Source organism: Orussus abietinus, unplaced genomic scaffold (genome assembly GCF_000612105.2).
Source record: "Orussus abietinus isolate OABI.00-Male unplaced genomic scaffold, Oabi_2.0 scaffold60, whole genome shotgun sequence".
NCBI lineage: Eukaryota > Metazoa > Arthropoda > Insecta > Hymenoptera > Orussidae > Orussus > Orussus abietinus.
The window spans coordinates 473314-614668 of NW_019394447.1; the positions used below are offsets into that span (position 1 = coordinate 473314).

The 141355-nt window shown below is 40.3% G+C and overlaps 15 protein-coding genes across 25 annotated transcripts in view; 8 read left to right on the forward strand and 7 right to left on the reverse strand.

Annotated features, from left to right (window-relative positions):
• LOC105696576 (homeotic protein spalt-major) overlaps positions 1 to 18677 on the forward strand; it is a 20431-nt gene extending 1754 nt beyond the window's left edge. Inside the window, exons 2-10 of the mRNA XM_023432383.1 lie at positions 5366 to 5374; positions 5578 to 9105; positions 10229 to 10393; positions 11402 to 11445; positions 11518 to 11667; positions 12748 to 13018; positions 15611 to 15759; positions 16030 to 16203; positions 17212 to 18677. Coding sequence (XP_023288151.1) covers positions 5366 to 5374; positions 5578 to 9105; positions 10229 to 10393; positions 11402 to 11445; positions 11518 to 11667; positions 12748 to 13018; positions 15611 to 15759; positions 16030 to 16203; positions 17212 to 17625 — 4904 coding nt within the window. The 3' untranslated portion in view covers positions 17626 to 18677. The remainder of the gene's footprint in view (positions 1 to 5365; positions 5375 to 5577; positions 9106 to 10228; positions 10394 to 11401; positions 11446 to 11517; positions 11668 to 12747; positions 13019 to 15610; positions 15760 to 16029; positions 16204 to 17211) is intronic.
• A 6657-nt stretch (positions 18678 to 25334) lies between these two features.
• LOC105696632 lies at positions 25335 to 30367 on the forward strand. 4 transcript variants are annotated; one of them, XM_023432385.1, is made up of 6 exons: positions 25335 to 25475; positions 25586 to 25768; positions 26620 to 26822; positions 27122 to 27425; positions 28268 to 29110; positions 29595 to 30367. In XM_023432385.1, exons 3-6 carry the CDS (start codon positions 26660 to 26662, stop codon positions 30286 to 30288), a joined length of 2004 nt encoding a protein of 667 aa, XP_023288153.1. In that variant the 5' UTR covers positions 25335 to 25475; positions 25586 to 25768; positions 26620 to 26659; the 3' UTR covers positions 30289 to 30367. The 4 variants fall into 4 exon arrangements, with proteins under 4 accessions (XP_023288153.1, XP_023288154.1, XP_012274669.1 ...); XM_023432386.1 differs by having other exon boundaries at positions 25339 to 25475; positions 25589 to 25768; XM_012419246.2 differs by having other exon boundaries at positions 25360 to 25768; positions 26519 to 26822.
• An 803-nt stretch (positions 30368 to 31170) lies between these two features.
• Positions 31171 to 32998, forward strand: LOC105696625 (jmjC domain-containing protein 4). Its single transcript, XM_012419230.2, has 4 exons — positions 31171 to 31564; positions 31692 to 31992; positions 32055 to 32325; positions 32530 to 32998. The coding sequence occupies exons 1-4, from the start codon at positions 31330 to 31332 to the stop codon at positions 32950 to 32952; spliced, it is 1230 nt and encodes a 409-aa protein (XP_012274653.1). The 5' UTR covers positions 31171 to 31329; the 3' UTR covers positions 32953 to 32998.
• Positions 32999 to 33126: 128 nt separating this feature from the next.
• On the reverse strand, positions 33127 to 40195 carry LOC105696624 (phosphorylated CTD-interacting factor 1). The gene is made up of 7 exons (XM_012419229.2): positions 40173 to 40195; positions 39840 to 40043; positions 39046 to 39320; positions 38782 to 38937; positions 38546 to 38697; positions 37058 to 38422; positions 33127 to 36948 (listed from the first exon to the last, which is right to left on the reverse strand). Exons 3-7 carry the CDS (start codon positions 39301 to 39303, stop codon positions 36672 to 36674), a joined length of 2208 nt encoding a protein of 735 aa, XP_012274652.1. The 5' UTR covers positions 39304 to 39320; positions 39840 to 40043; positions 40173 to 40195; the 3' UTR covers positions 33127 to 36671.
• A 2095-nt stretch (positions 40196 to 42290) lies between these two features.
• On the forward strand, positions 42291 to 49232 carry LOC105696619 (alsin). The gene is made up of 14 exons (XM_012419222.2): positions 42291 to 42962; positions 43139 to 44437; positions 44510 to 45076; positions 45143 to 45515; positions 45864 to 46065; positions 46200 to 46380; positions 46457 to 46623; positions 46699 to 46808; positions 46886 to 47097; positions 47174 to 47719; positions 47882 to 48058; positions 48141 to 48300; positions 48532 to 48714; positions 48880 to 49232. Exons 1-14 carry the CDS (start codon positions 42625 to 42627, stop codon positions 48922 to 48924), a joined length of 4560 nt encoding a protein of 1519 aa, XP_012274645.1. The 5' UTR covers positions 42291 to 42624; the 3' UTR covers positions 48925 to 49232.
• Positions 49233 to 49397: 165 nt separating this feature from the next.
• On the reverse strand, positions 49398 to 58723 carry LOC105696618 (probable histone-lysine N-methyltransferase CG1716). 2 transcript variants are annotated; one of them, XM_012419221.1, is made up of 15 exons: positions 58477 to 58723; positions 58267 to 58396; positions 55515 to 57394; positions 54349 to 55050; positions 54105 to 54224; positions 53820 to 53948; positions 53497 to 53698; positions 53305 to 53402; positions 53011 to 53179; positions 52279 to 52921; positions 52137 to 52194; positions 51709 to 52070; positions 50832 to 51631; positions 50189 to 50524; positions 49398 to 49976 (listed from the first exon to the last, which is right to left on the reverse strand). In XM_012419221.1, exons 3-15 carry the CDS (start codon positions 57368 to 57370, stop codon positions 49821 to 49823), a joined length of 5631 nt encoding a protein of 1876 aa, XP_012274644.1. In that variant the 5' UTR covers positions 57371 to 57394; positions 58267 to 58396; positions 58477 to 58723; the 3' UTR covers positions 49398 to 49820. The 2 variants fall into 2 exon arrangements, with proteins under 2 accessions (XP_012274644.1, XP_012274643.1); XM_012419220.1 differs by having other exon boundaries at positions 58267 to 58411.
• A 985-nt stretch (positions 58724 to 59708) lies between these two features.
• On the forward strand, positions 59709 to 63401 carry LOC105696637. Of its 5 annotated transcripts, XR_001103736.1 has the most exons (5): positions 59709 to 59840; positions 60512 to 60606; positions 60702 to 60998; positions 61417 to 61561; positions 62442 to 63038. XR_001103736.1 is itself a non-coding variant. In XM_012419258.1 (3 exons), exons 1-2 carry the CDS (start codon positions 61399 to 61401, stop codon positions 62696 to 62698), a joined length of 420 nt encoding a protein of 139 aa, XP_012274681.1. In that variant the 5' UTR covers positions 61382 to 61398; the 3' UTR covers positions 62699 to 62747; positions 63297 to 63401. The 5 variants fall into 5 exon arrangements, 2 of the variants coding, with proteins under 2 accessions (XP_012274681.1, XP_012274680.1); XR_001103735.2 differs by lacking the exon at positions 59709 to 59840 and having other exon boundaries at positions 60296 to 60606; positions 62425 to 62849; XR_001103734.2 differs by lacking the exon at positions 59709 to 59840 and having other exon boundaries at positions 60296 to 60606; positions 62442 to 62841.
• LOC105696636 lies at positions 59879 to 64049 on the reverse strand. Its single transcript, XM_012419255.1, has 4 exons — positions 63658 to 64049; positions 63327 to 63521; positions 60694 to 60899; positions 59879 to 60303 (listed from the first exon to the last, which is right to left on the reverse strand). The coding sequence occupies exons 1-4, from the start codon at positions 63746 to 63748 to the stop codon at positions 60145 to 60147; spliced, it is 651 nt and encodes a 216-aa protein (XP_012274678.1). The 5' UTR covers positions 63749 to 64049; the 3' UTR covers positions 59879 to 60144.
• Positions 64050 to 80909: 16860 nt separating this feature from the next.
• Positions 80910 to 83528, forward strand: LOC105696622 (geranylgeranyl transferase type-2 subunit alpha). 2 transcript variants are annotated; one of them, XM_012419227.1, is made up of 7 exons: positions 80910 to 81147; positions 81229 to 81339; positions 81422 to 81540; positions 81630 to 81817; positions 81883 to 82080; positions 82152 to 82751; positions 82841 to 83528. In XM_012419227.1, exons 1-7 carry the CDS (start codon positions 81145 to 81147, stop codon positions 83275 to 83277), a joined length of 1656 nt encoding a protein of 551 aa, XP_012274650.1. In that variant the 5' UTR covers positions 80910 to 81144; the 3' UTR covers positions 83278 to 83528. The 2 variants fall into 2 exon arrangements, with proteins under 2 accessions (XP_012274650.1, XP_023288152.1); XM_023432384.1 differs by lacking the exon at positions 80910 to 81147 and having other exon boundaries at positions 81254 to 81339; positions 81424 to 81540.
• Positions 83529 to 83625: 97 nt separating this feature from the next.
• On the reverse strand, positions 83626 to 87600 carry LOC105696621 (GATOR complex protein WDR24). 2 transcript variants are annotated; one of them, XM_012419224.2, is made up of 13 exons: positions 87510 to 87600; positions 87191 to 87393; positions 86879 to 86995; positions 86574 to 86796; positions 86285 to 86498; positions 85919 to 86167; positions 85676 to 85836; positions 85395 to 85578; positions 85158 to 85311; positions 84953 to 85076; positions 84259 to 84766; positions 83998 to 84159; positions 83626 to 83934 (listed from the first exon to the last, which is right to left on the reverse strand). In XM_012419224.2, the coding sequence occupies exons 2-13, from the start codon at positions 87285 to 87287 to the stop codon at positions 83806 to 83808; spliced, it is 2322 nt and encodes a 773-aa protein (XP_012274647.1). In that variant the 5' UTR covers positions 87288 to 87393; positions 87510 to 87600; the 3' UTR covers positions 83626 to 83805. The 2 variants fall into 2 exon arrangements, with proteins under 2 accessions (XP_012274647.1, XP_012274649.1); XM_012419226.2 differs by having other exon boundaries at positions 84259 to 84757; positions 87191 to 87578.
• Positions 87601 to 87931: 331 nt separating this feature from the next.
• On the forward strand, positions 87932 to 90457 carry LOC105696623 (FUN14 domain-containing protein 1). The gene is made up of 4 exons (XM_012419228.2): positions 87932 to 88067; positions 88392 to 88552; positions 88664 to 88859; positions 89918 to 90457. The coding sequence occupies exons 2-4, from the start codon at positions 88404 to 88406 to the stop codon at positions 90098 to 90100; spliced, it is 528 nt and encodes a 175-aa protein (XP_012274651.1). The 5' UTR covers positions 87932 to 88067; positions 88392 to 88403; the 3' UTR covers positions 90101 to 90457.
• A 790-nt stretch (positions 90458 to 91247) lies between these two features.
• On the forward strand, positions 91248 to 98309 carry LOC105696577 (ras-like protein 2). The gene is made up of 4 exons (XM_023432387.1): positions 91248 to 91264; positions 93299 to 93462; positions 97157 to 97317; positions 98025 to 98309. Exons 1-4 carry the CDS (start codon positions 91248 to 91250, stop codon positions 98307 to 98309), a joined length of 627 nt encoding a protein of 208 aa, XP_023288155.1.
• Positions 98310 to 99318: 1009 nt separating this feature from the next.
• On the reverse strand, positions 99319 to 108383 carry LOC105698422 (delta-1-pyrroline-5-carboxylate dehydrogenase, mitochondrial). The gene is made up of 7 exons (XM_012422665.2): positions 108340 to 108383; positions 105489 to 105702; positions 104830 to 105264; positions 104078 to 104488; positions 103151 to 103329; positions 102868 to 103056; positions 99319 to 101765 (listed from the first exon to the last, which is right to left on the reverse strand). The coding sequence occupies exons 1-7, from the start codon at positions 108381 to 108383 to the stop codon at positions 101531 to 101533; spliced, it is 1707 nt and encodes a 568-aa protein (XP_012278088.1). The 3' UTR covers positions 99319 to 101530.
• Positions 108384 to 111297: 2914 nt separating this feature from the next.
• LOC105698576 (pre-mRNA-processing factor 40 homolog A) lies at positions 111298 to 118532 on the reverse strand. Its single transcript, XM_012422936.2, has 8 exons — positions 116499 to 118532; positions 116046 to 116265; positions 115586 to 115976; positions 115065 to 115499; positions 114422 to 114890; positions 113686 to 114321; positions 113086 to 113232; positions 111298 to 112292 (listed from the first exon to the last, which is right to left on the reverse strand). Exons 1-8 carry the CDS (start codon positions 116499 to 116501, stop codon positions 112095 to 112097), a joined length of 2499 nt encoding a protein of 832 aa, XP_012278359.1. The 5' UTR covers positions 116502 to 118532; the 3' UTR covers positions 111298 to 112094.
• Positions 118533 to 120653: 2121 nt separating this feature from the next.
• LOC105697784 (facilitated trehalose transporter Tret1) lies at positions 120654 to 138774 on the reverse strand (the record flags this gene model as incomplete). The annotated part of the gene is given in 7 exon segments (XM_023432388.1): positions 120654 to 120926; positions 122046 to 122252; positions 122854 to 123103; positions 123359 to 123815; positions 124709 to 124844; positions 125718 to 125847; positions 138617 to 138774. Coding segments are annotated over 7 exon segments (1458 nt in total). The 3' UTR covers positions 120654 to 120668.
• Between the last annotated feature and the right edge of the window lie 2581 nt (positions 138775 to 141355).

Genomic DNA, 141355 nt, shown 5'->3' on the forward strand with positions numbered 1-141355 from the left:
ACTGTCGACATCGCTGCTCCATCGGAGCGTCATGACTAACGATATCTATAACTGTCCAATATGGCGTCCAAAGCCGAAACCTGCCGAGTCTTGCCGAGATTTGCCGATCTTCGCCGAAACATGCTGAATCTTGCCGAGCCCTTCTGATACGCGTAGGAACACGTCGAAACTTGCCCAATTTTGACGAATCTAGACGAGCACGCCTCGACTCGCTGAAAATCGGAGAAATTCATTGAAATATTGAAAATTCAAAAATTCAAGGAAGCTCCCTCGCCGGTACTGGTGTCCCGAAAGGGGCCGACGGAGAGGGCGCGCTCGTCGTCGTGCGTTACTCCCTGACGGTAGGCCGCCGTATATTAAATACTTTCGCGACCTCGTAAATCCGATGGATTTTCCTCTTTGTTTTGTCCGAATGCCGCGTGCAAAGAGCCGGCGTGTCGCGCGGCATCCGGCAGACGCGCCCGCGAAGAAATCCGAGGACCCATTGAGAGCCTAATAGTATACACGGATTTATTTCACATCCCGAGGAGGTGGCGGGAATTTATGAAACTTCGCCGCGTTGTCCGGTACGGTAGCAATGAATATCCTTAAGCAAAATGATGATATTAGAACAGTACCCCGTATGTATACGCTCCTACCTCGGTGATCTTACATTAGTCTCCTAGCAACGAGTAGGAGAGTCAACAACCAGATGCTTTACTGACACCTCTCCGTAGCGTTAAGGTGAGGTGAAACATCCTTTAAATTAGTCGATTCGAATACAACACTTTTTTTTAAGGGTATTAGGCCAAATTGTCCAAAACTTTGACACATCACTCCTGATCAGCTAAGAATTGTCCTGACACATTAAAAATTTGGATCTTTCAAAAAAAATTTTTAACTCAGTCCAGACCAGAACCAAAATGGCGTCGAGCTCTGATATTTCGATCAATATACAATTATCAAAGGCCCTGATATGAGAATCGAAAGGGTCAGGACAATTTTACGACAATTTAGAACACTCTGGTAATCGATAAACTCGCATTTGAACGAGATAAAGACAAAAAAAGCGTTGTATATGCTTCTATGCTAAAACGATGGGAATACGAGGTCTCGGGGTGAAAATTTAATTCACTTGGAAATCACAGATGGCGCAGGGGGTCCCTCTGCAGTCAATTAGGGCCCAGAAGGCATGAATCCAGAGGATTTCTGGAGTTTTACTTCGATTTCTTCATAATTATTGTACGAAAACGACAGGTGGAATATGCCATTTGGTACAATACACAATATAATTCGACACAGCTGTCAATATAAAAACGAACGTCGGCAACGTAGGCATTTAGAAAAATCGTCTTTATCGACGTTGATCAAGTTCCTAGACGTGTTTCACTTCACCTTAAGGTGAGGTGAAACACGTTGAGGAACTTGATCGACGTCGATAAAGATTTTTATAAATACCTACGTTGCCGACGTTGGTTTTTATATTCACAGCTGCGCCGAATAATATTGAGTACTGCACTAAATGGCATACTCCACCTGTCGTTTTCGTACAATAATTGCAAAGAAATCGAAGTAAAACTCCAGAAATCCTCTGGATTCGTGCCTTCTGGGGCCCTAATTCGCTGCAGAGGGACACTTTGCGCCATCTGTGATTTCCAGATCAATTAAATTTTCACTCCGAGACCTCGTATTTCCGTCGTTTTGGCATAGAAGCGCGTACAACACTTTTTTTGCCTTCATCTCGTTCAAATGCGAGGTTATCGATTACCAGTGTTTTGACGCCATTTTGGTTCTGATCATTTTCTCTGCTCACTTTCCATGGAGGATGGACTCGTGGTGATAGGCTTTAAACGACTCCTCGTGAAAGATTGACTTTCGGCTCGATTTGAAATCGATGCGCTCGGTTTTGTATTCCCGCGGGCCCGTCGCGTAAATTTCCTGGGGGGCGGGGGGAAAAAAAAAAGAAAAAGTACCGTTTCGACGCCCTGATGCGAACCGTGCGAATTTTAACACCATCCAGCGGGACCAAACTTAACTTAGCGCGTCACGTCGCCGACGTCAGGCGCTGTCATCGCGCATTCGAGTCATGTACCATGCGTGCCACTTTGAGCTACCGAGCAGCAAGTGTATTAACCCAAATGAACCGGCCAAGATTATGCCGCGAAGTGCGTGAGTCGTGACCGAATTGAATCTAACCCGCGAGGTCCTTGGCTTCTTCGTCAAATCTTAACAAACTTCGACGAGTCGAACGTCGAAAAGCCGAGCGATGGAAAGAAAGAAAGGAGAGAAAAAAACAGTAATTAGAAAATACTCGCGCGACCGTACCTTTTAACGAGGGTTAGGAATGGTACTCTAGGCGAGACATTTATTTTTTCCCCGTCTCGCGTTCGGTAAGAAAAAAAAATATGAGAGCGACAGTTATGCATACAATGATGCAACGGCTCACCGAACAAGTAAGAATTAATGGGCGTGCCTGTAGATAGCACACGTGTATGGAATCTCTCTGTCAACTTTCACATTTTTGGACGTAACTTCTCGCGTCCACCTTTCCTCGGCCGAAAATCCACGGCGGGCCCGAGTTAATCATCCCGCGGACTTAGATTTCACCCGAAACTCTTGCCTCGCTCCAGACCAACTAGTTTAGGAATCGTTCCCCGTGCTTCAGATCCCGGGACTTTCACGAATATACAGGCCCGGGTCTCCGTTGTCGCGGCTCGCTAGGCGAATCCTTTAAGGTGAAGTGAAACACGTCGAGGAACTTGATCAACGTCGATAAAGAAGATTTTTCTAAATGCCTACGTTGCCGACGTTCGTTTTTATATCGACAGCTATACCGAATTATATTGGGTATTGTACCAAATGGCATACTCCGCCTGTCGTTTTCGTACAATAATATCAAGAAATCGAAGTAAAACTCCAGAAATCCTCTGGATTCATGCTTTCTGGGGCCCTAATTGACTGCAGTGGTACCCCCTGCGCCATCTGTGATTTCCAGGTCAATTAAATTCTCACTCCAAGACCTCGTATTCTCATCGTTTTGGCATAGAAGCGCGTACAACACTTTTTTTGCCTTTATCCCGTTTAAATGCGAGTTTATCGATTACCAGAGTGTTCTAAATTGTCGCAAAATTGTCCTGACCCTTTCAATTCTCATATCAGGGCCTTTGATAATTGTATATTGATCGAAATATCAGAGCTCGACGCCATTTTGGTTCTGGTCTGGACTGAGTTAAAAAATTTTTTTGAAAAATCCACATTTTGAATGTGTCAGGACAATTCTTAGATGATCAGAAGTGACGTGTCAAAGTTTCGGACAGTTTGGTCCAATACCCTTAAAAAAAAGTGTTGTACTCGAATCGACTGATTTGAAGGGGGTTTCACTTCACCTTAATTCCCCGCGAAAATCTAACGCAATTGTCCGGGCTTTCGTGTCAGACGGATTCTTAATTCCCATCCGTCGCGTCCGAAATCCTCGGCTCTACCAGATTGGGCACCGACTGGTTATTTACGAACAATACCGATAAAGGTCGTTTACGTCGGCGGGGCTTTCTTCCTAATCTTTCAAATATTTATCCCCGAGCAAACTGTGGGATCTTCGGGGTCCGATAGTTGTCAAAACGCGTCAACAATGAATTTTACCGCCCAAAGTCCTATCGGCCTAGGTGCGATAACCCTCTGTGATGCCGCGCGACTTGTCACCTGCATATATTTCTATATTTTTACGGCATATTTGATTTCCTTTTTTTTTTCCTCGGCGAAACTTAATATGCAGCATCTTATTGTAATGCCGCTTGGACGTAACCAAGGAGTTTGTCCATTGATTGTAAATCATCAGACTGAGAAGAAAAATGTCACCGAACCAAAGAAACATTTGGTTAATTCAAAGGATAATTATTTCACTCCGATAAACTCGAATGGATTGTCCGCAACGTTTATTCCGGAAGTGTGACGACTTGTTTGAGTTCAAGTGAAATTATTTTTGTTCGATGTTCATTATTCCTTGGAACGGAATATTTCTCCGGTTCGATGAATTTTTGTTCTCGGTGCAATTAATGTCGGACAATTAATGCACCTGCTAGTTTGACGTTGTGTCACTTTTTTTATTTTCCTGGAATAAGAAATTGGGGTACAATGGGTTAAGGGGATCACGACGGGAGGGTTAACGCGTTACCGCTAGTCGGTTAACCGTTCTCGAAGCAACGTGCTCGCGTCGGTATATTGACACCCAATTTATTTACCGAGAAGCAAAGCGAACACGAAATGCCGTGAGAAACCCTCGCCCGTCGGACGGGGTGAGCGCTTCTCTAGAAACCGCTGCTACCTTCTGACACGTGGCTGCTCGAAAAGCATACTTTTTATCCCTAAGGAGCGCTGCTTCTCTGGAGTCGATGCCGCCCTTTAGTCAGGTCTTAAGGGGATGCGAAAGTGGCGTCCGAGGGGTCAATCGTTCATGAAACATTTCTCCGAACTGTATGTATCAAATCTTTTCTAACATCGCAACGTGAATATAGAGGCTATAAGGAAGGTCCTGAAACTCGCGGTTTCATTTTTTTTTAATATATATATAAAAAATGTAGAAAATATCCATAAACGAATTTTCTTAAAATTGAAAATCCATGGGGGTCGTGACCTTCTTTACAGCCTTCGCGTTCACATTGTAAAGTTCGAAACGATTCAGTGTTTTTATATATATATATATATAAAAATGTTGAAAATGTCCATAAACAAATTTTCTTAAAATTGAAATTCCATGGGGGTCGGGACCTTCTTTACAGCCTCCACGTTCACATTGTAAAGTTCGAAACGATTCGGTAGACCTAATTCGGAGAAAAGTTTCATATACGAGACCTCTTTGATGTCACTTTCACACCCCCTTAATGATTTTGACGTACGTTCCAGAGGAGTTCGTACTTTTTCCTTCACCGGATAACTCGGACATGTGGAAAGTATGTAATCGATTAAACAATGGCCAGAGGCACCCTGTTAAAAAGAAACATTGTAATTTTGTCAATCAAAAGTATAAACGTATTCGGTATACATAATAAATATATCCTAACTTACGGTCGAAACATCAAATTTGTCATTTCCCTATATACTTTCGCACTAAAAGTGTGTGAATTTTATGAATATTTTTAACGGTGTACGGCGCCATGGAAAAGATCATACCGAAAGGGCCTAGATAATATACTAATTAGGAAAAGGAATAGGTTAAGGAAAGTGTACAAAGCACGATCGATGGCATCGTCTCTCTCGCATTTCGCTCCCGAGTTATCGGAAAACATTGTGCAGCTACGTGGGCCGATATACCAAATGAAGGAAATACATATCTATTTAAAATTGAGTCTCGAAATACTAACAGAGTTATCCTACTCTCAAAGTCCACGAGGGTTGGCGGGTACTTAGCCTACGAGTCGAATTTATCGAATACAACTCCCGATTATCTCGGTAGGCCGAAATGCGAGCAGATGTCACGGTTCATATTCCAACGATCGAAATCGTATCCCGGAGGAGAGATACGCCTTGGATCGATGGAGGTCGAGAGTCCAAGTCCACCTCGCGGAGGTCGAACGGCGATCTAATAAAGGCTTTTCTTTCCAGGAGAGGAGAACGACTCCGCGTCGGAGGGTGAGGAGAGCGGCGGTGGAGTTGGCGGGGACGAGGCGGTGGACCTGAGAGCGTCGCGGTCCCACCACGGGGAGGAGGATGACCGGGACAGAGAGGAGTTGCCCATGGAGGAGGACGAGGAGGAGGTCGCCGAGGAGCAAGACGAGCAGGAGGACGAGGAGGAGGGCACGCGGAAGCGGATGCGCCACCGACAAGACGCGGAGAACAACAACAGCTTCGCGGAGGGCGGCCCCCCGGCGGGCATGTTCCCCCCCGTGGGGACGAGCCACGTGACCCTGGAGGCGCTGCAGAACACGAAGGTGGCGGTGGCGCAGTTCGCGGCGACCGCCCTGGCGGGCGGCGCCGACAGCGAGGCGGCCCTGCAGGACCTGGCGCTCCTCCAGAGCACGCTGTACACCCTGCAGCACCAGCAGGTCTTCCAGCTGCAGCTGATCAGCCAGCTGCAGCAGCAGCTATCGATAACGCACGGCCAGGCGCCGGCGCAGCCGCCACCGGGAGTGGGCGGCGGCGAGGGGGCGACGCTCGCCGACGCCGCGCCGAAGGACGTCGTCTCGCCGGCGGCGGCGGTGCATCCGGCCAAGGCGCTGTCCGCCCTGGCGACGCCGCCCTCCTCGCGGCCGCCGAGCCACCAGCAGCCGTCGCCGTCGCCGCTGCCCCCGGGCGGCGCGGCGCCCGGCGGTCCCCAGGAGCGACCCGCGCCCTCCGGCAGCGCCTCGCCGATCGGGCTGCCCCCGCTGGGGGCGGCGGGCGTCGCGGGCGTCGCGAGCGCGGTCGGCGGCTCCTCCGTCGGCAGCCAGCTGCCCCTGGTCCACCAGATGCCGCCCCTCTGCTCGATCAGTTCCTCCCTGGCCTCGTCGATCATCACCAACACCGACCCGCCGCCGCTCCACGAGCCCAACACCCTCGAGATGCTGCAGAAGCGGGCCCAGGAGGTGCTCGACAACGCGAGCCAGGGCCTGCTGGCCAACAACCTGGCCGACGAGCTCGCGTTCCGCGGCGGCAAGGGCTCCCGGCTGTCGCCCTACGACTCGAAGCCCGCCGGGGGCCGCGGCGAGCCGTTCTTCAAGCACCGGTGTCGCTACTGCGGCAAGGTCTTCGGCAGCGACTCGGCCCTCCAGATCCACATCCGATCGCACACAGGTGAGCGACCCTTTAAATGCAACGTCTGCGGGAGCCGATTCACCACCAAGGGGAACCTCAAGGTCCACTTCCAAAGGCACTCGGCCAAGTTTCCGCACGTCAAAATGAACCCGAATCCCGTGCCCGAGCACCTCGACAAGTACCACCCGCCCCTCCTCCAGCAGCTCGCCGCGTCCGGCCAGAGGCCGCTGCCCTCGCCGCCCCCGCCGCCGCCACCGCCGCCGCCGCCGCCGCCGCCGCACCACCCGCCGTTTCATCCGGCGGCGACCCACGGTTTCCTTCCGCCCCAGCCGCCCCTGCCCCTGAGCCTCGCCTTGCCCGGTATGCCGCCCCTCTACCGATCCCCGACCGTCAACCACAGGGACGATCAGGACCTGCCGGAGAACCTCAGCAAGCCCGCGGGCCCCGAGCCCCACTCGCCCGCCGCCAATTCCTCCCACGGCTCCTTCCTCGAGCACCATCGGCAGAAGCAGCCGCCCCGGGACGAGATCAAGCTCGAGCAGCGGCAGTCGCCCACGCAGGACCCGTACCAGAGGCTGGCCGGCGCGGAGGATGGCGAGCGCGTCACCCCCAAGCGGGAGCCCGAGGACGCCGAGGAGGTGCCCGAGGACGAGGGCGAGGAGTTCGACGAGGCGTCGCGGCGCTACCTCAACTCCTCGCCGTCCTCGGCGAACCCGCCCTCCCAGCCGCAGGCCTACGAGGACTGCAGCATGGACAGCAGCAAGATGAGCGCGCGGATGGAGGGCGACGCGGAAATGGAGGCCGACGAGGAGATGGACGAGCAGCCGGAGAACCTCTCCGGCCGGGGGACCTCCGGGCGACTCGGCCAGCAGACGGCCGCGTACCCCGGGGCCTCGCCGGCGAGCAGCAGCGCCAGCAGCGGAAGCTTGCAGACCTCCTTCGCGGGCATCCTGTTCCCCGGCCCACCCTCGCACCACCAGCTGCCTCCCCACCCGCCGACGATAGGAGGCGGCGTCCCGCCCAGCGTCACCGCCGGCGAGATGATCGTCGATCCCGCGCGCGACCCCGCCATCTATTCCAGCCTGCTACCCCGGCCGGGCAGCAACGACAACTCCTGGGAGAGTCTCATAGAGATCACCAAGACCTCGGAGACCTCCAAGCTGCAGCAGCTCGTGGACAACATCGAGCACAAGTTGACGGACCCCAACCAGTGCGTGATCTGCCATCGCGTCCTCTCGTGCAAGAGCGCGCTGCAGATGCACTACCGCACCCACACCGGGGAGCGGCCGTTCAAGTGCAAGATCTGCGGTCGCGCCTTCACCACCAAAGGCAACCTCAAGACCCACATGGGGGTGCACCGGGCGAAGCCGCCGCTGCGCGTGCTCCACCAGTGCCCGGTCTGCCACAAGAAGTTCACCAACGCCCTGGTGCTGCAGCAGCACATCAGGCTGCACACGGGCGAGCCCACGGACCTGAGCCCGGAGCAGATCCAGGCGGCGGAGGTGAACGAGTTCCCGGCCGGCTATCCGCCCCACCCGCTCGCCTCCTTCCTGCCCCAAGGGTTCCCGACCCTGCACCCCTCGGGGGCCGGCTTCCCCCTGGGCTTCCCGCCGTCCCGGCAGCACCACCTGGACCGCCCGTCCCAGGAGGGCGACGACTCCAAGGACGCCGGCCAGCGGCACCACCACCACCACCTCCACCAGCAGCAGCCGGGCCACCGCCACCGAGTGCACCCGCAGCCCTACGGCGACGAGCACGCCGAGGACACGGAGGACCAGGAGGACGAGGAGGAGGACCGCCGGGAGGACGACGAGAGGTGCGACGAGGCCCGGGACAGGCGAAGCGACGACGAGCCGGACCACGAGCCCGAGCACGACGAGCCCGACCGGAGGGACTCCCTCGCGGGCCTGCCTCCCATGTTCTCGACCTCCCTCGCCGCCCTGGAGAACCAGGTGCGGACCATCACTACGACCGCGGCGAACGGCGTCGCCGCCTCCGCCAACGCGGCCAACCCGGCCAACCCGTCGAGGTTGTCGCCGCCCCATCGGCACCCCCACGAGTACAACGGCAGCGAGAAGAGCAACAGCCCCGCCGGGCTGGGCGCCCCCCTGGACCTCACGCCGCGCGCCTCCTCGACGCCGGCGTCGGTCGCCTCCGCGCCGACGCCGCCTCCGCACCATGCGCACCCTTTCGGAATGTTCGCAGGCCTGCTGCAGGCGGTCTCGTCGCCGCCCTCGAGCACCGCCGGGAGCGCGAACACCGTTGCCTCGATCGGCAGCGGCGGAGGCGGCGGGGGCGGCGGCGGCGGCGGTGGACCCTTGGCCTCGCTAACCACCTCCGCCGTGCTCGCCGCCACCTCCACCTACAACCCGCTCGGCCTGGCTGTCGGAGGCCCAGCAGGTAGGCGCTGCTAGCAGCAGGGCGAGCCGCGCGGCTCCCGCTACACCCTCCTCTCCAAGGCCCCGATTCCGAGTCCACCCTCCCCGGACCTCCCAGGACCCTGCCCCGAGACTCTCCCCTGTGGTGTAGCCGGACCCAGCACTCCCCTCAGCCTCTACGTCTGTTTCTACTTCTCTCTCTACCTCTCTTTTCTTCTTCGTTAGCTTTCTCTCTGTCGCCCTACGCTTTAGCGCTCGGACTCGTTAGATGTGCACGGTCGACGCGACGGGCGGTGCCGCGGCACCGTTCCTCTCTCTCTCTCTCTCTCTCCCTCCCTCTCTCTATTTTTTTTTCCTTTTTTCTTTTTTACATCGACCCGCCCAACCTTTTAGTCCCTCTCTGACTCGCGCGATCCGGATTTCGGACTATGTCGAATTTTGATAAGATTGGATAATGTTAGTTTCTCGCCACCCTCGGGTCTCTGTACCGTTGGGACAGTTGTGGTTAGAGTTAATTTGCCTTAATCGTCGTTGCGACCGTCTTGTGATCGTCTCGCCGGTGGGCGAGTCTAGGGCCTGGGCGATGCCTCGTACGACCATGTACGGTAATTGAATAAATTGGTTTTGTACAAAACGAAACTTGCCTCCAGCTTGACCCTGCTCCTTTTAGAATTACCTCTGGTAGGACGCGTAGGGTTTGTCGGATTCGAGGTTAGGACTCGCGGGATCCAATCTTAGCTCGCGCGGTTTGCTTTCGTCGATCGATTCGGAGGATCAGTGGCCGGGAATTGGAATCGATGGCGCGGAAATCCGTGATCGGGGTTCGCTCACGAAAATGTCAGATCTCGCGGTACGGATCGGTTTCGGATGTCTCCGATGGTTCCGTCGCGCTCTCTTCCTCGGACTACTGCGAGACCGGTAGAGGGACGCAAAGGATCGACGCGACGAACTCCCGGGACTCTCTTTGTAACCCGGGGACGAGCGTTGCCGGGATTGCTGGCACTTCGGTATATCGAGCACTAATTAATCCGTCGAAAGGTTCGATACGCGACCCGACGAGTAGAAAAGCGGGGACGACCCGAAAGCTTCTTTCGAGTAGCCCTTCCATCGGCTCGATCTTTGAACGATTCTGTGATCTGTTGCAGTACGTGGCAACACTACGTGCAATATCTGCTACAAGACGTTCGCATGTAACTCGGCGCTGGAGATCCATTATAGAAGCCACACGAAGGAGCGGCCTTTTAAGTGCAGCATATGCGACCGGGGGTTTTCGACCAAGGTAAACAATCCCCTCAATTTCCCGATTATTCGTGTATTCTCTGCGTACGTTAGGCGATTCCCCTAGTAACTTCCGAGCCAGTTCTTCCCTCGCCGAGACGAGATAATTAACCGAATCGGATTTCGACTCACCCAAATCTACGTTATCGTAGCTCCCTTCCCGTTCTCGATATCGCGACATATCTCGCGTTTAAAGACCTCCCTTTTTTTGTCGATCTCATCCCCTAATCAAAGATTACGTAGGAAACCCGATCACCCTCTCGATATCTACATAATCTATGGTAACATCTAAAATGAAGAAAATCTTTCTTTGGGAATCTCGCCCGTTACTTCCCTTAAGGTGGAGTGAAACGCGTCGAGGAACTTGATCGACGTCGGTAAAGGAGATTTCTTTAAATGCCTACGTTGCCGACGTTCGTTTTTATATTGACCGCTGGGAGGTATTATATTGGGTGTTGTACCAAATGGCATACTCCGCCTGTCGTTTTCGTACAATAATTGTAAAGAAATCGAAGTAAAACTCTGGAGATCCTCTAGATTCATCCACCGTCGTTACGTCATAGTTATGAGACAAAAAAATTGGTGAATTTCGCCTGACACTGGCATATAACTCCTTGACAAAAAATGTCATTCGAATCGACTTATCGCTTCACCTCAAGGGTTAAACGAGTCCTGCATTAGGAGGCACCCAGTATCACCCACGGTACATGTCCTGACACGGACTCGCACGTGCGAATCCGCCGTCGTTACGTCATAGTTATGAGAAAAAAAATTGGTGAATTTCGCCTGATACTGGTATATAACTCCTTGACAAAAAGTGTCTTGTTCGAATCGACTTATCACTTCACCTCAAGGGTTAAACGGGTCTTGCATAAGGAGGCACCCAGTGTCACCCACGGTACATGTCCTGACACGGACTCGCACGTGCGAATCCGCCGTCGTTACGTCACGGCGGTCGTCGATCGACCTCGGGGACCGGGCCGAGGTCGGACCAGACGCAGACGATTGATATTTCCAGAGCGACACCCCGTGGACGGAAGCGTGCTCTTGCGCGGCGACGCGACCCTCCGCCAAGGACGCGCGCGCCGCGCGGTCTGGCCCGCGGTCCCGAGGGAGGCCCGGCTCGCCGGAGGCCGGAAGTCGGGAGGGGCCCAAGCGCAGGCGGCGGCGGCCCGAGGAGCGGAAGCCCCGTGGGCGGACGGGGCCAGGAGGGGGGCGGGGACTGACGTCTGCCTATGCTGCCGTCCGCCTGCCCCCGCTGATGCCGCCCGCCCTCGGACTTCTACCCTCGGACCACCTCTTCCTGGTAAGCGCCTCGCCCGCGACCTCTCTCTTTCTTCGTCGAGCTCGAACGGAAGCGGAAGTCTTCCTCTCGGAGCCATCTGCAAGCTTCGCTCGCTTTCGCTGCGCATACACTGAGAAAAATTTACTACTCGAGGCGAATCCATTTTAGTCATATACGAACTTAGCAGACTTTCACTTATTTCGACATTTTTCGTTTACTTCAAAGCATTTCACTTTTAATTCCTATAAAAGAAATAATTATTTCAACCGTTGAACATTTCACTTGAGTCGACTAGCAGATTTTTGAATAGGCACATTTATTTCGTTTCAAGTATCTCATTTTTCTCGGTGCACGCCTACGGACGGGGTGACGGGATGATTTTTACCTGTCAACCCTCTTTTTAACCCTTTGCACTCGAGACGATTTTCCGCGTACTTGGTGAAGCTCATCCGGCTAACTTAAAATGTTTTCACGTTCAAATTAACGTTTAAAGCTATTATACTTTTAATATCTTATGTATCGTGCGAATGATGGAAATTGGTTAAATATCGAGGACTGTATCGTCGCTTTGTATGGTATTTTATAAGACAATCGCCAATATGCATCCTCGGCTTGTCGGGGCAAATGTTGCAGTAATATGTTGTTCGATGTCTTGCGCCGAGCTTATTTCGTTGAGAGGGCTCGATCGCGAGTCTGGAGTGGATTTTTTTTTTTATTTTTATTAAACATGGCAATATTTGTTAGGATTGTCCCGGTTAAATAGCAAGGGGTATCTTATTCTACCCTTCGACAAATTATCCAAACATATATATACAACACAACTTGTTACCGATCGGGTTTCCTTATCAAACGAAATGGTGGCCGAGAGTCACCACTCGAGTGCAAAAGGTTAAACAAACGGTAATCATAAACCCGCGGTAAACGAGGGATTCTATCGGTGGAGGCTAATCTGTATTTGCATGATGCGTGTAATATTGAGCCGGCACACGGTTGGCCCCGATTTTAGGGAACGCTTCGCTTTTACTCTTGCCTACGTGATATCGAGATTCCTCCTGTCGTGCTATCCGTCTAACGGCAAAACTCGCCTCTTCTAATCCCCAGGGCAACATGAAGCAGCACATGCTCACCCACAAGATCCGCGATATGCCGGCGCATCTGTTCAGCGACGCGAAGCAGTCCAATCAGCAGCACTCCCAGCAATCCCTGGACCACGAGAGCTCGAGAAGTCCGATGCGTCCCGAAGAGTCGAGTTTGCCACCGCCTCCGCCACCTCCGCCACCACCCCCGATGCCTCCGACTTCCATGGAGTCGGCAATCCCGGTGAAGAGGTCTCCTCCCGAGGGCGACCCCCCGGCTCCGAAGAGGCTACCCAGTAAGTCGACCGAGCGAGCCGTGACTTTTCGACCGCTCAAAATACGGGAAGGAGGAAGGATTTATCATCGGATCGTCTGGAATTAGGGTACTCTTCTTTCGGGGCAAAGAAAAGGTCTAGCGCAGCTTTTAGATACCTGTAAAGACCGGCGATAAGGAAATTGTAATTCGCGGGTAGAACATACCTTACGTCGAAGTACCGTATTGACCGACAGCGTATTTGGGGCGAAACTCTGCCGAATTTATTATTATCCAAATTTTGTAAGATTTTTTTTCCCGTAGTTTTATTCAGACATGGTGTAATCATTTTTCACCTGCTACGTGATTCCACGGATCCCTGACGCGGCGCTGTGAAATTATGAATTTATTTAGAAATTCTTAATGTATGTTCGTTCAGCTGCGAGAGGTTGGATTTATGATTTTATGAGGGAATCGTGTATCGAAGGGGGGGGGGGCGTTTTGTGGATATTTTTGACGGCGGTCTTACCTTTCTTTGCCCTGACACGGAGAAGCTTCCGCGTATCTTTGAACTCCCGCTGTTCTTTTTGAAACGACTGCGACATGACTCATCTGCGTTACCGGTTACATTGACGTGTGTACCCAGAGCGTTTAGGATTTAGATGCTCACTGGAAAGATCCGCTTGATTGCACTGGTACACGTACATGTACACGAAACTCAAGGTCGAGCTAGTGTATCCCTGCTTACACTCGGTCTTTCGTTACCCTCTAACTGCTGTGCGGGCTAACAACGCGGCATGCTCGTTGCTGGTGGCTGGTCGAAAGTAGCGATACGACGAGTCGAATATTTTATCAACTCGAGTTACTCGAATATAAGAATTGCGACTCGGATTAATCGAATATAAACATCCCCAATTCGAGTTACTCAAGTATAGACGTTGTCAATTAGAGTTACTCGAGGGCAAACATTGCCAACTCGAATGCAATTTCGAAACGACTCGGTGCACTTTCGAGTTGAGTATTTTATCAACTCGAGTTACTCGAATATAAGCATTACCGACTCGGATTAATTGAATACATACATTGCCAATTCGAGTTACTCAAGTATAGACGTTGTCAATTAGAGTTACTCGAGGGCAAACATTGCCAACTCGAATGCAATTTCGAAACGACTCGGTACACTTTCGAGTTGAGTGTTTTAACAACTCGAGTTACTCAAGTATAAACGTTGTCAATTCGAGTTACTCGAGGACAAACATCGCCAACTCGAATGCAATTTTGAAACGACTCGGTACACTTTCGAGTTGAGTCTATGACGCGTAAAACAAGCACAGTAACCAAATAACTCGGTTTCGCTCTCACCCTCATAATTCCCGAGCGTTCGTACCGATAACTCAAGTACAATAAAAAAAGGACTCGAATTCAACTAGTCAAAACATTCGATTCGTCAGATCCCTAGTCGAAAGCTCGCTCACCGATCGCCGTTGCGGGAACGAAGACTCGATGGAGGGTCGATAACGATGGAACGTATTTATACGTGTGTACAATACGCAAAACGTTCACGTGCGTGAACGTACAGTTCCGTAAGTTCACTTATTTGCCTCCTCTCGGAGCCTCGGCAGCGAGACGGTATATTCGCCAATTCATACAATATTACTATCAATTACCGAACGCGACGTCCACCCGGCTAAATTTGAAATTCCGAGTCATTTCTGTTTTTCCCTTTTTTTTTTTCTTTTTCATTCCCACCCAATATACCGAATGAAAAATAGCTCAATTAATGGCGACTAAACGAGTCACCCGGCTATTCGAAATACCTGAAAGAGATTTTCAATTTTTGAGCGCGAACGAGATCTCGCGACGCACAGTAGCAAAAATGAGGGAGAAGCTGGTCAAAAAACTATTTGCCCTAATGTCAAACTTTTATATTTTGATAGTGCATTTCATCGGTTTGATCTTAAATCTTTCATTATTCAGGAGGAAAAATGAACAAATGGAGAATTAACCAAAGAAGAACACCCTAACGAAATGTATCCATGTTTGAAGTCCTAACGTTTTTTTTTTTGTTATTATTATTTCGTACCTTATCGTTGTTTTGCACATTTTTGAGTTCGGAGACTACATTGCTAAATGTAAAACTGTCCGCACTGAACCGGCAATTGAAAATCAAAACGTAAGAATACCTCATTGGAACGAAGGAACAATTCGACGAGATATTTAAAACCGTTCAAACGATATGAACTACACTTTAAATGGCGTAGGATAATTTACGATTTTCAAGCAATATCCTTCAATTTACGGGATTGGAAAGAGACCCTCTAAAAGATAATCACGCTTACTCGAACTCGGTTAAATTTCCCTTCTTACAGACCGACGTCAGTAGTTCGTTCGAACGTCAATTTTAGATCGACGTACAGAACCGTACACGATAATCAGGCCCTTTGGTAATAAATCTCCTAATTGCTCCTCTTCCCAACCCGATGATCAATAATTCCAAAGGTAGAAATTTAATTTTAGAGCTTTTGGCCAGCTTTTGTCGACACTTTCGCCACTGTGCGGTGTCGAGAATCCGAGGGTACCTCGGTCGAACCAAGGCAGGGTCCGCTTAGCGATCTGTGTGTGTGTGTATTTGCAGGCATGCCCAGCAAGCACTTGTGCCAGGTTTGCAATAAGAATTTCTCCTCGTCTTCGGCGCTCCAGATCCATATGAGAACCCATACAGGCGACAAACCGTTCCGATGCACCGTCTGTCAGAAGGCTTTCACCACCAAGGGCAATCTCAAGGTACACACACCATACCTCCTACCCCTTCTTCCGGGCCGCTCTTCCGTTCGGTTCTGTTGGCTCTATCGGCTCCTATCCGCGAGTCCGCCAAAGTTCTCAACTAATGCCAGCTACCCGCCGCCGCTAACGCTTTTCTCGACTAACGCCTTAACGCGTAACGCAAGGCCGCAGCTCACGACGGATAGCTGTGGACTTTCAGGAGTACTTTAGGGGACTCGACGCCGGCACCCTGATGGATCTAATGCTCTCTCTCTCTCCCTTATCACCCAGGTGCACATGGGCACCCATATGTGGACAAACGGGGCCTCGCGTCGAGGTCGACGCATGTCCCTGGACCTGCCGCCTCTGCCCATCACGCCCAAGGACTCGGAGTTCCTCCAACGACGACCGGACCTCTTCTATCCGTACCTACCCGCGCCGTTCCTTAACGGCGTCCAACAGAAGGTGCGTCTAAAATGCATTTTTTCATATCCCATAACTCCTGATTGGAAAATCCGGGCTCCTTGTAAAACCCGGCAAGATGGTCAAATCTTCGCATTTAGCTTGATTTTTTTTTTCCTTTTTTTTTTTAACTTCATTGGCGATTCATAAAACGACCACGAACAACCCGACGCATTGTCAAATTCATTATTTACCGCCTGTTTGACGTTGCGGTTAAATCGTTTCGGACATTTTGTATAATATATTTTGTATATATAAAACGCCTAGTCGGGTTGACCATCGGGCCGCGTTTTACAAAAAACTGGATTGTACGATATACGGCTCATACATCGTTCATCGAATATGTCGTTTCGACGTTAATAAACGTAACGTTTTACGCAAACCTTAACTGCAACCGAGCTGAGCGTGGTAAATGTCGCCGTTATTCTGACATCGAGTAGCAATACCTTCTCGTAGACCTCAAGAGTGAACGTTTGAGGACTTTCGGCTCGCACCAAGGTTGACGCTGAAACGGCATATGTTAATGATCGGCAGGGTACCTTACACGTAATGAGCACTGTCTTGGACATGTCACGAAATCTGGTCAATGAATACGCGTCGGGTGGCTACGAGGGTTTCGGTAGAAAACGTTTTGCGTATATGAATATGCTTATCGGAACGGCGACTCGGTCTCGCTCCTAGTCAAGGTACCGAGCATTCACTGAACACGAGAGTAAATAACGAGAGACGGTGGAATGTATTTCTGGCCACCAGGTGGATAGTTTTCTGGAAGGGGAAAAATGTAGGGTACATAAATTGGGATTTGTTATTCAATCCTGGCCACTGGATACTGTACGCAGTGAACCCGATAGCGCGCACCGAGAGTAGTTACGCGTTTCGCGACTAACCCTTAACTCGCGACTCCTCAGGGCGGTATCCTAGGTCAGGGACTAACCACTGTGTTTTTCTTTCCGTTTTGTAGGTAATTGCCCACGAGTAAAGTTAACCAGAAACGACATGAATTACTTACAGCTGAACGAGATATCGGTGATACAGAGTAACAATGGGGTGCCGGCCCATCCGGTAGGCGCGGGCAAGTTCGCGGGACTCTTCGGTTCGGTGTACGGCGGTGGAGGTGCAGGAGTCGGGGGTGGCTACCCCATGGAGAAACAGCCGATGACGCCGAATAACGGCCCCCTGGGAGACGGGAAGTCCGGACTTCCCTCGGGATCCATGCTGTTCCGGACGCCTTCGCCGTCCCACTCGCCCGGCACGCCGTCCTCCAACACGGGGAGCCAGAACTCGGCGAGCATACCCTCCTGGGGTGGAGAGACTCTCCAGAGCCACTTCGAGAGGGAACCACCCTCTCTGGAGGACAATCGGACCCCGACGACGGCGAGGATGCCGCCTCCGACGGCGCCCAGGGGCGAGGGCTTAGCGGCGTGAAGGACCGACCAGCTGATCAGCTGATCGCTTGACAGTTCCGAGACCCGCCGACGCCGGTCTTCCTCCACCTGGCCACCGTGGCTCCCGTTCGAGATAATGGAGGAGAGAGCTCTCGGGCGATACCGAACGAAGACCTCGGAAGAAGCTTCGTGGGCCCCGGAGTAAACCATGGCTGAGAATTACGCGAGGACGTCCAAGACCCATGAGATAGCGGCCGAGTCCGGAGAGTCCCGAGGTTTAACCGTCGACGCTGGTCTCGCTTACATCCCGTGCACGTCCAACAGGGAATGGTATCATCGGCCATCTTCTATCGGCACAACGAACGAATTCGATTCTCGATATCGGAGTCACTTCCACGCGTTTCCTGCACCTCGAGGTATGAACTTCCAGAGGCGTGGGAAGGTGCGCCGCGTCGTCCTCTTTCCCCGGTGCGACTCGCACGCGAGGAAGCTCCCACTCGAGGACTATTTCGAGATTCCTAAAGATTCCCGAAGACGTCATCGGCACTGACTATCCGTCGGTGGTCCTTCATTGCCTCGGAAAAGGTCGGCGATTTACTTTGACGAGGTGATCGCTCGATCCGGGAGCGAAACCGGAAGAACCTCAGATCCGGAGGACGCGGAGAGACGCAGCGGGCGAAGTCGCCGGCCCCTGGGCCTCCACCTGGCGGACGAAGACCCACACCATGTTCCTATTATCACACTAGTCGTTACGTTGTAATCGATCGGTGGACTGACTGATCCGAGCGCGCGATCGTCGACGGCCTTTACCCGGGCAGCCGGACCTCGACTTCGGCTCAGACCTCGGGCCCCTCGCCGATGACTCGATAATGACTCGATAATGACTCGATAACGACTCGATGACTCGGCCCGCGTGGCCCGGACACGAGACCCTCGGCGCGACGCAATCTCCGTCTTCTGGACAGGACGCGAACGGCGCTCGCGACGCCTAGACTGAGCTCTCCCGAACGCGACGGATCTTCTTGTATCTTGTATGTAATATGTAATATGTAACATGTACTGTATATCACCCGCCCTGTGACACGTGCTCGACGCGGGAGCCGCAAGACACGTGGCGTCGCCGCCGTGAGCGTCCCCCGAATCCGACCGTCCATCGTCGACGTGCGATGGTCGTCTCGCTTAGCGTAAGGCTATATACATATATACATATAAACCAGAGAAGAAGTATATATATATAATTATAAATAAATATATATATATAAATATTATAATAGGAGATTAAACAGGCGCGCGAGTCGTGGACTTTGTGTACAGCGCGATTGTGGCGGGGAGAGCGTGACTGAGGGAGAGAAACGAAGAGGCAAGAATGGTGGAATGCATGGGAGAGAGTGAGAGGAAGAATAGGAGGATAGGTAGATGCGGGCCCGGCGGCGCCCCTCGCTCTGTGATATGAGAGGAGCAGCCTGCAATCACTAAACCAATGTACTTACATCCTGTATCATAGTATTATTATTATAAATTTATTATTATCGTGCATATATATATATATATATATATAAATATATATACATATGTATACTTAAATTACGAATGCCTGCGTGCGACGTGGTCACGTTATATCGTACGATACGACATACCTACACAGGCGACACGTAGACGTATGCTCACTCGCTGGGGAATTCGACATGTGGTTTTTAATAATATGCGCGTACTCGGTGCGATTTTTATCCGGTTTGCCCTATGGGCTCTTGAGAATCTCGAGGCGCGGGAAATTTACGCAGGATGTATTACAGGGCTGTCAAAATCAAACGCATCTCGTTAAGCGGATCATGTTTTGAGTCGTGGGTAGAGGAAAGGTTTTCTTTTTCTCTTTCTCTTTTTCTTTTCTTTTTGTGAATGGAATCGGCAAGCACGAATAGTCCGTGGACCCTATTTAGCCAGTTTTCCAGTTCCTTTTATATGAACCGTGGTAGATCTGTGTATCATTCGATAAATGAGATTCCTTGTTTACTCCTCATTTCCGAACCAGCTTAACACCGAAGATTTTCAATCTGGGTGGCTAATGTTAAAATGTTGGGCTGGAATTATGTTTAAAATCGTACATAGATTAGACGGCATTCTCAAGATGTAACTTGTAAGAAGAATTCCACCTGTTTTCCAGCGATCTAGCCTTTTTACTTGTACCTTAAGTTTGCCGACCGTTCGGCTTTTATCGCAACTTCTTGTACACTCCCTCGACCACGTGATAAGTTTAATCCTGATGCAAGACCGACAGCAGTTGGTCCTGAACTGTGCGTTTATGTTGAAATAGTTGACGGATCCCGTTTAATAGCTGCCCAGTGACCGCGATATAAGAAAAGGACAGAACTCTTTAGTTACGCGGCGGGACGTTTTTTCTTTTTTTTTTTTTTTAATGGCGTACATTAATCACGTTAGTTATTTATTAAATTCTATTCTGCTGACTCGGGCTCATTCTGAGATATCCATAAGTTTGAATGCTATTACTACTTTCTCGATCGACCGTTTTTCCTTAGAAATAGAACGCGAGGAAATACTTCATATTAGAGGATAATATCGACTTTCGTGAAGATTTTTTATTGGAAATGCGAACTTGCACATTGGAAAGAGAGTTTTCGGAAATCCAGTGTTTCTTGCCGAATATGGTCATTTTATTTTTCTAATGTTTTTCTCAAGCGGCGGGTCAGAGCCAAGCGTTATTTTAAGTATCTCTTCATTTCGGTTTTTTTTTATGGAGCGTTACAATTAAATATTGCAACTAATTACTCACGCAAAAGTTGATATGATTACTCACGCAAAAGATGATTCCGTTGATTCTATTGAAATATCGGCCGTTTGAAAACTGACACCATCTCATGCATTCAGTAATTTATCTGTATAGCATTTGTTCAAGATTAGCAATTTTTAAGTTCTTCTCTTTTTATATTTCGATAGGCACCTCCGTAAAGTAATTATTAATTCTACACGTACCGATTAATTGTACCGTTTCTTGGAACCTGAATGAGAGCAGTTGGAAATACATTTATAAGTGATACAATTGTTACAAAAGTCTCGGATTAAGTATGTACAACCTTAATGTTAGCGAATTGAGCATTTTCTTCTTTTTTTCTTTCTAAATATTTCTCAGACGAGGAAACTCCTCGTTTGAGAGATTCAATAGTGAAGTTATAATACTCTCGATTTATTTATTTATTTATTTATCCCGCATATTAAACATTGAATGTATTCCTTTCCATATGCATTAAGTGATTTCATAATCATGTAGTATACGCATCGCCCATCGGATAATGCAATTACGCATTGAATTCTTACATAACCTTTTTCTTTTTTTACAATAATGTGAAAAGTTTTCTCGTACCTTGAATCCATATATCGTTTTATATTATATAGAATTCAATACTGTGTAATTCATTCATCCGAGCAGAATAAACGCGCAAGGTATTCACGACAATCTAATTGAAAAATTAGGATTATGTTGCGTAACGATCAATGCGGACATAGGAAATTAATTGATCTAGTAATTCTTTCTTTTTAAAAGTTAAATAAGATTACGCAGTCTTCAAAAAGACCCTAGTCGGAAAATCGATCAATACGCTCCGATAACGGAATTTCCTACAGTTTCATAAATCCGCTCTTTCTCTTTTTTAAACAAGTTCTAAAAAAGAAATGATATAAAATGTAGTTTGGTCAAAATCAAAAACGAAGAATTCGTTCATAATTACGAAAAAGAGATGTGATTGAATTTATCCCTCCAATAGATACAACTCTTGCACGATGATGAGTCATAATTATATAACTAAGCATAGAAAAAAAAGGGGGTGCTCACAATAAAAGCCTATACCGATAATTCCGACAGCAAATTGATTTTTTGGGAAAAAAGGCAAGCTCTGGTAAATAAAGTTTATCCATTGAAATTTGACTGCCACATTCATGCGATATTTCATTACTCTAAATAGCTTTACGACCAAACAATAACAAAGAGGGTATTTCCAGTTTCAAGACGCTCCTTGTTTTGATAATTTTGCACAGAGTTAATATTAAGATTTTCTTTGGAATGATCAAACCTTGTGAGAAATTCTTCTTTTTTGAGGAGATAATTTTGACGCCATGGTTAATGCGCATTTATAAGAATTGATTTTACAAAGAGCTCGGAACAACAATGTGCTATCTCTAATGCATTTAAAATGAAAGAGAGAGAGTACATTCTTGCCATAGCGGCTCCATATGATTCCTTTATTTAATTGAAAGGCGAAACCATATTTTTTCCGAGATAATCGCCCATCTCGAAAAGTACTTTATCTCGTATTCGAAAGTATTCTCTCGTTGATTATTTCGTTCGTTAACGTTTTAACGCCTTCCAAGCTGTGAAAACTCGCCCAGGTGTGGTACGTAAGCATATCGGAAATTTTTGTACTCGCTTAAACCCAGAATATATTTGTACGTGGAGAAATTTAAATCTAATCCTTAAATTCTAAATAACGAAGGCGCGCAGGGTGGTCCACGAGGCTGGCTTATAGTATTTCAAACGATGCTAATTAAATCACACTGACGGACGAGTGCGTTGAGAGATGTAACCCGTCGGCATCTTTGATGTCCTGTTATACAATCCATGATTACATCTGAATATTTGCCAAGTTTACACGCATAAGCGAGACTATACCTTGAACTATTCCGCCAATGACAAAAAATTGAACCCTATTACCATAAGCAAATAAAATCCGATAATCAAATCATTCGCAAAGTCTTAGCCCAATTGAAAGTTAGAAATATCGACATGTCAATAGCAGTGGTAAATAAACAGATTATACGAGAAAATATTATTGCTACATTCGCGTTACTGCAAATGCAGTTATCGAGCTGTACGACAAATAATGTGTATACAACGTGGACCAACTTGCGCACCTCCTTATCATTTCTAGAGTAAATCCTCTGTACTGAGAATACACAGTGTTAAAGTTAATGTATTCGCACTTCAAAAAGAATTCTAACAATAGACACCAATATGGGTACCTAGTCCGAAAAAGTTAAGCTCACTCGAGTTCCGGGCGATCCGTGTTACTAGGCGAGCAAACTATGTCGGGAAAATCGACTTCGAAAGATATCCTTGTGTGTCAGGCTGCTTAACGATTCGTTATTGAGATCCTTAAAGTGTAAAGAGATCGGAAGATTACTATACTTGTCCGCAGACTCGAGTTTCTACTCGCAAGAAATTTCTTTCGTCGTCTCTGCACTTGACTACCATTTAACGCAAGATTAAAGATTTTTCAGTCTAAACTCTAAGCCACGATGTCAATGCGACGACTCATGTATGTGCGACCTAAAGAAATGATATATCCCCTGTAAATATTAAATGTGCGGTTCGTATGCGTATGCTAGTTAAAATCCGATAGCACCTTCAGAACTCGATGTACACATTATAGCATACCGCCAATGTTTACACGATAAGGTATAGCATTATGTATAATGTATCTACATACGGTATACATACTTCACGCGTGTAAATCTAAGATCTCCTCGGATCGTCGTCCTGATCTGTTCGCATCTCGGTACACGATGTCCTGATATGTCAGTCCTGTGAAAATAATTGTCGTCCGCTCGTTGTCCAAGAGAAACTTGCTTACAGTTTTGTTTCTGTAAATATTGTATAATCCGTGTATAAATATGATTCTATTAATTACATACGTATCATTGTAGTTAAATATGTTATTATTCATTATATCTATATCACTTCAACAATAAACCATTATTATTATGACGACACCCGAGCGCTCGTATGTTATTCCAATCCGATGATGACTTAAGCACTATGCATATCGTCTACCTCAAATAGATCATTAAAATGATCTAAATGTAAAATTAGAAACGAACGTTCCTTAAATTAATTCCGATATTTATATTACTGTTTCTTTTATTCGGTATAATCGTTGACAGAAAATTATTTTCGTATAGCATTTTATATACATTACGTAACGAGTCTGTGATGACACCTAAATCCTGGTCTTATAGAAATTAATACGATCACATGGTGGTGTCGTTCCGGGTGATGTAAATGAATACGTTCAATATTCATTATACGATTAAATATTCACATATGTACCATAGTTACCATTTTTGGATAAAGATGTCGCCCATTTGTCGTATTTACAAAATGCTAACTTGTCTTCTGCGGTTAGTAAATTACCGACATTCGATAAATGATCTACGTCGGATACCGAGGTTCACGTTGATGCCGTGAGATGGCGCCACAGTGGTTGGTACGCTAAACTGTTCCTCTTCTGGTTTTCAAAGTTCTACGGTAAGCGACTATCGATTACGCAATTAAACGGCCGAAATATTGCAATCCGTTTTTACTAATATTCTTTATCTCCCGGTCCTTCGATATTCTTACTTTTAGATCATTGTATTCAATGCTATTCAACAAAATAATTGAAAATTCAGGACCATAAATAGTGTAAAGTTTTGATGAGAAAATAGCGAGCAAGCGCATGCGCCCGACGCAGAATTAAGAAATTATAGGATATTGTGTTATACACTTTGATGCAACTTTTGACCACCAGAGTCGCTAGGATAGGGTAAGATACCATAAAACAGACAGAAATACATCGTCGCTCTGTCTCTCTCCCTTACATAATTTCGCTTGTATTTATCGTATGTTACTTGATGAGTAATACAAATAATTAAAAGATTAACTTTTGTACCGGATGTAGAGACAGTGCTCGCGCATTAATTAAATAAGGACAGATATACTTTCTCTGTTCAAGGGAGAAAGAGGGAGCGTCTTGTTCGCCCCATCTTCGTCACACATATACTTGTAGAATCGGATTCTAAAAGGTCAGCGAACCATCATTCTTCATCTTTCTCTGTTTCAGGTCGACTATAGAAGAGTAGATATGGCGAGCGATCCAATGTTAGAGCTTCAGTACCCAAAACTGGGAAACAAACACATGAGTTACATTTCCAGTTACAAGATCACAGGTCAACGGCCACGGCACTTTAAGTCTGTCCACGTGTAGATAATGCAGATTAGATAAATCAGAGGAATTACTTTCCCGCGATAAAATAAAACCTTACTGAAAAAATGGTAATACTCCGAAAAATAATCGTCTCACAATATCCACTTTTCAATTGCATATTTTGCATTGCATACAGATTTTCAGTATAACGTACAGAAGAAAGATAACGACAGATTCGTAATATTTATAGAGCATTGTTACCGGTGAATCGAATCATTTCTTCACTTAACAAGAATGGCATCAAATTGGGGCACGCGCATAAAGTGTCGGCCGCCTTATCAAAACATTAGCACAATACAACATATCGTGCCAAGTTTCAAAGGCCAAACTATATTTCAATTTAACGCCATTCGGTTAAAGTAATATAACACGGTGACAAAGTCGTTAAAAATTGCAGAGGTGCATGGAGACGCATCGGGACGCCGCGGGAGTTCTTCAGGGCCCATCGACAACTCCACCCATGACACGGCAAATTTCTCCGATAAGGCAATTATCCCTTTGGGCGGTCCCAATTTCATATCATCTCCAGTGAATAAATCCAAACTAACGATTGGGCTGACAACATCATCGCCAAAACGCAGGCGTACTGTCTAGGTATACGAAGCTCGCCACGCCAGGCCGACGAATTCGTCTCCCACTCTGTCATCGGCATCGTCGTAACGCACAATTAATTTTCCAGATAAGGCGCGATAGTTCCTCGAGGAAATCGCTCGTTTAAAACGGATGCCGGTCGGCAGCTAGAGGAAGAGAGCGAATTGGAAATAGCATTTAACACCGGCCTGTGGACGGTTTGCCTGGAAGAGAGCGCGCGCGCGCTCCGGTATCGACCAGATTCGCATCGGCGGCCAGTAGGAACCGTGTACGTCCTCCAATTAATCTCTGGCTGCACGTCGGCACGTCTTAGAGACGTCCGAGCACGTCTCGACGTCTTCGGCGAGTATTAATACAGCGGGTGCGCGAAAAATCCAGCAGGTCTAGGAAGTAAGGTGGCGCCGAAAGGAACCTCCGAGGAGAGATGAGGGAGCGCTCGCGGTCTTAGGGCCTCCTCGAGGCGGAACTACCCCGACGATCTGGAAAAAGTCATCCGGCTTCCTGTACCTTAGTTATTACCACCCTCCACGAAGAGAGGACGTTCCTAGAAGGAGCTACAAGGTATGCACGTCATGTACCAACGTATGGCACCTTCGCCCCTTATGAATTCTTTCAAATAATTATGAGTCGGGATATTGTTTTTTTTTTTTTTTTTTCTAGCTAATGTTTATCTTTGTTTTACTCGACTGGAGGAAGGAAACGCGAACATTTTTGGAACGGGCTGGAGTGTTTTTGTTATTGGAAGTGATGGGAGTTGTTTACCTGGGAAGAGGATTGCGAATGGAATGGAATTGAACTTTTTTATTCCGGTGAATGTCTGATTTTTTATTCGCCCGTTATTCCGAGGGCAGTGAAAGGAAAAGACAAAATCCAATCCCTACACTGAGAAAAAAAGAATATCTTCTTCTTTCGGTGGAGTTTAAAAAACGGCAGCAGAAAATCAAAGATAGTTAGGCTTCCCTACGATGTCGAATGTTTAACTGTTTGATGCATTGCATTGATCGAATACTTCGTATCTTAAAGTAGCAAAGTAAGAGGTCGAAACTTTGTTTCTTTTCTTTAACTTCATTCAAAGTGAAAACATTTTTTTCCTTCCGATATGAAGTTTTAGAAATTTGACCGCGAACTTAACAACCCAATAGAACGTAAAATTGATATACATTTAGGCTGATATTTTTAATTTTGTGCCTTCTTGTCCTGTAAACGCTTCTGATAAAAACGGTGTGAAAATTAACACACTCGCTGGACTTCTGTCGCATTTTTACCGGCTGCTGCTCTAATAATGTCTCAATAACACAATGATATTTATAGCAGGTAGCCGCAGCCGTTGGTAATTGTAATAAAAGATGATACTCTGAAAGATTGTGACCCGCGGCCACTGGCCGTTAAAAAAGTAAATTTCTCCGCGACAGATAAGAATTCCTGGCGATAGAAGAGAGTCATGAACGCCGGATGGCGAAGGCGGTATTCGAAGTCGGAAGTCAAAATAAAGTTCTACGTTTGCGAAGGTGGCTGATCGGTGTAATGATATTTCTACTGGCGTCATTGATAGCCATCAACAGCTTCACCAGCGGACAATCCAACGTCTCGCATTACGAGAATTCCACGATCCATGGTAAGTAAAAATTGGTAAAAACATCTGACCTGTCCACATAACAAGTGTACAAAACCTGACATCCAATTAGTTCTCACTATACAAATGAGCGTTATTACTATAATGTTGAGAAATTAAATCGATTCGGTTAAACGGTAAATTACAAACCACATCATTTGTGATTATACAATGTAATGAGACGAAAAATCAACCCCTTTATCGACGCGATGATAGAGCGATGACTAACGAGAAAAATGTTATCAATTTCTGAATTTCCCACAAAATGTCTTTGTACTAATGTCAACTGCGAATGTCAACAGACAGCTATGTCCAAGCGAAGCCGCACTTTACCGCATCGAGGGCAAAATCTGGATTTCTGGTACGAAACAGAGGATGCACGATGCCGGCTTTGGATCCATTCGACCCTTTCGTTCAGCCCTACGTTCACAAAGAAAATCCTATCGTTTGCGAGCTGGACGGCAAGCGGACGCCCCTCTTCGAATCGAACGTTTCCTCGATTTACGTGAATCCACAAACTCGGGACCAATATTATGACAAGTCCGAGAAAATCAATTGCTGCTGGAGGACTTTTTGGCGAGCAGACAACGAAGACAACGGTGTCAAGTAAGTAATTACCTAAGCTAGTAGTACCGATCTAAAACATTTTCAGACGTTGCTGAACTCTAACACTACAGGAAATAGACGACGGATTTCTTTTTTCCAATACGTAGGAAATGTGTTTCCAAACTGACGGCCCAATTTTGAAGGATGGTATTAGTAGAGTTGAGCAGAAAGTTATTGGTAGTCGTGGATCTAGAAACGAAGAGTTTTCAAGAAATACAGCAGATTATTATTAGGCATTTATCTCGGATGACCTCTCTAACAGCCCGAATTGCTGTCGGCAATGTCGAGCCTGAACTACGGTGTCTTATTAGTGTTATCTTGAGAATGTTTCTTCATGCAAACCTCGAGAAATGGATATTCGTGTTATGTATGTACCCTGACGGACATGAAAGCCTTCCCTATGGATATGGTGTCGCCAATGTACAGTGAGAAGGCCTCCATGTCCGTCAAAGTACGGTCGAGCGTAATAACAGTAATACTAACAAAGTTGCACCCTTTTATAAGGGGCGTTTACCGTTTCTCGAATGATAGATAAGAACGATTAACGTTGTTATCGCCGAAAAAGATGAGTCCAGCAACTGAGCCATAACTCCGAAATTATTTATTTTTACCTAAACATTAATACTTCTTTACATACTTTAATGCTTACTACGTGCGTTGCTTTGGGTCATCATTTGTAAGAAACCCTAGATCCACAATATTTATTTATTAAAAGAAGCATACCTTTAAAAGTAGACATGCAGTTTGTAAACATACTTCCATCAATGTAAGGATATCTAGTGACTTTCAATGTTAGAGATATGTTACTATAATAAATTAATTGCATGCTCTATTCATCGCAGATACAACAGCTACTGCGAAAACTTCACCGCAGAGACTCTTCCAATAATGAAGGAGTTCATCAAGATAGAATGTAAAAGCAAAGGGAAAACCTATCGAGACTACCATGCATTTTTGCCGAGAAAGTCAGCAGTCGAGGAACGGTGCCGAAATGCCAAAAGCCCAGATCCTGATACCCGTCGTCTCAGTATTTTAGTGATAGGGCTGGATTCAGTCTCAAGACTGAACTTCCATCGAATGATGCCTAAAACTATAAGCGCTCTGCGCTCTTTGGAGGCCCTAGAGATGTTGGGGTACAACAAAGTAGCCGACAATACATATCCAAATCTCGTGCCAGTGCTCTCGGGCTTCAGCGTCCAAGAGTTTCATAAGATATGCTGGGGAACTGATAAGATCTCCCCTTCGATGCACTTCGACAAATGTCCCCTGATCTGGCAAAACTTCAGTTCGGCAGGGTATCGCACCATATTTGCGGAAGATGCTTGCTCAATGACGACCTTCAATTACTTGAAGCCAGGCTTCAAAGATCAGCCGACGGACTACTACTTAAGGCCCTACTGTGTCGCCTCTGAGACCGATATTGGTCGTAATCATAAGCTCAATGCCAATCTCTGTCTTGGCACCAGGATGAACTTTGAAAGCCTCCTTAGCTATGCTCGCAAAGTTGCCACGGAGTTTTCCAATGACGCCTATTTCGCCTTCATCTGGCAGGCGAGTCTGACCCACGATTACTTTAACTTCCCGCAGCTGGGTGACGCCACCTATCACGATTTTTTGACTTTCGTTAAGGAACGTTCTCTGCTTAACAATACCGCTTTAATAGTGATGAGCGACCACGGCATGAGGTGGGTATCGGGGTTAAGACAGATTTACGATTGCTTATACGTATTTATGTATGTACTCTGGCGGACAAGAACGCCTTCCCTTCTTACAATGTCGTCACCACGAGGAAGGCACTCATGTCTGCCAGGGTACATCAAGAGATCCTGATATATAAATATTTTTTTCTTTAATGACTCCAGGAGTCTACATAAATTTGATTAAACAATTAGAAATAAATTTTGCGCACTTAGTCGATATTCTACAATTGATTGTAGAAGAGAACATGCATGTGGGTAAACGTAATAGACATTTAGGGATCAGATATTCCGAAACCCACAAACTTGTCCGAGACAATACCACGCGTTTCTTCATTTTGTTATTTAAACTACAACTCGACAAATACGTCGAGATATTGTTTTAATTTGTCTCTAGGATATGTATATGAGGAGCATTGTCTTTTCTAAATTCAAGGCTTTCCTGGTATTTCTTCGATTTGTGTCCTTACAGATGGGGAGAATATCGCCAAACATTCCAGGGCAGAGTGGAGGACAGTCTTCCATTTATATTCTTGATTCTGCCAACGTGGTGGAAAGAAAAGTTCCCAGATGCTTGGCAGAACATCCAAAGGAACGCAAACAGCCTAACAACCCCGTTTGATCTTCATGAAACCCTGAATGATCTGTTAAATCCACAACAATTAGATGAAATAGTTCTCAGCGGGCGTGTCGAGGACTTAGCTACGAGGAATTTGCCTCGAGGTATCAGCTGGTTTCTTCCGATACCTAGCTATCGGACTTGCTCAATGGCTGGAATCGCTGCTCATTGGTGTATGTGCCACACCAGCAACAACGTTTCATTGGAAGATCCAGCTGTTGTGAAGGTTGTAGATTTCCTTATCGGAGAACTGAACAAAAAGCTGAAGGACTATCCTAAATGTGCGACCCTAAAACTGAATAAAATATTATATGCAAAAAGTTTGGAGTACAAGGCTGAGCCGGAAGATAAAAAGGTTCCCTGGACTGACTACACCGTGACTCTGCAAACCACCCCCGGAAATGCTATCTTTGAGGGCTCTGTCCGAAACCGGAATGACAATGGCACCATGGTCGTCACTGGCTCCATCAGCAGACTAAACCCCTACGGAAGTCACGGTGGTTGCGTCGGTGACTCTCTCATGCGCCTATATTGCTATTGCCTTTAGGCACAACATATCTCGCCGACGTTTTATATGTGATATTTTGTAGGACGTCAAATATACATGTTGCTTATATATTGTTAAACAATGCCTGTTTTTCTTATAATCCAGAATGCTCATAAAGGAGAACCAAGGTATATAAGATAAAGGAAAGCAAAAGAAGTTCATAAGCTTGGAAATTCTAACATGTCTGGGCCAAGAGAACTTTTCAAAGAATGTTTCTGAAACTACCCCTTTCACTGCAAGGCGAAGTCTGCATATATACATCGTCTAAATCTAATTGAGTCCGACCTTCGCATGCATGTACACGATGCACACTGGCGTGCTGTCGGGTCACGTGGTACTTTCGAGTTTACCCCTTCCACTGCAATGCGAGGTCTAGATATCTATGGTCTAAGGCCGTGTTCGAATTCGTTAAAAATTGCATCTAGGGTATACTAACTCCGTACTAACTCCGCCCACTGTTACTTATGCGCATGCGTCAAACGTGGTAGGAGAAAAGTTGATACGATGTAACTTTCTTGAAACTTTTTCCGCCATCTTGGAACTCTGACCAATCGTTCGATTCGTTGGCACCCTCTAGATTATGATTTTTGAAAATATTAACGATCGTTTATTTTTATATGTAATTAGATTTATCGCCTTTTTGAATGAGCGTGGTGCAATATAGTAACAGCCATACAGGAGCATTTAATTGACTTCGACCAATATTGTAATTCTATGATGCCGGCACGGATATAACGAGGACGAGTTTAACAGCAATCAAAGTTCATTTAAAATCGGCGCGCATTAGACGACACTCTTTTGCGCATGTGCGTAGTATGCAGGCAAGAGATGCGAGCCCAAGCATTTAGTATGTATGTAAGTACTTACATACATACATATACTGCTCGTTATGTCGACTTACTTGTGTTTAAAAGCAACTTCTCCTTGTTTGTTATTCGCATTAATCATCAGGAAAGAAATACACATGAATGATATTTTCTTTAACATTAATTCTGTTATTTATTCAAAGTTCCATTTGGAAGGTTTTATGACGGTAGTCCAATGAATACGATTGAAATTGAGGATATAAAGCCTGTCACATGTAATAAGGCTAATCATACATTAGATCTTGAGATCCACACCAGTCATGTATTAACATATAATGAATTTTTCTTCAAATATCTGATCGGTAACAAACCTTGTGTTATCGATTCAAAAATAACGGATGACTGGGCATCCAGAAGTAATTTCACCCTGAACGATGCACCAAATTTTGAATTCCTTCGAAGGGTATTTGGTACGTAAACATGCTTTCATGTTTTTATCGATATTAAATCAAAATTTTCCCTTCGAAACTACTTCAAGACTTTTGTAGAAATGGTAATCATTTGAGTAAAAAAAAATCATTTTTACCGTCTAAATAGGTAATGCTGTAGTTCCAGTGGCAAATTGTAATAAAGAATATTACAATGCACAGATGAAACAAAGTATGACAATAAATGAGTACATAGATTATTGGATCGATTACCGAAATACTAATTATTCTTTGGATAAACCAGTATTATACTTAAAAGATTGGCATTGTGTAAAAAATTTTCCTGATGTTCCTTTATACGAAGTACCTTCTTTCTTTGCTTCGGATTGGTTAAATGAATATTACATAGCACATCCTACGGAATTGAACGATGACTATATGTTTATTTATATGGGACCTAAAGGATCATGGTAATTAATACATGTTAAGCCTTTTATTTATATACTTTTCTATATATAATTTTAATTTCAAGGACTCCACTTCATGTAGATGTCTTAACATCGTACAGTTGGTCCGCAAATATTATTGGAAAGAAACGTTGGCTCTTATTTCCACCAGGAGAAGAGAATTGTCTTCGAGACTCACATGGACATCTACCATATGATGCAACTTCCCCAGAATTTAATAATCGTATTAAGTACAAAGACTATGATACCGAGTCGTTAAAGAAACTAGAAATAATTCAGGATGCTGGTCAAATAATATTTGTACCGTCTGGTTGGCATCACCAAGTTTGGAATTTAGTAAGTACACGATAAACATACCATTAATAATAGCAATAAAAGAATAAGTATATGCATATACTTTGTCACCACATCTAAATGAAACAACGATCCAGTATATGAATAGTTAATTGTTCTTTCGTTTTCTGTATTTTTTTATTTACTCTAGTGAATCAATACTAATATACATTATGGTAATAATGCTAAGGATTATTCTTGATATAGGAGGACACAATTTCCATCAATCACAATTGGATAAACGGTTGCAATATTTGGAATGTTTGGCTTGCTTTGCAAAAAGGGTTATTAGCTGTAATGAAGGCAGTCGAAGATTGTCAAGATATGGATGATTGGGTACCACATTGCCAGCTTTTATTAAAAGTCTCCGATGGAATGGACTACTCTCAGTTTTATGACTTTTTGTTATTTATTGCCAGGCGACGATTGAATAGTCTGATAAATAAATCTGAAATAATAAGTTTCAAAAAATGGCATCTTGGAACTAATCATTGCTTGTTTGATCTTGGTAAAATAAAGACTGTTTTGGAACATTTCATTGAAGATGCCAAAGAAAAATCTGTTTATTCTCTATTTCAGTTTACTGATAAACCAGAAGATCTTCTAAATGACATAAATGCTGTGTTGTAAACATTTTAAATGCAGAAACGTAAACCAATTACATAAAAATATACCATACTGTAACTTAGGACTACAAAAAGACTGATTTTAAAATTGGCACGTTCTCTCGAAGTAAACAATTTATAATAACCCTAGATTTATAAAGGTGATTAGTAAACGAAAGCCCACAATCAGAGAAATATATTTTTTATAAATAAGACCAATTTATTCATCTGCAGTTATAACATTTTCTTAATAATTTACATCATATTAAAATCTTCAAATTTTTCACTTTTCCCGAAATACGGTTAAAAATTTGTATTCACAATCGTGTTCACTCTACTATTGCACAGTAGATGTGTTCCATCATATGCCTAAAGAACATATTTTGACACTTTAGTTACACAGCAAAAACTACCCTCAACTTAATGTCCTTAAGTTCAGGTGCAGCTTGGCGTAAATTAAAATAATACTTGATTAACACCTCGTATTAGCAATTGTTAGGGTGTCAAGTAGTTTTTTTAATTTTTATGTCTTCATCATAGTCGCTAATTGATTATTTTCCTAGTATTATCATTGGTGAAATTGCCGTTATGAAAATGTAAAATAATGTTTGTATTAATACATTTTTAGTATAAATGTGCCATTGCTCTAACAAACTGTTGATGTTAATAAAAAATCAACTTATGGAAATTCAAATGTCTTTCAATTCCACTCTCATCTGTAGCATTTACTCGCGTATCATAATAACAAACCAACTATATTAGAATAGTTGATCTTCACAATTTTTATAAAAATCGAAAGGTAAGTCATTTCCTTATTACGATTTACAATTTCTTGGGCAATTATAATGCACTGATTGATTTAGTACATCCACGTCTTTAACATTTAGTTCGCATGCGAAAGAATTGTTTGCGCTTAAAAAATGCGTATGCACTTTTTAGTGTTCAGTGCCTCTCAATTTCTTCTACCCCGTGTTTTTCATAATGATCTCGTTTTCTAATCTATAGTGTTAAAAATAAATGCTATCTATTATAAGAAACTCTTAGACCTTAAAACAAAATAACACAGTATTGGTTTTAAAATGACTAAACATCATAGGTTGTTAACGGAAAAAGTACTATTAATCTCTCATCGTTCACATAATTTTCGAATGTACACTGTCAAGTTAAACAACAAAATCAAAATTTCTGTTAATTACTGGAAAACGATCTCATTCGTTTCTATTTTATACTTATATAAAATCTCCACAATCTATACATACACAGTGTTAATAAGATATAATGTCTCCCTTAATTGAAACTTTTAAAGAATTCGATCACATTTTATTGTGATACGTGTAAGCATAAGTAATGCGAAGTAAATTGAAGGAAAAAAAAAATAATAACATGTTTAATGATTAGAGCGGCACCTAAAGCTCAATATTTATTTCACGTATTATACACATTTTTTTAATAGGCCGAACTGCACAAAAAAGATTGCCAACAGATCGTATCGATTGGAAATTCAAGAGTTTAAACCCTATAAAATTATTTATTAACGACATATTTTACAACAGGAAGTTATGTTGAATCTGAATCTGATATCCCGTGACATATAAACTTGTGAAAAACCTTTTTTTTCAATATTCTTTATCTGGACGCTAAAGAAATTCATTTGAAAATAAATTGTTGCTAGTTCGATGCTACAAGGCTGATACAAACTGAATACAACAACCCCCTTCAGCAAACTGCGCATTTCGTATTTTATCTGTGCTTCAAGTATTCAACACGAATCGTTCTTATATTTACATTTAAAACAGATTTCGTTATAGTTTACATTACTTATTTAAATTTCCAGCATTAATAATCTTTTTACAAATGAATACAAATATATAATTCGTATTTCTTTAGATTTTGCACGTAAAGATATTCATCAACGGAATCATAACCTTTTGAATTGCACTACTTTACATTCGTGACATGAGAGTGATAACATTTATCACCGATGTTGGATGCTTCTCACCTACCACGTAAAATAAACGACGCGATAAAATTGAATTTATAGTTCCAATTTGTAGACTCTATTGTCTTATCTACTACCAGTCGAATGAGTATAATCGTTCCAGATTCAAAGACGCTATAGGTATGTACAATGTAGTGCTAATAAAAATGTACAAAATCTATGAATGTATAGCTACTCGAGGAGTAAGGAACGCGATGAATGCACGTGATCAGTAAAAGAAAGCCAGCGCATATTGCAGGAGTGGAGTATGAGAAGCCAAGATTAATTGCTACTTAGAATAATAAAATAAGTCCATAACTATGCTAGGTGTATATATGTACATAATCGACAGGTTTGAACCCATTCGGATATTTTGTGCTGCAACGAGTGTCTAGAAGTTTTACGATATGCGCTTTTCACCCTCAGAAAACATGTCAATCATAAGTGTTATTGCCTCTGTCATCGATATCTTAATCGATCAGTAGATATGTTTAACACGGCAGGTGAGATCTCATTGGAATCTGTGTTAGCATTCAATGATACATTTGCTGCCTTACCTCCTGCGGTAAAAATTTCACTCTCAAACTGTACAGAGCTTTACTGGAAACTACTCATCGAAGTCAAGTGTTATTTTTTAAAAGTTATGCTCGCCATAAAGCTTTCATTGCCCGTTACATTCTTTAATGTATGTTCACACAATGAAGAGATTTTCTGATATTTAATAAGTATTCGAAATTGTTATTTATACTTTTTCATATTTAAAGTCCACGCGTATGCTCTTACCACATCCGCACGGACGCCCGCGCATGCGTATTTATTTATACAAGTTATTTGTGTAATTTGTTAATTACAACATATCTTATTATAATTATATTCACTTTTTTTTTTTTCCTTTTAATGTAAAGATTTACACAGTACGTCAAACGCCTTTACCATACTTATATAAAAATTCAATTTCCCAAGGGTCTCGGTGATAACCATTACCTTTCAGCTTGCATGGCAAGTATATCTACAATTCTAATAGTCTACACATTTCGAACAATCCAGTGCATCGATTAGCAACAACGAACAAGTAATTTCAAGACATCAGACTTTCTGAATCATGTAGACTACGTGTGCCGTTCTCTCTGTATACCTATACAATAGATATATAGTCATCATTATGATGACTAATCTATCAATTTATAAAAGAATTTTGCTTTTACTTTTTGCCACAGTAATTAAACCAAATCGCTTGAGAAAGTAAGTGAATTCTCAAAAATCAGAAGTAAGACGAATCGTGAAATACTAGGAACACAATTGACATTTATAGAGGGGCATCTGTTTGTAGTTTACAGGCCCTGTTCTCTTATCAAATCATTAACTGTGAGTTTCGATATAAAAGTCATTAATGTTTCTAACAAAATGATTTTAGCATTTCTTTTTCTTAAATCAATTCTTTCCTTCTGTGGACTTTTAAACCATTTCAAGTTTCGAACAACTTGGTGTTAAACGTACTCTATTTTGTAGACTATTCAGACATAACTTCAAACATTAAACGTCCAACCACGTCAGAGAGCGGAACATCCTGAGTTGCTAATATGCAAAGCAGAGGTGGAATTCTGTACGTCAATTCGGTAGCTACGGATACGTTACTCGTGTTATTCCAATAGGCTAACGATATCGATAGCCACCGAATTGGCGTACGGAATCCCTGCTCAGGAGTGTTGAATTTTGCCTTTGTTTCATGAGCCAAAAAGCGCACTTAGAAAAATGAAACTTTGTAATTACATAGGATGAGTCGTTAGAGTGGATAATGTCGGCAATGTTGGGGTTGATGGAGTAGTCGGTACAGGGAGCGGTGTGGCCGGTATCGCTTGTTGATGAGCTTGTCTTGGAGGAGAAAGAAGTTCCTGTCTGTCTCTTTCTCTTTCTCTACCAGGCCTCCAAGCTTCGAGTAATGCTTCAACGCGTTCTTCGGTAGGTCCCCAGCGAGTCGTTCCTGCTGCATTTTGCAGCCAAACAACCAGCGTTCCATGAGCTGCTCTAATGTTCACCTCTCCTCTAAAATGCGTAACGTGATAGTACCCTTAGAATTTCCTTTCGTTAGATAAATTAGAAGAACAATTATTTCGTACAGCGAAATTAACTCCACGATTGTAACGATACATACTTAGGTAGAATGTGTTGAAAACCATGTCTATATTCATGCTCCATGGCTGGTACAACAACTTGTTTTCGTTTAAAGTGACTGCTTTCGAGTTTAATTAAAGCATTGGGTGCTGGATCCCTCCACTCCGGAAGGAAAACCACAAAGGACAGAGGCTCAGCCGAATCAGCCAAAAGACGTTCGAAATGATTGACCATTGCCTCCATGAGTTCTTCGCAATAAGGTGGATTGGCCTGAAAAGATCCACTTACGGGCCGAAAATCTAAAAACGGTCCCCTTGATCCAAAGTACGAATCTGTGTCCGAGAACGTTGAACAGTATTGCCTAAAGTAACAATTCAGTGGTGAAGCGAAACACTCAAATGTCACTCCGAATGATCTTTGTAGACACTCAAAAACTGTGACAGGCAGTGCCATTTGCGTTGCATGCCCTTCGTTTATTCCAAGGTAGGTTTGATACCGTTTTAGCATACTCCACACTCTGGGTAGAAACATTTCAAACTTCTTATCATCGAAACAATTATACCTGTAAAGGTGCTCGAGTTTAGTTAAGTGCAAGTTATTGATGCACATGGTATCCCCATGGAAGCGCAACATCGTTTGCTCCCTTTCCGGAATGTAGTCTACTTGTGGAAGTCGTGGACATGGAAGAGAAAACTGCACCGGGTAACACCAAACTTTTCTTTGCGTACTGGCAGGTCCACCTAAGGGAATAACATCCCCCAGACCATTGTCTTTTAAAATCTGATTATTTTTGTCTTTTACTTTTTTTGCGTACTCGGTGGATAGATGATAGATTTTTAAGCAAATGCCCTCAACGCTAGCCTTTACAGTTTCGGTTAAGTGTGGCTGACATTGACGTTTAAGATGTGCTAGTCTATCTTGGAAATCGTCAAATGTTGCACCAACTGTTCGCCTTAACCACTGAAACGTATCTTCGGCATTCCACTTTACCACTTTCCTACTTTCGGGTGAAGCTGCCCTTGATTCGATCATTTTTTTTGCAGCTTCGGCGTAACGTGACAACTGCTTTCTAGCATCGCCAGTAAATTTTGGTCTTACAAGTTTTATAGGAATGTCATTCATGATCTCACGATACATTGACATTGAAATTTCAGGGAAACATTGACTTGGAAGCAGGGGATCGGAACCACAGTCGATCACCTTTCGCTCCATTAACCAACGGTTAAAGGAATCTTTCGGAGCATCTATCGATTCTCGAGTATGACATAATTCTTGGTAGCACTGCCTCAATTTTGAAAGTAAACCACATCGCAATGCTTCCGCTTCAGGATGAACGTGTGGCAAATTAGATGGTGCTCTCTCGTATATTATCACATTAGTTGGTATTTCTAAATCCCAAGGGCCCCTATTATTTTAGAAAAGAGAAAATCTTAATGATACAATTGATTTATAAGTAAATATATAATATTAACAAATAGGTTACTACCGATGTAATGAGTAATAATATAAATATGAAATATTCACATACGCTAAAACAAACTTCTTTGCAGCAAGTACGGCATTCCCATCCTCAGAAGCTCGACGCTTCAACGTGCCTCCTGGCGTACCAGGAGGTAAAGGACCATTTCCAGGCATAGGTGGTACGCCACATATACCCAAAGGATCAGTAATTGGATCAAACTACAATGAGAATTTTTTGTATAGCACACAATATCACAAAGCATACGTGTTAAGTTGAAAACGTTGTGATGAAAATTTGATTACCTGAGGTTTGAGTGAAGGCATAACCCACAACGATTCACCAGTTAGTTTATTCCAGAAATATGGCCGATTTTCTCGTTTACTCCAAAATTTCTTCCAACCTTGTTGCTGAAGTTCAGGGGATAATTCTGGTTCCGTAAATCCAGTAGGTGTAGTATTCTAAAATTTCATAAGTTATTTTTGGAAAACGGGGTGAATGCTACGCTTTCCTAATAAAAATTAACTCATAATGAAAGAACGGTACAATTTATTGAGTTCAATTCTTACTTGCGGAATCAGAGACGGTTGTTGTATATGAGCAAGAGGTGAACAATGCTCAATGACATTCTGTGGCAGTGGTAATACAGGAGCTTGAAGTTTTACAGGTGTAGGGACAATTACTTGTGTAACTGGTGGACTTATTTCTTGTGGCAATGCTTCATGGTGATGATGCATGGCTGGTAAAGAGGAAACCGACTGTCCTGATAATGTTTCCCAAGCTGATGTACTGGCTATTTCTTGTTTTCCTCCACTTACTTCGTTCATTGTATTAAAATATTTCCCTATTATAGTATTAGAAATAAATAAGTGTCCATAATTATAAGACATAGTACATATAATATTCACTTTTACCTAAATATTATTCTCCGAAACCACGACAGTTACTCTATTATTAAGAAATTAGCATGTTAGATGAAAACAATAGAGATACGTTTCACTATCCTCATTACTATTGACACTAAATGTAAAAATGAACCATGCATAACATATAATAGACAATTTATATGATAAAGATGATTTTAAAAAAATAGTATTAAATGAATGGCCCTTTCAGAAGACTACATTTTGATTATAATTAATTACTCTTATAAAGAATATAATTTTAAGTACAATCCAACTATTGGAATTTCCATTAGCAGCATGTATTGTTATAGTTTGTATGGTTACAGGTTGTATGACAGTACTTTGGTAATACCGCGTTTGTTTACAAACTTATGACACCGCTCAAAAATCATCACTTTACGGCTAACACTAAGCAAATGGAATCTCAAAAATGGTATCCAAACATAGCAATGCCTTACCTTAATCTTTTTTCTTTTTAATTTATGGGAAATTCATAGTTAAACTTAGAATTCATTCATCATTTGTGAAATTTGACGCAATGAACTCCATCCATACGACGCCATTTGCTCGCAACTGAACCAGATGCAAAGCGGAACGAGAATGGAGTCAGTGCGCATGTGCAAGCGCATGCTATCCACGTGCATAAATTTCAAACATTTTTGCTGAAAAACGATTTATTAATTGAGAAGAGGTCAATCAACGACGTAACATTGTAGGAATCAAACATGTCTATAAATATCTTATTTTGTCACCGATTTTATAAAACATATTATAAATATTCACTCTCTTACTCCAATATATATACTAAAATGTTAACTGGACAGATAATGGCCGCCACTCGCAGTCGTTTTGTAACTGGCCTTTCGGTTCATTTCCACTGAACTATGTTTCCACCAGGTGATTTAACTGCAAGGCGAGTTGTGAGGATTATGCTTTATCAGTGATGTGTAGAAGAGATTCTAATTGGTTACATGGAAACAGCGGAATGGGGGAACTCCGCCGTATGTCCAATCAAAACCTTTTATTCGCTCTTCGTGCCCGTCGTTTGTCGCTGTAGTGTAAATGAAATATCGATTCAGAGATGAGTTGGGGCGATTGCTCACGGGCAGGGCCGTGCGATCGCATCCTGTGCTGCCCTCTGGTTTAGTACGTTAGCTTTCACCGTTTTTTGCCCCCAAGGGTGGCGCAACGAATTTCTGATAGGAGCTCGCGCACTCGCGATGGCGGTACCATCTACCAGTCGCCGTTTGCGGCTCACGTACTCGTGATGGTAATACCATGCGGCAGTTGACGGTGGTGGCTTACCTACGCTTACCAACACTGCTCGCTTTTGAGGGTAAGGGAAGAACATTCGTAACGCTCCATTAGACTTTATCTACTTATCTACTACTATTATGTACATTGCTGCCTCGAAGTCGACGTGATGCGGAGCTTTGGGGCACGCGTCGGTGTCGCGTACGGAATTCTCATTCTGCGAATCTGCGTGAGTGCGATCGCTCCTAAAAATCTTCGCGCGTCCCAATCAGCCAAGCGCCAAGCTACGGGTCGAGATGTTGAATATATGTGCGTTCGGCGCTACATCGACGAGTATGCGTGAGAGTCGAATTCTGTGAAAAATCCTCCCGAGGCTTACCTAACTGCGGATATAAGCCGAGTCATTTCGCGTATGATTTTTACATTTCCCTACTAGCAATATCGAGCGTTTTTCAACCGTTTTCGAGTGTTTTGGAGCGCTATCGAGCGTTTTTCGACCGTTTTCGAGCGTTTCCCGATCATTTTCAGAATGGTTTCGAGCGTGTTCAAGCGTTATCTAGCGTTTTTTGAAGGTTTTCGAGCGTTTTTCAACCATTTTCGAGTGTTTTCGAGCGTTACCGAGGGTTTTCGAGCGTTATCGATCGTTTTTCAGGTGTTTTTGAACGTTTTCCAGCGTTTTCGCGCGTATTTCAAGTGTTTCCAAGCCTTATCGCAGGCCGTACAGTGCCGTTGAGCGTTGTTAAGCGCAGTAGACTGCCGGAGAGTGGCCGCAGAGTGCCGGAGAGTGCCGGCGAGTGTCGGAGAGTTGCCGCAAGAGTGCCGGAGAGGGCCGGAGAGTGCCGCAGAGTGTCGGAGAGATGCCGCAGAGTGCCGGAGAGGGCCGGAGAGTGCCGGAGAGTGCCGGAGAGTTGCCGCAGAGTGCCGGAGAGTTGCCGCAGAGTGCCGGAGAGTTGCCGCAGAGTGCCGACAAGTGCCGGAGAGTGCCGGAGTATGCCGGGGAGTTCCCGCAGAGTGCCGGAGAGTTGCCGGAGAGTTGCCGCAGATTGCGTGGAGAGTGCCGGAGAGTGCCGGAGAGTGCCGGGGAGTTGCCGCAGAGTGCCGGAGAGTGCCGGAATGTGGCCGCAGAGTGCCGGAGAGAGCCGGAGAGTGCCAGAGAGTTGCCGGAGAGTGCCGGAGAGTTGCCGCAGAGTGCCCGAGAGTGCCGGAGAGTGCCGGAGAGTGGGCGCAGAGTGACGGAGAGTGCCGGAGAGTTGCCGCAGAGTGCCGGAGAGGGCCGGAGAGGGCCGGAGAGTGCCGAAGAGTGCCGCAGAGTGCCGGAGAGTGCCGGAGAGTGCCGGAGAGTGCCGGAGAGTTGCCGCAGAGAAATTCGTTGCGCCGCCCTTGGGGGCAAAAAACGGTGAAAGCTAACGTACGAAACCAGAGGGCAGCACAGGATGCGATCTCACAATCCTTCCCGTGAGCAATCTCCCAAATTATCTCTGATCGATTGTGACGACTGGTGCTGGTCCCTCTGGTTGTCAGGTTGGCCGGTGGTCTGTGGCGCCCGTGGAGCGCTGAAGTGCTCGAATCTACCGCCATCTCTGCGCATAGTAAGGAGCTTGGATAATGCGCTATAGATGGCAGCATGTTTCCCGAGAGCGAGTGGCTCGTTACATCTATGAAATAGGTAACACTAGATTGGACGTTATCGCACATGAAAAAGTATTCCCTCACAAAATTTGTTTCGATAGAAATAGTTCAACTCTAGTTGTAAACGTGTAAACAGTGTTGTAACTTTCAATTGACTGTTTCTACCGCAAAATTAAGCTCATTAATTATGGGGATTATTACATTGTTTCAAGTATCTTATGAAACGAATGTATCAACATTAAAGTTATTTTTATTAACGTGACGAAATAACCAAATGGGATTAAGATAGCACCGTACTATTTTACTGCAATGTTGTATAGGTTATGTTAACTGTCATCTTTCAGTACATGCAAATAGAGTATGGAGAAATCCATATTATTGTGGCGAAATGATAGTCGAGTGTTGATTACTTTCTGTGATGAGCCAAATGCTGCAATTTCCAAATTGGTCACTATTAATGATTATGTATTCATAGCGACAACAACCTGTGATCTGTATTATGGAGAAGTCAAAATTACAAATAATTCACCCTCTGTTGTGTTTAACCGAACAGATTTTCATGCTACTGATATATCTTCTAATTCAAAATACGTATTTGTTGTAAATCCAGAAGGTCATGTTCTAAAAATAAATCCTATTGATCTTACCATTGTTGACACGATAATCTTAAAAGAGGAATTAAGACAATGCATTCATGGGTATGTTTTCTATCTATATTTTTCTACAATAAGTTAAAATTATTATCCTTAAATAATTGTCGCTCCTGTCAGAAGCATTTATATTTTGATATTGAATGGAAAATATATAAGTTAATAAATATTTCTTTAGTTGTTATTAAATTGTTTGTACACAAAAAAAAATGTAACTGTTTCAGGAATGTAGAAGAAGAAAATATTTTAAAAGTAAGATCAATAGATGTGAATGACGACGCAGCACTTTTTGTGACGCAGAATGGACAATTATGGGCTAGTGGAAAACAACCTCAAATTAATGTAAATACTGTACAGCCAAAGAAAGTTATATTTTTTGAAAATCACCATGTTTTTCAAGTTGCTTGTGGGTTTAACTTTCAAATTGCACTTACAAGAAAATCTTTAACGTCCACTGATGATGATTCTGATAGTGAAAAAAACCCTGAGCAGGACGTAATTATAAGTTCATGTCCACAGTGTGTAATCAATATGACAAATATTCGTGCAAGTATGGAATCTTCAAATACTAGTGCCTTAGAAGTTTATGCCCAACAAAAAAAAACTGTAAATAATTCCCATACTTTATCGCTTGAAAATAAACCACTAGAAGCTATTTCTTCTCCAAAAGATCTACTTAATTCAGAGAATTCATTTTTGGACAGTGATGAACATTCAAGTAGTTTCACAGATTCTGGTAAGGAAGAAAAGAAGAACTTAATATTTATTAAAAATGAATCTGCACAACAATTTCTAACACGACAATTATCATGGGTATCGTCCTATAAAAATGTTGGAGAAGGACTGCTGGCTGAGTGTACAGATAGACCTACTAGATTGATAAAACAAAATGTTTCAAACATGGCTTATTACGTACATCAAGCAATCCATGACAGTGTAAAAACTGTATCCAAGCATATAAGTGGAAACTCTAATAACCATGATGTTTGCAATGATGGTAAAAACTTTGAAGTGCTTGAATTGGAAGATACAACACTCAAAAACAAAACTTCGAACAGTTCTTGCTATGATGAGCTTTTCTCAAGTACAGAATCATCGGAATATGATTTGTCAGAACATAATTTACAAGAAGGGATTAATTTATTAGTTCAAGCAGGAAAAAGCATATTAGTTTCGGAATTGTGGATTTGGGGCAGCAATCAACATGGACAATTAGGGACTGGTGATATGATACAAAGAGACAAACCAATTTCAGCAACAAAATTTCATTATATGGGAATCACAAAGGTTGTCTCTGGCCATTATCATACAATTGTACTTACCTTAGATGGTAGAGTATATCATTGGGGTAGAAATAATTCCAAACAAGTATCAACAGATTCCCTTTCTTATCAAAGTTCACCTCAGTTATTTGGTAAATCCTCAACTTCGCGAGAAAGAGTTGTAGCTGTTGATATAGCTGCTGGAGACAAACATAGTTTAATAATGTCACATTTGCAATTACACTTTTTGGGTGAGACAAGGTTTGTATATTAGATTTAGAAGGCCAAAGTATGTGAATGATGATATGGAGTACAAAGTTTTTCTGATTTCAGTGAGCAGAAAGAATTCTTCTATTTGGATGATTTAAAAAGTAGCGAGCTTAACATGAAGCAAATTATGTGTTCTGGTATATATAGTTGTTGCTATGTGACCCTTCAAAGTGTCCAAGATATAACATCAGAACTACAACAGGAACAAATATTCTTGGAGGAAATAGTGACCGTGTATCAAAACTTGATAAGGCCTTTTGAAAAATTGGGTGGTGCAATTCATCAATCAAATGTTTATGAAACAGTGTGCAATATCTATACTGAAGTCATGTGTTTAACAGCTTTAAATGTTTTAAGTTTACAGAATTATTGCAATCATATTTGCGAATCTTATGAAATAGCAATAGTTGCAAATATTAAGGAACACATTACTGTATACAAGTCATATATAAAAGCAATATGTGATATCATTGCTTTAGGTGGTTTTATGCATATCGCAAAGATAATTAGTGTTTCTCAAACATTGTCGAATTTATTCTATGAACATGCTAAAGATTCTAGTGGTATAAAAAACAATAATGAATTAATCATATTAATGGCCTTACAATATCCATTATGCGCCCTGAAAAGGTACGTCACCTACATTTCTCTGTTTTAGATGTTCATTTTCATTCGTTATAAACTATTCTATTACAGGTATGAAACTCTAGTACAAAAATTAAGTGACTGTAACCAATTGAAAGAAGCGGTTGAACCACTTCATGAAGCCTATAATAAATGGAAAAAGATTTGTTATGAACAGAGAAAACGCCAGAAAGAAGCGGAGGCAACAAAAGTATTTTGGGAAAATTCAGATAAGTTAGTTCAACCATTTCGATTACCTAACAGGCGTCTCGTTAGAGATTCACATGTGCATCCCATATGGCTTCTCAGTGCAGGACGATTTTCGTTATCACACAGATTTATTTTATTTAACGATCAATTTCTTCACATTACTGGATCTTGGGTGTCCGTTCTGCCTTTAAAAACATTATGGGTGGAACCCATACAGGACACTGATTTACTACAGGTATTTTCTTTGATGTAACATTTAATAGGTTTTATAATATAAAAGTAAATATTAATTAAATAGCGATAGACACAAAAGCCAAGATATTTTCTTGGACGTGTAATTATATTCTGATAAAGTTACATTCCTCAAAGGCGATTATATCGCTCAACAGGAAAGATTGAAATAACATGACATTACTTCTACGGGTAATTCGACAGAACCACTTGTTTTATTAAAAAATGTAACGAACTGAAAACCGTTTTTAAGATTTAATTAAAAAATAACACGAAAAAAGTGCATACGAAAAAAATAGTTTAGTAATTATTAAACCGTCAGGAAAATTAATAATTATTATGTATGTTTCAGAATGCAATATCAGTTATTACACCTGAAGAAAATCTCACATTATACACGTCCTCGCCCGCTGAACGTAGCGAGTGGCTGCAAGCATTGCAAAGAACTATTCAATGTCATCTAGGATCAATAGTTCGTTACTCTCCACTAATCGTGCGATCCAGTTCATTCTATTTCACTAAACACAGTGTTTTTAAAAATGCAAAATTTACCGGTTAGTGATTTACCTACATATTGGTAGTATTCAATGTATGTTTGGATGAATGATGTAGAAGATAAGAAGATAAAGGTATACATTTCTAATAGAAATCTTTGTTTACTAATTGAATATACTAATGTCATGTATAGGTCGTTGGGCAAATGGTAAACCACATGGAACAGGAAAACTTGAATGGGCGGATGGCACAACATATGTAGGAGAATTTCATAAAGGAGTAATGCAAGGAAGTGGCAAAATGGAAATACCTTCGCAAAGTACCTACGAAGGGCAATGGCAAGATAATAAACAAAATGGATATGGTATAATGAAGTAAGCTCCCCAATTCTCCTGGATTTCAGAAAAACCTGATGCATCGACTCTGTAATGGAAAATATGTAATTCATAGGTATAGTAACGGGGATATTTATGAGGGATATTTTAAGGATGGACTGCCACATGGTCACGGTATTAGAAAAGAAGGTTCTTTTACATCTTCAATTGCGTCCATATATATCGGTGAGTGGGTAGCTGGGATGAAACAAGGCTACGGAGTTATGGATGATATCATGACAGGTATGAATTTCTCACAATTGCAAGTTTTACCTTGAAATTGTTAATTAAAACTTATACTAAATGACAAAATTTTAGGTGAGAAATATTTGGGTTCTTGGAGTAACGATATGAAACATGGCTGTGGATTAATTGTTACATTAGATGGCATTTATTATGAAGGGATATTCATGCAGAATGTTCTTACGGTAACATTCACTATATTTGACATATTGCAATATTCAGTTTAACATACCAGCTCCTACATACAGTATATTTATTTTAGGGATATGGAATTATGGTCTTTGAAAATGGTTCATATTATGAAGGAGGATTTAAGTCAGCAGGTGTATTTTGTGGCAAAGGTACCCTGAGATTTAATAGCGGTGTCAGCATAGAAGGCAATATGAATGGCATGTGGAATGAAGGAATAGAAGTGGCAGCCACTTTACGTATGAATGCATATGATAATAGCAAAAATACCGACATGAAACCTCCGTAAGTTATTGCAACAAATTAATTTTCCATGTTAACGTCGTTGTGAAAATACATTATTGTTCTATGCATCTTTTAGGTCTTTCGGAAAACTTTGCGTGCCACCTGATAAAAAATGGAGGTCTATATTTCATCAATTATACGAACAATTGGGAATTTCAGAATGTAACGGTAAAGATATTTCTAACGAGACAAATATCACACAATCTAATAAGGTGTGGCAAAATGTTGCCGTTTTTATGTCAAAATCGTATCAGAGAACTGTGTCAAAGAACTGCTCCATTCATAGTCCGCAAAATAAGAGAACAGAGTCGACAGATGATCTAAATAAAATCCCTTGTTTTGGAAGTGATAGGTTAACCTTTGACAGTTACGAACAAATAAACAAATACTTAACAAGAGCTTTTGAATGCACCCATCATCCATTGGGGACGCTATTAACCGAATTGACTACAGTATACACGGGAACATATGGTGGAGTGAGGGTACACCCTTTATTATTAACGCATGCCGTGTCTGAACTCCAAAGTATTATTTCACGAATGTATGACGTACTTATCATACTTTTTCCAATATTACCAAAAGGAAATCAAGAGTATGTAATCGAAGGGGAGAAAGGAGACAGGTAAAGACTAAATTTAATGTATCATTAATTAGCCATTTAAACAAATGTAAGATTAAAGAAAAAAAATCAAAGACCCAGTCGTATAATTAGTTTGGTCTTGTTTGCGATACTGATTTGCTATTTTACTTCTTAATTAAAGACACTGTTGTCTGATTTATTTAGCAAAAAAATAAGTGTCTTTGTCATACTTTGCCCAATAATACTTCCTCGGGTGCATTTTGTCTTGTTCGTGTTGTATGCAATGCATAACAAAGAGGAGAATGATACGTACTGGGAAAAATTGTTAAAATGGAATAGGAAGGATGACTCGACATTAATGAGATTTTTAGATATCGACTCGTAAGTTTTAAGTATAAAAATCGTATTATAACTTGTGTATAGTCAGATACTAATAACTAGATAATATTTGTTGGCATCGCAGGAAATTTTGGCAAAATAGTACAGCGATTAAACAACATGTACAAGGCAATGGTAAAGAATTGTTTTCTGAGGCAGCAGAAACTTTACAGCAATTAAAGACTACCTTTTCGCCGTTTGAAAAATTATTAGTCATTAAAAGAACATTTGAGCAGATAACGCAGGTAAAGTTTTACTTGACCAATAGCTATGTTTATCAATACAGAACTTTCTTCTAACACGATATTTATAGTATAGAAACGTCTTTATAACCATGTGTACTTCAACATTCAATTATTTTAAACATTATATATACATAAAAATCAAGTCTTCTAAAAGTAAAATCATATGCGATTTATATTTAGTTCATTCATTGTACTTAAAATATGAATTCTAAGAATATATTATTCTTTTAGGATGTACATACGCAATTAGGTAGTGCATATTTATGGACGATGGATGAGCTTTTGCCTGTATTTACTTTCGTAGTAATCAGGTCAAGTGTATCGCAGTTGGGAAGTGAAATTCAATTTATTGAGGATTTCATGGATCCTCATTTACAAAATGGGGAAGATGGAATCATGTTTACTACTCTCAAAGTTAGTGGTTTTTTAATATTAGTAATGAAATAGTTATTTTATAATTGATTTAAAGATGTGAAGAAATTTAATATCAATGCGAAACACTTATTGAAAATACTTTCATATACATATATTATACAATTTAAGAATACCAGCAGTCAGTAACTATTTATTTTATTACAGGCAAGCTATCATCAAATTCTTCGAGAAGTGAAACATAATATTTAAAATGTTCCAAACAAAGTAATTCTGTACAATGGCATAATAACAAAACTTCCACTTGAAATTATGGTGATTTTCTTGTGGATGAACATTAGAGGTTCAAAAAATATTTTATGAATGTTTTAATTATCGTTGTGAAACGTTAAATGTATAAATTATATATTTAAAAAATTAAATACTATTTAGAATACTGTTTGAATACCAAGGTTCATTTGCTATTAGTTTTATCCAACCATTATTTTTAAGAGATCTAATGCAGTACATTTTTAATTAGAATTGTTAAATTGTTTATAAAATATATATTATGAAGTAAATTCATATTGAAATTCAGTAATATACTAAAACTCAAATATCGATTTTCTGTTATCATAATGTACCAATGTAATGATTTGAACATTGTATTATTATCATTTCTAATACATATATAGGTTTGAATATGAATTCCGAAAATCAGTTAACAACAGGACACTAACATAAACTCGTTTACATCGAGCTGTATTTACAAGACATCCTTCAGTACAAGTAATTCGAAGTCATTATTAACAACAGTTTAACCAATAGCTACAGTTCTTTTCATGAAAATGTCTTAATATTGTATTCTAAATTGAAACATACATATATTGTAAAACCTGATATTTATAAAAGGAACAACATGAAAAAGTCTATGTTTCGAACGAATTTTAGATTTGTACAAAACACATTAAATAAAAAAAAAAAATAATAACTCGCCTATTAACATTTAAAATACGCAATTAATTATCACGTTCAGGCAAAGTTATTCAACTACCTTAAAGAGTCGCCGCTATTATGAATATATCTACATATGAGTGCTATTTTAAGGGGATTTGCAGTGGTAAAAGTTATATGTAATAAATTACAAAATTACGTTACATCACTTATCATTAATCTTCATCCGTAGCTTTCTGATATACTGCCCCAAACTTACTCATATACTTACGTACAAAATCTTTAGCCTTGTGTTTAACATTATCGTTGCATTGCAATTCATCAACACTTTTGCAATGTTTCAATTCTTTTGCAAGAACGAAATGAGTCAACTGAAAGAATAGAAAAAAGTAATTTTCGATTATTGTACGAAGAACTTGATTGTACAAACTCAGTAAATTTGGCTACCATTAAACGGCATGAATAACGGAATCTACAATAGCGAACATGTACATGGCATACAATGGCCTACATCACACCCGCAAAAAAAAAAAAAAGAACATTCATGTTTCATCAGGGCATACTTGTAAAAAACGAGGTATACCTTTCTAGCCAAATGTTTAAAATCATCCGTATTGGTGATCCTTCCCTGTTTGCAGTCACTCTTTCTGTATGGATTCAAGAAGTGCACCATCACATTGGCCATATTTATTCTGAATGTATCTTTAATCTTTCTTTCTGATGTAGATGTTGGGTCAGTTGCAATTGCCTGTAATTTGCTAGAGCTGTGTCTCGAATATGATTTCGATTTGCTACTTCGACGATGTTTTCGTAGCTTTTCGACTTGCTCTTTCAACTTTGCCCTTTCTTTCTGGCGACGTAATTTTTCCTTTATTTCTTTATACTTTTTATGGTCGATACGATCATCTTCTCGTCTTGGCTGAAAACAAGTTTCCATAAATACTCCGACCTCGATAGATTTTTCTTAAATCTCTACGTAAAACAACAATTTCGGTTATCTGTTACGGTAATCATTTCTTCGTGAGTCTAGAAGATTCAGCCTATGGTTTAATTGTAACACACAGAGCATATAATTGTATTCCAATTTGCATAAAATTTGCCGATTATGCTGCAGATAAAGACACGCGCGAAGAATCAGTTGCATTTCAAATGACTTATCTACTTCTGGCAATTACAAAATATTAGGATAATGAACACCTCCAGAATTGAAAAGTAACTTTACTTACGCTAATAATCCGCTCTTGAACAAGTCCGTCTCTTCTCCGTTTCAACTCTGTGCCAACTGTTAACGTAGCCGCATATATATCCAACTTCTTTGCGGTACTCTCTTTGACGTTTCTAGATGTACCCTCCACTAAACTATTCTCTACCAGAACGCTGTCACCCATCTTGTCGCTGTTGCGATCATCGTCTACATCCTCGTCATCTTCATTCGATGAACTGGTCTCGTCACTAGATTCAGAAGTTGAGGAGGAATCCGGATGCACTCCAATGTGATCCGGGGGCGGTGGTAACCACTGCGATATCCTTTCTTTAACGTGATAATAGTAAATTCTACCACGAGCATCTTTTGCCCACTTCCATTTAGGAGGCAAGTCCAATGGCGGCGGTTCCGGTGCTGGGGTAGATGCCGATACCACTGGCGTGAACGAAGCAGGTTCAGCAGTAGTAACCGGAGCAGTGAATTGCTCCACTGACTTTTCAATATACAAGGGTTGAGTTGGTATTGGCACGGGAGACGACTCCGTATGTACCCGTAATAAATTTCCGGAAATTTGGATCTGACTCTCCGGATACGGATGAGGCAAGATCGGATATGCCGTGTTTGGTGGAGTAAACGCTGGCGTTTGGTTCATATACACCGTAGGTGGAACCCCGGCTGGAATGACAGGTTGAATACCAGGAGTGATTGCTGCAGTTAGTACGGCAGGAGTTTGAGATACGGTGGATTGCGGGAGTCCAGGCAGTGTTTGAGAGTGACCTCCCACGTAGACAGGCGTACATTGTTGTGCGATTTCCCCACCGTCTGTAACAGTTAATATATCGAAACCAAAAGAACAATATCATTTGAGAAGTTTACATTTAATTGGAAAGTCGTTAAACCTTGAATTGGATATGGTTGCCATTGCCCTAAGGACGGATTGAAGAATAACGGATAGCCAGTTTGAGGATCAACCGTAGCCGTTGTATGTGGATCCATGCCGAGAGCCATACATCTTGCTTCGTGTTCCTGCCAGGATTCCTCTTGCTGGCGCCGCTGCCTTTCCTCCTCTTCTTTCGCAACTTTTAACGCAAACAATTGTCGGCGTTCGTACTTCGACATACGAGGAATAGGAACGAGATTTCCTCGCTCTTCGGTTCGCTTATCCTTTGTCTTATTGTACTCGAAATCGGGCGAATCGCGTCCTCTTCTTCTGTCAACTCGTTTGTCAGTTTCGTTCCGTCCGTAGCGATCCGCTCTATGTCTGGAACGAAATTATTCATCGTCGAATCAAACCCGAACACTTAGTCTTCGCTTGTAGACTCATTACCTTTCATACGACGTTTCTCTTCTTTCTTCTTTTTCTAAGACTTCTCTGTATCCACGATCTGTGGTAAACATGTTGTAAAACATGAATTAAATAGAACTCGGAATTTATTGCGATATTGAATTTTAATTCTGTTATAGCTTACCTGCTTCCCTTTCGTGTTCTTTCATCTGTTCGATTCTCTCCTTTTTAGGAATTCGGAAAACTTCTTTTAAATTAGACCATTCGACTAGAAGGTTTGAGGCTAACTCTGGAACGAGTGTCTGCTCCACAGCTTCTTGTTTAATTTCACTCAAAATTGGACTACTGTCTGTTTCTTTCTCTTGCGATGCACCCATCTCACTCAGTTCGATATTTGGCTTTTCGTTACTGTCACAGCTGCTGTCATCGCCTTTCGATTTAGTTAAGTCGTCCTCCGGAGAATCACCACTAGGTAATGCATATAATCGCTTCGCCCATTTATCGACAACACTAAAAACCTTACTATCCATTAACATAGTCTTATTTGGAATTGGTAAAGTGCCTAATGTTTTGAGGATTTCTAGTCGAAATTGTTGTGCTTCTTCGGATTTATTAGACATCACGTCCATCATGTAGCTCCAAATTAGTCGAAGACCGTGATAGTCTAAGAACAATCTTCGACATGGTTGCTCCCCACTTTGAACGAGCCGCAATAATCGAGTTCGATGTTCTAATTCTCTGCTGCGAACCATTAATCGACTCAGCGTCAATGTATGAGCTCGATTTTTTAAACCACCGGAACACAACTTATCAATTTCTTCTTCCAACTGAAATAAATTTGTATAAATTACAACACATACAGTGACATTGGAATATTAACATATTCTATTTAAACTCCAACAAATAAATTACTTACATCCTCATCTTCCATATAATCAGCTGGCTTCTTTTCCTCCTTCTTCTTTCTATCTTTATCCTTGTCACCCTTTTCCTTCTTTTCGATCTTTTCTTTTTCTTCTTCCGGTGTTTCACCAATCCAGCCTCGGCAATTTGTAGCTTCACAAAAACATTTTTGCGCTTCTTTGCTAATTTTAAGAAATGAATTATTAGTTTTGTATAACACAATTTGTATAACCTAAATAATTAGTAATAAAAATGGAGAGATCGAGTTACAATAATTATACAAATAAGATAATTGAATTGTGCAAACCCGTATCGTTGAAAATGATAGTCAAATGTGATCTCTTCTCCTGCGGCAATAAACTTTTTATTGAAGAATCCTATCCTCAATTCACCATTGACTGTCCACTGTAATAATTAATTACGTCATTTTACTGGTTTGTAAATATTACGTAGAGAACTAATTGTCATGTATCTCCTATAATAAAACTGATAAACCTACTTTTTGCGTTTCAGAATTGGGATCACAACTGTGATTTATGAAACGAGATACATTTCCTTTCATAGTAGCATCAATAATTTGATCAGATTTTAATGCCATAAAATAATAATGCCGATTTTTATCTTTTGAGTATTCCTTCGCTCGTCGACGGAAATCTTTTGGGTCGACCACTTCGCCAACATATTCCATTATAAATTCACCCCTATTAAATCGAATAGAAATTGTATTGTTTAGGGTTATAAAAAAAAGTTACAGTTTCGCATTAGTAATTTGTGAAAGGAATTACTATTTTAATTAATGTACTTAATAAATATAACACTTACGCAAACAAATCAACAGTAGCCCGTAATCCAAAACCTTTCTTTTCCGTACGAAATACTTCACATTTTGCATATTCACAATTTTGAAACCTTTTATTTGTACAACGATCTCCGACAACACATCTGGACCCACTAAAATAAATTGCAATATTGTAAGTAAATATTCATGCATATGTTTATACACATGAACTTATGCATTTCTGGAAATTTTCAATGCAATGTTAATCAGATTTAACATAAAACATCAGCATCAATCCCATGTATAAGTTGTGACTTTTAAAGACTTACCATTCAATCATGAGAAGTCTATTGAGACAATCTTCCCCACAACCGAGTTCTCCCCGACTTATCTCATCCTCTGTTAAAAAGCAATCGCACACCATACGTTTCGTTTCTTTATTAGTATACCTAGTAAAAGGACATATATTTAAATGTCGTACACATTATATAACTATACTTGATAATATATTGCGATACTGAGAAACTTCTCTTTTAAATTACCTATTTGTATTCAAAGACTATATAAACTTACCGTTCAGTTAAATAAAGATTTTCTCTCAGGTGTTCAAACTGACTCAGTCTCTCTTCCATTTCTCTATCTTTTATTTGAAGCACCATTGGCAGTGGTATTTTTGATCCAATCACTACTTGAGACGGCAATACAGCACTGGCATTTTCTACTACTATAGGTGTCTCGCAACGTGAATCTTTTTCTACGGGCTTTTCAATGTTAGTAGGTAGAACTTTCAAGGTTGAGATGCATGCAGATCCATTTCCAGATGTAGATACAGATGTTGATGATACTGCCAGTGGCGACATAAATCCAGACTCAGTCTTAGGTCCAGAACTCGATAAAGTATCTTGATTAATTGTGGATCCATAATTAAGTACTGGAATTGTTCCAGTCCGTGAATTAGATAAGGACCCAGATCCCATTTCAAGTTCACTTGATCTCCGCCATCGAGACTTCACTTTAACAGGCCTCGTAGAATCAGAGTCATATCCAGTGGCTCCGATAACATTTAGTAATGGAGTTAGTGACTCGTTAGTGGTTGGTATAGTTTTGTTACTACTGTTTTCTTTGTCCGATTGAGTTTCCAATTGATTATCCACATTATCCTTTAATTCCTGTCCTATCACGTTGGATATGCTAGATAACTTATCACGTTCTTGCTGCGGAGTTGTCTTTGTGACTTCTGTAGAAGGTTTGACCACCAAACCACGTCCCCGAGACCTGAAGCAAAATAACAAGGAACAAATAAATAAGATTTATTAACACATGTAATGTAAAATATTTTCCAATATTCAATAATCCTTACATTAAATGACCTACACTGACGACTATAAACATCAGGAGCTTGAAATATAATAATGACATTACCCTTGCTCGATCTTTTGAATAAACATAAATTACGATTTTCTAATTGCAAATTTATTCAATTGAAAATATTTTGATAATCAATTTTTAAAGTTTACACAGAGTGAATTTGATGAAGATACAAGTTCCGTTCAATTAAATCATAATATGTACCGACCTGCTGTTTCTCTAAGTTACCTGATTTGTTAAATTTATATAGATATCCATTTTTATAACAGATTGAGCAGAACTAATCCCTCTCCTGGTTAGTATGTTTATTATCTCTTACTATGTGCTCTTCCATTAAATTCACTCTATGCACTTTATTAAATAATGCATACCTTTGTTTCATTAAACCTATCGATCTTATTCTACTGCTGCGACGAACACCAGAACTATTAGATCCACTTTCAGATCCAGTAGTATCAGTACTTCCACTACGACTTCTAAATCCAGGCTTTTTGTCCCCTTCACTAAGACTCCCTGTATTACTTTTATCACCAAAATCTCGCATCTTGCAATTGTTAGCAGAAAGTAAAGTGTCATTACTATTTTCACTACTACTACACATTTTGATATCTTCAGAATCAGCCTTGGCATCCATTTCACTATCTCCAGACAGCTCTTCGATGTTTTGAACACGTTCAGAGTTTTTAAGCTGATCTGCGCTAGGTTTTTCTTGACCCAATTTTGGATTTGAAATGAAACTATTTGTGCAGGCGATCTTTGATTCTAAGTCATCGATCTTTAAAATACTGGTTTGTTCCGCCATTGAATTAATAAGTATATGTCCATCACTGATTTCAGTTTCTTCAGGTGGTCCATCATCAGAGCTATGCTTAGTATGTAAATGTTCCAATTTATCTAACAATGCCAAATCACTTTCGGTTTCTTGTATAGGTGGTAAAACTTTCTCAGATGGTACGTATGTGGAACTTTGTTTCATATAACGTTTATGTTTTTGTACATTAGGAGAGTTGCTATCTGTGGTACCCTTTTGACTTTCAGAGATTTGCATGCCTGCTAAATTATCATCAAGGTGAATAATTTCACTTGATTCTTTAAGTGAACATTTTGTAGTTTCATCGAATACATTCTTATCCATTGTGCTTTCATCCTGAAATAATAAGGATTCCTGTTCACTGGAAGACTTTGCAGTGTTTGAGTCACTTTTATCATTACAAACACTGGACCTACTGGAACCTTCTTCCGGCAAACAAGGTACGGATGAACGAGACGATTTTTTTGACGAACTTCTTGTTTCGCTCTTTGATCTATCTTTTTGTACATATGCACATTTTTTACGATTAGGAACTGCATCTTTTTTACATTCACTTTTAATATCAAAATCTTGTGATTTATTAATTTCCTCACTTTCCGGCTGTACACAGATGTCATCGATTACAGAAGCAGAAGAAAAATGTACCGATTCAGACATGTGCAAACTACTAACACCTTCCTCTATCAAACGAAAACCACTTGTATCTTGGTAACAGTCTTCAATCTGCACATTACGTGAATCTGAAGACATTACCATGGATTCTGTCCCATCATCATTTTGTATCACAGTAAATTCAACAACGCCTTTTTCATCAAAATCGGGCTCTTTCACTAGCAAAACTTCTTCAAGTACAACATTGTCATCTCGTGCCACATAACCATTATCTACAGCATCTCCTTCTACTTCCATCTCTTCACAGATAATGGTTTCTTCAATAACATCTTCTTGCCACATAACTTCATTAGATGTACTCTCATTTGATGTTTGAGTGCTAGGATTAGAGATTCCAACAACTACCTGTCTAACATCTTCGGGACTAAGCTTCTCAGAAGGTAGAATAGAAGTATCCAATCCATCTTGACTATCGCTTTCTCCTGCATCCTGTTTATATTGCGCTATTGAATCCGATTCATTAGTAATTTCATCATTACTACTTTCTCTATCATTGTTTGACGAACGACTGTATTTGCCAAATTTCTTATGAACTGATGAACCTTTCTTTGCCTGTTCTCGACTTTCCTGACTACTTCTAGATTCTTCAGAATCATTTGAATGTATTTTCCGTACATATCCACCATTAACCTTTTTATCTTCTAACTGTTTTTTAGCTATTTGTCTACTAGACTTTCGAACAGCTACAAACTTTAGCGGTGATTTTACTGTTGATTTTGATTCATTCTTACGGCGACGGGCCATCTTGATTTTGCACAATCATGTAATCTGAAACAACATTGTAATATCTGAAGTCCATTTATCAATTGTACTTTACTGTATAAATTTTAATTTCCAGGAAGATCAGCAATTAAATAAGTTAACAAATTGTATCATCTCTACATTTAATATGCTGCTGGTACTTTAATATTTTGTAATTTTAAATCATATTATTTCTGTAAAATATTATATTGCTCTTCTAGACGATTTCTGTAATACATTTTTTTACATATAATTCTATCGACCAATACTTGGGATTGGATACCTCTAAAAGTCGCGTAGTTTGAAAACTTTCTACTTTATTAATGAATTAATATCTTCTATGGCAAAATATTGATATTTGCCTATATTTCTGTACTTCTAATAATATCAAATAATTGTAAGCAATTTTATAACCCTGAATAATAAATATTAATTTTTAATATTTATATCAATAGGTTTATTATAAGCATAGAGATGTTTTAAAGTACTTTTTGGAAAATTTTTAGCAAATCTGAAACATCAAAAGTCGTAACATTCTAATAAACTTCAATATATTTCCTTTTTCATAAGCTAGAGAAATTATATTAACATTTAAACCATATCAAATTTAATAAATGGTAATAAATTAATCTTTAGATGTGTTCTTGTATAATTTCATTTGGCTGCACTGAGAAAAATGTTCAAAATTTTCGTAGAAAGTAGTAGAAGAAATATAAAATTGTTGTAGATTTGATACTTTTAACCAATACTCCCATGGTAGCGTCACTACAATGAAGTTTGTGAATAATATAATTTATGTCCCCAGACTGTCGAAAACTTTAACAGTGATTTATGAACTACTAGGTGCAAAGTAGTATATTCAATTATACCAAATCTTACAGAAAAGAAAAGACACTTACCGATTCTTCTTAAAACAAGGAATCGTACGTATTTGTACGAACCATGGTCAAGAATATGGAATGTGTTTCAGTTCCTTATCATCTTTTGCCAGTTCTACAAGTACTCGACATTGCATAGGTATATCACACACTTTCGGTGTTGTAGCTACAATTTTGTAGGCATATGTAAAACATTCACAGTTTTCAGAAATTATGAAGTTTAAGACTTACAGAGCACAATCTCATTGATACCGTTTTTTCATCAACCCACTATGAGCTTCTCAGCTGCACCCTCACCCAGTCATGGAGATTGTCGTTATTGCTACCGTATTAGTTCTCTTGATCACAGATTGTGATTTGTGAATCGCGAGTAACTGATTAAAATATATAACAGCTCCAAGGAGTCGAAACTAGTTTAATGAGACGATTATCCTGAATAACGAAATCCCTGCGATAAACGGACGAGTGTTTGTATCGCTTGTTGCCCCGGATCAACGAAGCGAAGTTGGCTCTTCGAATGATCCCTTGAGAAGGTCGATTTAGTGCATTTAATGGACCGTGATCAACATCGCGACAGTGGCGCCCTCGGTTAGCCGTACTACGAACTCAAAATACAGATTACTTTATGACGGAATTTACACCGAACAATCAAGAATAATTCATTTTGTATCAGTGAATATAGAGAAAACTTCAAAGCGGATTAAATTATTGTAATCACTTTCACCTAACTTGTAGTAATAAAACTGCCTCAGCACACCGTTTGAACATGGATAAGTCGTTTGTCACTCAGTAGCCAATAATATCTCTCCTCTGCAGGACTGCTCTCTGATTGGCTACTAGCTAGGGAATGACGAACGTTTGATGATATGTACATATGGTATTACAAGTGCATTGTATTAGGCCAATATTTCATTAGTGCTACAGCGACAAGTGACGGAGCAACAAAGCGTGAATAAGAGGTTTTGATTGACTGCAAAAGACGTACGGTGAATGTTTCCACATTCCACTGTTTCTCTACAGCCAATCAAAATTCGTGTTAATATAATATAATATAATAAGAACCGAAGAAAAAGAAATCACTAGCCCTTCCGATCTAGTAATATTCAAATAAAGGTACATACCTTGTAAATCGAAAATTTTTGAGAGGTTTTCCATTTTTAATTTCGTTGTCACAATCCGTGGAATATGGTGTTCACGGTGCTTATTTTTCTATCTTTTTTTGTATGCTTCACCATTTCCCTTAAAAATTTGTGCTAAGCCAGTTCATATGAATCATCTCGCATTTCCCCCTCCAAAAACTTTCCGTAATGCCGTGAACTACTCATTTTTCACATTTTCGCTCAATTTGCTTTACGTAATAGACCCCCAGGAGGGGAAGCCGTGCATAGGAAAAGGAGCGGGTAGGATAGCCATATTGTTGTGTTTGTTTTTCAGCCTCCTGATTGGTAGGTCATCTGCTTCATATTTCACGTTTGTTCTTATTTATTTATTTTTGCCATTTCTCTATGTAAAACATAATTTTTACACTTCTTTATGCTACTTTAGACACATTGTATCTTGACCATCAACAAGGTGCCGCAATGAAAAAAAAACAGGTATACGTATATTTAATACAAAACAACTGACACGACGAGATAAACTCCAGACGATGCCTTTAAAAATACTGAAGTATTTATTTTCGTACGAAAAGAAATACAAAATTGTATGCACAGTTTCGAGGCTACGTCATGTGACTAATGTTATTCTTATTACATAGATGTGTACTTAAGAACTATTTTACGTGAGCGAATTGAGAGTACTGAGTAGTGAAATATAAATAAGACTAAAAGTACAATACTCATAGAATGACGTGATTCATTCGTACATTAGCGCGCCTTATGTCAAAGTGTTATTTTCAATTTACAAACGGATCCCTGGGTTTCGGGAAGCCACGAAACTCAAAAGTTCGTCGCTGTCTTCGCAGACGAATGGCTTCACATGGTGACAGGCCACGTCGTGCCACTTGATTCCATCATTGTAAAAGTTGTTCAAAATAGACAAACAAGACTCGTCGTTACCCTGGAATTTTGAATCAGATAAGTTAATTACATAAAAAAACGAAATACTTAAACTTATACAGTCACGCTGCGATACGCAAGTGAACTGCTACATTCGGTGTTCATTTCTACTTATTTTCTACAAAATTCTACTTTTACTTTCGATAAATCGTTACATTTTTAATAAATATTCGAAAAACCATTTTTCCTGTTGTCTTCCAATTTTTCAGGTGAATCATAAATTCTCCTCAGGCCAAAAGATTTGGAGTTGCACACATTCTAGTATAAACTGAAGTCCAAAAGTGATGAAGAGCGATCTCAAGAGGTGGACGGATTAATGAAAACTGATTGAATATTCGGGCTTTTATAGTCTGAAAGAAGTTACAAGAAAATAAAATATTTGTATTTGTACCTGAGCAGCTTCGCGGTTGTCTGGTTGAGGTTGTCCATATCCACCAGTGTTGCTCCAATCGCCAGAATTGCGTTGAGTGGTTGACCCAATCTTAGCACCGGAACCGGACCAGAACCATCCGTTAATATTCTGCGGCTGCAGATCGGGCCGATCGCAGCCATTAAAGTTGCACTTGCGTCCAGATGTCCAGATATACCTCACATTTCCTGTCGCAAATTCCAATCGCTAATTATATCATGAACACACACGAATATACATGCGCCATTAATGGATCCAACCAGAAATCATGATATTCACATTCTCAGGTACAAAACAATTAATTAGGTTACATTTAGAAACAATAACAAATTCTTCGAGGAAGCCACCGAGAAACGCGTTCAAAGGACGTGCACTTGCTAAAAGACAAAGAAATTACTTTTGCAATTTCCTTGGACACAGTGCTACCGACAGTAGGCTCGTTATTCTTAATTTCTCATTCTTCGTCGAGATTTCAACATATGCAGGTGCACAAAGAACTTTTTAGAATCCTCATACTAGATAGGACATACTTCCGATAAGAATCGATTTTTATATGGAAATTACGAAATATAATACTTCTAATATATTATGTTGCAATTGGGCCAAGAATTTCTCGTTATGTAAAGGCCCCTTGAGACATGGTAGATCAGTAAATATTCGTGATTGAACCTATAATTTAGTTTCGAAATGAATGCTTCTATTCAGACGATTGGAGCCTCGTTATGTCGAAAGTTGGTCATCTCGTCGGCTAAAGTAAGCCCCGATATTCGCTCAGAAATAATCTCGCGTACGAGTACACGAGAACGTCGAGAGGTCAAGAGCGATCGCCCCAGGCAACTACAGCTCATTGGTAAGCTCTTGTCCTTAAAATATGCTCTTAGGTCTACCCAACATAACAACAGGTGACACATCAATGGATGTACATCTGCATGGTGCCTTTCTTTCTCTTTTTATTTTGTACATATCCTTCATAAAACCTAATTATTGTTATAATAAATATATAACAGATTGTAGTTGAGCAATGAAGAGGAAAAGAAAGTCTACCCAACATGCTAGTTTTTACTGTACTGCTTTAAAGAAACTTTAAAGAAACACTGCCTAACGTAGAATACGTAATAACATGAGATAAAACATAAAATCACTATTATCACCAGGATGGTCCCACATATATTCAATAAAATGCTATAGTGAAACTATCAAATATTTATCATGAAAATTGAATCTCGTTCTTATCGTCGAATGTGATTAACTGCAAACATTTCGGGTCGATTGAAGGATTTGTGAGCGCTTACTAATGTCGCTATTTTGCAATTTAAAGTGCATGCAAAGTTATCAAAGGTTCAATTGTATTGCCTAGTGTAGTAATGGCGATAAAAGGAGATAATACTGTAATGGGTACTCCTTTAGGAGATATTTATTGAAAGTCACCGCAAAAGATACTTTTCTTCCATATTTACTGCACAAATTGTACGCGTCAAAACGAACATCACGGTGTAGTGATATACAGCCCACGTCTTTATAGCTTTGATAATGGGAAAGAAAGAAGATTTGCAGCTGCAATGTCTTCCTCTACGAGCACTAAACGTGCATTGTATTTCACTCGTATAATGAGCGGACGATCTTACCGAAGACCAGGTTCACGTTCTTATGCTCGTGACTTCGCTCTAAAGGGGAAATATAGAAATCTTCGAATTTTATTACTTGACCTTTCAGCCGTCTCATTTCCTTAGGGGGCGTCACGGACTACTTCTGTTTTTCGCCACGGAAAAAGATCAGAAAACAGATGCCAGGAAAAAAGATCAGAAAACAGATGCCAGGAAAAAATATCAGAAAACAGATGCCCCGAAGATTGCCGACAACTTGGCAAGTTATTTTTCGAAGCGACGGTCAAGTGAAAGTGGGTTGGTTCGACCAGTCGTCTTTTACTTGCATCCTCTGCATCTGCAGGTGTGCTATGCACATGCACAAGGATGTAACTCACACGTGACCGTAAAAACTGCAGAAATGTCCTTCGCTCGTCGTTGAGTGAAAATAAGGTACATTTACCTGGTTAAAATGCGGCATATAAGGAGATCCCAGGAATAGCCTTACCTTCTACGGTATAGATTGTATGCAAATGGTATTAAATTATTGTCAACAACAATCTGACGGATATCCACAGCGATTATTAGCCCTCTTATATTTCTTATACTTAGAGAACAAATTTGGTTCATTGGACAAAATCGTTAGACTGCATTTCGTTAATTTCAGAATTTCAGTTCACTTGAGCGAACTAGTTTGTCTCGATCAAAGTGTCAGTTAAATCGTTTTGCTAATCTTAGATAATATTTAGCGTGATCCATCAAAACATTTTATGTAATCATATCGTATAACTGATCCATGCAAATGTTATTTACCCCAACGAACGCTTTTCTGCATGTAGACGGGATGATCGATAAAATGCTATAAATGTACCTATCAAATTTGATCGTCAAGCAATGTTCATTAATGTAACCATTCGGGATGAGCGGGACCGACATATTGCTGACCGTATGTACGGTATGGAAGAGTTAAAACACTTCATGTAATTTGTCCGCTGTTTACAGGGTACGTTGCATGCAAGACAAATATTTTACCTCGTGCGATCCTCTGCTTAATGAACTCGTTCTCTTGAGGAGTTTCCAAGGAGACGGCGTCCATGCAGTGTCGACGGCAAATGTTGCGAGCATCCAGCCAATCCACTTCGAGGTTCCTTGTGGGTTGATGTTCCCAACTGAAGAAATACGTATGGGCAACTCCTCTGGCATCTCGATAATTTGCGTGACGTACCCCTAAAAGTTAAGGCGACTTTGATATTTCCATTCGTCCTTCGTTCCCACGGTTGGGCAGTCACAGCACTGGGTCCATAATAACGTTGGAATTAAAATTCAACCGTAATAAAAATAGTTTTTATATCAGGATACTCACTATTGGCACAGCTTCGTGGATCCGGCAATGCAAGACGTCGTTGTGCGCTCACCGCAACAATGCCGAAGAATAAGAGATAAATCGCCTTCATTGTCCGCTCTGACCTTAAAATTTAAGACAGATTTAAGATTAAATTCTGCGTGAAGCGGTAATGGAGGAAGACAACGTTTGTAAGGAATTCTGATAATTCAGTGGTCATGCCTTCGATTAAGGTGAAGTGAAACCCTCCTCAAATCAGTCTATTCAAATAAGACACTTTTTTTTAAGGGTATTAAGGATAAAACTGTCCGAAACTTTGATACATCACTCGTGAGCACGTAGGAATTATCCGGACACTTTGAAAATTTTGATTTTTCACGATTTTTTAAGTTCCCCGACGCGTTTCACTTCACCTTAACGGCGGAATAAGGTTTCATCTATATCAAGACATCTATAAAAAATGTAATAATAATAATGCAGAATATGAAATTATTTCCACGACATTTTTATTTGTAGGGAGCCTGAGTAGGTGAAAAATCGTGGATTCGTTTGAAAAACGCGAAGTCACCGATAATTTAAAAAAGGTTGCTCATTATGGATGCTCGAATACTATTTAGTTAAAACTATTTATTACTTAATCGTCGGTTCTTCGGCGATGCGACTAATGTTAACTATTGAGGACTCGTTATACTGCGAAAGGAAAGGTCTTGATGTCTGAGAGTCCTAGGATGTGAAATAGAAATCATGTGACTAAACTGAAATCATATGTTTTCGAGAACGTGAGAAAAAAAAGTGCTCGAAAGATTACAAATTCACGTAAGAAGACATCTTTCATAAATACCAGTCGGAGAATGTATGATAATTACAGCTTGGAGTTAAAACATTGAATTTGAGTCTTGGTTACATCGCTTAACGCATACGCGTGATAAGAAGGTTCGGGACGTTCGATTACGACACCAAAGCTTCTACATTAATTGCGTACATTGCATTAAAGGTTCTAGACACTGTGGTGAAATTCGAGGAACGCATTGCGTAAGTTCACGTAATGTCGCAATTTTGCACTACGCTCTGGAAAGGTGAGCGAGGGTCTGGAGTTCAATCGCGCAGTCGCTTTTCTCTCGGAAAATGTTACCGAAGTTTTGCCACCGTACATATTTGGTAAGGAACGATCAATTGCACGTGACGCCGAACAATAAATACCAAGACGAGCAGAACGATGCCGAGCTACGAAACTCGTAAAGGTGCCTCTTTTTAATTGCCCATTAGTGTCCGCAGCTACAGATTAGTTTCCATTCTTAGAGATAGTTACTGCACATTTTCACTTAAGCATGGCCGGACTTAAGACAGAAATTGACGCGTAAATCAATTCTTGTGCCTCGCCTGACTGAATAGTAAGTAAACTTTTGCCTTATTGTTAATTAAAATGTCTCCCTAATTATTAATAAACCTAATGAAGACAATATTTTTCCAAAAAGATGTTCCCGTTAAAAAAAGTGTTACAAGTACCCAACTTGTGATGAGTCTTATGGATGGTACCAGAATTGAAGTCAATGATATATTTTCAACAAAGGTCCTTCCGAAGGTGTAATGCAAAATTGTTCGATCCACAGAAAGACTTGTCAATGACATTCGGCGAAGGTTAGCGTGGTCCATGATCGTTACTTTCACAGGAATAAAGGAAGATGAATGTGCATACAATTACATGCTCATATAACACGTCACATGTAACAACTCACTCTGTGTACATTGATCGCTGCATAAATAATCTCCCTCTTTTGAATATTCGTTTGAAATTACGTATTATGAAATGTCGTGCTCATATTTTTTAAGCACACCAAGAAGAGCTACAATTACCATCCTGGATGTACTTTCATTACCTACAGCTAATTCTGTTCTATTTAAATGGACACTAACAATCGATACATCGTGCAGAGATTATCAGACATTATGTTTCTATCGCACATAGGAAAGGGTACTACTTTCTCTTATCTGATATTAAATTACGCACTAAATCCGCAGAAAATGTATCAGTAATTCGATACTTTCCTGCTATCTATCTATATACTTACTAATATCGTAGTATATTTATAACATTGTAGAAATAATAAAGAGAAATAATATTTAATATGTAATGCAAAGAGGCAACAAAAGCATAAATAACATTTAATATTATATTATTGAAATACTATGAAAATGAGGTATGTTCTTGATATAATTGACGAATTTGTTATAGATCTTAAAAAAAGAAGTGAAATCTCTTCAAAAAACACCTTCGGTGTAAAAAAAACTTTGCCAAATACATTTTTATTTCCGACTTCAATTACAAAAATAGCTCGACAATGGAAATCAATTATCTTTGCCAAATACAATAGTACTTTCATACTATTAAAACTCTAATCAGTTATTTTTCCCAAATGTCATAGTATATTTTGCCCCCATGTAATACAAGTACATCCATTCCGAAAAATTTGTTTTGCCTCGGAATAATGTCTGGGAAAATGTTCAGTTTTCTACTTCATCTAATAAAATAAAAAAATATATATAAACTAAATCTAACCATATAAATAAAATTAGAAACTCAATTTGAAAACAACATTTTATTTGGCGAGCACTGGAAGTATACTCGTACGACTTATCATCACTATTTTAGTGCTCGCCAAATAAAATGTTGTTTTCAAATTGAGTTTCTAATTTTATTTATATGGTTAGATTTAGTTTATATATATTTTTTTATTTTATTATATGAAGTAGAACACTGAACATTTTCCCAGACATTATTCCGAAGCAAAACAAATTTTTCGGAATGGATGTACTTGTATTACATGGGGGCAAAATATACTATGACATTTGGGAAAAATAACTGATTAGAGTTTTAATAGTATGAAAGTACTATTGTATTTGGCAAAGATAATTGATTTCCATTGTCGAGCTATTTTTGTAATTGAAGTCGGAAATAAAAATGTATTTGGCAAAGTTTTTTTTACACCGAAGGTGTTTTTTGAAGATATTAAATTACGCACTAAATCCGCAGGAAATCAACTTTAGCATAATTAGCCATTAAATTATAAATTGAATGCCTTCAATGAGCGTTAATCATGTATAAGTCAAGACACGTAGCATCAAAGGATCACATCAAACTCACGTCAGACTTTTATAGCGCCAGGTGAACATAGAGTAGATGGATCACAAAACTGAAATACGTTTCTACGTGAGCTTTCCTCTCATTTGACGTGAACAATAAAGACCCGAAGATATACTTTTCAGAATTCAATGACTATCATCAAAGATGGACACAACCATATCGATTCCAACGAAACAGGCTCATTATGTCACACAGATGAAATTCAATGAATAACGAACGAAATAAATAAATGGTTCGAAAATAGCCGTTCTTCCACAGTGGTTTGTTCCGGTGTTTTAATGTTCAATGAAATGATACGTGATAAGTAGGTGATTTCCTTTCGTTCTCATGGTATCCTCTACTAAAGAAAGCTGCACTTTTTATTCTCGTTTCAACTATCGCGGTTACTTTACGTTTCTTTGCCATCTTACATCTTGTACGTGCCGTTGCTGAAAAGAGCACCACGAGATCCGCGAAAGAGTCGTCGACGAAGGCTAAGAGATCAATTGCGCTTTCTTCAAGAGATAGGACTAAGAAGAGCCTTCAATTTCACTTGAATTATAACAGTCGTTCCGATCCTTAGGTCTGGTTAAACGGAGGTTTCCGCAGGTTTTACGAACCGAGTCGTCATTCAACCCTCGGACCAAAAAGAGGCTGCTAACATTAAATCTCTCCGATCTCTCTTAGGGACCCGATTGTTTCGTCAAAAACCCAGTTTCCTTGCGTCCATAAACCGGCAAGTGGGAAAGTGAAGAAAGTAACAACATGTAAAAATTAATGTTGTTAATCAAGTACGGTGAATCTTCCTCATCTCCGACATCCAGTGGCACCAGTATTTGCATCAGGAACTGGAAATTTCACTGGCTTAAAAAGAACCCCGCAACCTTACTTTCCTCCGTTTAATCACCTTTCTAACTCTTAGGATGGTTCTGGCGCAAAACAGCGTTTTCGCGGGTTTTACGAACCGAGACAAATAGGAACATCGCTCGACTTGGCAGAAATCGGAAAAGGACGGCCATGAATGTTAGGGCGATTTCTCCCTGGTGTTCGATCCTTTCGAACTTCTTATTAGATTAACTCTAAACAATGGAAAACATTCCTATTAATCTCGGCGCCATTGGCTTCAAGACCGAATTTCTTGCAGAGAACTCTCGAGGCCATTTCCTGGTGATATCGACGTCGCTTCCTCTCGCCGATCTGGCGAGATGAGACTAAAAGTGCACTTAGAATAACCGCCATTAATCTTTCTCCTTCCTGCGGAGAAAGCGAACAAGTTTGAGCCTCGCTCGTAGGACTAGGATCGCCGGAAAAAATGCCCACGGATGGTATTTTCTGCAACCACATCCATCCAGTTGCCTTCGGCGAATCGGCAAGAGATCGCATCAGCTTCCCCGATAGGAAATGGTTAACAAGAGACTAAGCGGGAACACTTTGATTTTTCAATTTCAGCTCAGGGCACTACATACCGTTTCTCTCTAATACCCCATTTGCGCGGAAACCACAAATTCAGGTCGAGAATAAGTTCTCTTAAATCGATTCGGCCAGGATCCTGAGTATCCCAGATTATATCGAGAATACCATGTTAAAAAGTATTCCAATTTTTTTTTTTCCAACTTTTATTCAGACGTGGTGTACTAACGTTATTACATTATATGTACACATTTCATAAACACACGTCATAAATTTTGTACACAAGTGTACTAATTTCCCTCCGCGACTTCACGAAATCAAAAAATGCTCTCATGAAATTATAAATTCATTTAGAAATTTGTAATGAATATACTAATTCACTTTTACGACTTCAAACGTTTATATTTTCCCTACAACACAAAAGTGCGTGGTACTGGGAATATATTTTTAACAATGTGTTCAAGCGCATCAACAAAAAAAAAAAAATAACGATCGAGAAACAAGTATGCAGAAGAAAAAAGGTCTCCCTAGATTGACGCAACCTCCAGCAGCTTGATATTTTATTTCACAACGACTCAAAAGCGTCTTGAATTTCATTAACATTTTAACAATATACTCAAGGGGATACACCGGATAATGACGCTCAAGAAACAAGTAGCGATGAGAAGGTCTCTCTAGGTTTACACAACCTCCTGCAGCATCTCATCCGCCGGTCGTCGTTACAACAAAAAATGGCTTGCATGACTTCTCTAACTCGTTCAAGGCTCCGTATTCCGTATAATCGACCTCCGGGATCGAAATCCTCGATCACGGGATCGGTAATTGGAAAATCCCGAAGAAAGCGCCGGTAAATTTTTCCCAAGAAGAGTTTTACGCATGTAGCGAATTCTTGCGTGCGCTCCTCTACTATTACGCAATTTATCGAGCGATGGGTCATTACTTCCAAGAGTCCACCGGCGAGTCGCGGATTGCGGGATCGTGCACCGTGTAGAGGTGCACGATGTCGATGGACATCTGTGTCGTACTCCTCGAAGTCGTACAATGACGGACGCGAATGCCTCCCCTGGAGATACGGCATCGCCTGTGCAGGATGGGAGGGCATTGATGTCTCCCAGTGTACAATGTGGACATGAATGCCTCCCCTCCAGGTACGACATCGCCTGTGCAGGATGGGAGGGCATTGATGTCTCCCAGTGTACGAGGTCTAACGGGCCACCTTTAGCCAGTACGGGACGAAACAATGCCGTTCCTGGCCTCTGCTCGCCTTTGCTTGCCTGGTCGGCCCAGTTTTCGCGCGACAGTCTGGCCTGGATTTGCCATCTGGATTTTGACACGATTGACGTGTCCTTGTCTCTCTTTCTCCTTTCGTCCCTGCCGCCGGTCATTATCATCGCGTGAAAGTTTCAGCATTAAGGCGAAGTGAAACCCCCCTCAAATCGGTCGATTCAAATAAGGCACTTTTTTTAAGGGCTTTGAAATTGGCTCTGAAACCTTGACACATGACAGGTGAGCACCTAGGAATTATTCTGACAATTTGAAAATTTGCAATTTTTAAAATGGCGTCGAGCTTTCATATTTCGATCGATACCCAATTATAGAAGGCTCTAATATGAGAAGCGAAAGGGTCAGGACAATTGTACGACAATTTATAACAGTCTGATAATCGAGAAACTCGCATTTGAACGGAATAAAGGCGAAAAAGTGTCTTATGTGCTTCTACGCTAAAACGATGGTAATGAGAGGTGTAGGAGTGAAAATTTAGTTATTTTGATGAGCAATATCCGACGCTAATAAGTGGTAACGCATATTTATAACGATGTACGAAAGTCAACACATGAGGGAATTAAAAATAAATGATTACCGATTATAGGTGACTTTTTGAGGATGAAAAAGGAATTTATTGTTAATGCGATTGAGTCTGAAGGTAGAGTCGTTGGGAATTGAGGTTAAGATCGATTGTAATTATTTGTGCGATTTGTCATCCTGTCGAATATTGGATTAAAGTTTTATCGTAAAGTGTCAATCGCGTTAATAGGAGGATTTAAGGAAATTTTGTAATCACGTTATTCATGGCCAGGTATAATCAACGGGTCAAGTATGAAGTGAAACCGTCGTTACGTAGCCGACTTTGAGATCTGTGTCATATGGTTAAGATATCTATGATATCTGGAACTCCATAACTTTTAGCTTTGCGATGAAAGATGTCTATGATGTGTGGTAATTCCATAACTTTTAGCTTTGCAAGCCAAAGCTCGTCCAGGGCGGAACGCGTTATGACGTATTATGGTTAAGCGGTAATTAAGGAACGGCATCGTAAACATTTGTTCTGATCAACAATCGTTTTAATGCAAAAGGCGTAATAATAAAATATACCGACTAAATTCGAGAGAATAAATAACGAAATATATTTCTAATAAATATCAGTTTCGTCTAAGCAATATTTCATGGTGGCAGTACCTATCTTAAATGCATTTCTTCGTGACAATCCTTAATTCTAATTTTGCACACAGAATTCCTATATAGGGCATAGAGTCTAAAAGACCTCAAAATGTCGAGAGAATCACTCAATGCAATCAATCTCAATTTCGATTGATACACGAAACGAATGAAAAGAATTTAAGTAAAAAAGAAATGTAAAATAAAGCAATTGTGGAGAGAAATGACAGAGGTGGGAAATGAATGAAAATAAATCCGAATAATCTCGCATTTCTTAATCAAGGAAGTGCCGGAGCACTTTAATTCATGTCAATTTCAGGCATGCCATAATAATTGTTCGTCAAGGGAAAATCGAGTGGCGACCGCATAATCGTGTAGAAAGTCACGAGGTGCTCGTCCTCGACTTACGTCACGGTGATAGAAAAAAAATTCCTTATGAAATGGCCAACCACGTTCCCGACGTGTTAATACAAATAAATATATATATCAAGAGGCGCCAATGGGAACTGCTAATCTAAAGTGCCGAAATTATTGCATAATTGAACAATTATACCTCGCGTGAGTTTTTTTAATGTTGCGACACCTGCTTTAGCGATGCGGGTCCTTCTAGTTATGTTGAAGTCATCGACCGTTGCGACAACTCCTCTCACGTCGCATAATAACCGTGTAGGAATAGCGGAATCAGGAAATCACATTTCAAGTTCTATAACCTTCCCACTACGAGAATGGAATTAAATCATAATGCCATCATTACTGATTACTATCATAGCGTTCCCTCTATAATGAAAATGATGCATAGCCTAGGCTTCGCACAAGTAAGAAACTGACACCAAAGCATAGAAGTAGAAACATGATGTAAAGGAGAACAAGAAATAAAACATTTTTCGGCATCAATCCTATCAAATTACATGACTATCCGAATTTTGAGAAAGTGACTTACTATTATAGCCCTTCGTTAAAAAAAGATTCCTTTGATAAGAGAGACGCGCATTAGCACGTGAATTTCATGTTAACGCTTTTACACGTTCAGTTTCGTATATAATACCTATTCCCAAAGACTCATATCTCACTTTTGGGGTTGAAAGACGTGTTTTCCATTTAAAGACGATAGATAAAAGACGTCTCTTAGCCATTTAAAGACTATGTATGAAAGACGCCTTTTAACGCTAAAAGTGAGGTACAAGGACAGACATCTAGGTTCTTCAATCGTCCTACTTTCTATTAAGAGAAAAAAAAAACGAGCGCAGTTCAAATAGTTTTCGTTAAATTTGACATTTAACAAGATACATTTTAATTTAAAGGCAAGCAATAGTCAATGTTAAACCGAAGCACATAATGTTTAAGTAATAACTTCTTATAAACTGTAAAAATGTACGAGTGACGTTCCCCGCAGTGGAGAATAAATTGTCACTAATGGTCATAAATCCTTTATCTATAAATAAGAGATAAAAATCTCAAAAAAATAAATATTAAATTAAATCAGATACGTATCATTTTTACCAGCAAAACACGCGATTGGCCTCGTAGAAAGATCAATGCAATTAAAAGAGCATTCACCCTTCTCTGACAAGGGGACCATCAAGGTGGACGCGTCAGAATGCAAATGAACTCAGCTTCGTCGTTTTAAGAGTGTAATATTTAAAACGAGTAACATCGATTCGAGGAGCCATTATATAGTTTCTTTGCCGAGGTGAAGTCGATGACCAGCCCATTCCTAGGACGGTCGCACCAATGGATGCGTGATACGCGTATGTACAACATGTCTAGAGACACATCGGGCCCAGTGACCCGATGGCTTCAACGAAGCATTCAAGAATACCCGACCTCGTCGACCAACATGAAGAATCGGCACAAATACCTCAAGGAATCCCGCCACTACCGCGAGACTTCATTCTTTACGTCCTAGTAGAGGTGTTAGTCGCGCTCTATTTTACATATATGTGCGAAAGAGATACCGCAACGAGGAATTCGGCGATGACCAAAAGAATCGTAAGAATCCTAAAACCATATGTTAAAAGTGGCGAGAAATTTTCGAAAAGTTTACGGCGGAAATTTTCGGAAAGTTTGCGGCGGAAATTTTCTCCCCGCCAGAAACCGTGCACGCTGGGAGACATCAATGCCCTCCCATCCTGCACAGGCGATGCCGTATCTGCAGGGGAGGCATTTATGTCCGCCATTGTACACTGGGAGACATCAATGCCCTCCCATCCTGCACAGGCGATGCCGTATCTGCAGGGGAGGCATTCATATCCACCACTGTACGTCGGTTCTCTCGCGACGTCGACCTTAAGGTGAAGTAAAACGCGAAGAGGAACTTGATCGACGTCGGTAAAAAAGATATTTCTAAATACCCACATTATGACAGCTGTCTCGAATTATTTTGGGTATTGCACTAAATGGAATACTAAGCTTGTCGTTTTCATACAATAATTATAAAGAAATTGAAGTAAAACTCCAGAGATCAGACAGTTCTATCCAATACTCTTAAAAAGAAGGGTCTTACTTGAAACGACTGATTTGAGCGGGGTTTCACTTCACCTTAAAATCGTGGCTAAGAGATCGGAAGCTGCCAGGAAACCATAATGTCGACGCGTCTAACGTCTTCTACTAAATAATCGTGCGTCGAATCGGTCGCATAATGGAACAACGAGTATTGTTCCAGAGCAACTATCCGGTGCAAATCGTCCTGACCTTAAATTCGAGTCGAATTGATTCGTAAATCTACTCAAAAGGTCTAGGGAGAAAGTGAATTAAGGCTGGTAGCATCGATTCGACCGGAATTCTTTAATGGTGCCTTACCTCTGTAGAGTCGGTCGAAGCGTATGCGGCTTTCGAAATTATTAGGGACGCACACGCGTGTTGACGATGATCGAAAAGAAGAAAGAAAGCGCGAGGAAGCTCCTGCACAGATTTCTAACCGCGGTTAAGGTGAAGTGAAACCCCCCTGAAATCAGTCGATTCAAGTAACACGTATTTTAAGGACATTGGATGGAAATCACAGATGGCGCAGGGGATTCCTCTGCAGTCAATTAGGGCCTCGGAAACCATGAATCTAGGGGATTTCCGGAGTTTTACTTCGATTCCTTTATAATTATTGTACGAAAACGACAGCTGGAGTATGCCATTTAGTACAATTCCCAATATAATTCGACATAGCTGTCGATATAAAAACGTAGGTACTTAGAATAATCGTCTTTACCGACGTCGATCAAGTTCCTCGACATGTTTTACTTCACCTTAAAGTCTCCAATATGGTGCTCACGTATGAGGAAATCTGTTGCCGAAATAAAATCGTACAGCAACGCCTCGAGTATCTGGTTTAATCGAGACCATTTTGATTCCAGCCGACCTTTAGCTTCGAGTAACGCGGAACCAGGAACTGGCAAATATCTATTTGTCCGAAGGATCGGCGTGGAGATGCGAGACCAGCTCGGTAATAGGAGGGAAAGTTGTTCCAGAATCGGTCCATCAACGGATCTCTTCGCCGACCCGTGGAAGACGTGGACACGTGTATCTCCTCAGGGTGTGAGGAATTCATTTTAATAATTAAAACCGTTACCGAGCACACCAGGAACTAGTATACTCTCGGTTCGGTCCCCTGCTCGCTCGTCCTCTTTTTTCACCATTTAATTTTGATCCTCCAGTGACTTTTTCAACGCGAGTCCCTCCATTTCACGGTGATTTCAACGTAATATCGAAGCATATTGTCGTGGATAATCGATTCTTCCACGCTCAGTTTCTCAGATGAACCTCGGATGAAAAATCACGTAGGAAAGCGCTTACAATCGATTTTGTAATCACTAGTTGCGAAGCCATCTCGTCATCCTTTTTAAGCCTTAATAATTCCTTCGTCTGTTTCTACTTTCAGAGGCTCCTTGGGACTGCGTGTCTCATCATCAATAAGAACGAGTACATGATCTGGGGAAGGTTCCCTGACTCTTCTACGAGCGAGCCCATCTAAAATCAATTTCATGCACAATTTCATCGGCTTTCATTATTTCCCGATAATTTTACAATGCCATAAATCCGTTTCATAATCGGCAGTTCCCAGAGGATGAAAGGCCTTGCTTACTCGCGTAATTACGGTGCGCAAAGGGTGAAGGTTTCTGGCAAGAAAGCGACTGTGAACGTACACTGTACTAAGGATTTTTTTTTCGCTTTTGTAAGTACTTCATATTGACAATACCATTTGAGAATGAGGAGCTACTTGTACGTATAGGCGAGAGGACGAAGCGACTAACCGTTAACTGGCCGTCTTTACGTCGTTTCGTGGAGAAGCGAGGCGATGGCCTATGGTTTCGTTTAACGACACGTTTTTCTATCCTTAGGCAGAAAAATTCCTCTCTCCGGTCGGATAAAAATTTCTATTCGGGAATTTCTGCATCACTGAAAAATCGATCCTGTGAATTTATCTGCATTCGCGAATGCACCACGTCTCACAATTACTATAATTGTAACTCAACGAAATGTTGGTAAACACGCGGTTATAGTTGCTCCCATGGAAGAGGATATCCGCAATCTTAAACTATTTACCAATCGATGGAATCGTCTAGCTGAGAAATATGAATACTTCATTATTCAGGTGTACCCTAAATTGAAAATTGATCCGTATATCCCTCCACTAAATTACACCTGCATGGAGTTAATAAATTTTCTCTTATCGTCGTAAGTAGCTAGAGAGAAACGAAAGGGTCAGGACAATTGTACGAGAATTTAGAACACTCTGGTAATCAAGAAACTCCCATTTGTACGGGATAAAGGCAAAAAAAGGGTCTTATGCGCGTCTACGCTAAAACGATGGGAATATGAGATCTTGGAGTGAAAATTTAGTTGACATGGAAATCATAGATGGCGCAGGGGGGCCTCTGTAGTCAATTAGGGCCTCGGAAACCATGAACCCAGGGGATTTCTCGAGTTTTACTTCGATTTCTTTATAAATATTGTTCGAAAACCACAGGTGGAGTATGACATTTAGTACAATACCCAATATAATTCGACACAGCTGTCAATATAAAAGCGAACGTTGGCAATGTAGGTATTTAGAAAAATCTTTTTTACCGACGTCAATCAAGTTCCTCGGCGCGTTTAGCTTCACCTTAAATTACCTGCATGCGTTTTATTAATTTCCACGCGAGGCGAAAGCTTCTGAATCGCATGTCCTCCTCACGTGGGAACGATGCACCCTACGTGGCTCAACTTGCGTAATTTCTTCGCGATCTGATGGATGTAGGGGAGACGTCTCTCAAGACACAACTCGCAGTATTACCATTGCACGGATGTCGGTTAACGAACCATGGGATTACGATGGTGCGAGCGTAACATTATTATGTAAGGGACCCGTTGGTGAAGTGACGGGACGAGAGCATTGTTGCCCTCACATGAGAGCCGAAGAACGCGTTCGTAAACGTTACAGTTTTCTCGTAAAAGTTGCAGAAAAGGAAGTATCGCACCTACATAAACACAGGAGTATGATCTGGATCAATAATCGCTTTCCGAAATCCTGTAAGACCTTCCTCGCCAGTAAGAGCAGTCACTGATGCGAATCCCAGCGATGTATGAAATATTCCTTATATCCATATATTAAGTAAGCACATAAAAATAAAATATGCAGAATGTCCTATCTTGCATGTGCCACCAAGAAATTTAACATTTCTCTTATTTTACCAGTTGATATGAGCGATTTAACCTGGGACACGTCCATAAAGGCGGGAAAGGCTTAAATAAAATTGAGGATAATGTGATTTTGTCCTGGAATTGGGCCGAAATCAGCCAAATTTAATATCATTTATATGGGAGCGATTCTAAATCTTGCTTCTCCTCTTTGCTACTCGTTAAGGTGAAGTGAAACGTTTCGAGGAAGTTGATCGACGTCGGTAAAGATTTTCCTAAATACTTACGTGGTTCAAATGCGAGTTTCTTCATTACTAGAGTGCTTTAAATTACCGTACAATTGTCCTGACCCTTTCGCTTCTCGTATTCGAGCCTTCAATAATTGGACATCGATCGAAATATGAGAGCTCGACGCCATTTTGATTCTGGTCTGGGCTAGGTTAAAAAATTGGTTTCAGAAATCCAAATTTTGAACGTGTCGGGATAATTCCTAGGTGCTCACGAGTCATGTGTCAAAGTTTTCTGACAGTTCGATCCAATGCCCTTAAAAAAAAAAAGTGTTATTCGAATCGAATGATTTGAGGGGGTTTCACTTCACTTTAAATCCTGTTATAGCGTCTCAAGCGAGAACATGATGTGGCGGACAACTCGTAGGGTGCCGATATCTGTTTCTTATATTTTCTCCGGGAATTTCCAACGCAAAGATCCTTTTTCGAAAGAAGGACCTTTCCTGGAGACAAAAGGGGGCACCCTAAGAGGACGGATGCATCTGCATTTGCACGTAGGCTGCAGAAAACTGGTTTCTCGGTGCATATAACCGTTCGATGTTGAAGCTACACCGTGTGGAAAGATTTCGCTTAAATTCGTCCCAGACTCGTCCCACTGACCTCGAGTATCGCTTCCTCCCGTTAGTCTTCCTGACGATGCGATCGAGATCGTCCCCTTTGGCAAGGTATCGGGACGACACATAAAAAAAAATGATTCACCCTGGCCACCCCATACTTCGACATGCAAATACCTCGACATTTTGGCTGGACTATCCAAAGAAACTAAGCCTCTCTTCGAAGTACCCATTCAAGCTAAAAAGTGTACGCAATCTAATGTATCAAAGTATGTTGTATCGTTTTCCAAGTCGTTAAGTATATTAAAATAAAAATATAAAAGACATCTGTACGATCGTATCATTATGTAATAGAATAATAAATAGTGAAGATAATCTCCTCGTAATGAAATAAAAAGGAAGAAATCTCGACTGATTCGACGATCCTACTTTTAGCTTCAATTGCATCGCGGGATCACTGTCTTCATCGTAAAGAAGAAAGAACCATATATGAGTCTATTCTCTTGCCAGGCAAGAATCCGGAAGCCAATTCGTATCTACGGAACAACAACCACGGAAGCTTCAAGACCTTAAGGGAAAAGAAATGAAATACAAAGAAGTCACGAAACGTGTGAATACTTATGCTCGAGGGTGTCTCCAAATCATGGCCTCGATATAGCTCTGCTCCGACAAGAAGGAGTTTCTTACAAATAGGCATAATTATCACATTTCAAAGAAAGTCTTGGGGACATACTTCCAGCGACCCGGAAGTCGCTCCTAATCGGGGATTCCCGAAACGTAAACGTCGCGTTCTCTCGACGACCCGATTTTTTGTCACCCGGATCTTCTTGACTCTACCTTGCGTCCGGATGATAAAAAAATGACTATCTGCGGTGCTCTGGTCTTTGATGACTTACCGAATGCTACTCTAGGGTCGGCGAACATACTTCCAGCGACCCGGAAGTCGCTCCTAATCGGGGATTCCCGAAACGTAAACGTCGCGTTCTCTCGACGACCCGACTTTTTGTCACCCGGATCTTCTTGTCTCTACCTTGCGTCAGGATGATAAGAAAATGACTATCTGCGGTGCTCTTCGCTTTGATGACTTACCGAATGCGATGCTAGGGTCGGCGAAGGGTCGTTAGGAAAAGGAAGCTGCCCAGAGATCCAACGAACGACGAATACAGGGAAGGAATGAATTGTCCGCCGATCCTGATGAGCCGGTATATAGTCGGCCCACATTCCCTGGTGCTACAAGTAACCTAAATTACTCCCTCCACCGGCGACATCATCTTCAGGTGGACTGAGGAGACTCGTACTTACCCCACCTGCAGGCAGGTAACGCTGGTATACAGTGGCGGACACGAATGCCTCCCCTGTAGATACGACATCGCCTGTGCAGGATGGGAGGGCATTGATGTCTCCCAGTGTACACCTATACCTGCACATTCGAGTTCATCCCACCGACGTTCACCAGCTCCTCGTGAAGCGAAGTGTCATCGGGAGTCCCCCACCCCCGAGATTACCGCCTCTCACTCCTGATGGTGAATTCCCTTTTCTTCTTTACACCGTTTTTATTTCAGAATTCTGCACCGTAGCCGAGGTGGGCTCGTGGAGGTATGGCTCTTAAGGTGAAGTGAAACCCCCCTCAAATCAGCCGATTCGAATAAAAACTTTTTTTAAGGGTACTGGATAGAACTGTCTGAAACTTTGACTCATGACTCGTGAGCACCTAAGAATTATCCTGACACGTTGAAAATTTGGATTTCTGAAACCAATTTTGTAACTTAGCCCAGACCAGAATCAAAATGGCGTAGAGCTCTCACATTTCGATCGATATCCAATTATTGAAGGCTCTAATATGAGAAACGAAAGGGTCAGGACAATTGAGCAACACCTCGAGCAACAAAGGAAACCTTGCGGAAATCGTAAACGACGGTGTCGATTCAATCTGGTTGGTATCTGGGAAAGTTTCAACGTGTTTCCTGAATGTTATGAAAAGCAGTGTCGAAACGCAATGTTGCTTGCACATTGAGGATGTGCAACTTTCGTTAGATTTTCAGACAGGTTATTACGTTGACCTTATGAAAAGGATGAAGGATTCTAACACGGGAAACGAATTTTTAAATAAGGTTTAATAAAATTAAATAACTTTGAAAGGTGACAGCTATTTGAGAAAGAATATCAGTACATCGCACTAGTGTATCCTTAAACCTGTATTTCCATGTGCGCGGCATTGAGTGAATATTTTTTTCCTAGATATTAAGTTTCTGTCCATAAAAAGATTTACTGCGATCCTGTAATATAATGAATATTCAACAGACATTTATAGAGTATTTATAGGTCAACGAAAGTACAAGGACCTTCAAAGTCTTATAGAAAAGGGATTAGATGATCATATTTGCCGATCGATTAATATTTTACGAGTGCTTTAACAATACAGCCTGACCCTCGGCGTTCGCGTTAAAATTTATTTGCACTCGATATTTAATTTCACGGGTTCTCCGAGTATGTACTCGTGTTCACCAATGCCAGGCTTTCAAGGCGAATCGCTCAAACTCGACCTCGTAACTTTTTACCGGAAAAAAAAAAGCCGTGTAATCAGGACGTAACAAAAGTTTAAAATTCAGTTTCAGTCAACTTTCTACGTGAGGATCAAAACATGAGCCTTTAATGGACACATGTCGACGGTCTACTCCTGAAAAGGTATGAGTAATAATTGGAAGGGGTTCACGTCTATAGTACGTATCTTAAACATAAAAAGATTCAAAATAAGATGTCGAATAGTCGTTCTTCTAACGTTCGTTACAACTATCGGAAAATGAATTTTCCGCGCTCGTGTCCTTTTTCCCTGTCTTTGACCATCGACGAAAGTATTTTTAAGAATGTTTTTCATGATACATTACTGTACATACCAATAAGGGACCTGTGCAAAGTGAGAGCATGATGTGCAATATGTTACAGAAAATAACCAGAGAGAACTACCGAAGAGGGGATAGCGGCCATTTTAAGTCGTTTTAATTACGTATGGTCTTAGGAGGTAATCACAGTGAAATTTCGCATATAACAGTGCCAAAGCAACTTCATAAATCGTTCTGCGAATAAGAAAGTGAGAAATATAAGAGTCAAGCTGATAAAAGATACACAGATTTCTACAAGTTCAACTGTGCAACAAAGAGAAAACAATCTGAACCTGTGCTGCCATCTGGTGGCTCAGAAATTAACCACATTTTTGACGCTTAGAACATATATATCTAGACCTCGATTGACCTCCCATTGCCAGATTTTTAGTAAGCAGTATGGATTTAACTGTGTGGGTAAGTTGTCGGGACACGTAGCATTCGTACCCCTTCCACTGCAAGGCGGTCTACATAAATATATGTCTAAAATCTGATTGGTCCAAGTGCCGTCGGCACACGTGGTCCATGTACATAGTATTCGAGTTTACTCCTTCCACTGCTATGCGAGGTCTAGATATTATGATCTAAGGGTATTTCATTTATGGCTAAGGGTATCTCACGATACCTACTGTGAATGATACTAAACTTTTCCTCCAGACTGTACAAACGGTGCGCACGCATCGGCAATCTGAAAGAGGATCAGTGATGGAATTCATCTATCATTCCATCTTCCTTGCACAAATGCGTACTCAACTTGGTGCGACAAGGATGCAAATTCAACCAAATCGATCTCTCTTCGGAACAAATTTACCGTGTACACTTAAAGCCTAGTTCAGCTTAGTTCCAATAGGTAGCGCTAGCAGCTAGCAGCGAGCAGCAACCAATGAACGATGGGAATTATCTATGCCATGAAAAATACGCTTCGATCATTGGTTGCTGTCAGAGTTTTTGGATTCCTGCAAATTGTGCAGATTGCTGCCAGCAGCGAGCCTGTCTGAATCAGGGTTAAGCTACTATATGTTTCAGTGCTGCTCAACCTGATAAAATTCTAACGTCATATTAATCGGTTTTGTGTCTGGTATTGGGTCCAAATTATTGGGCCGAAATCCAACACACAAAGAAAAAGAAGAATCGGTTTTGTGACATTGTGACACACAACCTATCACCGAGTCGCTATTTTGATCGATCATCAAAAGCTTCAAAAAAAGAATATGGTGAATATGTTAAAATGAGGGAAGAATGACGAAGCATTCTATATTTTGTTGTTAGCTAAGAAAATTATTTATTTATTTTAGCACGGCCGCGTTAGAGTCCGCACCACGGCTGAACAGGAAGCGATAAAGAAAGTCGAGAGAGCCAAGAAGGTTGCCGAGTACAAAGCTGCGATTAGTATAGTTTTTCAAAAAGTAAGAAAAAAGAATATATGATATTAATGTAAAGATCATATCGATAACCACTAAACGAATAATAATCCTGTTTCTGTATTAGAGAAAAGAGAATGTATGGGATGATGAATTGTTCCTAATTACGGAAAAAATGTGTTTAAAAAATCCCGATATTTATACGTTGTGGAACATTCGACGTCAAGCATTTAATGCAAACAATTGGTAATTAAGAAACACGAGTAATTTATATTTTGAAGTGTTATTTTAATCAAATTACTCTGTAAAGATTGGAATTTCTATTTAATTTGTAGGTCAAAAGATATATATCAAGAAAGATTACTGAAGGAATTAACATTGACTGAAAATTGTTTACGAGAAAATCCAAAGTCTTACAGTGCATGGCATCATAGACATTGGGTGATTGATCACTTACCTGATATCAATTGGAAAGCTGAATTGGCACTGTGTACAAAATATCTCAATATGGATGACAGAAATTGTAAGTACTTGTTTTATATGTGACTGAATTAAATTAAAATTTACAATTACTTTCACCACCCATAGTTCATTGTTGGAACTACAGGCAATACTTAGTTACAAAGGCTGGAGTACCCGATGCAGAAGAATTTGAATTTTCTACAGCTAAGATATTGAACAATTTTTCAAATTATTCATCATGGCACTATAGAAGTAAAATATTATCAAAAATGTTCCCTGATGAATCAGGAGAATTACCAATCCAAATTGAAAAACATAAAGAAGGTAATGATTCATTAAAAACATATGCAACTTACTTGCGACATTATTGCATTCTTCATATTTTGTATTCACAGAACTTGACCTTGTAATGAATGCAACATTTACTGATCCAAATGATTCAAGTGCTTGGTTTTATCAACGGTGGCTCTTAGACTACCACAATGTATCAACTTGTGCATTTTGGAGAGCACAAATTACTAACTCCGAAATTACTGCAGTATTTCATAAAGAAGTTTCAATTGATCCAATGACAACATTTCTAAAAATCCAGGACAATAAAATTCCTCTGATATGGAAATCTTATGGCGATAAAAAGTTTTCAAAGTTGTGGTCTGCAACTTTTTCAGAACCATTAAGCATCTTTCGCAATGTGGACATGATTCAGTTCCATTTCGAAGGAACCAGTTATTCTTTCAGACCATCAAATCAAGTACAAACATGGATAGCAGAAAGTACAGGTTTACGTATAATTAAAGATAATTCACAGTTTAAAGAGCAATTAGACAATTACAAACAACTGAGTGAGATGGAACCAAATAATAAATGGGCACTACTTACTAGGATATTTCTTATGAAAAATATAGACCCTATTGCCTATCATCAAAACATACTAAATGACATCAGTGCCTTATCAAAGATTGACAAACTTCGTTCTAACTATTTCAATGACCTACGTAAGTAGTATGATTTGACTACCATTCAAAGTTTGCAGGAATTTTATATAGAAATTGCTTTTATATATAATTGGTCAACTTCTTTTTAGGCAGCAGATATGCACTGGATTTTGTCCTGCATCACTTGATAAGAGGGACAGACATAGAAGTGGAATCAAAAATAGATTTTTCAGGACTGGATCTGACAATGTTTTATAATGAACAATATTGTAGCTTTTTGGAAGAAGTGAATCTTAATTCAAATAAGTTAGGGAATTCATTATATCGTTTGCAAACTTTACAGAATTGCAGAAAACTGTCTTTGTCAAACAATGACATTAAGACTTTAAAATCATTCCCAACTTTGAAAAAATTGGAATATCTATCTCTGCAAAATAATGATTTGTTAAGTGTTGATGAAATAATAGACGTCGTAAAACGACATGATTTAAAAATATTAGATATCCGAGATAACCCAGTAAACAAATCAAATAATATTTCACGTATATCAAACATTTCACCAACCTTAGAAATAATAAAAAATTGAGTATTCAATTGATGTAAATATTAGAGAATGCATTGATTAGATTGTGTAAATATCCATGATCAATTTCGTATTTTAAATATGCGAATACAATTAATAATTGAAAGCAGCTTTTGGTATGCAATTTCATACGCTTGTTTGCAATGTATAGTTCAAGATTAAAACAATTTGATAAGAAAACGTTGACTTTGTTAATGACTAATATTACTTGTCCTCAAACTTATTTCCAATAAAGGGCTTCTAGTTACAGTTAATTCCCATATAATGTATCCAATAAAAAATAGGCACCACTCTACCAACAGACTTAATGGAGTTCAAAAATAAAAAGATCGTTATTTATATCTGACTAAGAAACAAAAAATTGACTAGTCAAAGCAGGTAATTAAACAAATTTACACAATCATAAAAATTATTTCTATATTATCATTATCTAAACGTTGCAAATTGTTAAAGCTTGTCCAAAGATCTTACATGAAGATCATGAAATATATGATACACTGTACTGTATTTACTATCAACAAGAAGGGTTTCTTATGTGTACTCGCAAGCATGTCCACAGCCTGTTGGACATTGTCGATTGATATGAAACCACTCACTCATATGCATGACATGTCCTCCATGCATACAACCCTGGCACCATACATATACTCCGTGAACGACCTTCAAAAAGCAAATTCATTAAATGCACCGTCGTTCATTGAGACATTCGTTTGTATAACTTACCTGGTGACAAACTGAACAAAGAGCATGTCTAGATGTATGACATCGATCGCACAGCCAAGCAGATCTCTGCAAAGGTTTCGTGCAACAAGTGCAAGAAGCGTGAACTGTTGTAGACTGTTGATTTAACTGTGATATGGAAGGAATCCACGCTAACTGAATAATCTGTAAAGGTAAGCATTAAATAACTTACACATAAAGGTCTTAGACATACGAACTTGAAATATACATATTCATCGACTAAACATTTCAATCAGACCTCACCTGACTAGCAACTTCCCATAACTTAAACCTTCCCAGCATGTCTAAGTACTCTAATAACCAATGTTCTTGTATTGCCATTTCAATATTTAAATTATTCCTCCTTTCTCCGAGGGCAATTAAAATGGAAACCGATGTCTGTATATCCCGTATACTTGCATGATGTTTCAAAGCTTCCTCTATTATTTGAGTGGGATCCCAAAACGAAGGTTTTGGGATAGATGTAACTACCAATTGACAAGGTTGATCTTCAAGCATTACCGAACCAGAATCATCGTTATTAATGTCTGGTGAATGGTTAGGAAATTGTTCTGGGGGTGGAGATCTATCCTGTATTTCGTGGCGTAAAGGAAAAGCTTCTTTGGATAACGTCCAATCATTTTCACTATTTATAATATTACGCATGTAACTGCCATTATACTCCATAGTAATAGGTTCCAGCTCTCCTTCACCAAAGAAAAAGTCACCTTTTGGTTGCCGTTTACTGCCAACGAAAGGTCGCCTGTAACCACTTTAAAAATATGTAATTGAAATTTAATGTAATTTATATTACACTAACAGTGCACCACAAAAAATTAAAGAAAAAATCTTTTCTTACGAGAATGAAGATAAACATTTCATTTCTAGTAGAGATATTGCGATCGAATAAAAGACGTAATTAAGTAAAAGAATTTCTAAGTAATATTAAAAAAATTACCCTGGTAATGCCGATCCTATGCAGTTTTGATTATCTGGTGTTTCATCCGTTTCAGTCTCGTCATCGCCCCCACTAATGATACCTGGTGTTTCGCCTTGTAAAGATTTGACGTCACTTTCCAAACCTTAAAAGAATGTATACGTTTTTATTAATTTTATCTAGTATACAATACCAGTACTTGCATCAAATTTTATTTTAAACCAACCTGTATTAGGTTGATCCATTGTTGCTCCTAAAGTAATTTGTGCTAAACTTAATGCATTTGCTCCTTCATCTTTAGATATAGCTGATAGTGTTTTCAAAATACTGCCCATTGGATTTGCATACAATGTCTTTGTAATATTCCACACCGTACTTATCTGAAATGTGATAATGTTGAAATAGTGTTAATTTAACAAAGTTGTTAGTTAAAATTAATTTTACGTAAATAATATTAACTTACATCATTCCGACCTGCATTGCTAGCTACTACTGCATTATGATCACAGATTTCATTCAATCTTCCACTAAGTTGATAACCCTCTGCACATACTCTAAACCACTGAGATTCACATGGATTACTCATTGTGAATCTGTGCATCATACTGGATGCCATGCAAAATGTATCATTGCTCGCAGGAACCTTCCTATAATAATTTAATGTAAAAGTATAAAAATTAGCATCGCTATTATGATGCCGAAGTGTGTTAAGTAGATCACACCTTATATCTAATTTACAATTACCTCATAATGTTGGATAACTGTTTCATTGTAGTCGGTGCATTGACATTAACTTTACATGCATATGCAATATCGCCTTTTGTATTCAACGCAATGCCTTGAGGATTTGCTTTACTTGCAGGTCTAACTGCATCTTTAAATACATGGTGATACAACGTGCAATCCTGTAAAATGTAAATCAAGTAAAGTACATTCAAAATGCAAAATACATGGCATTGACCAAGCTTAAAATTCTAAAAATTTTACCCTGCTAGTAGATAAAAAAGATTGAGGATCACCCCTCCAAGCGACTCCAGTTGGAACGTCTTTGTGTTCGTTAAAACTTGCAAATGGTATGTACGGCCTTCTAATGTCCCATACATTTATACTACAATCAACAACAAGAGCACAACTAGCAATATGGTATTTTCTTTGAGGTCTCCACTTAATTCGTCCAACCGAGGCTATTGTATGAATAGTATATTCACACGATGGCTTTCCCGACAAATCCCACACCTTTAAATGGAAAATATTGTTAAATGGATACTACTGTATTTTTAATCGTAGAACTGGACAGAATGTGATGGAAAGTAATGACTAGATTTTTTAATTTGAAAGTATATTTGTGAGTACCTTGATAGTTTTGTCTCTTGATGCAGTTGCCAGCCAAGTAGCTTCTGGATGCCAATCGCAAGCAAAGATAGGCCCACTGTGGGCAGTAAAGTGTTGAAAATAACGGTCTGGACGACGTAAATCCCATTGTTGAACATGACCGTTTTCAGAGACTGCAGCAAAAGTATGTTGTTGATGTGGTGAAAATTGCACATCTCGTACAGATTCCGTATTACTGAGATTTCAAAAATTATTACTGTGATATCACTGGAACACCTTTCTGTAGTGACTAACAATACTCTTCCTTTACCTATAAAAAGTTTTAGTTGCTTCTTTTATCCTGAGATCGAAACATTTCATTGTACCATCTTGAGATCCAGATATAAGCCACATGGATTCTGTTATATGAAAACTGACTTTATTGACAGTTCTTTTATGATCCACAAAAACATGTTCCTGTTTTGAACGCGACGGCCGATTCAAGTTCCAAACTACTACTGCACCATTAGTAGCTGCAGTGGCTAATATGTGATCTAAAAATGTTATTTGAATTATTGATTAATATTATAACTAGGCAGTCAATCAATTATATTAAACGTTTATTAAAAATCTTACCATCAATTAGATTCCATGCTACATCATTGCACGAAAAATTCAAGTTCAAGTTCTTCCCTACCCTTAAGTTACATACTTCTTCAAATCTGTCCTCCAATAATGTAAATATTTTAAATACTGAAATAAAAAATGAATTTTATGTGACGTTTTAAAATGATTAACGTCTTAACAAATCAGCATCATTTTTAGAACTTCTAAAAAATTAAATGTATACGCACTAATTGAAAACGTTTAATGGTACAATTTCAAACAAGTGCGTATGCATTATTTATGAAAATAATATGAATATACAAAATTATAATAAATACATACCATTACGACCAGCTATGACTACTTGGCTATTGTCTTTATTGAGTGCCAAAGCATTTGCTGGCCCTTCTTGGGTAATAAATACTGTCATCGATGACATGCTGACATATTTATTCTTAACAGGTTAATGGTAACTGTTATTGTCATCGCTGCTTAACACATTACATAGATGTAACAAATATCGGCAAGACGGAATCATTGTGGCCCTACAAATTTAATTTCCCTTCACTTGTTAGAATTATTCCAAGCACGTTTTATAGATGTCAAATTAGTAATCAAAAATTAGAAAATATCTAAATTGCACCTGATTGCAACTACTCACACTGAACCATAAACTACTACAGGTAAAATAATAAATATACAGCTCAACCCGCAAATTACAACCGCTCGAAACGCCTTGGATGCAAATTATTGGGCGGTTTGTCAGTCAATCATCTCTCTCTTTATGTCTCTTTTATTTCCATGTATCGACCAATAACTGTTGAGGTTAACTATTTCCACCAATGAAAACGGTTCGGTTGACACACGAAGTATCTCACATATTTACCACAGTGTATGTTACGGAATCGCGGGAGATGTTCACTTTTAGAAATCTCACTAGATTCTAGTTACAGAATCGACCTCCAGAAAAAGTACGTCAAGCTGTGAATCATTTGTATATTAAACCCGTGACTTACATACTACATATATATATGCATGCATACCTATATACTTACACTGTTATATACTTACACTGTCAGCCGTAGCCAGACGTTACGTGTGGTATCCGTCAAGCTTACAGTTCTGCGAAATTACGAAGAGACCAAAGTGGAAACCAGGTGAGCCGACATCGTTGTCGGCGTGGAGCAGTAAAGTTTGGCGGAAGTGGCGTCGTTTTAATGTAAATATGTTTTCTTTACTAAACCTTGAATTAATAATTTTTCCATCTATTCCGTTACCGTTTTGAAATTCCTGATACATTCGAATGGAATTAATGAACAAAGGAATAAAGTGATCTTTTTTGTATGACGTAAAACTTATTTCGCATCATGTTGTAGACTAATCGTGCTTCCACATATACAACATAAGAATAATTTATTCATTGAAAAGGGTGTGTATTTAGCCGTGAATGAATAGCTATGATTGTACTGTTTTCTGGTTTGCTTTAAATGGATCGTGAGGTATTTTTATGATTTTATGCTTAATACATTAATTCAACTTTTAGAAAAGAAGAATAATGCCTGTTATTAAAAGGAATGCAAATGATGCCGGGGATGATATGTACGATATCCCTGAAGAGGCGAAATCGTACATAGAAAAAATCCTAGGAGATGTAGGTAAAACATCTGCCATGAAACAAATAGCTATTGGCACATCGTCAGGATGGTATGTGTATAATGTTATTGCAAGTGAGATGATGTGTCATCTAAGCGAGTTTTAAGTATTACACGTGATTACTTTAATGTTCATTAGTTCTTTTTGATCTGTGATTATTAGGATGACAGGCTATATAATGATGAAAGTTGGCAAACTGGCAGCATTCGCATTGGGAGGTGGAATCATTATTCTTCAAATTGCAGCGCATCAAGGGTATATCAAGATCAATTGGGATAAGATTAGAAGAAAAGCTGAAAAGATCTCTGACAAAGTTGAAGAAAAAGTTACTGGCGAGGGACCCAAATTTCTGGACAAGGTAATATTAGTGATACCTTGAGTGATTACTTGAACTTAACCTTGAAAACACTCAGCAATAGCTAATGATTATAACTCAAGTAAAAAATGTTGTGTTTTCTAAGTAGTACATAATCTTCACTGATGTAACCCTGTCTTTATGGGTGGGGCAAATCCCTACTATTTTATGTCCACCAGTAATAAGCAATGGTTGCAATTAAGATTTATTGTTTCGTCTTTTTGCAGCGCAGAAAAACTTTTTTAAATACCTTTTGGCATATTTTCTAAAAGAATCATTATTTTTAAAATGCTGTTTCATCGTATTTGTTCTGGAGCACTATCAGATTCCATTACAAAGATTAATCATGTCACCGTACTTATATGAGGTCGTGTGCCTGCATGTATCGTTAAAATGTTATACTCTTATTTTTCCAGGTACAGCAATTGTGGAGACACAACTCATTCCTGGCAACAAGTTTCATCGGTGGTTTCATTCTCGGTCTAGCCTCATGAGTCACAAGGAAATCTACATATATTGAGCGAAGACTAGAGACTATATAGAATAAATTGTTATGCATGTTCGTACTCCAGCTGCAAATTATTCGCAACGTACAACGTAAAAGATTTCCATGTCCATTTCGCAAGCTTTGGACCTTTCTTGTGATATTCTCGGCCATGTAGAATTATCAAATGTATATTAGGAAGTCATTGTGTGGAAACATTCCTTTTTGCAAATATAATATATACATGTATGATTCATACAATTTGTTCATTTATGGAATGAAAATGTTGCATAAGTATATCCCCCAAATAGCTTATCGGAAGAATAATTCTAAGAAAAATCAACTGACATACCCTTGCTGATTCTATCTCTGAGAAATCATAGGTAATTTGGGTTCGAAGCTTGCGTGACGAGCTCATGAACTTCTCCGTAACCAATTTCATCGTTTTATTATTGTCGTGTTTTCAAATTGGACTTTGGCAACATAGAAAATGAACAAACCGAGAATGTGAAATACAATTTTTTTATTTCGCATGTCTCACGAATCTGCTAATGCTTAGACATTGACATTGTTCCAGGTCGAAAGATACGTGGACAACAAATGCAACAAAGCTGAGAAATTGCTAAAGGAAGGCGAGTCTAGTACTCGACGCTGGTACAATTCAGTGGTAGGACGTCCTGAATGTACCGTTAAGGAATTTCATGTATTTCTGGGTTCATTCTTAGCAGGCTTTGCCATTGGTGTCGCCATCACCAAGTAATTTTTCCATGACTGGTCAATTTAACTTAACGAGAAACGTGAGAAAATGACGAAACAAGCGAAATATACGGTCGCTAGAGTATTAATTAACATTAATTTTTTTCTTAACTATTTAATATATCTATCTATCTGCGATAATAGAGTCCAAAGTAATCTCAATAATTGAGAAAAGCGATTATGATGTCTTATATGAAAATGTGTACTCGCACAGTGCAGGACGTCTGCATGATATGTTGATTTGATCCCGAATCTCCTAAGCTGTTGGAGTATTGCTCCTGTTATCTCTAGGATATTGTATACAAATATTTCTAAATACATCGATAAGATCGAAATAAACCTCATTATACCTACGATTAAATAATTATTTTTCATGTTAGCCGATCCTGACCTGAGCTATTCGATTCACTTTAATATTTTTCGCATTTTAAGTACTATCGGTGGTGTCCACCCTTAATGATCGACGTTCCGACACAACTACACAAAAAGTTTATAAAATATCCCAGTCAACGGAAGGGGTATAAAAAGCAATAGAGTTGTCGAACAAGAGATTTCTATCCGAAGCGAGCAAGTTTTTCAGTTAATATATTCTGTTAAAAAGATACTGGAATAATGGGAAATCGGATCTTTTTAAGGAGTAATAATTGCGGCGGTTATTCACGATCTAATTCCCTAGGTGATAAAAACTGTAAACGAATTGGCGCGGTAAGCAGGGCGCCTGCGCTTTTCCGATTCTCTTTCGAGGGGAGTTTCGATCGACTGGGGGTATCTAGGGCCGAGCGCGGCCAAGTGTTGGCTCAAGCCCAGTTATATACGTTTTAGAGGGACGACCCTTTACTTTATTTCCGCCAAATCCTCATTTCATGACTGAAAGTTGACCTCTCGACTCGACGTGGGTCCAAGCACGATTACTCCCGCGAGTTTCACGCCTCCAGGTGCCTCGCAACTCGACAATAAATCGTTAAATCACGGAAATCTGGAGGGCTCGATTTCGGCGGAAATGTGCGATACGAAAACGGCAGTCTTTTAAACTGCCGTTAAGAAATCTTCATCTCACGGGGATTACTTGATCGGATAACCGAGTGACTCGAAGAGGAAGGAAGAAATACTGTCCTCGGGAGGGAAGAAATTGAAAGAACCCCAGATTGGGAATGAGTTATAAAGATCGGTAGTGTGGGATTTATCGTGAAACATGCAGCTAAGGAAATGAGGAATATGAGGAAAAACCGTGGGACTTGGATGCACTTTGGGGAGAACGTGACGGGAGGAAATTTCATCGTCGCCGAAGGAGGAGATTAAAGATACCGAAAGTGTAGATTGGATCACGAGACCGGGAGTGCACGAATTTCCGTGGAAGATGAAAAATCAAGCGATTCCCGTATCCTTTCCTAGAAGGGGGAAGGTCCTTTCCTCGCTGCCATATTTTTTTCTCTGACGAGAAGATTCTTTGCTATTTTTGCGATTTTACTATTTCGCCGAGGAGCTTTTTTTGCAAGGCCTTCATTTGTAATTTCATTAAGAATCCCTCTGGAAAGGGGAAGTTGCGATATCGGAACGACCAAAGGAGAATTTTCGAAAATGAACCTCCACGATCTAATGCTATGACTTCTGAGTTATTTTGGAGATTATAGGAATTCGTACTTCGTTTTACCTTTGAGAAACCCTGGAGATTCTAAAGGGCCGTCGAAATATCGATATTTCGAATGGATTTTGTGCCGAGAATCGGAAATCAAGAGGCGAAGAAATAAGAAAGGGAGGAGGAATTTCATGATTTGAAAAATACGAATCATCGTAAGCAATACTCAAGACGGAAAATTAATTGTCTCGTTAAGACGTTAAGCGATGAGCAATACCATTTGTTAGTCGATGGAAGGAATAGTTAATCGCACAATCATCGGTTAGAGTATTCAACTAAGTCGAGGAATACTCGTCAAGTTAAAAAGAGTCTCTCGCTCAAATGTATTTGGCTCGAAACTCTACCGAGTTTCCAGATTTGTAAATTACGGTGATAACGTTGCCAGTTGATGAAAAGTGTTTAAACTCGTTACGGATCTATACTACAGAAGTATATATAGATATATGTAATTAAGAGTGAAATAAAATAGAACACTAGTAATTTTATAAAAGAACAGTCGATCAAGGACAACTTTTTATATATCGTCACAAAGCCGTGTTTTTCCCGAAGGAAAATCTGTAAATAGAATTACACTTGAGAAACGTGTAGACGATAAAAGGCGACTTCGGGCGAATTAATGCGTGATAATTAATATTTAAGCATTGTTCATATTAACGATGTCGGGAAGGGCCAAGTGTCCAGCGACATGTTGGAATTTCTGATCGGCTATTCGACTTTTTTTGTTAACAACTTGTAAATAAGATATCACACCTCTCGAACAGCTGATAAGCAGCTGTCGAGTAAAACGTGCCAAAGCAGCTTCAACAATCAGAAACTGTGCCAAGGAAGTCCGGCGTAGAAGAACTCCGAGAAATCTCGATCGAGAAGAAACGTGATCCAGTTAAAGTATTTCGACAAAGTCAGCCGATTTCCTCCCGACAAAGAATTAATGATAAAAACTAATAAAAATTCGAGCCGACGAGTCGGCTGAAACAAAACGCGGGGAGGTGGAAAAAAGAAACGCGCCAAGAAAGTCCGAACTATCGGAAAACCTGTCCGGGACATCTCCAACATTTAATATCGAGTTCGGAGGGTGAAACTACCCGGCAGCGAGCTGAAGTTTCCGACCGGCAGAAATTTCCCGAGAAAAACAAGAGAAGAAAAAACCACGGTGCTAGCTGTGTGCTTCTGATCTACAAGAATTAAGAGGAAACAAATAACCCCGTGGAGAAAAGAAAAAGAGAAACCAACGTGACCCTGCACGTTTATAATCAGTTTATCACAATAGGAAACATATAGCTACCGTACAAAACCTAGCTACTGTATATAAAATTCGTACGTGCATTATAATACGGCAATAAGTCCCCTTGGGAGAAGAAAATCAATGTCTAAAGTATATTTAAGTGCGCGGCATTGATCGCTGTATTTCGGGATCGTGCCACTTTGAGACCACAGGATATTAATTAATTAACCAATCGAGAAATTACTCGAATACGATACGCTGACTCAAATCGCTTGGCAAGTGGGGTATAACTTTGCGCTTGTTGCACCGAGAATAAGTGGTCTCTATTGACATCGAACGTCGAGAAACCGCCGAGCGAAGATTCGTGTAAACGCGGGTGCCATAAAAAGTAAAGAAAGTAATAACAACGAGAATTTATCTAGGACTAGCTGCGAACAGTTTGCAACCATAGGGACGAAAACGGCGAGCGGCAGAAGGAGGCAAAGCCTTCCGCCGCAAAGACAATGTCGTAAGTCAACAGTTCCGCTCCATCTTTTTAACAATTATTTAATTACATTTATGTCGCTTTTGTTAGGAAACTTTTCATGCCACGGAATTACGTGCAAAGTACGCACACTAAGAAAAGGGCGGTTAAAAAATTAAAAAAAAAAAACTGTTATTTCCTTACAGTTAATTACTATTTACAATAATCTTTGCGCGTTAGTACATTAAACAATTTGCATAAACCTTCCTATTATTTCATTTTAATTTGCCGCCTAAGAAGAGTGAATTACCGGCTGTGTTTCTGCCTTGACGAAATGGACATTGAAATTCTTTTATACGGTTAATCGCTATTTATATTCATCTTCATCGAAGACCTAAGAGCACTTCGTAAATGAATTTTTATTCATTAAGAATAATTAATAAGAAATTCCCTTCAGCTTAGAAGCTTCACTTGGCTTTACGAGCACGCTCGGATTTTCTTTTACGTTTTGTCGTATTATCGATATTAAAGTTTATCGGTCTTTCTGGATATTAAGTGCGGAGGGATATCGGATGTTGAGATATTTGAATATCTGGAGCGGATGGATCGTTCGTTGACCGAGGAAATTGCTTCTTTACTATACAGCAGCTCGTAGTGGGAAGTAGCGAAGCACGGAACGTGTCAGACATGAATGGCCGGAGATATCGAAGAGTTCGATCTGGAAAGAGCCGCGCTTTGTCGCGTTCTAGGGTCGGTAAACGCGCAATTGGCCCCCCGCGACGATTGCCCTCGAGAGCTCCCTCGAGGAGTTCCCCTTCCCTGAACTAGCTACCTTTTTGATTTCTCTTAATCGGCTTCACCACCAAGTGGGGACGATGACTTCCACCGCTAGATGGCATTAGCATCGAATTCGGTGGGAGGTAACCAAAACGTACTTTCTCGCTCGGATGAGGGAGACGCGACGCATAATGGGCAGTGTTTAGCAACGGGCGAAAAATGTGTGTGTATTTTGCACGTATACAACTCACACAACGGCTAGACGCCTCTGGACTAGGCGCCGAAACGTGCGTGACCCTCGGCCGCACGCACACGCAAGTTGGACGCTCCGCCTAGAGTCGGCAACGGTTGCTAAGGAATGCCCAAATTCAAAGAATTCAGAAGTCTCCATAGAAGCCCAGAAGGATACGGACGTTCGATGCTCGATAAATAGTATGTTAGCCAACGGATGGCGGCGCTGTAATCATCTCTCCATCTCTCTTAATCTTATGGCGATATATAGCGATTGCATTCTTTCTTTATCTTACACCCAATACTCGCCTTTCTATATGCGTCTCTCTTCCTCCCGTACGTGAGATATCGTTGGCTAACACGTGCGATCTCTTTTTTACCCCCACTTCTGGTTTGTTAGCCAACTTTTAGAGCATCAAGCGCTAACATAGGATCTGGGCTTCTATGGGACTTCTGAATTCTTTGCCAAATTCCGCGCGAGAAACTTGAAAATCCTGAAAAAGGTGCTCCACGGGGACAACGATTTTGAGCGTATTTCTCAACCGATCGAGCTCAACGAGTGCTCGTTTTAAAGACAAAATGTTGACGTGTGTTTATATGGGAGCGATTTTCGATCGAGCACCTCCTTCCTAGGTAAAAGGGCATTGAAATTATGTCGTTGCACTTTTTTATATGATAATGACCACTTATCGAAAATCGCTCCCATATAAACACAGGTCAACGTTTCATCTTCGATATGAGCACTCGTTAAGCTCGATCGGTTTAGAAATACGTTCGGAATCGTTGTCCCCGTGAGGCCCTGCAAAATCGCTGGAGTGGTGAGCGCCCTTAATCTCACAAGGAAGGTATCACAGGTCGATCTCTCCGATTTAATTTCTTTTATACTATGTTATAGCAGACTAAAAACTAAGCGACACGTATCCTTTTTTATCTGCCATTAAACACTTTAAGGGGGTAAAACCACCATCCAAAGTAAGGCACGTCAAGGGGCGATTAGGCAGTTTCACCCACAAGAACATAATATTTTTTAACCAATCCATCTGGAAAAGCTTTCTCATAACGATACATGAAAAATATAATTTTCTCAATTGAAAAGGAAAAAAAAATTAAGGGGTGAGCGTTCGGGGGTAGTTGCCCCGGCCAATATTTTTTTTTTTCGGGAAAATCCAAACACGTATTTCCTTCGTGTTCATACACAAGATATATTTTTTTCAAATATTTACACTTGAATTTGACCATTTTTTGCATAAACGTAATCATATTTCGGGGTGGTTCACCCCTTAATATTTTTTTCGATTAAGTGTTTTATTTGAATCGACTGATTTGAGGGGGGTTTCACTTCACCTTAACTCTTGAAAAAAAGTGGGCGGAGAAAATTGATAAATATGAAGAGTAAAGCTATGCGGAAATGAAAAAGTCATTCTAAAAGTTTAGGTAATCACTTTGGCCTGTGAACGGTTCATGTGTACGACATATTCCTAGAGGCTCTTTCGCGGCCTGTTGCGTTTCAATTCTGATGCAATTAAAACCGAAAAGAGGTTTTAACGAAGGAACGAAAGAGGGGGCTATGGGGTGGACGAGCACTTGCGGGTGGTGGTTGCATCTAAATGCACCTGCGGTTTGCCGCTCAGTCAACGCGCGATTGGCTTCCGAGACGGTCGTATTCGGGGATTCCCGGGAGTAGCTAACTAATCTAGTCGTGCCTCCGCGATTTCGGGTCTCTCCGAATATGCTTTGACTCGATTCGTAAGTTAGGAAGTCACGTTTCCAATGGACCGAGATGGATCCAAGGGAAAGTGGCTGGACCTTACCCGTCGTGCCATTGGTCGGCGATAAGAGTCTCTTGGGTAACAAGAAACCGCAAAATCACCCTAAGGAGATTTTTTTTTTCTTATCTTTAATCAAGTTTTTAAGAACTTTCAGTTTGTTATTAGAGGGTACCGAGGACTAGAGTCAAATATAACATGGGATGATTGAAGCAAATGTAATAATCTTTTCTTTAAACTTGTAAAAGCTGAGATAGCGAAAGCTTTCTGTTGACACTATAAATATCTCATGGTTATTCTTTCTCCGTTATACCAAGCGTTGAATAGTTGTCGGCATTTTTTTTTTAAAGTGGCACAGATGTAATATTTTCACGAGGTCAATATTTTCGGTTTTTACTCAATTTTTGGTGGATAAGACTGATTCATTTATGCCGCTGCATATATAGTTGTTCGTCATATGTGTGATGGATTTTAAATTAATATGACAATTTTTTATATTAATCGGCAACGTTACATTTACTCCGACGAGTGTTACACTCGTATCCTGTATCTATTGCAATTGTAAGAAAAACATTAAGGACAGAGAATAGAATTCATGATTTTTCATAAACTTTTAAGGCATCCAAACGTAAACAATCATCTAGAAGAAGTTTTGATTAACGCATATACCAAGCTTCAATCGCAAAAACCCATGATAATAAATCATAGACATAAAAGCGAAACAATTGTTACATTTGACCCCGGCCCGAAAAGTTATTCTCTCGAAATCAGTGAAAACGATTTCCTTCTTTAAGAACGAATTGCCTTTGATATCACACGATAAGTAAAATAAGTAGCAAGTTGGCCTTAAAATTGTGGCAATGTCTTTGTAATTTCTAACGATTTTCAGTAATTTAACCCGGGGTTAGACAGTGAAGAACAAAATAAACCGGCTCCCCGTAACATTGACGACTTTCTTTTCCTAGAATTGGATTTGGACTGCCTGGAAGAGCGGGGAGGTGACACTATTTACAGTAAAAATGCTGATAGTGGATCCAGGGAAGAAGAAAGCCCCGCGGATAGTCTCGATAGAGTCAAAGTCGTATTTCTTGGTGCTCCAGGGGTCGGAAAATCAAGCATTATTCGAGTAAGCATTACGAAATCCAAGATCTTATAAATAGATACTTTCCTTAAGGAGCAATTATTCCCACAGATGTATAATATACATGCCATTTATTCTTCATTGAAATCTTTTCTTCATCTTGCACAGATCGAAGCAATTCCAATTTCTCAAAGGTGAATCACAATGTATAATAATTGATATTTCTTTAATGCCGAGTGTTTTGGAGAAGTATACATAGTTATGTGATGTGCAATAACAAGCCTGGAACATAGGAGCAGGCTTCAGAGAGATCTCTGAAAAGTGTACTTAATTCCAGCTATTTCCATCCAATCCGAGGAAATCCATTTCCTGACTTCCGTTGATTTCCGATTCGTCGCTTCCGCTTATCGAGTTGTCGTTATCGAGCAGTGATATAAGGGCGTAAAATTCAAGTAATTTCAGTAGCACCAGAGAAGATGAAAATTCCACGAGAGGTTTTTTAAATTTCTCGTCTCAATATCTATAATGGATTAAAACGATCAAGTTATTAGTTTTCTTATTTCCCAGAAAAAGTTAAAATCGTCGCGATATGTTCATTCCACTGCGATTATCAAAATCGATCGACCTCCCTTTTATATCCTACAGACATTAATCTTTGACGCGTAAAAAAATTTCACCGCAGTCATATTTAATTCTCAGGACTCGGTGGAAATTTTCTATAAGACTTTCAGCGCAGCACATATCAATTTCAGCAATTCGTTTGGAGCGAATTCGTCGAGCAGTACAGGCCAACGGATCGACGAGAAACCTTTTACCCGAGTGTCGTCCTAGCCGATCGCCTTTACGAGCTCAAAATTACGGATTTACCGACGATCCCGTACTTCCCGGTCAGCTCTCACCTGGAATGGGCTGACTTCCGGTATTACGGGCTGAGAAGCGCCACGGCGTATGTTCTAGTCTTCGACCTTAGCAACCAAGACACCTTCCAGGTACACTTACCTTCTCATTTAATTACCAGAAAGAAACATTTAAGGTGACGTGAAAGAAGCATCATCTCGTCTGTGAAACTTTTCTCCGAACTGGGCGTGCCGAACCGTTTCAAATCTTACAATGTGAATGTGAAGGCTTTAAGGTGAAGTGAAACACGTCGAGGAACTTGATCAACGTCGATAAAGAAGATTTTTCTAAATGCCTACGTTGCCGACGTTCGTTTTTATATTGACAACTGGGTCGAATTATATTGGTTATGGTACCAAATGGCATATTCGACCTGTCGTTTTCGTACAATAATTATAAAGAAATCGAAGTAAAACTCCAGAAATCCTCTGGATTCATGCTTTCTGGGGCCCTATTTGATTGCAGAGGAACTCCCTGCGCCATCTGTGATTTCCAAGTCAATTAAATTTTCACTCCGAGACCTCGTATTCCCATCGTTTTAGCATAGAAGCGCATACAACACTTTTTTTGCCTTTATCCCGTTCAAATGCGAGTTTATCGATTACCAGAGTGTTCTAAATTGTCGTAAAATTGTCCTGACCCTTTCGATTCTCATATCAGAGCCTTCGATAATTGTATATTGATGGAAATATGAGAGCTCGACGCCATTTTGGTTCTTGTCTGGACTGAGTTAAAAAATTTGTTTGAAAAATCCAAATTTTTAATGTGTCAGGACAATTCTTAGATGATCAGGAGTGACGTGTCAAAGTTTCGGACAGTTTGGTCTAATACCCTTAAAAAAAAGTGTTGTATTCGAATCGACTGATTTGAAGGATGTTTCACTTCACCTTAACACATTCACGATCGCTGACGTGAATTCACGTCATTTTACATTCTCTTCCCGATTGCCGCTGACGTGAATTACGTCCATGACGATACACGATACAAGTTTGCGACAACCAGTTTCAGAATTTCATTATTTTCGCCGGTACTCAGTATTTGAAACGGAAAAAAGTTTGCCGGTCGCGAATGTGTTAATCTTAAGAATTTCCTGCACTAGCGATTCCTTCTTTGAGTAACGTCCAGGGTCCTCAATCCGTTCCCACCATGTTCTGTCGAATTACGATTTTATTGCTATAATACAATTAAAATAAATTACATCGTAACAGTAGCCACGGTATCTAAGGTATCGTCAATGGTTCGGTGATCCATATCGAGCCAGGAAGACCGGCGAGGCTTCCTCCTCCGCGTTTCCATTAATAATAAAAATCCAGAGCGATCCACTCATGAACCGTTGGGCCATAAATAACAGGGTAACTCTCGAGCATCACAATGGTCGCACCCTTTATACACAATTTTACAAGTTACACGCCATCGTAAATCAGGTTAACCGGCGACTCTAGTACGATTATAAAAGTGGAGTCGCGGGGCAGTTGACAAGACTCGATGATTATGCAAATTCGACGAAACCACTGTCAAGGAATTCAGAAGTCTCCGGAGAAGCCCAGAAGGATACGGACGCTCGATGCTCGACAAATAGTACGTTAGCCAACGGATGGCGGCGCTGTAATCACTTCTCTCTTAATCTTATGACGCTACATAGCGAATTGCATTCTTTCTTTACCTTAACCCCAACACTTGGCTTTCTACGTGCGTCTCTCTTTCTCCCGTATGTGAGACATCGTAGGCTAATATGCGACCTCTCTTTTACCCCTATTTCTGGTTTGTTAGCCAACTTTTTGAGCATCAAGCGCTAACATAGGATCTGGGCTTCTATGGGACTTCTGAATTCTGTGGTAGTACCAAATGAATTTGGAAGTTTCCATAGAAGCTCAGAAGGATATGGACGCTCGATGCTCGACAAATAGTACGTCAGCCAACGGATGGCGGCGCTGTAATCACCTCTCCATCTCTCTTAATCTTATGGCGATGTATAGCGAATTGCATTCTTTCTTTATCTTACCCCCAACACTTGGCTTTCTACGTGCGTCTCTCTTTCTCCCGTATGTGAGACATCGTAGGCTAATATGCGACCTCTCTTTTACCCCTATTTCTGGTTTGTTAGCCAACTTTTAGAGCATCAAGCGCTAACATAGGATCTGGGCTTCTATGGGACTTCTGAATTCTTTGTTAGTACCAAATGAATTAGGAAGTTTCCATAGAAGCCCAGCAGGATACGGACGTTCGATGCTCGACAAATAGTACGTTAGCCAACGGATGGCGGCGCTGTAACCACCTCTCTCTTAATCATATGACGCTACACATGGAATTGCATTCTTTCTTTATCTTACCCCCAATACTCCCGTTCTACATGCATCTCTCTTCCTCCCTTATGTGAGATATCGTTGGCTAACATTCGATCTCCCTTTTCCCCCCACTTCCGGTGTGTTAACCAACTTTTAGAGCATCAAGCGCTACCATAGGATCTGGGCTTCAATGGGACTTCTGAATTCTTTGCCACTGCCTACCGACTGTGTCGTCACAACTACCTGCTCCGTAGAATATTTGGAACAGTCACGCGAGACGTGAAAGCTGAACAGCTATGGCTGACTACCGAATAACGCTCAACATCGACGGTTCTACCGTCACGTATCATTTCACGGATCCTTCGCGGCCATCGGTTAGATCGAGACCGGGTATACTATTAAAACAGCGTGTAAGAGAGAGATCGATATCGTGGAACGTCACCAGAGGGCGCCCTTCGGAGCGAACCTCGAGACCTCTTGCGGTCGCTTCCAGAAGCAAAGGAACAGGCGCGCGCTTGGTATCTCCCGTACCAAAGCCTTAACTTAACGGTTTACGTTACTATTGTCTAGGAAATCTTGGTAACTGCAGTACCAATCTCCACCCCGGCGCGTATATAAATCGTTTCGCATATACGAGCCCACTTGTCGTTAAAGATATCATTGCCCACATTGTTCTACGGTAGTTCCGGTGCGTCCCGAAGCACAAAATTTAGCGACATATCGAGATTCGTGTGCTCCAAGGAGTCGAGAGCCTGCTCCGTAGGCCATCTATCGTCTCCTCGCGAACTGTCTGGCGCTCGTTCTAAGGAACTAGCGCGCGACATCTGGCGAGTAGGGAAAGAAATAATAGACAAATACTGCCTCGCGCTCTCTACCTTAAGACAAAGCTCTCTCTCCGTTCTTTCCATTACCATTTCTTCGCACGATGAAATGCATTTAAGTGACAACAGCGCTCGGAGCGTACATCCAATTGGACTATCGACGTGGCGTTTTACGACACGTGGCCTGTCTCGTAGATAGTTGGACTCGGTATCCAGGACACCGAGTTAAGTCCCTAATGGGTTATTACAGAGTCCTTAGGACTTCATGTACTCGTAGTCGAACTCGCGCAGCGGAAGGAAGTTCTCCTTGATGGACTGCGGCGAAGCCCATCTAAGGGCGTATTGGGGTCCTCCTGCTTTGTCGTTGGTGCCGGACATCCGACTGCCTCCGAAGGGCTGTTGGCCCACCACAGACCCAGTGGACTTGTCGTTCACGTAGAAGTTCCCAGCGGTGTACTTGAATTCCTCCAGAGCCCGCTCCGCCCATTTCCTAGAGTTACCGAGAAGAAGAGGATTTAAGGTGATGTGAAAGTGGCCTCGGAGAGGTTTTATTTATAAAACTTTTCTCCCAACTCGATTTACCGAGTAATTTCAAACTTTACAACGTGAACGGGGAGACTATAAGGAAGGTCCTGAAACTCATGAAATTTCAATTCCTTTCAAATTTGTTTATAGGTATTTTAAAAATTGTTTGTAATAAATGAAATTTCGCGAGTTTCAGGACCTACCTTAAGGTCTTCATATGCACGTTTTAAAGTATGAAATGATTTGAGACACCCAGTTCGGATAAAAGTTTTATGAACGATTGAGCTTTCGAATGCAAAGATTTAATTGCAGCTAAACGTCACAGATGGCGACGTTGGTCCTATACAGTCGTTAGAATGAATTCCCGGGATTTCGACAGTTTTACATCGATCCCTTCATCATTACCTTACCGAAATGACATATAGAACGCTTCAGTTCGTATAATTATCAACGTAGACTGTAAAAGACTTCAACATAAATATAAATGTCGGTAACATGACGCGCCAGCTTACATTCCCGCTTGAGTATTCCAAATGACGTTCCCATCAAAAAGGGTACCGATGGATTTTAATTTATCGACCTGGATTAAATTCCTCAGCGCCTTTCATATCATCTTAAGCACCGGTAAAATTCACCAACGATTCCAAGAGAATCCTGGCTTGTCTCGAGACTAACGCAGGGTTTTAGAGCAAAGATTTAGTTGCAGCTAAACGTCACAGATGGCGACGTTGGTCTTATACAGTCGTTAGAATAATGAATTCCCGGGATTTCGACAGTTTTACATCTACCTCTTCATCATTACTTTACCGAAATGACATATGGAACGCTTCAGTTCGTATAATTATCAACGTAGACTGTAAAAGACTTCAAAATAAATACAAACGTCGGTAACGTGACGCGCCAGCTTACATTCCCGCTTGAGTATTCAAAATGATGTTCCCACCAAAAAGGGTACCGATGTATTTTAATTTATCGACCTGGATTAAATTCCTCAGCGCCTTTCATATCATCTTAAGCACCGGTGAAAGCTCTCCTCGAGGTCGTTAAGGTACAAAAGGTGTACACACCGATCCCTGGCGAAGATGGCCCCGGTCAAGGCGTACGGAGTGGAGGACTCCACGAGCTTCATCGTCTCGTCGAGGGCACTATCCTTGTATACATAGATCGTGAGGACCGGCCCAAAGATCTCCTCCGTCATAATCTTATCCTTGGGGTCCTTCGTCTGGACTATCGTCGGTTCGATGAAGTATCCACAGCTACGAAGAGTATTTAATCGATACTCGTTCGCCGGGCGAACTCTCGGTATAAAGGACTTTTCTAAAATAGAAAAGCTTTTTCGAAAGAACTCACGAGGAGTCGTAGCCACCGCCACCGATGATCTCCAGGTTCTTTGAGCTCTTAGCGTGATCGATGTAACCGGAGATCCTCTTAAATGCCACTGCGTCGATAACTGCTCCGGTGAAGACCGTGAAGTCTTTTACGTCGCCGACCTTTAGTTGATCCCGGATCGTCAGTAGGCCGGATTTTATCTGAGAATTTACAATAAAGTATAGTATCAATAATGACTAACAGCGTCACAGCGTCACAGCGTTATGCGTTGAATGTACTGTAATGTGGAATTATTTATTTTTAACATTAACTAGATTTCCTCGTTAAGCAATCCGTATTTACCAATAATGTAGTAACAGATGAAACAGTTAAGGTGAAGTGAAACCCCCTTCAAATCAGTCGATTCGAATACAACACTTTTTTAAGGGTATTAGACCAAACTGTCCGAAACTTTGAAACGTCACTCCTGATCGTCTAAGAATTGTCCTGACACATTCAAAATTTGGATTTTTCACAAACAAATTTTTTAACTCAGCCCAGACCAAAATCAAAATGGCGTCGAGCTCTCATATTTCGATCAATATACAATTGTCGAAGGCTTTGATATGAGAATCGAAAGGGTCAGGACAATTTGGTAGCTTTAGGTTGTAGCTTTATGCTTTGACAACTAGCTTATTATATTTTCTATCAAGCACAAATCTAAAACAGTGTTTTTTTTATCAAGCACAAATCTAAAACAGTGTTTTTTTTTATCAAGCACAAATCTAAAACTCATGATGACATTAGCACCGTTCGCTCATTTGTGCTGGCAGGCAGCCAAAGTTTCTCAACTATGCTCTCGAAATGTCCAAGGAACTATATACTCGATAGTCTTATTTTTAGCAGAAGACAGAATTAAGTCTTCAAATTGTTATTCGAAATTCCGTAAGTACAACCAGAGTAACTTACTTCACTCCACAGGGACTCTGGAACGTACATCCTACTGCAAGCCGAGCACTTCTGTCCATTGAATTCGAAGGAACTGCGGATGGTGCCCATAACGACACTTCCAGGGTCAGCACTTGGATGAACGAAGTGGTAATTCTTGCCTCCACATTCACCGATGAGCTTCGGATAGTTCTTATACTTCGAAATGTTTTCACCGACTTGCTTCCAGAGACGATTGAAAGTGGGCACCGAGCCTGTGAAGTTAATGCCAGAGAGGTACGGTGAGGCAGTGATGGTGTCTCCGAAGACAGGACCTTCGCAGGGGATAAAGTTGATAACACCAGGAGGCACTCCTGCTTCACGACTGATTTTGAATATCCACCAGTTTGATAGTAGGGCAGTATCGGATGGCTTCCACAGTACAGAATTGCCCTGAAATGTTAATCGATCAGATTACAAACCACTAAATTAAATAAGTCTTCGAACACACTAGGTTAAGACGTAAGTTCGTGCGTTTTTTTTTGTTAACAATATCAACAAAAAAAACCGTACGAACTTATGCCTCAACTTATCGGAACATTATAAATTTGATGTTATAAGTTTTTGCACAGATGCACTTATGTTCGGCTGAGGCATAAATTAGTACATCTTTTCTTGAAAGAAATAAATAGAAAAAAAAACCGCATAAATGTCTCAATCTGACGTTGAAAATTATTCCTAAATATAAGGAAAATATTAAATATTGAGTGAAGAATAATATAAAATGTACAAACCATCAAAGCTGGCGTGTGGCTGAGATTCCCACCGATGGCAGTGAAATTGAACGGAGAGACAGCAGCAACGAATCCATCCATCCCTCGGTATCTCATGGAGTTCAGAGTCTCTTTCGAGTTTGGCGAAATCGGTTTGTATTTCATAGCTTCTTTCGCGAACCATCCGTGCATTGTGAAGAAATCAATCAGCTCAGCGGCACTGTCGATCTCCGCCTGAATAGCAGTTTTGCTTTGTCCAAGCATAGTAGCTGCATTGAGCTGCTGTCGATATTTCGTCTTCATGAGGTCTGCAGCTCGAAGCCAAATTTCCAGACGCTTTTCGAAGGGGACCTTTTCCCACTCTCGCTGGGCCTTCACAGCCACATCGATAGCTTTTTGTACTAACTGTGGCGTAGCCCAGTAATACTTGGCAATTTTGTGTTTATGATTATGTGGCTGGTAGAAAAGAAAAAACCAACGGTACAATTAATTCTAAACAATGATCGATAAGAAAAAACATAATAGGACATTAAATTATCCGAAACCATATAAAATGAAGGTACCCTCAAAAATAGGTTAATAGAATCCACTACGTGGAATTTCTCTCTCGACTTGGCATTCATTTCTACTTTAGAAACATGTCTCAAATTGAAGATCCTACTTGAATGAAGCGTACTCACCATGACTTGGTACTTGCAGATGTCACTCTTAATTTCTTCTCCGCCAATCACCAGCGGAACCTCTTCGCATTCACCTGACATCTTCTCCAGAGCCTTCTCCAATTCTGCTCGCTCTTTGCTGCCCTTTTTGTAACTTAGCAGAGGTTCGTTCTGCAGAGGAAATTCTGGAAAGCTCGGCACCGGTACGATAGAACCGAAACATCTTGCTCCAACCCTGTAAAATAAAGAAGAGAGTACGTTAGACGACACATTACCATCGATAAAAATAGAAAACCAAGAGTAATAAAGTGCTAAACTTTAGTACTCTTCTTCACAAGTATATTACAATGCCTCGATGGCTATAAATATAACAAGTGGACAAGAATGGATCCTGAGAAAGGTCCTTATCGCAAGGTCGTAGGAACTAAACAGGTGCAGAGATTCCCTTATCCCGAGATACTAAGTATAAATGTTTACTGTCTTATCTCTGGCCTACAGAAGAGTTTATCAGACGTTATCAGTGTCTGGAGGAAGCTGAAAGAGAATTGAAAGTAGCCTATGATAACCCTGGCCTTATCAATGAGCTGAGCTTTACGTGGACAAGGGGACTCCGAGATAAGACCCTTTCTCAATGAATCATACATAATACTACTCTTAGCATTCCTTATCACGTTTACCAGTATTATGTCACAGAGAAGATACTATAATTACCCAAGGAATATAGGACATTAAAGTAAATCTGAATGAGACCACGAGTGAAAACTGGCAAGAGATGCAAGGTCGAGGAGATCGGTCCATGTGCCAATATTCTTTTCTAGCAGATGGCTTCGAATAGAGATCGCCTCCGAATACTAGTTATGTAACCAAAGACAAGAAGCTTAAGAGTTTGTTGCCCCGAGAGCAATTACCGCAGACATAGTTCAAGCCTGGCAAAAAAAGGCAAGTCGCAAGGCCATATAGTAGGTGTACCGCAACTGAAATATCCGGTCAACAGCTCCAGATGGCAATTACGTAATCGGTGACAACAGGCTCAAGAGGTTATCGTTCTCTGAATAATTATGACAAATTACAGGCTAGGGATCCTATAAATAAACTGCACTTGACCCAATGAAACGTCCACTCTCTGGGCCTTGGAATAGATCGTAAACTGCACCGCTCGATGTGTAAAATTGTTTGGCTAAAATCCCAACAAAAAGCAGAAAAAAAAGTAAGGCATTAACTTGTTAATTTAAAAATGATAAGAATAACAACGCTAAATGGTAATATCCAGTTGACGAGATAGACCATACAATCAGTGAATTAACAAGTCTAGCAAATACCTGGTGCTCGTGTCACGGACCTGACGTAAGAGTTACGTTAGTTTTTTCTCTTTTTTCGATGGTACCTATTAGACTCGATCTCACCCTTGGGCACCTTCCCAAAATAAGTAGGTTACAGATGCGACTCGCTAAGAATTTCGCCCACCTGATAATACTTCTTCTTGCCAATTCAGAAAATCAAAAACACGTACCGTGTCCTTCTGCAATTCTAATTCTTTCCGAATGTAAGTTCTAACGTTCGTTTTCCTTTGCAGGACCTTTCTCTCGGAACTCCAGACCAAGGTTGGGTAAGTATAATACGTCATGTAATATACATGGTCTTCTACGTGCATATCACAACGTACAATACGTCTCTAGTTTTCGAAATGCATATTACAATGTATAATACGTCAATGTATAATAGTTTTCTACATGTATATTACAATATATAATTGGTCCCTAGTTTTCTATGCAAGCATAAAGTATATTACGCCGTCTATTTTTAAACAAATAGAATAGAAATTTCATAACAAACGATGTTAACTCGAAAGAATCTTAAACACAAGCGTTAAATTAACCCTTACAAATGTTCTTTAAACATATAGAATAAAAAAATTCATAATAAACGGTATCGTCAAAAGAATCTTAAACACAAGCGTCAAATTAGTCCTTACAAATGTTCCCTAAACAAATAGAATAGAAATTTCATAATAAACGATGTTAAGTCGAAAAAATCTTAAACACAAGCGTCAGATTAATTACACCTTAAAAATATTCGTGTTACACGTTCGCTAAAATACTATAACCTATCGTACACATATATCACGCATCTACATCATCCTTCACATAGGAACCTACAATCAACTTGGTTTACGTAATATCGGTAAAGAACTTAAAAAACAAAAAAAAACAACCTGAAATTACCCAACCCTGCTCCAGACCATGACCTTCACGCGTAGTAACGAGTCGAGCATACGTTTCCCCTATAAACCTTGATTAATAATACAATATGCATATATACATATATATACATATGCACATATATACACGTAGTAGTATCGATAGGACTTAATCCGCTATAAGCATAGGTTAAACGAGGGAATTAACGAAGGGCCGTCCCTTTGGGGGTCACGCGAGAGGTTAGGTTCCCTCTCCGCTACGGTGACCCAATTCCCTGAGGATGGAAAATTCCGAAACCGTGTCCTTAAGACACGTTATGGGTCGAAAGGGAAGGAGGTAGGGGGGGTACGGGGGGAGGAGGAGAAGGAGCGTCATAAAGAGCGGCATAACTTTCCTACGTGCGACCGTAACGGGCCTGGGAAATACGACCGATCGATCGTTACATAAACGGAAGGCCCTCGCAAGTTCGGGTACGTCCGCCATTTTCTTTTTCCTCCGCGGGCCACCGTTCCCGCGAGTCCTTCCGTCAATGCGCACGAACTATCATGATGGTCCTCCTCGTCGGGCGCACCGCCTCCTCGAAAGATCGATCGATAAGACCTTGATAAGGGCCCCGGGGGGCCCGGTCGGGGTCGAGGTCCCTCGAGGGAGACGGCACCGAAGGTTCTACTCACTTTTGCCCGCTGGCCAGGAACGCCTGACGGCAGAGAGCCAACATTTCGCCGAGCCGCTTCTAGGGTCTCCTCTCTTGACACGGGGAACACGCGATATGTAACCAAGTGCTGCCCTACGTGAAGCCGGACTGTTCGTGGCCCCTGACTCGCCTCGATAGCACGTCCACCATCGGCCGAGCCGACGAATGACCGCGCACGGTTCCGCCCGGCCACAGGGGAAGCGCGCCAATCGCTGCTGCGCGCGGCGAGCCCTCCGCCAATGCGCCTGCGCCCCCGGCCCTCCGCCAATGTGCGCGCGACCCTGCCCCGAGACGCGGTTATATTTAAACTCGCGCCCGCTCTCGAATTCGACGATCTCGATAAGATCGATATCACTCGGGTCGATCGGGTTCGGGGCGCGAACCTCAGGGGCGATTCTAAGGATCTTGCGAAGATCGATATCGCTTGGGTCGATCGAGTCCAATGTGGATGCGTCACGGGGAAGCGATTACAGGGAATCTTTTACGCGCTTTTAAGGTGATATGAAAGTGTGATGTGTAGATAAGAAAAAGTCGAAATGTTGGTAAAATCTTTCCTACAAATTACGTCCACCGAATCACTTGAAACTTTAACACGTTATTATGGAAGCCCTAAGGAAGAACGCGATGCTCGCGATATTACATTGAAACAAAAAAATTGTTCGTCTCAGACTGGAACTAAGGACATATATTTTTTGTTTGGAAAAATGAAACTTCACGAGCATCGCGTCCTTCCTTAGAGCTTTCATAATCACGTGTCGAAGCTTCGAATGATTCAGTGCACCCGGTTTAGAGAAAAGTTTGATAAATATTTTCACTTTTTTTTTTAATGTATGTATGTGTGTATNCTTTCCTCCAAACTGAGTGCACCGAATCATTTGAAACTTCACGAGATTATGAAGGCCCTAAAGAAGAACGCGATGCTCGTAAAACTTCATTTAAACAAAAAAATTGTTCGTCCCAGACTGGAACTAAGGACATATATATTTTTTTTTTGGAAAAATGAAACTTCACGAGCATCGCGTTCTTCCTTAGGGCCTTCATAATCGCGTGCCGAAGTTTCAAATAATACGGCGCACCCAGTTTGGGGATAAGTTTTATAAACATTTTTATATTTTGATATATAGAGCAACTCCTTCATATCACCGTAATCGGAGTTCCGAAAAATTAAAAGAGAGAAAAAAAAAAGAATGTAAAAACTTAGCGATTACCTGGAGAATCGTTAAAGGACTTTATGACTCCTCGTTTAATGCTCGCGCTAATGAGATGAACTTCGTCCGTGATGGAGAAATGATCGATAAGCAGGTAAAAATAAAATTGACGCATACCTTACACTCGACCGATAAGACACGAATGCGCGGTTATCAAAGTTTGGGCTGGCTCTTATCCGTCAAATTAGCGTATCTTCTGGATATTTACCATCCTTCAAGGTCAATATCTCATTATCTTCTTATATCTTCGTTTGGTCAAATGCCCTTAAAAAAAGTATTCTATTCGAATCGACTGATTTGAAGGGGGTTTCGCTTCGCCTTAAGGTGAAGTGAAACACGTCGAGGAACTTCATCAATATTTTATTATCTTCTTATATCTTCGTTTGGTCAAATGCCCTTAAAAAAAAGTGTTCTATTCGACCGAAAAATTTTGTTAAAAAATCCAAATTTTCAATGTGTCAGGACAATTCTTAGATGATCAGGAGCGATGTGTCAAAGTTTCGGACAGTTTGGACTAATACCCTTAAAAAAAAAGTGTTGTATTTGAATCGACCGATTTGAAGGGGGTTTCGCTTCACCTTAACCTCGCATCAGCTGCGAATCAAACTCGTACGAGCCGTTTGCGAAAAAGTTGTCGTTCAACGATCGATCGCTAGCAAGGTGTAATTCCGTCTGGGGTAGGAAAAATTGGCCGTCCTTATTTCGGCCGAGGAGATATCGCTCTCGACCTCGGCGAGGTTGTGCATCGACTCGTGGAAATAATAAACGACCGACTCGTGCTTAGAGATCTTTAGAACATTTTCGCGTCGGGTCACCGAGAAGGCCAGCCGAGGCGTAGGAGTCGGTTGCAATTATTTTTACACGGTTCTAAACGCTACGTAATTTCAGCCACGTTATGCAACGTGTACCGGGTCTCTATCTTCATTTTCCTTTCCCTGGTTCTTCCTTTTTTCTACCCCCGCGTTGCCACAGCGGAGAAAAACGCTACTAGGTGAAGTGAAACACCACGAGGAACTTGATCGATGTCGATAAAGATTTTTCTAAATGCCTACGTTGCCGACGTTGGTTTATATATCGACAGCTGGGTCGAATTATATTGGGTATTGTACCAAATGGCATACTGCACCTGTCGTTTTCGTACAATAATTATAAAGAAATCGATGTAAAACCCCAGAAATTCCTTGGATTCATGGTTTCTGGGGCCCTAATTGACTGGAGAGGGACCTCTGCGCCATCTGTGATTTCCAGGTGAATTAAATTTTCACTGCGAGACCCCGTATTACCATCGTTCTAGCATAGAACCGCATACAACACTTTTTTTGCCCTTATCCTGTTCAAATGCGAGTTTCTCGATTACCAGAGTGTTCTAAATTGTCGTGAAATTGTCCTGACCCTTTCGTTTCTCATATCGGAGCCTTCGATAATTTCAATGACAATTTCTAAAATCGCCTCTGCGTCAACAGGGACTTTAATCCTGCACATTAGCAAAGAATTCAGAACTCCCATAGAAGCGCAGATCCTCCGTTAGCACTTGATGCTCTAAAAATTGGCTAACAAACCAGAAGTGGGGGTAAAAGAGAGATCGCATGTGATAGCCAACGATATCTCACATAAGGGAGGAAGAAAGACGCATATATAAAGGCGAGTATCGTGGCTAAGATAAAGAAAGAATGCAATTCGCTATATATCGCCATAAGATTAAGAGAGATGGAGAGATGATTACAGCGCCGCCATCCGTAGGCTAACGTACTATTTGTCGAGCATCGAACGTCCCTATCCTCCTGAGCTTCTATGGGACTTTTGAATTCATTTGGTACTACCAAAGAATTCAGAAGTCCCATAGAAGCGCAGATCCTACGTTAGCGGTTGATGCTCTAAAAGTTGGTTAACAAACCAGAAGTTAGGGTAAAAGAGAGATCGCATGTGTTAGCCAACGATATCTCACATAAGGGAGGAAGAGAGTCGCATATATAAAGACCAGTATCGTGGCTAAGATAAAGAAAGAATGCAATTCCATATGTAGCGTCATAAGATTAAGAGAAGAGATTACAGCGCCGCCATCCGTTGGCTAACATACTATTTATCGAGCATCGAACGTCCGTATCCTTCTGGGCTTCTATGGAGACTTCTGAAATTTAACATTAGGCCACAACCTCGTTTCAGTTTCACTGCAGTGTCCATTTATTGTTCGGTTCTCTTCCTGAAATAGGAATTCCGTCGAGATTTCAGTTCCAGCCAGTTTACACATCGCAAAAGAGCCTTGCCTCTGCGCCGAAGAGGCGCTTCCGTTTGTCGAATTAATTTATAAAGTTCTGTGATAAACGATGCCTCTTCGTTGGAAAATAATGTGCATACAGTGTTTGTACAGTTCCTGTAAACGAAGGGCTCGGCGAATAACCCGCGACTAGAGTCGTCTTCGCAAAGAAGGCGAATGTCTTTTCCACCGAATGCCCAAAAAATTCCATTTAATGGAGGAACTTGGTTAAATGCCTCGGGATAGAGAGACGAGAGATCCGGAAGATTCAACTCAGTTCTCTTCTTGTTGCATCTGAAGTTCGCGCAGTAATTGAGCTCTTTGTTTCTCCAATTCGTCCTCGGAGAGTTCGTGGTGCTCGTTGTTTTCGTTAATCGAGCCTTCGCTGTGAGCCGAGGCTCTTCGGTGCTTTTCTTCCTTTCTTCTCCTATCCGGAGAATCCTCGGACGATGGAAGCCTCGAGTGCGAACGCTGCGACACGGAAAGAAAAGCGTTAAAACTTTTAACTACCGTAATAACTAATAATTAATTAAAGAGGTATTTAAGCTGGCCATCGACAAATTAATGCCGATCGTTAAGGTGATGTGAAAGTGGTGTCGAAGAGGTTTTGTTTATAAAACTTTTCTCCCAATTCAATTTACCGAATGGTCTGAAACTTTACAACGTGAATGGGGAGACTATAAGGAAGGTCCTGAAACTCATGAAATTTCAATTCTTTTGAAATTTCTTTATAGGTATTTTAAAAATTGTTTATAAAAAATTAAATTCCGCGAGTTTCAGGACCTACCTTAGGGTCTCCATATTCACGTTTTAAATTATGAAACGATTTGAGACACTCATTTCTATGAAAAGTTTTATGAACGATTGAGCTTTCGCATGCCACTTTCACATCCCCACATCAAAGTGACGTCGAAGAGGTTTTGTTTATAAAACTTTTCTCCCACCCCGGTTTACCGAATAGTTTGAAACTTTACAACGTGAATAGGAAGATTATAAGGAACGTGCTGAAACCCATGAAATTTCAATTCTTTTCAAATTTCTTTATAGGTATTCTAAAAATAGTTTATAAAAAATGAAATTCCGCGAGTTTCAGGACCTACCTTAGGGTCTCCATATTCACGTTTTAAAGTATGAAACGATTTGAGACACCCGGTTCATAGAAAAGTTTTATGAACGATTGAGCTTTCGGATGCCACTTTCACATCCCCTTAAGGTGACGAGTGTTTTTAAAGAGTAATCGTTAAAATGAACGGATTCAACTCACCGAGTGACTGCGAGCTCTCTTCTTTTTCGGCTTCTTCCTTTTCGACTTCTTCCCTTCTGAGTCAGAGCTCTCGGATTTACTTTGCACGCTGGGGGAGCGAGACTTGCGACGCTTCTTCTTTGCTCCCTTTTCACTGCCTTCGGACTCCTACGATAAGACAAGAAATAATTTAAATTACTGAATCCTTACTACTCGTAGAGTATAAACATAGACTGCAGAGGGACCCCCTGCGCCATCTGTGATTTCCAGGTCACTTAAATCTTCACACCGAGACCTCGTATTCCCATCGTTCTAGTATAGAAGCGCATAAAACACTTATTTTGCCTTTATCTCGTTAAAATGCGAGTTTATCGATTACCAGAGTGTTCTAAATGGTCGTAAAATTGTCCTGAGCCTTTCGTTTCTCATATCAGAGTCTTCAATAATTGTATATGGATGTATAAAATAAAATTTCTTTTTTTTAACCTCAATTTTGATGTTCGAGTCAAATTTACTCATTTCAGGCAAAATAGGTATATACCCAACATCCGGCAATCTAGTGTTAATGGAGAGTCTGATGTATTGATAACAATGAAGAAAGTAAACGCGAGGCCAACTCACACTGTGTGAACGCGACCGCGACCTCCTCTTCGGTTTCTTCATCTTCTTCTTCTTACTTCGTATATGATGGTGACTGCAGCTCTCTTCAAGCTCGTGCTGGTACTCTTTGAAGATCCTGACTCTCTCGCTTTCGAGGGTGATCGCCTTAAAGTCCTGCTCTTCCTCGATCTTGGCCCTAATCTCCTCCCAGCTCATCTGATAGTCCACATCGATGGTCTTAAGGAGGTTCTTGAAGCTAGTCTCCAGTTTCTTGAACTTCCTAGTTTCCTCCTTAACCCTCTCCTTCTCCCTGGCCTCAGCTTTCTCGAGCAAAAGATTGTAAGTGAGCTTAACGTTCCCAGCATCCAGGGTAGCAGACTTCCTGTCTTCGCAGACCACTGTAGCGAACTCTTCGAAGGTCGTATTGACCTGTACCTCGAAGTTCTTGTCCTTAAGGATCTCGCGAATGATCTTCTTCTCGTCGTGGAATCGAGACTTTAGATCTTCTACGTAGAACTTGAAGAGATCCAAAGGGGTCGACCCTGACTGTCCCAGCATAGCTGAGAATCGAAGGTCTGCGGAGAGCATCGGATACAACTCCACCCAGAGGGACATCGAAGTCAACTTTCCTTGCTCGTGCAGTTCATCCAAGAGACTCTGGAATAAACAATTGACATCTTACATTGACAAACAACCCGATAATAAATATTTACTCGTGATTCATGACAAATCTATCGATGAATGTTAATAGCCTCACAATGAAACCGTCACGGTTTTTCCTTTCCTGGCGTTTCCTGCGCTTCTTCTCGCGCTCCTTCTCCTCCTCTTCATCCTTTTCGAGCTGGCGAATGTGGTTCTCGAAGACGAGTAGCGCGTCTTCTTTGTCCATCTCTAAAAGATCGGCGTCGTCGACGAAGGATGTGTGCTGCAACAGAAGAGCTTGCGCTTCCTGCCACGTGGTCCTGTAGGTGACGTCCGTCATGGTGTCGAGGACTTGTGCTAGCCTCTTCGTGTTCCTCTTTTTCAGTTGCTTCGCCTCCTCTTTCTCCCTTTTAGCTAGGTTAAATATCACGTCCTCGTAAATGTCTCGCCGATCGGAATCACCCACTGCACGCCAAATGTCCAAGTTTCCAAAGATCTCTTCGCACTTGTAATACTTCGTAGTGCTGGTCATTCGATCGCTGTCAAGTAGGAACTGCTCGAGGTCTTCCTTCGCTTTCTTCAATCTGCAATGATAAGTTGTATTTATTCATATCTAAAAGCATTCCATTTTACATATTTATCACAAATTGTATGTCTAAATTATCAACAATTGCAAAGGAATCGCCGTTTTTTTTATTCTCAACCTTGATCGGTTATTTCTTACGAAGTGTAGGGATTTCTATTGATATTCTACGCACCTCAGTCTTTCCTGTTCACGCTCTTCCTTTAGTTTCTGGGTTTTGTAAGCATTGAATGCCTGCTTCCTTTCGTTCAGCTTCTTCATCTGAGGGTAGCGTGGATCATTCTGAATCATTTTAACAGCTTGTTCCCAAGTAGCATTCGATGGTACGTCCCTCTCCTTCAATAACTCTTTAAAAGCCTCGATAGCTTCCTTCTTGTCCTTAAACTGCATTTTTGGCTCTGGAGTACTGGTACGACTGTCGTTGGCAGACTCCTTCGCAGAATTGCTGTCTTCATCCGGTTTTGTAGGTGGTGTCGGAATGTTTATGGCTGCGAGAGTCGCAGCCATTGCTTGTTCTATCGCAGACTTTCCTCCAGGCTCTGGAGTACTTGTCTGCGAGATGGTTGGAATACTCGGTGACATATGCTGCATAGCTACAGGAACCATTCCCCTGACACATTGGATTAAAAACATATTAGTCAATCAAAAAGGTGACATTTTTAGTTACTTTATAGAAATAGACTCCTAAATACTTACGTATTTGTAGCATTTGCCACAACTGCTGCAGCGGCTGCCGCAGCTTCTTCGGCAGTAATACGTGTTTTCAGTTCCTCCAACTCCGGTGGTATGCTCCACCTTGATTCTTTAGTAGTAATGTTGTGATAATACACCTTGCCATTTTCTGATTTATATTCCTTCCACGGACATTGCGATAGAAGCAACTCACTGGGAGTTTTTAATTCATCAGGCTTCTCCCACAAAGACTGTTTCGTAACGCCGTTATAATAATAGGTGCGGCCATCAGGAGCTTTGTGCTCAGACCATTCTGACTTCTTGTCCGATGAAGTTGTGGGAGTCAGCGACCCAGCATCGGACACCACTGGCACTGGCGGGGCAATCGTTGGTGTCGTAATTTGAGGCGGAGCAGCTGAGACAAGAACATAACTGGACTTTATCTACGTAAAAGTAAAAAGATCCATATTATTATCAAGCTTACCAATAACCCCTGCTTCGGGTGGTGGAGCAGCAGGGATAGGGAAACCAAAACCGGGAGGTGGAATAGAAAACTGCGTAGGCATAATGCCTGGCGGAACCGGCGGCAGACTAAATGGTGGTCCACCGGGTAACATCGGTGGAACGAATGCAGGCGCAATTGCTGGAGCAGCTGGTGGGAAAGCAGACACAGCAGCAGTTGCTGGGATGCCGTCATTCGATGCCTGTCGCATGCACATACAAGTGATTAAAAAGGTTACGCCCAAGGTAAATTACATCAAATGTACATAATGGATGCATAATCTGACTTGCAGAGATAAATGTCAATGACAATTACTGTCAGGAATGCGCAACAGTGATGTGTTCAAATCTCACTTTGAGGTTAGAATGGATTTAACGACGCCGGCAATTCAATGAAGAATTAAATTAATCATATTAATGCGACGTTCTATCTTACCATGATTCTCTTCGGAACGGCAGCACGTACTTATGTATGAAAAGGCAGTATTTAAAACATGTTTTGAAAATCTTAACTTGTTATCAACTTTTTATTCCGAAGCGCATAGTCGGCATAATCGATGACAAATGGCTTCGATATAAAGCTGTGCAAAGTATAAATTGAAAACAGTAATACTGGCGCCATCTCGCGGAGAAAGGAGGAACTAATGCCTAAGTTCCACAAAACTAGGTTTGTTCGTTTTGCCTACACTTTCTACACTTTAACGAAAAGTGTACGTTTGTTAAATGTAGCGTTTTAGTTTTGTACATAATGTTTAAAACAATTTACAATAATTATGTATTACTACCTAACCGCGGCTGGAATGAACTAAACTATAATTTTTCCCTGTCGTAGTTAAATTGTTTTTCATTCTCCTGCAATAATATGAAATCGGAAAAGGTAACTGGGAAACATACCGTAAGTTACCGAGAATATCGAGAATTTATAAGAACGTTATTTTCTTTAATTTAAATACCCGAGGTTCCTTCATTTAACTAACATTTCTTTTCAATGCACTTCGAAGTTCAAGTCAAAGAGTAATAAATATTATTAAAAAATATTAATTATAGAATTTTCTCTACTTCCAACTGAAAATATTTACGTGTCATCAATTATATTATGTAAATGTACAACGGAAGTTCCCTCACTCCGGTGTTTCTTTGCAACCAATCAGAACTGCTCATTCACCACGTGGCAAATATTTAAATTCCTATAATTTCTCGGAGAGAAAAAAAAAAAGATTTGAAGAAATGACCGATAAGTTGCTAGGAACTTTGATCGTTTTTAACGTAACTTACTGCGTATAGAACTGTACCGCTACTAGAGCTCCAAGAAATAGTTCCACTCCTGCTACACAGATGGCGCCACCAATTACTTCTCTCAAGTGAACTTCTCTCTGCGATAAAGTAATCATAATGTAATCCAGTCGAATCAATGCAATCGTAACCCAGTTGGCGTTCAACACAATAAAAAACCCTTAAACAGTTTCCATTGTTTAAATATTCAACGATAAGATTTTCTTAGGAAGTATATTAAACACGTTTTAATATTTATTAATACTTCGTGGCCGACACATGCAGGCACCAAAGTTCACAGCTGAATGGCCGCGGTCGGTAATAACTAAAAGTGACCTAACGACCATTAATCTAATGTACAATTAAATGTCCGCAATTACACTCACACGACACATGCACCTTATTTACAGGCAATCACGTTCTCCACCCGCGATGCCTGCGAATAAACGATGTTTTTGTTTAAGAGTAAACAAGAGAACACATTCACTTCGCAACTTATCAGCGACAGATATACGATTATGTAGTAAAGCGCTTTAGAAAATGTATCTTTCATCACAATTCTTATCTACATGTAACTTCCATACACTCTAAAATAAAAAGAAACTCCAGGCGTTAACTCCAAGGCACGAGACATTTATTATATGTAAAAAACGGTAGAAAAGTCGCGAGGCGCCATCTGGTTGCTCGAATCCGAAACTTCGGAAAACTTGGCGCCGCGCTACGTTTTCTCGGAGAAGAAGTTTAATCGCACTTTCAATTAACGCAAGAAGGCCGTCTCTCCCGAGCGTTGGGTACTTTGGTATTTCATGCTCGCAAGTACAGCGATATTCATTTTCAGTTCATTCTTTTAAGGTGATATGAATGTCATGTACGTACCAAAAAGTCCAGATATATATTAGGTGTACACTGGGAGACATCAATGCCTTCCCATCCTGCACAGGCGATGCCGCATCTGCAGGGGAGGCATTCATGTCCGCCATTGTACAATTTTGCTTCCGCCGCTTCTTAATAATTAATAATAATTAAAAAGCCATCTATAGGAAAACGGCGGAAGCAAAGTTGTACACATGATATATAAAGCTTTTCTCCAAATTGGGGACACCGAATCATTTGAGACTCTATCCCGAGATTATGGAGGCTCTAAGGAAGAATGCTATGCTCGTGAAATTTAATTTTTCGAAAAAAAATGTTTTTTTCGATCTTGTCCGAGATAAATATACAATTTTGTTCGAAAAATGAAATCTCACGAGCATCGCGTTCTTCTTTAGGGCCTCCATAATCTCGTGAGGAAGTTCTAAGGAAGAACGCGATTGTTCAAAAAATTTCATTTTTCGAAAAAAAATGTTTTGTTTGGTTTTTGTCCTAGATATACACAATTTTGTTCGAAAAATGAAATCTCACGAGAATCGCGTTCTTCCTTATGGCTTTCATAATCTTGTGAGGAAGTTCTATGGAAGAACGTGATGCTTATGAAATTTCATTTTTCGACAAAAAATTGTGTATTTATCTCTGAGAACCAAAAAAAAAAACATTTTTTTCCGAAAAATGAAATTTTACGAACATCACGTTCTTCCTTGGGACTTTCATAATCACGTGTTAAAGTTCCCGATAACTCGATGCGCCCAGTTTGGAGAAAAGTTGTATAAATACTTTGAATTTTCGGTATGTACACATGACACTTTCATATCACCTTAATTCTCTTACAATTCTATCTGCACGCAAGAAAATGAGAGTAATTCGAGATACGACACGAGAGATCTTGAATAGAACGGTTCTTGCGAGTTTTCGAAGATTTATTGCCGAGAGGAAGCCACGCCGATAATTAGGGCAGAGTTTGAAATTCCTGCCCTGAGGATGTTCAGAGTTTGAAATTCCTGCCCTGAGGTTGTTCAGAGTTTGAATTCAGAGAAATTCAGAGTTTGAATTCAGAGAAATTCAAAGTTTGAATTTAGAGAAACTCAAAGTTTGAATTTCCCGCCTTGAGGATTCGGAACGTCCGAGTAAAGCTACCTTATCACTTGCCTGATAGCTGCATTGCACTATACAGCAAAACGTTCCGATTGGTACCCATTTTTTGCGAAATTCCTGAGCTGCTTCGAAAAGCTGGATTGATTTCAACTTCAACTAGATCTTTCGGAGCCGCAAAATTCCCTTAATTGTTGTAAAGAAAGGGCTAATCTGCGAAGTTTCAGCCCATCGGTGCGTTTTGTTGCACACAGCATCATTGCCCAAAAGTTCCATTAATTGTTGTAAAAAGAGGGCTAATCTGCGAAGTTTCAGCCCATCGGCGCGTTTTGTTGCACACCAAAACTCGTTTCATGATGTTTTATGAGGTAAATTTAATGCACATTTTGCATCGCATTCTCTCTCTGGACTTTATCTGTCGTAACTCATTTCATGATGTTTTATGAGGTAAATATAATGCAAATTTTGCATCGCTTTGTCTATCTGGACTTTATCTATCGTGATTCGTTTCATGATGTTTTATGAGGTAAATTTAATGCACATTTTGCAAGCGATGCAAATTTTGCGTGCAAAATTTGCATCGCATTCTCTCTCTGGACTTTATCTGTCGTAACTCATTTCATGATGTTTTATGAGGTAAATTTAATGCAAATTTTGCATCGCTTTGTGTATCTGGACTTTATCGTGGCTCGTTTCATGATGTTTCATCAGGTAAATTTCATGCAAATTTTGCATCGCTTTGTCTATCTGGACCTTACCTACCATGATCCATTTCATGATGTTTTATCAGGTAAATTTAATGCAAATTTTGCATCGCTTTGTGTATCTGGACTTTATCGTGGCTCGTTTCATGATGTTTCATCAGGTAAATTTCATGCAAATTTTGNACAGCTTTGGATCGCGGCGAACATTATTTAATTATATATTATTATAATAATTTAATTATATATTAGTATAATTTAAATATATATTAACAGAATTAAATTTTTCGCTCATTCTATGCGAAGTCAACCTCATATTTCATACAGAAGTATCGTAAATATTAATGATTCTTCATTTATAGTGATCTCCGACACGGGTTGTGATAAAGTTATCAGAAGAGAAATGCCATTTCTCTCCACGAGGTGGGTGATAAAAAGGACTCTGCAGGTTCCTTACCTCCGAGGAATACGGTCAGTCCTCGATAGCTCTGGATCGCGGCGAACATTATTTAATTATATATTATTATAATAATTTAATCATATATTAACATAATTAAATTTTTTCGCTCATTCTATGCGATGTCAACCTCATATTTCATACAGAAGTATCATAAGCATTAATAATCCTTCATTTACAGGCATCTCCGCCACGAGTTGTGATAAAGTTATCAAAAGAGATGTGCCATTTCTCTCCACGAAGTGGGTGATAAAAAGGACTCTGCAGGTTCCTTACCTCCGAGAAATACGGTCAGTCCTCGATAGCTCTGGATCGCGGCGAACATAAGTACGTTTGCCATGGAATAACTGATGGAATGGGCGAGCTCCCGGATCTCCGATGGAAAGAGCTCGGCGGTCATCGTCCAGGGAATCGTGAGCATCCCCACCATGGACGTGCACACGTACAGCAGCAGACAAGCCACTGGAACCTAGGAGATATTATGCGATTAAAGATGATATGAAAGGCGCTCAGAAATTGCATCCAGGTAGATAACATTAAAATTCATCTACACCCTTTTTGGTGGGAACGTCATTTTGAATACTCAAGTGGGAACATAAACTGGCGCGTCACGTTACCGACATTTATATCTACGTTGAAGTCTTTTACACTCTACATTGATAATTATACGAACTGAAGCATTCCTTATGTCATTTCGGTAAAGTAATGACGAAGAGATGTATGTAAAATTGTCAAAATCCCGGGAATTCATTATTCTAACGACTGTATAGGACCAACGTCGCCATCTGTGACGTTTAACTGCAACTAAATTTTTCGCTCTAAAGACTCTGTAATATTCCATTTCTACGGTATTCTAAATTGTTTATTTTGAAGTCTTTCACAGTCTACGTCGAGAATAATACGAACTGAAGCGTTCCATATGTCATTTCAATAAAGTAATGACGAAGAGATCTATGTAAAATTGTCAAAACCCCGGGAATTCATTATTCTAACGACTGTATAGGACCAACGTCGCCATCTGTGACGATTAGTTGCAACTAAATCTTTGCTCTAAAACCTTGCGTTAGTCTCGAGACAAACCAGGATTCTCTTGCAATCGTTGGTGAATTTTATCGGTGCTTGGGATGATATGAAAGGCGTTCAGAAATTGCATCTAGGTAGATAACACTAAAATTCATCTACACCCTTTTTGGTGGGAACGTCATTTTGAATACTCAAGTGGGAACATAAGCTGGCGCGTCACGTTACCGACATTTATATTTATGTTGAAGTCTTTTACAGTCTACGTTGATAATTATACGAACTGAAGCGTTCCATATGTCATTTCGGTAAAGTAATGACGAAGAGATCTATGTAAAATTGTCAAAATCCCGGGAATTCATTATTCTAACGACTGTATAGGACCAACGTCGCCATCTGTGACGTTTAGCTCCAACTAAATTTTTTCTCTAAGAACACGCTATATATATATATATAACAGCCTAACTTTTTCATATCACCAGAACTTCGTAAGAATGATTATTTCTGTATTTAAGAGTTCCTCGTTATGATTTTACGGAAAATAGTGACGTATACCTAGCATACTTACCCAGTTCCCGCTGGTGTCCCCTTTCTTCACTTGCAGAGTAAAGTACCCGGAAACGATCATGCACGCTGCCATGCCCAGGGAAGAGATTATGCAGAGAGGTCTTCGTTTGTAGCGTCTCAGGAGCCAAGTGTTCACCATCGAGCAGAGGAATCGGGTTAGACCTACCAGGATCGAGGCCAGATACGAGTCCATCCCTGCCCCGACTTCCTAAAAATGTAAGATGTCTTGTCATTCCTTACTTTTTATTCAATTCTATTTTACAAGTATCGATTCGAAGCCAGAGAATTAATCTTATATCCAATAAAGGTTAGTAACAGGTCTTATATGCAAATGAGCAGTCTGCATCGTCTACGAGAAGTTTTGCCACCTGGCGGCGCTGTCGGAACTAATGGGACCAAACTAGTAATTCTGCAATCACATAGGCAAGTTTAGAATAACCTTACAACGGGTATAACCTTACTACAATACGTGGTTACAGTTCAACTCTATTTTACAAGTATCGTTTCGAAGCCAGAAAATTAATCTTATATCCAATAAAGGATAGTAACAGGTCTTAGATGCAAACGAGCAGTCTTGCGAGAAGTTTTGCCACCTGGCGGCGCTGTCGAAACTAATGGGACCAAACTATTATTTCTGCAATAAAATGACGTGAATTCACGTCAGCGGCGATCAGGAATAGAACTTGAAGACGTGAATTCACGTCAGCGGCAAACCAGGAATAGAATTTAAAATGACGTGAATTCACGTCAGCGGTCGCGAGTGTGTTAACATCCTCGGCCCGAGAGGGAGGGCCCAAAAGAGGGTTTACCTGGAACCAGGTGACGGCGTAGAAGAGGGTGATGTAGATGCCGGAGAACTGTTGGAAAAGGAAGAAGAAGAAGAGGATGCACATCGGTTTCCAGCCGGTGGGCTTGAGGAACGCCCTGAGCTTCGTCGAGAGGCCGCCATGTTTGCTCCTCCTTTGGTCGCTCAGCTTTATTTCGTTCTCTTTCATGATCGTCGTAAACTGGGCCTCCGCTGCGGAAATCTTGCCCTGCTTAGCGTCCGACTTGTAAAACCTGAAGGATCCACAAGGAAGCGATGAAAACCCTTCCCTTTACACCCCACTATGAAATGAAAAAGTCTTACAACGAAAATTCATATCTCGGCAGGAAAATTCTCTTCCTACACTCCTTTAAAAAATATTAATTCCGAGTTCTTGCCATTATACAATTTTTAATATGAAATTTGTATTCTAGCCCCCTGGTGGCAGTTCAAAGATTTACATGGCACCGAAAGGGTTAATGGGAGAGGACTGGCATCAAGGAACATACCACTCAAGGGCCTTCCTGGCTTCCTCGATGCGGCCTCTGGAGACGAGCCAGACCGGAGATTCGGGGACGAAAGCCTGGACGAGGACTACGGGGACCACCGCGTAGATGATGCTCAGCCACGCCGCCAGCCTCCAGGACAAGTAGGCGCCTTTCGCGTAGATGAGGAGCATCCCGAAGGACGCCAAAGTTGGGCCGAAGGACATCAAGGATCCCCTGAGCTCCGGCCTGGCCACCTCTGTGATGTAGACGATCGCCGGGGATATCGCCAGGGCCGTCGCGAATCCCGTCAGGAACCTCCCCACTAGGATCATCGGGATGTTCGTCGCCAGAGCTATTAGGATCCAGCCAACTGCGCAAGGAATAGCTCCTACTTGTAGGGTCTTCAATCTTCCGATGGCCTCCATCAGGAACCCGCCCAGTATGGCCCCACAGGGCGTGCTGATAACCACCATACTGGCTGAAATGTCGAATTGATTGTCGTCACATTTTGGGTTAGGGTTTTTTTTTTAACATATACGATAACATGCACACTCCACAGGGCGTGCTGATAACCATCACAATGGCTGAAATGTCCAAATGATTTTTCGTCAAATTTTGGATTATAGGTTTTTTGAAGTTGTACACTGGGAGACATCGATGCCCTCCCATCCTGCACAGGCGATGCCGTATCTGCAGGGGAGGCATTCGTGTCCGCAATTGTACACTCCGTAGGACGTACTGATAACCACCATACTGACTGAAATGTCCAATTGATTGTCGTCACATTTTGCATTATGAGTTTTTTTAAGTTATACGATCCGCAGGGCGTGCTGATAACCACCATACTGGCTGAGATGTCGAATTGATTGTCGGCAAACTTTGGATTATGAGTTTTTTTGAAGTTGTACGCTCCACAGGGCGTGTTGATAACCACCATACTGGCTGAAATGTGCAATTGACTGTCGTCACTTTTGGATTATGAGTTTTTTCAAGATATACGATAACATGCGCACTCCACAGGGCATGATGATAATCATCACAATGGCTGAAATGACCAAATGATTTTTCGTCAAATTTTGGATTATAGGTTTTTTGAAGTAGTACACTGGGAGACATCAATGCCCTCCCATCCTGCACAGGCGATGCCGTATCCGCAGAAGAGGCATTCATGTCCGCCATTGTAAGCTCCGCAGGGCGTACTGATAACCACCATACTGGCTAAAATGTGCAATAGTGTCGTCACATTATCGATTATGAGAAAGCGTTTCAAAATTTGCGGATGTTTACACCTGTTAGATACTGCCTCCCACTAATTGGGCATCGTTTGGCTATTGATACCGAACGGTGATTAATCGCTTATCGGGGATTTACCTATCCAAGATGTCTCGGTCTCGGTCCCGTAGACGTCCGAATTCTTGTCCTCCAAATGTGGAATCAAAACCGCCGAATAAGCCATGCTGAGTCCGACTGCGATGTGGAAACTCGCGGCGATGATACAGGAAGCGATCTACGTTTATAAAGCTTTCGTTAATATCTCTTAAAGACGTCTCTTCCCACCAAACACCCTATTTTACAGTTACATAACACTGGAATAACATGATATGTAACGAATGTTATTCAAAAGATACATTAACATCACATAACGTCGAACTATTACCGTTCGGTAACCTTGTTACAAACTTGTAAGCATTGTAGTTATATTATTAACATAACATATAATATGTTACCGATATGTTATGTATATGTTACATTATTCTGGAACTACACTGGAATAACATGATATATAAAGAGTGTTATTCAAAAGATACATTAACATCATATAACATGTTACCGATATGTTATGTATACGTTACGTTATTCTGCAACTACACTGGAATAACACGATATATAAAGAATGTTATTCAAAAGATACATTAACATCACATAACGTCGAACTATTACCGTTCGAAACATTGTTACAAACTTGTAAGCATTGTAGTTATATAATATTAATATAACATATAACATGTTATGTATACGTTACATTATTCTGGAACTACACTGGAATAACATGATATATAAAGAATGTTATTCAAAAGATACATTAACATCACATAAAGTCGAACTATTACCGTTCTGTAACAATGTTACAAACTTCTAAGCATTGCAGTTATATTATTAACATAACACATAATATGTTACCGATATGTTATATATACGTTACATTATTCGTTTTATAACAGTGTTATATAGCTGCGCAGGAAATAGTAATACAAATCTTACTTATATGGTATATGTATGTTACATTACATGTTATTAACGTTATGTAACGGTTATATTATTGTTATGTAACCGTGTTTGGTGGGTTGGCCATTTATCCAAAATTTTAGGAGACACTTACCTCCGGCACGACATTTTTTATCAGAACGGGCTCCACGAAGCCCTTATTAAGGCTCCTGCTTGATACGATCGCATCCTTAAAGCATTCCCTCTCATTTTCCTCAATGTTCTTCGAAGCCTCACGCTCGACACTGAAATTAAATTATTCCGAGGTCAATTAAAATAATTACATGTAATTTTAATTATACCGGAAGCAGAATAGGCAACAAAAAGGAAATAGAATAAAAAAGAAAGGAAGAATAATATTTTTGGCGACGAAATAACGCAAATATCACGTTTTATATATATATATATAAAATATAAAGAAATAAATATCTATGTAAACACGGAGCCATTTCGACATATGGGCGAAATTCGTCTGACCGTGCAGGCAATATTGGACCAAACGTCGGCCGCCTTTAGGCGCTCTTAGTAGCCAAAGGGTTAATTGTATTTTTTTCTCTATGAGGATACAAAACGGGCCGATTTTGAGGGTTAGTTCACTATATCCGCGAAAATAGAAGAACTAGGGGAGATTAGTTGAGCTCTCTAGACGACTTAACATATCGCTATAATAGCTAACTCATTTCGGCATAAGAGCGAAATTCCCCTGACCGTGCAGGCAATATTGGACCAAACGTCGGTCGCCTTTATTCGCTCTTAGTAGCCAAAGGGATAATAGTTACATAAAGAATTTAAACTCGCAATTCCAACAGATCTCTGTGGCTTACTTCTGGGAAGGAATAAGAAACTCATTTCTTTATGAAATATCTCATAAACTGACTTGAATTTTCTTCCGTCTACAAATTTCCGCTCTAATTCACCCATACGCGTATAAAAATTTCAATTGACACGGTGTGATTCATTTCGAAGGATCGAAAGAAACTGAAAAGTCGGTAATAGTTCTAGTAAAGATCACTTCATGATCTGGCTCTTCTAAGAATAGGGAGAAACTGAAATACCCGCCGAGTTTATCTAGGAATAAAAAATCACTTTCAAATGCCCTGAATTGTGGACCATAATAGTTGCAGGACATGTAAGGTTACACGTGGCGTAATTTTTCACCATACTTGGTAGAATTTTAATAACTCCGCCGGAGATTGCTAGACAGCTATATGCTAGTTATCGTACAGACTTATATGTCTTATATAGGTGGTGTACTTTCTATTAAAGTTTGCTGGTCTCTCTATTCTTTCCTGGAATATCCGTTTTTATACATCATATTATTATATAAATCTTTTCGTTCGACATGTATTGCTTTATGACATTTTTTAAGGGCATTGATCCGAACTGTCTCAAACTTTGACACATGGCTCGTGGGTACTTAGGAATTATCCTGATACTTTCAAAATTTGGATTTTTGAAACAAATTATTTTAAGGTGAAGTGAAACCCCCCCTCAAATCAGTCGACTCAAAAAAGACAATTTTTAAGGGCATTGAACTGAACCGCCTGAAACTTTGACACATGGCTCGTGGGTACTTAGGAATTATCCTGACACTTTCAAAATTTGGTTTTTAGAAACAAATTATTTTAAGGTGAAGTGAAACCCCCCCTCAAATCAGTCAACGCGAAAAAGACATTTTTTAAGGGCATTGAACCGAACCGCCTGAAACTTTGACACATGGCTCGTGGGTACTTAGGAATTATCCTGACACTTTCAAAATTTGGATTTTTTAAACAAATTTTTTTAACGTTAAGGGGATGTGAAAGTGGCACCTGAAAGCTCAATTATTCATAAAATTTATCCCCGAACCGGGTGTCTCAAATCGTTTCATACTTTAAAACGTGAATATGGAGACCCTAAGGTAAGGTCCTGAAACTTGCGGAATTTCATTTTTTATAAACTATTTTTAAAATACCTATAAAGAAATTTGAACAGAATTAATATTTCATGAGTTTCAGGAGTTTCCTTATAGTCTCCCTGTTCACGTTGTAAAGTTTCAGACTATTCGGTAAATTGAATTGGGAGAAAACTTTTATAAACAAAATCTCTTCGACTTCGATTTCTTTATAATTATTGTATGAAAACAACAGGTGGAGTATGCCATTTAATTTAATACCCAATATAATTTGACACAGCTGTCGATATAAAAACGAACGTCGGCGACGGAGGTATTTAGAAAAATCTTCTTTACCGACGTCGATCAAGTTCCTCGACGTGTTTCACTTCACCTTAAGTTAATTATTAGTTGACACCAGTGACAGTATATCTAAAAGCCTCCAGTTTATCTACGCACTTGTGAATGTTGGCCAACTAATTGCGGCCATTTATATTGACACGTCGATGACAAGTGTCGTTTCAATCAATAAATATTTGCCAAAGGGCAAATTCATAGAGAAGCCTCTCCAGTTGCTCCCATTTCGATTTCTATTCCCGCATTATCTCTAATAAAATCGGACAAAATATTATTCCGGAGTGACTCGGTGGTTCTGCAAATTTGCAGATAAAACAGGACCTTTCGATGTCTCTTCGATTTACTCATGTAATTTAAAAATTAAATTACCGTCGTTAAGACGACGTGAAAGGCGCTGAGAGATTTAATCGAAGTCGATAAATTAAAATTCATCTATACCCTATTTGGTGGGAACGTCATTTTGAATATTCAAGCTGGCGCGTCCCGTTACCGACATTTATATTTATGTCGAAGTCTTTTACAGTCTACGTTGAGAATTATACGAACTGAAGCGTTCCATATGCCATTTCGGTAAAGTAATGACGAAGAGATCGATGAAAAACTGTCGCCATATGGGCGAAATTCCTCTGACCGTGCAGGCAATATTGGACCAAACGTCGGGCGCCTTTAGGCGCTCTTAGTAGCCAAAAGGTTAATGATAAGGAGGACAGGTTCGATTTTTGTTAACAGTGTAACTGCCTTTCACAATGCAAAAGCACTTTCGAAAGAAGCTCTGTTTGCAAAAAGGGTTACGCGTCGCTAAAATGACTTACGAAATGTTATTACAGGGTGGGGTAAAGGCTTAATGGAGTTTCCTTAACCCATTGAACACGGAGCCATTTCGACATATGGCCGAAATTCCTCTGACCGTGCAGGCAATATTGGACCAAACGTCGGCCGCCTTTAGGCGCCCTTAATAGCCAAAAAGTTAATTGTAATCTTTTCTCTATGAGAATACAAAACGGACCAATTTTAAGGGATAGTTCTCTATATCCGCGAAAATAGAAGAATTAGGAGAGATTCGTTGAGCTTTATGGTCGACTTAAAATATCGCTATAATAGCTAACACATTTCGGCATATGGGCGAAATTCCTCTGACCGGGCAGGCAATATTGGACCAAACGTCGGGCGCCTTTAGGCGCTCTTAGTAGCCAAAGGGTTAAAGCAAAGATCCGTGCGTGCACGATTGTACGGGGAAGATTCCGAGGAAATGCGTAACAATCGAAGATATTTTGAAATCCGCGAATGGGAAGTGCAGCAAATATGTGCTCCTTGAGCATAAATAGCTGGCAAGCTAGGAATGGCCTAATTGCCATTAGATTATGCGGAACGCTCCAAGCAAATTGCAAACGGTCAGGTACCAGTCATAGTCGCGGGTTTTCCGTCTTCTTCCTCCTCAAGGAGAACGATTCTTTTTTTTTTCAGGACTTATGGGCGCAAACATGGCGGAAGCGTCCTTCCTCTTGGTTTATTGAGAGTCCCTTGTACCGCGCTCCCCAAGGCGATTGATACTTTCACTTCCGTCAAATTTATGCAATTTTAAATTCTTTTATAACAACTATTATTTCACGTCATTGTTCGAGAAAAAAAAATTGTTTCTTCAAGCTTTGAGGTTAGAAACATGGCGGAAGCGTCCTTTCTTTTGGTTTATTGAGAGCCCCTTGTAGCGCAACCCCCAAGGCGATAGATTATTTTATTTCCGTCAAATTTATGCAATTTTAAATTCTTTTATGACTTAACTATTATTTCACGCCGTTTTTCGAGAAAAAAAAATTGTTTCTTCATGCTTTGAGGTTAGAAACATGGCGGAAGCGTCCTTCCTCTTGGTTTATTGAGAGTCCCTTGTACCACACTCCCCAAGGCGAGAGATTCTTTTATTTCCGTCAAATTTATGCAATTTAAATTTTTTCTACAGTTTAACAATTACTTCATGCCGTTTAAAAAAAAAATAATAATTTCTTCAAGCTTTGAGGTTAGAAATATGGCGGAAGCGTCCTTCCTTTTGGTTTATTGAGAGTCCCTTGTACCGCGCTCCCCAAGGCGATCGATTCTTTCACTTCCGTAAAATTTATGCAAATTTAAATTCTTTTACAACTTAACTATTATTTCACGCCGTTTTTCAAGAAAAAAAAAAATTGTTTCTTCAAGCTTTGAGGTTAGAAACATGGCGGAAACGTCCTTCTCTTCGTTCGTTGGAATCCTTTTCATAATAGAGTTATGTGCGCCCAAGATGACAAAATTCCCTCTCATTTCTATGATTTTTATGCAAATATTACATTCTTATAATTTAACGATTACTTCCGGCAGTTTTGCGAAAAAAAAAAATAGTTTCTTCACGGCGTTCTTCCTCTTGGTTTATCGAGAACCCCTTCTAGGTGACGTCGATGCTCACTCCCCAAGGCGATCTATTCTTTAAAAACTCTTAACAAAATTTATGCAAATTAAATATTTTTTTCTCTAATTTATCGATTACTTCACGCCGTTTCTCGAAAAAAGAAATTTCACGGTCATCGGTTCCTTAGAGCCTCCAATCGCGTGTTAAATTTTATCGATAACTCCGTGCCCCCAGTTTGTAGAAAAGTTTTATAAACATTTTGACATTTCGGTATGTACACATCACACTTTAATATCACCTTAATGTAAATCGCTCAGATTAAGACCACGTCTCCTTCCGGTTAGAGTAATCCTAACCTCGCTAAGGCAGAAGACAGACTTCATAGACAACAAATTGAAACTAGATAACCCTAACAAAAACGTTTACACGTCAATTGGGTTAATACTAAAACCCGAGGCTAAACGTCCTTGTTTTCAATTCCTTAATATAAATCGTCCGGATTAAGAAGTTTCATTCCAGTTAAAGTAATCCTAACTCTCAGCCGGTAGCAGCTGTCGACAATTAGCACACCAGCGGTTATACAATCGGTGTTAAGGGAGGCAATTAAAAGAGCCGCCAAGGAGGGCCACGTGGCCGCGAGCGCCGCCATCTTGGATTCTCCGTAGCGTCCTTCGCAACGAGCGGTCGCCATGGCTCTTCTATCCGCGCGAAAACACCGCCGCGTTTATATTTCCTTTCGAGCATAACCTCGCTCCACCTCGGCATTATTCCCATTTAATTAGTCGCCCAGTGTTTTCCGCTAGTTCTGTTTTTTTCTTCCTTTCTGCCTCGCTCGCTCGCGTTTAACCGTATCCTTTCAAAGACACATCAAGAGGCGCTCGTAAAATGTCAAACGGGGCTCGCCTCGCAGTCATTTCTCCCTTGCGTAATGTAATGCACGGTAATGTTAATCTCAATATGGCGGCCTCGGCGCGCATTCCTTTCGAGGTTCAGTGGAGAGCCCCTTTTTTGAAAAGTTTCGAAACAATGGGAGGGTTTTCTCAAGGGGGTTCGACAAAAAGTGCCGAACAATGCCGACGGAATTAGGGCTCCAGCCTAGATCTGTTCCTTCGCCGTTAACAAATGGTTCTATGGACAATTTATAATACATCTCAATAACAAATATAAATTTCAATGACAAATATAATATATTTCCATCCATGCGAACCTTTTGTTTCGCTAGGAACGTATTTTTATCAGGCCGTCTCAGTAGGCTAAGTGATAAAAATATCAATAAAAAAAAAAACAATGGTTCAACAATGAGAATATTGAAGACGTATATTTGTAAGATAGAGTTCATAGTTTCAATTCCTTCGCTGTTAACAAAAGGTTCCACGGACAATTTATCAAAATTGTAACATCCAGAGAATAACAATAAGGATTAATACATTAGTTCTTCATCGCTTGATATTTATTTATCTTCAAATTAATGTTTCCATCCATGCGAACCTTTTGTTTCGCTAGGAACGTATTTTTATCAGACCGTCTCAGTAGGCTAAGCGATAAAGCGATAAAAATCCCAATAAAAAATAATGAGAATATTGATGACGTATATTTGTAAGATAGAGTTCATAGTTTCAGTTCCTTCGCCGTTAACAAAAGGTTCCACGGACAATTTATCAAAATTGTAACATCCAGAGAATAACAATAAGGATTAAAACATTAGTTTTGTCATCGCTTGATATCTATTTATCTTCGAAATAAATGTTTCCATCCATGCGAACCTTTTGTTTCGCTAGGAACGTATTTTTATCAGGCCGTCTCAGTAGGCTAAGCGATAAAAATCCCAGAAGCGTTTCACCTACTTCCGATGACGTCACAATGGCGAATCGCGATTTAATCCGCGTATACAATCAGTCGTGAACGTTTCCTGGCGATTAGATTAGCACGAATTTCCCAGAGATAGCGCGTCGTTTTTCCAAACTATAAAGTCACTCTTTGAGGTGAAGTGAAACACGCCGAGGAATCCACCTGTCGTTTTCCTACAATAATTATAAAGAAATCGAACTAAAAACCCCAGAAATCCTCTGGATTCATGGTTCCCGAGGCCCTAATTGAATGCAGAGGGACCCCCTGCGCCATCTGTGATTTCCGTGTCAACTAAATTTTCACTCCGAGACCTCGTATTCCCATCGTTTTAGCATAGAAGCGGCATAATATACTTTTTTAGCCTTTATCCGTTTATATGCGAGTTTATCAATTATCAGAGTGTTCTAAATTATCGTACAATTGTCCTGACACTTCTGTTTCTCATATTAGAGCCTTCAATATTTTTATATTGTATATATCCAATATATAAATAATTGGATATCGATCGAAATATGAGAGCTCAATGCCATTTTGCTAAGTTTAATTTTTTTCTTTTAGAAAATCCAAATTTTGACAGTGTCAGGATAATTCCTAAGTACTCACGTGTCATGTGTCAAAGTTTCAGACGGTTCTATCCAACACCCTTAAATAAGTATCTTTTTCGAATCGATTGATGTGAGGAGGGTTTCACCTCACCTTAAAATAATTTTTTTCAAACATCCAAATTTTGACAGTGTCAGAATAATTCCTAAGTACTTACTATTCATATGTCAAAGTTTCAGACGGTTCTATCCAATACCCTTAAATAAGTATCTTTTTCGAATCGATTGATGTGAGGAGGGTTTCACCTCACCTTAAAATAATTTTTTTCAAAAATTCAAATTTTGACAATGTCAGGATAATTCCTAAGTACTCACGTGTCATGTGTCAAAGTTTCAGACGGTTCTATCCGATACCCTTAAAAAAAAGTGTCTACTGATGTGAAGAGGGTTTCACTTCATCTTAACTCTTCTGATGACGTCGCGACTACAAGACAATAGTATCCGGGAACTCAATCAATAGGAAGTTAATTTTTGTTTTTTTCTTCGGATAAGAGATTATTTTTCCACATACATTTTCCGTAGATAAAGTAACTTAATCGCAACACTGTAACACTTACACTGGGAAAAATGTACTCGCGGTTTATTTCCGATGTACGTACCGCTTTATTACGGCATCATCAGGCTTATAAAATGCGCAAATTGCATGCCGGATGCATTTAAGGTGATCCACATGTCCGTAAATAAAGTCGGTAATTAATATTGAAATTACTGATCAGCAATTGCGTAACGAAAATTCTTAACGCGAGGAAAGTCAATATTTCTCTCGAGCTCGAGGCATTCATAAGTGAGACATTTCCCTGAAGACTTTTTGCAAATATCCTAGATGCATTTATGTAAACCTTTTGTAAATTAAGGAGATATGAAAGGGTCATTCTACATATAAAACGTTAAAATATTAGACATTTGTCCAAACTGGATGCCCCGAATTGTTTTAAACTTTGACACGTGATTATGAAGGCCCTAAGGAAGAACGCGATGCTCGTGAAATTTCATTTTTCACACAAAAACAATTATAACATAATAAGAAACAATTTTTTTTTTGTTAATAATGAAATTTCACGAGCATTGAATTCTTCCTCAGGGCCTCCATAATCGCAGGCTGAAGTTTTATAAATATTTTGACGTTTCATATGTATGGAATAACCCTTTCATATCACTTTAAATTCGAACAATTAGGATGCCGCAATTGCGACGACCCACCAGGACGATTAACAGAGTATGTACAGGAACGAAATGTGTACAAGGATAAAGAAACAATAATTGCCACCAGTGACATGATTGCAGCGAATATTCATGACGACGCTCGGAGCGTACTTCCGTTTCACGCGATTTGCGTTAAAAAGAAGCTGTGTATTGGTCGCCGGACAATTGGCCACTCTGCCAACAATTATTCATTCCAGGAAGCGACTGCATCAGCCTTTGAAGTGCGTAAAATGAGAATATAATCTCCCAATTTGACGGTAAAAAGCAAGACATTGACGCCCGGGTGATATATGGCTCGTTGGCCACGTGGGGGGAGCGATCAGCTGATTTTGACGTTTCTGCTAGCCGAGCGTGGCATACGCGACTCGTAAATTCTGTTTTAACGTTTCCTGCCGTAATTAACCTTGCGGCTAATTTGTTCAGTTTTGAAATCATAATTTGTTCGATTTTGATACCATAATTTGTTCAGTTTTGATATCATAATTTGTTCAATTTTGATATCAGTTTGTTCAATTTTGATTACATAATTTGTTCAATTTTGATATCATAATTTGTTCAATTTTGATATCATAAATTGTTCAATTTTGATATCATAAATTGTTCAATTTTGATATCATAAATTGTTCAATTTTAATACCATAATTTGTTTAGTTTTGATATATGGCTCGTTGGTCACGTGGGGGGAGCGATCAGCTGATTTTGACGTTTCTGCTCGCCGAGCGTGGCATACGCGCTCGTAAATTCCGTTTTAACGTTTCCTACCGTAACTAATCCTGCGGCTAATTTGTTCAGTTTTTGTATAATAATTTGTTAAGTTTTGATACATGGCTCGTTGGTCACGTGGGGGGAGCGATCAGCTGATTTTGACGTTTCTGCTCGCCGAGCGTGGCAACTATTATACTTAGGTATTTAGACAAAATCTTCTTTACCGACGTCGATCAAGTTCCTCGACGTCCCTAAAGAAGCAAATCACCGACTTCTTTTAAACATCGTCAAATGAACTTTTCAAAGATATCCGTTTTTCAAGTTATGGAATGTTTGCGAAGCGCCGGATTTCAATTGTTTTTTTTTTTTTGAGACCATCAGAGGGAAGTCATTCTGTATAAATAATAGGCCCTGGCGATATCCGCTAAATCGTTGGTGATGTAGCAACGGTTTAGATTGCATTTTTGCTCCTAATAAGGGGATTAAAAATAAAAAGGCCGAGGTCCGCACTTTGATCGGCGTGTTTGTCGGGTTACGTGACGCACGGCCAATAGGAATTGGTAGACAGGCCGTCGTCGTTGACGTCACGCAAAGTATGAGTCCTCTCGGAACATGTCCATCACTTTTTCTTTTTATAAGTTTTTATAACATTTCAAGCCTCACGTTCAGCTTGGACGTATTTTTTTAACCCGTCATTTAAATTTCCTAACTAATTTACATTACTAAACCCAATAAAAATCGACAGGCTTTATTAAACGTGTTCTCGAGCAGCTAAAGCTTAATTAACTAATTGTTATTATACACGTCATTTTTATTTTTATACATTTTTATAACATTTCAAGCCTCACGTTCAGTTCAGACGAATTTTTTTTAACTCGTCATTTAAATTTCGTAACTAATTTACATTACTAAACCCAATAAAAATCGACAGGCTTTATTAAACGTCTTCTGGGGAACTAAAGCTTAATTAATTACTGATTATTATACACGTCATTTTCTTTTTATACATTTTTATAACATTTCAAACCTCCCGTTCAGCTCGGACGTATTTTTTTAACCCGTCATTTAAATTTCGTAACTAATTTACATTACTAAACCCAGATAAAAATTAACAGGGTTTATTGAACGTGTCCTCCAGCAACTAATGATTAATTAACTAATTGTTATTATACACATCGTTTTTCTTTTTAAACATTTTTTAACCTGTCATTTAAATTTCGTAACTAATTTACATTACTAAACCCAATAAAAATCGACAGGCTTTATTAAACGTGTTCCCGAGTAACAAATGCTTAATTAACTAATTCATTTTCATCATATACATTTATATATGTATGAATGAAATGAGAACAATCGACATGCAAATTATGCATTTATTCACACATCCACGTAGCATATTCGCGTATTAGCGATCAGTTTCGATATCATGCTAAATCTATTTTTTATCAAACGAAGCCTTTAGTTCCTTTTCTTTTTTTTTATTTATACATTACTGTGCAAACATTCCAGACTATAGCCTGGGTTGACGTACTTTTTTATCACATTGACATTGACTGACTCATCCACGATTAAAACATAATATGTCGTCGCCAACCCTAGGAAGAAATTAATTGATTTAATTAAACACGTTCTCAAAGAGATAATGCTTAATTAACTAATATAGATTGCCTTGTTTTGTCTTCCTGATTAAATGAAACTGTACTCTAATNAATATAACGAGTGACTGATAAGCGGAACTGGAAATTCTCTTGTCATACATTCCCAGATCAGCTGATCGTTTATTTATCATTCTAAATCTTCTATTTCTTATAAAAGATGCTCACTGGAAATACTTAATGAACCGAATCGTGTTTTTTACTTCTTTCTAAGTTCTTCAAGTGAAACAATGACAAATCACAAAGCGCTAAAGCCAGAATGTATTATGCAAATTTCATTACGTCAAGCCATTAGCAGACAAGCCGTCGGTTCCATTATCACAGAATATCTCCTACTTTATTTTTTTTTTAACAATGATGTTCATTATGTATAAGGCTTTTGTGTAACTTTTTCTTTATGGTCTTCCTAGTAATATTGTAGTCCATGCATTAGATTTTAATCTTCTGAATGTTGACCGGCTCAATTGATACTAATTTCGTTAAACTTCTTAGTATCAACTGTATGGAATTATATTGTGTATTGTACCTATCGTTATCGTGCAATAATTACAAAGAAATTGAAGTAAAATTCCAGAAATCCCCTGGATTCATGATTTCTGAGGCCCTAATTGACTGCAGAGGGACCCCTCGCGCCATCTACTGATTTCCGTGTCAACTAAATTTTCATTCCGAGACCTCGTATTCCCATTGTTTTACCATAGAAGCGCACAAGACACTTTTTTTGCCTTTATTCCGTTCAAATGCGAGTTTCTCGATTACCAGAGTGTTCTAAATTGTCGTACAATTGTCCTGACCCCTTCGTTTCTCATATGTGCCCATAATTATGAAAGTGGTCTAAGTCATATATTTTTTGTTTCGAAATTACGTTGAATTAATTTTGTTTGAAATAATATGGCGTGGAATAACTGATAAACTCATTTTTTTTTTTTAATTTTGACTTAGACCACTTTCATAATTATGGGCACATATTAGAGCCTTCGATAATTATATATCGATCGAAATAATGACTAAGGCCATTTTGGCTCTGGTCTGGGGAAAGTTAAAATAATTTGTTTGAATAATCTAAATTTTGAAAGTGTCAGGATAATTCCTAGGTGCTCACGAGTCATGTGTCAGTTTCAGATGATTCTATCCAATACCCGTAAAAGAAAGGGTCTTATTAAAATCGATTGATTTCAGGGGCATTTCACTTCACCTTAACGTAATCACAACCAAAGGCTATTAACCAATGAATTTTGTCATGCCAACCAAATGTTTGGTCGATATGCAAGATTGTTATTATTCGTCGTAGTGGCCGAACAAATTAGCAACGAGATTAAATACGACAGGAAACGATAAAACGGAATTTACAAGTCGCATATATCACGCTCGGCTAGCAGAAACGTCAAAGTCAGCTGATCGCTCCCACCACGTGACCAACGAGCCACATATAAAAATTAAACAAATTATGATATAAAAACTGAACAAATTAGCCGCAAGATTAATTACGGCAGAAAACGGTAAAACGCAATTTACGAGTCGCATATGCCACGCTTGGCGAGCAGAAACGTCAAAGTCAGCTGATCGCTTCCGCCACGTGACCAACGAGCCACATATCAAAACTAAACAAATTATGATATCAAAACGGAACAAATTAGTCGCAAGATTAATTACGGCAGGAAACGGTAAATCGGAATTTACAAGTCGCGTATGCCACGCTCGGCTAGCCGAAACGTCAAAGTCAGCTGATCACTCCCGCCACGTGACCAACGAGCCACATATCAAAATTAAACAAATTATGATATCAAAACGGAACAAATTAGTCGCAAGATTAATTACGGCAGGAAACGGTAAATCGGAATTTACAAGTCGCGTATGCCACGCTCGGCTAGCCGAAACGTCAAAGTCAGCTGATCACTCCCGCCACGTGACCAACGAGCCACATATCACCCGAGCGTATTCTCATATTGGAGCCTTTAATAATTGTAAATCGATCAAAATATGAGAGCTCGACGCCATTTTCGTTCTGGTCTGGGCTGAGTTAAAAAAATCTTGTGGAAAAATCCAAATTTTGAAACTGTCAGGATAATTCCTAAGTTTCAGACGGTTCTATCCAATGCCTTTAGAATAAAGTGTCCTATTCGAATCGACTGATTTCAGGGGCGTTTCACTTTCCGTTTCACCGGTAATACCGTGCCGCAAGAAACTTCACCTCGGAAACAAATTGTAGGGGAATCAAAGTTCCGTATATTAAAGTTTAAGTGACTCGAAAATTAACATTAATGCATAAAGGTGCAATTGAAAAAAAAAAAGAAAAATGTGCAACTTGAAGAGGGCAATTAAATTCCTTCCGTAGAACGTAGATGATTGTTTTCTCCCTCCCGGTGGTGCATATAAATATTTATAAACAAGACTCACCTCAGGGAATAGGGATCCATTGTGTTAGTCCGAGGAGCACAGTGTCCGAATCACCTCGAATTTCATGCGCCAAATGAAACCCTAAGCCGCGTTATAAATGCCCTAAGTCCTGCATCAACTTCTCCCGGCCTTGGAGTTCTTTGGCATCATCTTCCGAGCTGGAAAGCAAAAAGGAATGGCCTCCTGTTACCGACAGCCGCCATGAAAATGGACCTTCATCCCCGTGACCATTCCCTTAAGGGGATGTGAAAGTGGCATGCGACAGATCAATCCTTCATAAAACTTTTCATAGAACTGGGAGTCTCAAATCGTTTCATATTTTAAAACGTGAATATGGAGCCCATAAATTTCATTTTTTATAAACTATTTTTAAAATACCTATAAACAAAATTGAAAAGAATTGAAATTTCATGAGTTTCAGGACCTTCCTTATAGTCTTCCTATTCACGTTGTAAAGTTTCAAACTATTTGGTAAATCAGATTGGGAGAAATGTTTTATAAACAAAACCTCTTCGACGCCACTTTCACATCACCTTAAGGTGATATGAAAGAATCACACTATATACATGAAACGTCAAAGTATTTATATAAAATTGATCTTCAAATTGGGTACATCGAATCATTTGAAACTTCATCACGAGATTATGGAGATTATGAATTAAAGAAGAACGCGATGCTCGTGAAATTTCATTTTTCGCCCTATAATGTGATCTTGGTTCTACTCTAGGGTAAATAAAAGAAAAAATATTTTTTTACTGAAAAATGAAATTTTACAAGCATTCCGTTCTTTCTTAGGACCTTCAGGATCACGTGCTGAAGTTTCAAATGATTCGGTGAATCCAGTTCGGAGATAAGTTGAAATAAAATATCTTGATGTTTCATATACATAGAATGACCCTTTCATATCACCTTAAATAATTGAATATCAGCGCGATTTTATGCCGGTATTTGGCATTTGCTGGCAACTTCGATACGTGATTTCCGGTGGGTTAATAACTGCTTCAAAATTGGCAGCCTTTCTCTAGGTTGTGCAACACACCTCGCGATATATTTCTCCACGTTTTACAGTCAGGTCTCCGGGAGATAAAGACGAAGAGATACAACGAATTTGCGTTACAAAAATAATGTTAACAACAATTGAATTCAATTTGCCTCCTCTTAATCCCTGAGAGATAAAGACGAAGCGATACAACGAATTTGCGACGGGAAGAATAATGTTAACAACAATTGAATTTAATTTTCCTCCTCTTAATCCCCGAGAGATAAAGACGAAGCAATACAACGAATTTCCGATAGAAAGAACAGTGTTAACAATAATTGAATTTAATTTGTTTCCTTTTAATCCCCGAGAGATAATGGCGAAACAATACAACGAATTTTCGAGAAGAAGAATAATGTTAACAACAATTGAATTTAATTTGCCTCCTCTTAATCCCTGAGACATATAGGCGAGGCAATACAACAAATTTGCGTCAGAGAAAATAATGTTAACAGTAATTGAATTAAATTTGCTTCCTCTTAATCCCCGAGAGATAAAGGCGAAGCGATACAATGAATTTGCGTTACAAAATTAATGTTAACAACAATTGAATTCAATTTGTCTCCTCTTAATCCCTGAGAGATAAAGACGAGGCGATACAACGAATTTTCGACAGGAAGAATAATGTTAACAATAATTTAATTTAATTTGCCTCCTATTAATCCCCGAGTGATAAAGGCGAAACGATACAACGAATTTGCGTCAGAAAAAAAATAATGTTAACAATAATTGAATTTAATTTGCCTCATCTTAATCGGGACTCACGGCTTCTCGAAGCACGAGCATTGTTTCGTTTTTTTTTCTCCCGTTCGTGCTTGCTGATCGAAACATCGACCCGACCACTGTAATCAAACGCAAACTTATCCCAGAAATTCTCCAGAATTATCGAGACGTTCAAAATCCATTCTGAAATTCTTCAGTGTGATACGGCAGAAAAATATTCGATTTAATCGATAAAACTCTTCTTCGTCCAACCATAGAGTATGACTATAACTTAAACAATCGAATGTTCGGTACCCATGATCAATTGACTATTTAATATTATCATCAATTGACTTTATTTAATATTATGACCAATTGACATTATTTAATATTATGACCAACTGACTTTATTTAATATTATGACCAACTGACTTTATTTCATATTATGACCAATTGGCTTAATTTAATATTATAACCAATTGACTTTATTTAATATTATGACCAACTGACTTTATTTCATATTATGACCAATTGGCTTAATTTAATATTATAACCAATTGACTTTATTTNTAATATCTATACGAATGTATTTATTTTTTTAATTTTTCGCAAAATGCCGACGGATTGAATTTTTTTTTTCATTATTTTGGCCTTTTTCTTTCTATTCAAGCAGCTCGGAAAAATAGTAATTATCAAAATTTAAAAAAATCGGCTACGCAGCACTATAGCTACATTCATATAGATATTAAAAAAATTTTTGTTTTCAGGTAACCCTTCACCACGAAACCCCTGGGACAACGGACGGGGAATTTTTTTTCCTATGGTTAAGTTTAGGTCCAGATCATTGTGAATTTTAAAAATTGTTGAATAAAAATTTATATTAAACAAGTTAAATGTATGCTTAATAAAATAACAACAGCCCCATACCTTTAATAATTAATTAAACCATTGAAAAAAATTCGGTTATTTTTCCGACCGCCACAGTGGCGCTCCCCCTA

Coding starts and splice junctions, on each gene's coding strand:
- LOC105696621 (XM_012419224.2), bottom strand. CDS start 87,287: ATGTCATCGATGACAGTATTTATTACCCAAGAAGGGCCAGCAAATGCT. Junction 86,996..87,190: donor AGTCATAGCTGGTCGTAATG/GTATGTATTTAT, acceptor TTTTTATTTCAG/TATTTAAAATATTTACATTA. Junction 85,077..85,157: donor AATGGATCAACCTAATACAG/GTTGGTTTAAAA, acceptor CATTCTTTTAAG/GTTTGGAAAGTGACGTCAAA.
- LOC105696618 (XM_012419221.1), bottom strand. CDS start 57,370: ATGGCCCGTCGCCGTAAGAATGAATCAAAATCAACAGTAAAATCACCG. Junction 53,403..53,496: donor CCAATTCTGAAACGCAAAAA/GTAGGTTTATCA, acceptor TAATTATTACAG/TGGACAGTCAATGGTGAATT. Junction 52,922..53,010: donor ATTATATGGAAGATGAGGAT/GTAAGTAATTTA, acceptor AATTTATTTCAG/TTGGAAGAAGAAATTGATAA.
- LOC105696577 (XM_023432387.1), top strand. Junction 93,463..97,156: donor TCCGCCGCAAAGACAATGTC/GTAAGTCAACAG, acceptor TTCTTTTCCTAG/AATTGGATTTGGACTGCCTG. Junction 97,318..98,024: donor GAAAATCAAGCATTATTCGA/GTAAGCATTACG, acceptor TATCAATTTCAG/CAATTCGTTTGGAGCGAATT.
- LOC105696622 (XM_012419227.1), top strand. Junction 81,541..81,629: donor GCATTTAATGCAAACAATTG/GTAATTAAGAAA, acceptor TTTAATTTGTAG/GTCAAAAGATATATATCAAG. Junction 82,081..82,151: donor AATTGAAAAACATAAAGAAG/GTAATGATTCAT, acceptor TTGTATTCACAG/AACTTGACCTTGTAATGAAT.
- LOC105698576 (XM_012422936.2), bottom strand. Junction 114,891..115,064: donor CGTGAACAGGAAAGACTGAG/GTGCGTAGAATA, acceptor TTATCATTGCAG/ATTGAAGAAAGCGAAGGAAG. Junction 114,322..114,421: donor AAAACCGTGACGGTTTCATT/GTGAGGCTATTA, acceptor TGTTTATTCCAG/AGTCTCTTGGATGAACTGCA.
- LOC105696632 (XM_023432385.1), top strand. CDS start 26,660: ATGGCGAAGGCGGTATTCGAAGTCGGAAGTCAAAATAAAGTTCTACGT. Junction 27,426..28,267: donor AACGAAGACAACGGTGTCAA/GTAAGTAATTAC, acceptor TATTCATCGCAG/ATACAACAGCTACTGCGAAA. Junction 29,111..29,594: donor ATGAGCGACCACGGCATGAG/GTGGGTATCGGG, acceptor GTGTCCTTACAG/ATGGGGAGAATATCGCCAAA.
- LOC105696625 (XM_012419230.2), top strand. CDS start 31,330: ATGAATACGATTGAAATTGAGGATATAAAGCCTGTCACATGTAATAAG. Junction 31,565..31,691: donor ATTCCTTCGAAGGGTATTTG/GTACGTAAACAT, acceptor CCGTCTAAATAG/GTAATGCTGTAGTTCCAGTG. Junction 32,326..32,529: donor ATCACCAAGTTTGGAATTTA/GTAAGTACACGA, acceptor TTCTTGATATAG/GAGGACACAATTTCCATCAA.
- LOC105696623 (XM_012419228.2), top strand. CDS start 88,404: ATGCCTGTTATTAAAAGGAATGCAAATGATGCCGGGGATGATATGTAC. Junction 88,553..88,663: donor ATTGGCACATCGTCAGGATG/GTATGTGTATAA, acceptor TGTGATTATTAG/GATGACAGGCTATATAATGA. Junction 88,860..89,917: donor GACCCAAATTTCTGGACAAG/GTAATATTAGTG, acceptor ACATTGTTCCAG/GTCGAAAGATACGTGGACAA.
- LOC105696636 (XM_012419255.1), bottom strand. CDS start 63,748: ATGAAGGCGATTTATCTCTTATTCTTCGGCATTGTTGCGGTGAGCGCA. Junction 63,522..63,657: donor TCCACGAAGCTGTGCCAATA/GTGAGTATCCTG, acceptor CTTAACTTTTAG/GGGTACGTCACGCAAATTAT. Junction 60,304..60,693: donor ACAACCGCGAAGCTGCTCAG/GTACAAATACAA, acceptor TCAAAATTCCAG/GGTAACGACGAGTCTTGTTT.
- LOC105696624 (XM_012419229.2), bottom strand. CDS start 39,303: ATGAACGAAGTAAGTGGAGGAAAACAAGAAATAGCCAGTACATCAGCT. Junction 38,698..38,781: donor TGCCTTCACTCAAACCTCAG/GTAATCAAATTT, acceptor TTCTCATTGTAG/TTTGATCCAATTACTGATCC. Junction 38,423..38,545: donor GCAAAGAAGTTTGTTTTAGC/GTATGTGAATAT, acceptor CTAAAATAATAG/GGGCCCTTGGGATTTAGAAA.
- LOC105698422 (XM_012422665.2), bottom strand. CDS start 108,383: ATGTTGGCTCTCTGCCGTCAGGCGTTCCTGGCCAGCGGGCAAAA. Junction 105,703..108,339: donor TTCCTGGCCAGCGGGCAAAA/GTGAGTAGAACC, acceptor TTTATTTTACAG/GGTTGGAGCAAGATGTTTCG. Junction 104,489..104,829: donor GCCACACGCCAGCTTTGATG/GTTTGTACATTT, acceptor TTAACATTTCAG/GGCAATTCTGTACTGTGGAA.
- LOC105696637 (XM_012419258.1), top strand. CDS start 61,399: ATGAATGCTTCTATTCAGACGATTGGAGCCTCGTTATGTCGAAAGTTG. Junction 61,562..62,441: donor CAGGCAACTACAGCTCATTG/GTAAGCTCTTGT, acceptor TCATTTCCTTAG/GGGGCGTCACGGACTACTTC.
- LOC105696619 (XM_012419222.2), top strand. CDS start 42,625: ATGGAGAAATCCATATTATTGTGGCGAAATGATAGTCGAGTGTTGATT. Junction 46,066..46,199: donor TAAAAATGCAAAATTTACCG/GTTAGTGATTTA, acceptor TGTCATGTATAG/GTCGTTGGGCAAATGGTAAA. Junction 47,720..47,881: donor GAAGGGGAGAAAGGAGACAG/GTAAAGACTAAA, acceptor TGATTTATTTAG/CAAAAAAATAAGTGTCTTTG.